We start from the raw sequence: 144179 nt of genomic DNA, 5'->3' as shown, positions 1-144179 counted from the left end.
CATATATCAGTATTGTCGAAGTAGAATTCTGGTTGTTTGGTGGAAGAAATAAATGTGTGCTGGACATAGGTGACTAAAACAACATAAAATTCTCCTACAAATGCAAATCATAACCAAAGCGATTCAAATTTGGCACTGTTGTTTGGCTGGGGCCTTCTTTAGCTCAGTCGGTAAAGGCTCAGCTACAAAGCGAGACCATGCTGGAGGTGGCTGGATTCGATTCCCGATCCGGCCTAGTAATTTTTCGGGTTGGAAAATTTCTCGACTTCCCTGGGCATAGAGTAGATTGTACTTGCCACACAGTTATACTAATGTAAAAATGGTACAGGCATTGAAAGCTCACAATTAATAACTGTGGAAGTGTATTTAGAACACTAAGTTGAAAGCACTCAATAAACTAATATGTGATAGCAATAAGTTTGAAATGCGAAGAAGAAGAGTAATAAGAAGAAGAACAGTTGGTTCATTCCTCAATACACATCGAAAGAGCACTGAAGATCAGGGGGTTTTGAAGTTCATCCACCCTAGTGTTCATTTTGGAACTAATTATTGCAACTTCCCTTTGTTTCCTGTTAGCTGTTTAAGGGGAAGCTCACCGCTCCGAAAAAAATAATTACGTTTTGATTTTTCTAAAAATATTGGAAAAAGATGTCAAAATTTTAAGAAAATCACATATATTTTTTTATTTTTCAAAGAAAATTCACGTTCAAAAACATTTTTTATAAGTCATTATGGCATAAAGTTGGACTCAAAAAACCACAAAACATCGACTTTTCGGTTTTGCTGAGAGTCCAATTTTTTTTTTCATGATGAGATAGAAAAAAAATTTACATGTAATTTTTGACAAAAATCTAAGGAACAAACTGATTTTCTTTGATTTTTGATATTTTTTCCCAATATTTTTAAAGAAATAAAAATGTACCGAAAATATTTTTTTATTTTCGGGCCGGTAAGCTTCCCCTTAATTTCACACTTAATAAAAGTTTTCAACAGAACATTTGTGTTGAAATATCAAAAATAAATATGACTCATTTTTACCAAAAGGCTTCTGAGTTCTCTCTCAATGATTGTTTCGCGTTGCTTATCAATGTTATGACTAGCGAACAGAAAGGTAGAAGTTTTAGTTTGTTTGAAGGGAGTACCGTAAAACGGGGTATCTTTGATAATGCGGGTAGCTTTGATAGTAGAAAATAATGATTTAATTTACTATCTACCTTTTTTTCGAATTAGAAACATTGGTTCCATATTGTAGCTTAGGGCACTTCCCTTGATATTGCATATAATTTTTATATAGTTTGTGTTACATGTTTGCCAAACATATTGAAAAACAATTTTCTTGCTTTTTGTATGTTTAAAAAAGCACTCAAACCATCACTTATGAAATGTATTTCTGATACAGCCATCACAAATGCAATTTGGTTTATTATTTCTTATAGTGTTTCTGATTATATACTCATTCAATGTTTCATATTTATTTAACTAACTTGTTTGAGATTCATGTTTTTCTACATTCATCGAGCATTATCAAAGTAGTCCCAAATCAAAATACTGATGTTCGGCCACAAGACTAAAAAAATAGTGCAAATGCAATAAGTTTCGTTAAATATATTACTAACGAATTGACTCTAGGATCCTCAGTACTTGTTAAAAAAAATGAGAAACATTAATTGATGTAAAACATTTTTAGAATAGACTTCAAAAAACTGTCAATGTTACCCCATTTTACGGTACCTATATTTCTTCGGAAAAAAACATTCAGGTATTTCAGAGAAAACAGTCAGTTCGAGTTCCCCCTTCCACTTTGTCCAAATATCTCGTTTCCTTAGACATTTTGACGTAGAACTACGTCTTTGTCGACTATACTGGGGTGCAAATCAAAAAGTAGAAGGGTCTGTGCGTAGGGGCACGAACGGAAGCTTGACGTAGGACCGCTAGTGGACGGAATAAATGTGAAGAGCATTTAGTTCTTTTAATTGATCAATTACCTATTATCTCAACTCTTTTCGTTTTTGAATTGTAGGCGTTCCAAATATGTAGTAATGTTTTTCAAAGAGAAAGTTGATTAAGAGAATCAATCAAAATCACTTGCACCCCTGCTTCCAAGTTTGGTTACAAGATTACAACTCTGGAGAGCATTTTGTGTGGTCGTTGGGGGCTTGTGGTTCTGAATATGGACAAACAAGCACAGATATATTCTATTCCAACTCTTTACTGATGTAAGCTTGATGGCCCTGAAAAAGGCCGTTTTATTAAAGAGGACATCCATGGCCACGTACGCTTGGCGTGTTTAGTGTAAGTGACAGCATCACGGACCTTATTTTTCAGGAACACCTCGTAGATCAGACCGGAGATACGTTTGACACCACCACGGCGAGCCAGACGACCGATGCCGGTTATCTCGAAGAACTTTGCGATGACGCTTGGCGCCTCCCTTACCAGACCTTTTCCTCATTTGCCACGACCAGTCAATTGTTGCTTGTTACGTGTAAAGGAGTGGACTAGCCACCACCTTCCTACTGCTGCTATTGCTGTTCACCACGCCGTCCGAAGCGAAAATGAGCTAATGCCATATAGCAGCGCTCTTTTATATCTTTTCAGGTTAAAGCAGAATGGTGTGCAACCAAGTAGTATCAAAGACTCCTCCCATTATGAGTAGTTTGCTATCAAGTAGCGACACTGGTTTTTTTTTTTCCTTTTGCGTACATGGCGAATGAAAATGACCCAAATTTAAGTTTAGTTCACTCATAATCGCCAAAAGTGCAGAAACTCAGTGATGAGTAAATTTGTCTCATGGTTTCCTGTGGAAAACCTAAAAAATCTGCCAGAAAATGAGGAAATTGACGAAAATTTTATTCAGTCTCGGAGCAGTACCAATAGACTGAGTGAATCCAATCTTTACTTTTCTCAAATTCAGGAATTTTTCCCTGTAAAATCCTGGAAAAACCTGAGAAAACATGAGGCAAAATTAATCATCGCTGAGTTTCTGCACTTTATTTCTTATTTCTGAGATAACTAAATTCAAATTTGGGTCGTTCTCATTCGCCGTGATATCACCTCGAAATATATCGGCGCTGGTGGTTAGCTTGATTACCTCTCATCCCAGCAGGCCTGGGTCCAATCTCAGTCGGCACCTCCGGCATGTTCTAAGGCATAACATCTCTGATCACGCCTTCCTTCGGGAAGTAAAGCCGTTGGTCCCCGGTTGAGTTGATGGGTCGATTGGTAGGGTCCAGGTGTGGGAGCTGCCTCTCTGGCGTCGGTAGCATTGGAGCTCAGTACGGAAAACAAATCTCACGTCACTTTTCAACAGGTCCTATCTACATTGATCGATTCTCTTCATCGACACTCTCTTTCGTAAATAACTCGGTTTCCTGCCGTCTTCGTCGAATTAGATGCTAGATTGTTGCTTCTTTCATCGAAAATGTCCGGCCGTGGCGATTCAAAGTTGATCAAAATAATTTGTACCCCTGCTTCCAGTTTGATTACATAAGCATTTTGTGTGATCGTTGGTTCTGAATATGGACAAACAGGCAGAAGAATTCTATATGACATCCATGGCCGCTTACGCTTGGCGTGTTTAGTGTAGGTGACAGCATCACGGATCTCATTTTTCAGGAACACCTTCAGCACACCTCGTAAATCAGACCGAAGATACGTCAGACACCGCCACGGCGAACCAGACGACGGATGGTAGTTATCTCGAAGAATTTGCGTTTGGTTCTGAATATGGCGATGAGTATGCAAAATATTACGCAATTCCATCCTCCATATTCGCTCGCGCCCGGGATCGGAGGCGAATGCCGCTTCGACTTGTTTCGTCTACTTACTACTCTCTGACGACTGTGCTGGGGAAGCAGCATATGCATGTAGGTAATTGGTGGATTTGTTAGTTAATTCGACGCTTTTGGACAATGCTGGACATTTACTAGTTTTTCAATAGTTTCTTGTTGAAAATCAACATTCGCATTGTTATCGATGCGTAGCCATATTTCTGATCGATTGGTGATAACATTATTGAAATTGGACCAGGGGCAGCTGAGTTATTAACGTTCAAAATCTTTCTTAATTTGTTACATGTTCCTTTTTCGGTTTTCACAAAGTGTACCCCCATATAGAAATCAAAGACGTAGTCCTACGTCAAAAATTTGTGTGGTGAAATAGTGTTAGGTTTTGAACGCTTGTAACTTTGTCATTTGAAGATGAAAATGAAATCCAAATATGCCAATAGATAGGATATTACATTACAAATCTGATGAAATAAATAATTTTTTTAAATTTTCCTCAAAAAAATATTTGAAATATGTACAAATGATAATGTTATCTCTGTTTTCATGAAATAAACGATTTTCCCTAACCCAGTAGTCATAATCGAGTACCATTTGGTTGTACATCGTTCTGCTGGAACATGAAAAGATATAAAACAGTGCTGCTGTCATGCCTCTGCTCATTACCGCTTCGAACGGCGTGGCACTTGGTCCTGCAGCAAGCAGGAGCAAGTCAGCGGATTAAGGTGGATCATGGCGTTACCACCTATCACAATGCTCATAAAAGCACTTATGAAGCCTTCTTCCAAAGTGCTGAACAAATTCTATCTGAGCTTCCTCCTGAGGTTAAAGTTCACATCTATGGAGACTTTAATCAACGCCATGCTGACTTCATTCTGGACTCTGAAAATGAATGTATCTTACTCCCAGTCGTTGGGGATAATGAAACATTGCAGTTCATTTTTGACAAAACTGCTAATTTAGGACTGAACCAAATTAACCACATCAAAAATCAACAAAATTGCTATTTGGACTTTTTACTAACGAATATTTATGAAGATTTCTGTGTGACCGAATCATTAAACCCATTGTGGAAAAACGAAGCGTTTCACACAGCAATTGAATATTCTTTATTTGTACACGAATACCAAAGACCCAACGACTGCGAATACGAGGAAGTCTTTGAATACAAATTAGCAGACTACGAAAAAATCAAACATAAATTAAACAGCGTCAATTGGCAAATAATTCTAAGGAATGAAGGAAATGTCGAAACTGCTGTAGACATCTTCTACCAAATTTTATCAGGAATAATTTTGGAAGAAATACCTTTGAAGAAAAAAAGACGCTACAGAAGCACAAAAAATCCAGTCTGGTATAACAGACAAATAAAAAACTTAAAAAATCGAAAACAGAAAGCACATAAACATTACAAAAAACACAATAATAGTGAAAATTTGGCTATCTATTTGGACTTATGCGATCAACTAGATTTAGCCATCAGTAATGCATTTGAAGAATTTAATTCAAAAACTGAACTTGAAATAAAGTCCTGCCCAAAGAACTTCTTTAATTACGTAAAAACCAAATTAAAATCTGACAATTTTCCATCAATAATGCATCTTGACGAACGTGTCGGGGATAGCTCGGAAAAAAATTGTAAGCTTTTTGCAATTTTTTTTCAAGAAATCTATACGACATTTTCCGATGAAGATCGCGACCGCGATTATTTTGCATTTCATCCAGAATTTTCAAGGGACATTGGCGTCAATCAACTTCAAGTGCAGGATATTTTGCAGGCTTTAAAGAATTTAGACGCCTCAAAAGGTCCTGGACCTGACGGAATTCCTCCAGTATTTTTAAAAAGTCTAGCAATGGAACTCACTGCTCCATTGTTTTGGCTTTTTAATATGTCACTGGAATCCGGAACCTTCCCAAAAATATGGAAAAGCTCATTTTTAGTACCTATTTTTAAATCTGGCCGAAAATCTGACGTACGTAATTATCGTGGAATAGCCATTATCTCTTGCATTCCAAAGCTTTTCGAGGCAATTGTAAATGAAAAATTATTTCTTCAAACCAAAAATAGAATTACTGACATGCAACACGGCTTCTTTAAAGGACGTTCGACCTCGACAAATTTACTTGAATTTATAGACTATTCATTAAATGCAATGGATAATGGAAACCACGTAGAAGCTCTCTATACAGACTTTAGCAAGGCATTTGACCGAATTGACATACCAATGCTTCTTTTCAAATTGAAAAAAATTGGAATTGAGCCAGGACTCCTGAAATGGCTTGAATCATATTTAACTAACCGCCAACAAATAATTAAATTCAACGGAAAGAAATCGACCCCAATTCAAGTCACCTCAGGAGTCCCGCAAGGCTCTCATCTGGGACCTCTTCTTTTTATTCTGTACGTAAACGACATTTCCTTCATTCTCAAAAAAATAAAATTGCTAATCTATGCCGACGACATGAAGCTCTTTTTGGAAATAAAAAATGATGAAGACATCAATATATTCCAGAGTGAAATACACATATTCTACACATGGTGTAAAAAAAGCCTATTAGAACTGAATGTAAAAAAATGCAACTTAATATCATTTAGCAGAAAAAGAACACCATCAAACATTTCAATTGCATTAGGAAATCAGAATGTAGAAAAATGTGAAAGAGTCAGGGATTTAGGGATTATCTTAGACTCCAAACTAACTTTCATAGACCATTACAATACAATTATTCACAGGGCAAATAACATGCTAGGCTTTATCAAGCGCTTTTGCTATAACTTTCAGGACCCATACACAATTAAAACACTATATATTGCCTATGTGAGGTCAATACTGGAATATTGCAGCATTGTATGGTCTCCATTTTCAATCACGCACGAAGAAAGATTAGAATCAGTACAAAAGCAATTTCTATTATATGCCCTTCGTAAATTAGGTTGGACATCATTTCCTCTTCCATCATATGAAGCACGCTGCATGCTTATAAACATACAAACATTAAAAGAGCGTCGTGAATATGCAATGGTTTCGTTTGTAAACGATATCGTTTCGCAGCGCATTAACTCAGCAGAACTTTTATCAAAATTAAATTTTTATGTACCTACTCGACAACTCAGAAATCGAAATTTATTTGCCGTAACCCATCATCGCACAAATTATGCAAAATTTGGGCCATTAAATCGCATGATGGCGTCTTACAATCAATACTGCGAAACCATTGACTTTTCAATGTCTCGGCATAAACTAAAACAATATTTTAACTCCATACGGAATCATAACTCGTAGGAAGTAAAAATATAATAGCTGACAATATATTTTTTAATATTCTTAAGAAAAACAAATTTGTATATGTATTTGTACTAGTCTACATCGGTTGATGAAATAAATAAATAAATAAATAAATAAATAAACAATGAGGAAATGAGGAACTTGAAAAAATTATACATGCAAAGCACCACCTCCCTCCCCCCCCCCCCTGCCTTAAATGACAACCCGAAAAAGACATGGACTTATCACTTTATTCCGGGAAATAAATTATAAGCAAACCACAATTACAAGTAAAAGCAAAAGTTAAATTCCGTTAATTTTTTACCCGGTTACCATAGAGCCAAAACTTTCAAATTTTAGAAAAAATTTGCTTATTTGTTGGTGAATTACCAACAACTGACTGTAAAACATATCTGGTACCTCTATATATGCAACATCCGAAGTCCAGCCTTTTTTACATATTCTGCACAAAAAATACTTTCTTCCCCGCCCCATTCATAAAAAACGGCGGGAAATCCTATCAGGTGCGGTTGCATATCGTTCTGCTTGAACCTGACAAGATATAAAACAGCGCTGCTGTCGTGTTTTTGCTCATTACCGCTTCGGACGGCGTGGCACTTGGTCCTGTAACAAGCAGGACCAAGTCAGCGGCTAAAGGTGGACGGCGTGATCACCTTTCACAATTAGGAATGGGCCTAGGGTCCCGTTTCACTAAACCGAAATGCGGAAAAATTATATGTGCCAAACCGGTTCATGAGTTGATGGGGCGTTAGGTAGGGTCCAGGTGAGGGAGCTGCCTCCCTGGCGTCGGTAGTATTGGTGCTCAGCACGGAAAACAAATCAAGGAAAAAAAGTGAACTATAACCTAAACATTGACATACTTGAAAAATTTAAGATAAAGTATAATAGTCAAAAATGCATGACATAGGGGAAAAGTTGGCTTCGGCAATACCTTAACCTATTATAGTCAGGGGGTAAACAACATCCTTGAGAGCTCAAGTTTGACATTGTGTTTCAGAGCAACTATTGGCCAAATTTGAGTGCTCTAGGACTTTGTTTACCTCCCTGACGATAATAGGTTAAGGTATTGCCGAAGCCAACCTTTCCCCTACATCAATTTTGCGTGGTTCTACGTCATACTACGGTCGTGTATAGGACACAACCCTTTACATTTTTTTCCAATATAACAACGGCTAACGCGGAGAGATCACGATCGATTCAAATCAGCTGCTTGCAAATGAAATTTTAAACAAATCGCAGCGCACCTGGCGGTCAATTGAGTACACAACTACGACCAACCACAGTGAACGTGGCGTAGCATCTCTTGATTTCCTCTATAAATTTTCCACTTTCGTCCAATTTGGCACTAGTATTGATACATTTTCTGTTGAAAATTGCTACTTGTCGCTACCAGCACTTAGTGTCTAGTGTGAATTGTGCAACGCCAGTGCCATCAGGTTGTCAAAGAGGGTTTTTTAAGTGAGGAAGTCGTCGTTAGTGGCGCTTAATTTGAATAGGAATCTTTACACTAGTTTTTAGAGAAATTTTGATCTAGCCTCAACGTCTGTGGTCTGTGGTCCAACCACGATTTTATGTGTAGTTAATCGAATTTTGCCAATTAATCCAACTTTTTAGTAAAATTTATGCATAAAAGGTATACTATCTTGAAGTTAACAAGTTTTATCAGTATTGTACTGCACAAAAGTTTAAAAAAAATTAAAAACCATTCCTCTCGCGGATGTTCTAATGTGAGGCGGCAAGATGAGCAAATGTGTTGAAAGTGAACTTTTTTTGAAAAGTTAATCAAATCATTCAGAAAATTGTTATGACATAAATGTTAATGATTAATTATAGATCCTGATGAATGTGGGCGTCTTAGTGCAATACCTGTATAAAGAGAAAGAGAGAGAGAGAGAAAGATTAGTAATTTCCATTTAATTCCACTACCTTATTTGCTTATCTTTGACAGATACGCGTATTTCGTCTACAATGTGCAGACTTCTTCAGTGTATTGTACTAGTCGAGTATTGGCAAATCAAAGTTGGCACTCGTGGAGAATAGAAGAACTATGAAAGTGATGATGGTTTCAAAATTTTCCACGGGAAGGTATACGAATGCAATCTTAAAATGCTTTTATTTTTCAAATGGAGCATTTTATTTCAATCTGGTTTCTGCTATAGTGGTAGAAAAGCTGAAATCTATGTATACACTTACAAATCAGAAAAGAAATTATTTTTTCTATATTATATGTTTATTGAGTAGTCCTTATGTTTTCTACTAACGTAGCATTAACCAGATTTAAAAAAATGCTCCATTTGCAAAATAGAAGCATTTTAAGATTGTAAAGGGTGATACGGTCAAAATTTGGTCAATATAAACTTGACGTATTTCTTTCAATTTTGCATTTAAAAAACCTGAACACCGCTCATTTTGAAGGTGTTTGTGTGTGTAGAATGTTGCTCCTATTTTGATTTTGGAATTCACTCTTCAGTTGTCAAAATGCCGTCCAAGCAAGAAGAGCAGCGTATCAAAATTTTGCTCGCTCATCGCGAAAATCCGAGCTACTCGCACGCAAAGTTGGCAAAATCGCTAAAAGTTGCCAAATCAACCGTTACAAATGTAATTAAAGTGTTTGGGGAACGTTTGTCGACAGCCAGGAAGTCTGGATCGGGGGGAAATCGAAAACCGGAAGCCGCTGAGACGACAAAGAAAGTTGCCGGTAGTTTCAAGCGAAACCCTAACCTCTCTCTCCGAGATGCCGCAAATAAGCTGGGTGTATCGTCTACAACCGTGCATCGAGCCAAAAAACGAGCCGGACTATCGACTTACAAGAAGGTAGTGACTCCAAATCGCGTTGATAAACAAAATACGACGGCCAAAGCGCGATCCCGGAGGCTGTACACGACGATGCTGACGAAGTTTGACTGCGTGGTAATGGACGACGAAACCTACGTCAAAGCCGACTACAAGCAGCTTCCGGGACAGGAGTTTTATACGGCAAAAGGAAGGGGAAAGGTAGCAGATGTTTTCAAGCACATGAAACTGTCAAAGTTCGCAAAGAAATATCTGGTTTGGCAAGCCATCTGTACCTGTGGCTTGAAAAGCAGTATTTTCATAGCTTCCGGGACTGTCAACCAAGAAATTTACGTGAAAGAGTGTTTGAATAAACGTCTGCTGCCTTTCCTGAAGAAACACGGTTGTTCCGTACTGTTTTGGCCGGATTTGGCATCTTGCCATTACGGTAAAAAGGCCATGGAGTGGTACGCCGCCAACAACGTGCAGGTGGTTCCCAAGGACAAGAACCCTCCCAACACGCCAGAGCTCCGCCCAATTGAGAAATACTGGGCTATTGTCAAGCGGAACCTAAAGAAGACCAAAAAAACTGCTAAGGGCGAGCAGCAGTTCAAGGCAAACTGGCTTTCTGCGGCGAAGAAGGTGGACAAGGTGGCTGTACAAAATCTGATGGCAGGGGTCAAGCGTAAGGCCCGGCAATTCGGATTTGGAAAAGCGGAAGCCTAACTGAATATTTTTCCTGAATTTTATACTAATTGAACTTGAAAAAGAAATTTAATTTGATTTTTTAAATAAACGATTTCACCGATTTACACGCGTTTTCCCTTGACCAATTTTGACCGTATCACCCTTTACTCGTATACCTCACCGTGTAAAACTTTGAAACCATCATCACTTTCATAGTTCTTCTATTCTCCACGAGTGCCAACTTTGATTTGCCAATTAGTACAAGACACTGAAGAAGTCTACACATTTTAGGCAAAATACGCGTTTCTGGCAAGGATAAGCATATAAGGTAATGGAATTAAATGGAGATTAATTATAGTTATGAGCTCTTAGAGTAGGTTTCTTATCACAGGTGGACTAAATCAGCTCCAACCATGATCATTTTTTACATAGGTCCAACCAAAATCATATACCCTACTCTTATTTTTGGTTAATTTGAGGTTATTGTACTCTTTTAGCTCTACGATGAACTAGCCTACGGCTCAAAATTAAGACTTAAAAAAGGTATAGCAGTTCATTTAGTATTGTTGCGTTTTCTCATAAAATCCCATCAAGCGTTCTTTTGCGGTTTGTGAGGTATATTTTAGCAACCATGCATTTTATTGTCAAGTACTATAAAACTGCAATAGAACTTAATGCTTATCACAATATAATCTGATGTTAATGGGAGGGGGTTTGTTATGTATCTCTCGAACAAATTGGATCTCATTTCAATAAAATTTTATTGTTTTTGATAACAGGGAAGTTTCTTTTATTCTCAAACCTAGTCATGATATAAATTTGTAAGAGAAACTGCATGAAGCCTTGTTTTAAACTTACAGCTTTTCAGACTTATAAACAATGCATGGCTCTGCGTAAATGGAAATTTCCGTAGTGTATTCGTGGATATCAGCAAAGTGCCTTGCAAATTCGAATGAGGAAAGTGTTCCAAGCTACTAGCTGGTATTAAAGTGTTCCATGGCATCAGTTAAGTCTCGATAGCTTGCAAGCTTTTATGTGGGAAAATAATAACCCAATTTGCATTATTAATTTCGGATGATTTTTTTTTTTTTTAACTCTTTATTTGTTCCCAATTTAAAATAAATTACATTTCATTTTTAACCTAGGTGCTCCAGTTACTGCAGTAACGTACCAGCCTTAATTGTTATGATATATATCTAAGTGTTTTTACATTGTTCATGTCTTGGCAATTAAGTATTTTAAACAGGTTTTTTAACCTGCATGTCAGTATAACAATTGATATCTTAAAACTAAAAACTAAAACTAAATCTTATCTAAGTATAAAGGGAATTAATCGTTGCAATTGAGGATTGCAACGATTTTTGCCTGAAATTATTCATTATTTTGTTGGACTCAACATTCGAAATTCTATGTACCTCAGTAGTACTGTACCAGGGAGGCAACTTCAAAATCATTTTCAGAACTTTGTTCTGAATCCTTTGAAGTGCTTTTTTCCTGGTAGTGCAACAACAAGACCATATTGGCACAGCGTAAAGCATGGCCGGTTTCGGATGATGATTTCCCTTTACGGAGAGGTACTCTTATATGCGGATGGAGTATTAGCTGGTATGCTTTTTTTCTGGATTCCTGGTACCTTGTTTTGGTAATAAAGATAGTAGTCATAATTCAGGCGTCTTTAGGTGAGAAAACGGAATACCGCCTTAAACTCGATCCGCAAACAACGGTGTCTCTCTGCTAACAGTATCGTACCTAAATAATGCAATTCCTTTTGGAAGAGAATAAATTCTCCCCAGCATTGCACCACGACTTGTCCAACGAATTTCACTGTAATCTGACAAGTCGCCTTGAGAACGGCGCCGGTGGTGTAGTGGTAAGCGTGATTACCTCTCACCCCAGCAGGCCTGGGTTCAATCCCAGTCGGCGCCGCCGGGATGTTCTGAGGCATAACATCTCTGATCACGCCTTCCTTCGGATGGGAAGTAAAGCCGTTGGTCCCCGGTTCATGAGTTGATGGGTCGATAGGTAGGGTCCAGGTGTGGGAGCTGCCTTCCTGGCACGTCGGTAGCATTGGTGCTCAGCACGGAAAACAAGATCGACGGAAAAAAACAAACCAAAGGAAAAAAAAAAGTCGCCTTGAGATATTCAAGGGTTTATACTTCAAGAATGTTTAGCGTTTTAGAACAAATCAAGCTGAACAATCATCAGTTCCTAAGTAACATTGATCCGTTCTCTACATCGACTTTCTCTTTCATTAATAATTTGGTAACATAATTGTTTCTTGTCGTGCTAGATAATAGCTTCTTTCATCAATATGTGTGCTTAAAATAGCTGGGAATGTCTTAACATTCGTGAGGATGCAAAGATAAAATCGACGAAGAGAATCTGTCAATGTAAATTAGATCCCAAGTCATTGTTCAGTTTGATATATTCTCTTGGTCAAATATTCAATCTGCTGGAATAATATTGCTACACGCTGGTTATTATGATTTTCTAAGAAACTGCGTTTGGATCAAGAAATGCATAGTCAAATGTCAGTATCATCGCTTGTTTTGTCACTGTTAATTTTACGGAGCGACACAACAAATTACATGAGAATTCAAAATCAAGATCATTGGCAGCCCATTGTTTGCTCAGAATCACATCTGATACTTCGTGACATGTTCCGAGTGTCCCCAGGAAAGTGGCCCGTTTCAGAAAGAGCGAGCGAGAGGTTTTTACACCTTCGAGAAGTGCACTGCATCGAGCATAGTGGCTATTTGCTGAATATAAACATTTGGTTAACTGACTACGTTGGTTTAGAGTTGAGTGATCGTCTTCCTGTGGCCATTAAGATATAGAAATATATTCACTGTACGGCAATGATCTGATCAATTCGGACCGATGCTGGGATTTGGGATCATAGTGCCATAGATTTGGGACAAAACGCTGATTAATCCACCTACCAGTGATAAGCTACAGCTTCTTGTCATATAATTGTCACTATCGCGGGGGCATCCGGAACTTGCTTGAGTGTGGCCAATGTTAGACATTCAATATCAGTTCGTCAGGGGTAGTGCGAGGAAATTAATAAATTGAAAAATATGTAGAGTAGTGATCAGAAAAATAAATGATGAAGACACTTGTCACCAATATGTGGAATAATCAGGGCTTAGTTGTGAGTTGGCCAAATTGATATTTAACTGGATAAATTTTCCATCAGATCGAAAACAAACAACTCTATAATGCAACAACCTCAGCTTGGATTTCATTTTTGCATTACGAATACATGGTTGGGAAATACGTAAAATCCAACTTTAAATATGACTATATTGAAAAATTGGCATGAGCACCACTTCACTAAATGATATCTTACAGCTTGCTTTTTGTTTATTTTTTATATCCTGAATTTGTGTATCATATATTCGTATAGAACAGCAATGAAAATTAGATGTTTCAACATTTTAAATGAAATAGGTAACGGCATAAATAGATGTATTGAAAAATAAAACAGAAAATCACTGCATTAAATTTTCAACCCCTAAACGCCGTCATTGGGATGCAAAGAACCAACCACAAGTAGCTTTTTTATAAAGTGGCCTCTCGTCACAAATTAACCCCCATAAACTGTGACTACTAATGCACAATGGTTTCACGACTTCCGTTTGTACCTTACATATAGTCAGCTTGCTCACTTTTTATTTTATCTATCTCACTCGAGCACCGTCGTTTCCACTTCAAAACCATTCCAAGAAAAGCGACACCGGAAAAGCGTACTTCCTATTGTCTTTTGTCTGTTGTATGTATTTATTTTTTGTGCTTTACTTTCGACTCATCGCTGCTCAAATGAAGTGAAAAGTGTGAAGTGACGAGGGAAATGCAGGCATGAGATAGCTCCAGTTTTGCACGTACCTCTTCCTGCTTTCGTGTCCTTCGTGTAGTTTCCCGGACGATGTGGAACGATCTGCTTCTATGTTTGTATGTCACCGCCATCGATAAAACAATGTGCCTCCACCAACAGGCCTCTGGTACAGACTGTCGTGGGCACGGAAAAGTCCTTCTTCTCCGGCGGATCTGTCCTGGAAGCATATCTCACGTCAGAGCCGGCAGCCTCTTCCTTGTAGCGTGTCATAGTGTTTTTGTCTTGTCTCAAGTTCCGAGGGGAGGGTAGCATTGAATTTCAATCCCGCACTCCGCCTTAACAGATACGGCCAATTCTTATGCATCGAATGGAAATTACATCACGTATCGCTTATGTGACAATGAAAGCTTCCGCCACCGCTCACCTACATACCTCATTGCATTCGATATCTGCCCAGAAACATGGTTGAATAAGTCGATCGCTGGTATGCTTTTTAAAATTCAATTTCTTACTCAATAAAATTTGAAATCAAATTTTAAAACAATGGACTTCCTTCCCTCGGAACGGCAGAGCAGCCTCGTTTGACAATTCCAGCGTTGGAGAGTTAGCCGTTTGGCAAAAGGACGACGACACTTCATTATCATTCTATCCTCATATTTCAGTGTTGAAATGAAAAATGAGGACTGCCTGAGCAAAACAGACGGCGACAAGAGAGTTAGAAACTACTCGGTCCTCAACCAAAGGAAGCTGGAGATAAATGCCCTTTTCTGAGGTACAATGAAGCCTCAAGGGACATTGGAATACAAATAATATACGTCCTGAATGTGGATGAATACAGGGATAGTTTTAATGAATTGGGATTGTAGCATTGTGGACGAGAGCGTATGAAAGGCACATGTCATAGCACAAAACATTCTTACCATGTTTAAACAAGGTTGGATATCGTTTGAAAACCCGTAATCTATTACCCACGTTTATAATAGTTATAATAGAAGTTCCAGTACGAGTTTGTTCAAAAACTACGTAGACCATTTTTGGGCGGTTTTAGATCACCACCCACTCTCTCTTCAATAACAATCATTCTCCATTACGGGGCCAAAAATAATGTTTTTTACGCTTATAACAGAGAAGGGTATACATTAGGGTAGAAGCTTAATACATTGAACCAATCGGAACCACAAATATCAGGGAAGTCCGAAAAGAAAGTTCAGGTAATATAAGAAATTATTTAGGAAGTTCCACGGGTTTCAAAGAAGTTTTTAAAACTTCAGGACATCTAATGGAAATTGCGGGAACTTTTAAAAAATACTGGGAAATTCAGGGAAATTCAGTGAGCTTTTGGGCAGTACTAATGACATCATCAAAGCACGTTACTCATCATGATAGTTTGAAATTTAATGTAATTCATTAAGGCAACCATATGTTAGAATAATAAATAGTACAATTAACAATAAACAATTTCAGGAAAATAATCGGATCTTTCGGAAAGTTTTGGAAATTATTACAGTAAAGTTATGGAATTTCTGGAAAACTTGAGAACTTTACAGAAATTCAGAGAACTTCATGAAAACTCCGGGAGCCTCATAGAAGTTCAGAAAACGATAGGGAATAACTGAGAACTTCATGGAAACTCCGAGAGCTTCTGGAAAATTTCATGAAGATTAGAAAATTGCGGGAGTCTTTTAAATGAAGCACCGCAAGCTTCAGGGCAGTTTCATGATTTGAGGTAACCTCAGGGAAGATCATTGCGCTTCCATTAATTTCAGGAACATTGCGAACCTATTTGAGAGGTTCTTTGAAGGAAGGAATTGTAAAGGAAGTTAAGAGATTCTTACAATAGTTCTAAAACAATCTGAGCAGAATTTTAGAGAAGTTCCAAATACTTCAGGGAAGATCAGAAAACCCCAAGGCAGTTCCATTAACTTCAAGAAAATTACAAGAAAACGAGAACTTATGGGAAATTGCTAAAGCTCCTGAAGTTACCTAGAATTCCCGACAAATTTCAAGAACTTCATAGACTATCCATCATCATTAGGAAACTTGAGGGAACTTTAGGGAAGTCCAGAGAAGTTCAGGGAAGTATAAATATTTTATTGAATGTTCCATGAGCATCAGGGTAGTTTTGAAAACTTCGAAAGAACTTCAAGGTAGTTCTATTAACTCCAGGAAAATTGTGGGCACATTTGAGTCCAGAGAAATTCACGAAAGTTTTTTAAAGTTTTAATGAAATCACGTGCACTTCAAAATAGTTCCAAAAACTTTTGGAAAATTCCGGGATCTTCAGGGCTGTTCTATGAGCCCCTGGAAAATTGCAATTGAATTAAAATCGTCTATTGCCTAATCCTCTGTAATGTTGCGATGAGTTTCGTTATTATCGCTTCTCAATTCTTATTTGTGAACGAAGGCAGTTAAACAAGCATGGTGGGGTAGATCAGTCATTAGGAGTTTCGCTTATCAAGGTGAGAGTCTGGTTCAACTCTAATTGGCGTCTCAAATATCGATTGCTAGCTAAAGGAATTGATGGCATTTTACGGCAACGCCCTTTTCAATTGTTGGTCAATAATTATGGGCGCTCTTAAAAGGGGGCACATTTCTCGATGAACATTTCAAATGGTCCTATCTGCTTTGATCGATTCTCTTCATCGACTTTCTTGAAAATTGAAAATTTTTTGATGTGCAGGATCTTGGGATCTTGTATCAAGGATTGAAAGAATGTTCACTTCAAGGATATGAAATTTTTTTATTGTGTGATGAAATCATAAAAATATGCATTTACTCTCTATAATTTTGAAAATTATTTTAACTTGGTAGCTTCCCATCATTACGAACTTGTCATTATGTTTGCTTGCTTATTTTTTAGAATGGATTAATAAAAAAAGTGCTCTGATTATTTGAAAAAAAAATGTTCCTCCGTTAAGTTTCGTTAGTCGATGAAATTGAAATTTGAAATCAAGTGCCTGCTAAAAATATTTCCTGAAAACCTGCAAAACTCCATTCCAAAGTTAAATAAACATGTTACATGGAAAGTTTATCCAGAACTCGATGATCTCTTCGATATTGAATTATTGAAAGTTGCTTATATATCGGTCATGTAAATTTTTTCTCAACCACAAAACTCTTTCAAAACCTTCCCTGGTTGACTTAGTAGGAAAAATAAATTGAAAAAAGCCGGTTGGGTGCAGATGTTGATTTTACCCCCCCCCCCCCCCCCCCCCCCCCCCATTCCGCTATCATCATTTTTCATCGACTGTTTGCTAGCTGAATACAATCAGTCCAACCAAAGCAGTATAGTCAATCTATGCGAAATGTGAACGGTCTATTATGTCCATTGCCAAAGCACTCGAAAAAGTTCTCCTGCTTAGGACACATCAATTAACATTGAAACGCATCTCCCTTTCAACGCCAGCAGCTCCATCCTTTTGCCAAAAACTCCCCCGCTATCCCTCGTTTACGAAGATAATGATAGTGTTTTCTTTTCGGCACTCATCCCTTCTGTACGAGCGTACTCTTTCCTATTATTAGCATTTCGGCTACAATTACCGATACTTGAGACATGGAAAATGAAATTCTTTTGTTTCATCTTTGCACCACATCGACGTACACGAGCATCAGCAGCAGCAGCGATAGAAATCTCCAACATTTCTCAAGTGGAGGCGGCGCTTGGTGCTACTAACTTTCCTATGATACTTTCTTCCCTGGAGCAGGAAGCAGTGTCATGGCCGGGAGGAGCGCGGTACACTTCAGACCAGCTAGTACTAATGTCTCATTTATCTCCGAAATACACAGAAACAACAACAAAGCACAAAAATGAAAATTATTTTCTCGACGGCGACAGCGGCGAAAGTGTGGTCCCTTGAAACAAGGGAAAATTATGTTCGAGGGAGAGATTATGAGCACGTGAGTAAGTGGCGGCTGCACTTAACACTGAAACGCACCAGTGAAGGGAAACATAACAAAAACTAATGTAGAAGAGAGGTGGTTGGAATCCCAAAACAAAGCACAATATGTTGTACAGTGAACCACTGGCATATGAATTACTGACGCTTTGGAGAGAAAGAAAACAATATATGCGGTTATCAATCAGATAGTTAATGTCTCCAGTGAGTTATGGACATTGTTATGCACGTGGATGTTTAATTTTGTTTTTTTGGGAATCGTGCTGTGGCAAATTTATTGGATATAGCTCAGTCGTTATGCTCATGGATCATGTCAATGTGTACTTACAAGATGTCATTTATTTTCCTTCTGAGATCAGTATACTAGCGTCAAATTCAAGAACTATTTTGAATGCTAAAATTCTGACCTTCTTCTACAAAGTAACTGCATACTACGAGGTTAACGAAATAATTGAACTTAATTTCTATTCCACTGGCCCGGTCCCAATTTGCCCAAGTATGTATATTCACAAAAACTCGCACGAAGCACGCTTGTTCTAAAAGGCCGTCTGGTTTTAGCTGTTTAGTGCCCACCGGGGTTGACTTGATACGCTTATTCGTGTTCAGCTAAAATCCACTTCAGTCATGTGTTGATAACAATCTTTTACTATGTTTCTGATACATAATAGATATATCTTTCAATTTTCAATTAGCTGAGAAAATATCTAAATTAAAATTCAATGAGAGCTCATAAATCAAATGATTCACTGATTTTTAGATTGTGAATGGTTTTATTAGTAACAACAATCCAACCTACCCAGTATCCCCTACTGTCTGTGATACCGCGCCGACAGTTGACTGCATTGTATTAATTACACGCCCGCCTTCAGTCGCAATGTGAGAGCAGCTAATTAATATCATAACTGTCGAGATAAATAAAAAAGAATGCCACTTAGGCCAGGAGGGGAAAGATAATCGCATGGAACAAAGGAACGTGAGCGCAGACGACCAGGGGGAAAGTAAATCAGCTTCGGCCAGAGGCAAAACAAAATTATTTTCACATTCCGATAAATGCCGACGGAGCTATTTCGGCTTAGTTGGGATCAAACGATTGTCTCTCTTCCGAGTGTGCCTGAAGTCATGTTTTACACCTTATGCATCACAGAAACATTGTGGGGGAAGCATTTTTCACATACCTGTCTTGGCAAAAATAGCTTCTAAGCTGGGTTTTTGTTTTGAAAATGTTCGGAAATATTTTTCAATTAATAAGAAGCACATCATGGTTAGGGAAGATGATGATGAGTGTTAATAAATTAGCATTTCTTCTCATGCCGAAATTAAAAGATATCATCCCTCTCATTCTTGCGAAAAATTCTAATGTATGCAAACCATTCAAATGAGAAACATCAAAGCTTTCATTTGGCATGTTTCGAATTTTTGATGGCCATATGAAATGTTGGTGCCATATTGATTTTTTGTTCGATTATATTAGTTTTTCAAAGGCCTAATTTCAACCTAAATTGAAACAGTAAAAAGGTAAATGAATCACAATAACGATGTTTCTTAATAAGTAAAAAAAATCTCCTTTAAATAGATCGGGTTGCTCCTTAAATGATTGACCAAAATACGTTAGGAATCTTAAAATGCTCAGAAAATATTTAAAGTACGCTCCCTAAAATAGAGGAAACTGTACATTAAGCATTTGAAAATGCTCCTTAGTATGCACCGCTTTGCACCATTTTGAAGTGTAATTTTACCATATATCATCGGAAAAACTGCTGTAGAAAGGTTAATAAGTACCATGAAATCAGCTGAAATGTTCAGTTAATCATTGTGTGCATTTGTGCATTTTTACTGAACATTTCAACGCCGTATTTTGAATGTAAGTGCACCAATAACAATTTCTTGTTTCGACGACATGACTGGATCTATTGTATGAATAACTAAGAAACTTGACAGATGTAAACAATATACTATGACTAAAGTTTACTAAAATTTTCAGGTTTTTTACTCATAAGTTTCAAAAGTTATAGAAGATTTTCGGTGTGCCATTTTCATCGAATACACCCTTTACTATCGACAAGCTGATATATGTACCACTTTAAAACAAAAATACTTGAACATATACCCATTTCACCTATTGAGAAATGCATATTTGTGAAATCGGTGACAGTTATTCTTAATCTCCCTGTACCTAACATGTTTATTGTTCAAAATGTCCTGCTCAATCGATTATAATCAGGTCCTGATCATTCTCCTAATATTTGAGTTTATTTGCATGCAAGAGGTACAGATTTTAGTTATCGACAAAAGTTGTAGTTTATATCAAAACCTACAAAAGTTTCATACATCATTTAACGGAATTTTGTTGATGGAAAAAGATAGAGGCAAATGAATGTAAATGAATGCACGGAATGAATGTAAATGAATGCACGGAATGAATGTAAATGATTTGCCATGCCTGTGCATGCGAACTCATACTGCACTGGCCCTTTGATTTTTATATGGAAATTATCATGGGACTAGTGAAGGATTTGTTTTCAACGTCCCAGCACTTCGCCATAACTCAAAAAATAATATTAAAACTTTTCTTACAAAGACACCATACAATTAAAGCAAGCGGTTTAAGCGTTAAAATTTGTGTCTACCTAAATACGACTTTGGAACCATTGTGCAGTGGTTGAAAATGAAATTTTCGTGCACCTAATATTTCACGCCTTGATTAGACATGGTGTGTTCAGATAAGTTGATTTAATTCCTTTATGTTAGAGATTTTCAGCAGCAGGTTGGTTCATTTTCGCTCACGTTTCGGGAATTTTTTTTGAAATGTTAATGCGCTTCTCTTAAATTTTTCATACCGATGATTAATTCCCCTGAAAGTGAGATAGAATTTTTTTTCCAATCCCTTAAATTTGTCGAACCTCTTAACGGAATCCCTTTATGAAGATCTTTGAGTATGATGGTTTATTTCCCTTAAATTCCGTTATAATTGCTTATCTTTTGACAGATACGCGTATTTCGTATACTACTTGCAGACTTCATCAGTTCCAAGTACTCAACACCACTTTTTTTTATTTCAAGGTTGGTATCATCACAAAAAAAAAATTAAAAAATACTCTTTCAAACAACTTTTTACAAAACACCCAGGTCGTATCATGTTTACTTTTGGAGATAATTAACGTTGTTGCGGACAGCTCCTCCATAACTTTTTCATTTTTTTTTTCAAACATAATATAAGACATCTAGATACTATGGTTATTCACTGCTGCCTACCTTTCACATCAGCATAAGCTTCTTTACGCATGGTTATTATTAAGAGAGGTCATGTCAATTGAATATGCACACCACCACATACACGGAGGCATCAGTCCTTTTTCACGCAGCATTTGCTTGTGTGAAACACTCTCGAAGAATTTCATATTGAATATTCACCAAAAAACCACAAGCAATAAATGCAAAACAAATTGTCGCTGAAACAAATCGTCTGTGTTTCGCTGTTCATTTTGAACTTTCATCTGTTTAACCTATATTACCCAAAACGTTTAAATTTCATGACACATGCCGTCAAATAATTCGGGGAAACTTATGAACAATTTCAGATAAAGTTATAAAGCTCGATAGATAATGTACAACAGTGGTATTTCTTCGAAGTTAAAATAAACTTTGCCCAACATCATACCGTCCGCGAATAGCAATGTCACCAATATGACGTGCACTTTCTCATTCCGCTTCTGGAATGACGTAAACGGGCTCTTGACATTGGTATTGAAATTCTTTGAAGCAGAAAGTGCTTTTCTTAAGCTTTCATTCTTGCGTCACAAGATAACTATACCATCCCGAAGTGTCCCTGAGTCATTCTTTCTGTTTTCCCACGCAGAAAAAAAATGTAGATTCAAGATAAGGAAAGCATTCCTTAAGAGCACACTGCAAAGAATGAGATTGATCTCAAATGAATGATTATCCCTGGGTATCATTATGATTCATTGTTGTCCGCAGTATGCTTTTATGTGTGTATGTGCACAATGTGCTCCTGCACGGGTCCTGGATCTGGGTTTGGAACGTAGGACAACCACTTGAGTAGTAAAGTGAGCGCAAAGTGATAAGAATGATGAGGGCTCTGACATACGTCGTTCGCATACGAGCAAAACATCGCAAGAACCGTTTGGGCTTCGTAGAGCACCATGCTACTGAATACATAATTTAGGGCACCTTATTATGGCAACAAAATATCCCTTGATTTAAGATGTAGGCAAGCTGAAAACAAAACGTTGGAACGAAAAAAAAACCGCATCCTTTTCATGGCTGCTTTTAACAGGTCATTTGGGGGACAAATCGTTGGCTCTGAAGCAAAACAAAAGCAGCTCGGATAATAAGTTTAATAAAAAGAGGATATTTTTATCCCAATCGAAGAGGTTTCATCGCTTCATACTTTGTTTCAATAGTCAACACAAAGGATAAATATAAAATACTGCGAAAGAGTTCCAATGTTCATAATCCTACATTGATTGATTCGCAAAAAAAATGTGAATTGTGTTTTATTCTATCTATTTCTGTACGGATTAAAATGCGCATGTACGATTGTGAGCTATTAGTATCACAATGCTCGTTATTCTATTGAAGAATTTTTCTCGAAAGAGACCATTCAAATTAAACAGAATTATGCTCATTTAACAAACTCATTTTTAGTCAGAACTGACGAAAGCAGATCAAACACTCAATAAAATTTGGCTTCAATTATTGATCCATAATATTTTGCGACTGAGTGGGCGAATATGCATCGTTCGAAAACGAAGCCAATGAACTGTTTCAATGTTCACATATTGAGAAACCCAAGTTTGAATCGGATACAGCCGCAGCGGTTATGAGCCCAAAATTATGAGTCACCAAAGGTGACCAAAAGACAATTATTTTCTATTTATTCTAGCGAGTGTCTGAGTAAGTCAAAACAAAACACGAGTAAAAAAGTAGTACTCTTAATAATGGTATGTGTGCTTTGTTTCGAAAATATCTTCCAAATAAACTAGCATCAACAAAATTAACCGATTCGTCCACCGATTAAATCTTTTGCGTTTGTCAATAATTTGAGTCGCTGTATTAATCAACAGATTTAATTGGGTTTCGTCTGGTAATGTACCGAGCAATCTACTAGTTTTTCGTCGGTAGATTTAGATTCGTAGATTCGTCGGACTTTGCCTCATGATTAATAGACAGAGAACCTCAAAGATCAACATGTTTTTATCAATTTACTACAGTTTTATGAATTGTGTACAAGATTTATCCATTTTAACAATAAATTCACATGGATTTTCATTAAAATTTCACAATTTTGTAGCAAATTAACGAAATTGTCAAGGGTTGTCACAGACTCAACACCGTTGGATAGTGCTCATTCCAGCCACCAGGCGCGAATGAGCATAAGTTGGGTTTCTTGAGAAATCCAAGTTAAACTTCTGCGCGCCTGGTGGCAGGAGTAAGCACTAACTGACGGTGATAAGTCTGTGACAGCCCTTGAAAATTTCATTGATTGTTAGCAAAATAATTTAATTTCAATGTAATTTCCTGCAAATTCTTTGTAAGTATGGATGAATCTTGTACAAAATGCATAAAACTATTTTGTAGCGCGTATAAATTACATAAAAACATATTAAGGTTTGAAATCATCTGCCAATTAAACAGCAGACAAAGTCGGCCGACTAAACCTATCGACGAAAAACTATTAAATGGGCCGATTTCTCGGTGTGTCACCAGACGAAAAACAATTCGATCTGCTGATTAATACATCGACTAAAATAATTACAAGTGGCAATAGATTTAGTCGGTGGACAAATCGGGTGATTTGGATGATGTTTGTTTATTTGGGATATATTTTCGAAACAAAGCACTTCAGCATTACATATTATTATTAAGAGTACTACGTTTATACTCGGATCATGTTTTGACTACACCAAGAAACTCGCTAAAATAAATAGAAAATAATAATTTTTTGGTCGCAATTTCAAAAATGTATTCAGTTTGACACATTTTTTTCTGACTTATCACCACTGTGATTGCATGGTCACGGAGGTCGATTCAAACCTTGATTTTTCAATTGGCAGATGAACTTTTCTGAGCCGGAATTGCTGTTAATTGCTGAATTTTTATTTTTTAAACCTTTTTTATGAGATTTTTAGCCAGTCGTAGGCTAATTCATCTCAGGAGTTAAGAAGCAGGTGTTGAAGAAAAATAATAATTGAAACGTATAACCATTAACGCAATTTCGAAATTTCGTAAAGTGAATGCTAATTCAAGGTACTTTTGGCATATGCATGCAAATAGGAAAATGGATACAAAAAACTCCTGTTCTACTTGTAGGTAGTATCCCACTGTCGGAAAATCAATCAAACGATGTTACTCTCTATTGGATTATTTAGAACATAAGATGGTGGATTTCAGGGGCCATATTGCGCATCTCGAAATAAAACACTTTTTGTACGAACGCTTGTATGAAAAAGTTTTTCGTTTCGAGATGCGCAATGTGACCCCAGACCAAATATATGAAAAGTTTACGGGTTAAAAATCAAGAAAAATATAACTAATTTTTAACTCTTTGGGCACCAAACTAAAACTGAACTCGACACTTTTTAGGTATTTCTGGTAGGGCAAGATCGTGGTTTCCGGCGGGGTATTTTAGGATCACACACGGACTCTAGTCACCATCAAATGGAACGAGAAATATAGGCAGGGCAGGCACTTCTTGTTCACCATAAGAAAGGGGAACTAATGTCCTTCTAGTTATTATCAAACATTTTACAAAAATAGTAAAATTTTGATTTTCGTTAGGTGCTCGGAGAGTTAGCATTACTCAACTTAATCATATTTGTTCCTTTTTATGCCACGATCGCCACGCAAGTATAAAACCATATTTTTGTAGTGAATTGAGATTATGATGAAACTGCTGTTGTTAACAATGACTTCAATTGCCGATTTTTCCCGAATAAAATCTCTCACTCACAGCAACAGTGAATTGTTTAATCGATAAGTCATGATTTAATTTTAAGTCATGATTTTATTAATCAAAATTCGGAAATATTATAAGTTCTGTTTCCTTTTTACGTAAGGAGCAAATGAAAACAATGGACATCACGTTAAAGTAGAATTTAGATGGCTACGTCTTTTTCTGAAGCTTCATGTGTCTAGGTTTGAAAAACCGTCGGTTGCAGTGGATTCTTCAGATGGAAGGGGTTTCATCGTCGGGTTACAACGGTAATATCATCAGCTCGGTCATAAGTGGTGTGTTGCGATATGTGGGACTTGGCTGCCTTAGACAGCCGTTTTTGCTTACTGAGCAGAAAATCGTGGGGTCAATCCCAGGCCCCTTGAAATTAACGAGTTTTAGAGCCACATCGTCACATGCTTGTCGTCAGCGTTTTCACATGTTTATCATTGTTTTGTGAATCTCGTCGTCGTCGTCGTCGGTGCTGGGTTTGATTTTTTTTTAACTCTTTATTTGTTTCAAATCCAAAATAAATTACATTTCATTTTAACCTAGGTGCTCCAGTTACTACAGTTACTTACCAGCCTTAATTGTTATGATATATATCTAAGTATTTTTACATTGTTCCTGTCTTGGCAATTCAGTATTTTAAACAGGTTTTTTAAACCTGCATGTCAGTATAACAATTGATATCTTAAAACTAAATCTTATCTAAGTATAAAGAGAATTAATCGTTGCAATTGAGGATTGCAACGATTTTTGCCTGAAATTATTAATTATTTTGTTGGACATTTGTTCTAAAGTCTCAACATTCGAAATTCTATGTACTTCGGTAGTACTGTACCAGGGAGGCAACTTCAAAATCATTTTCAGAACTTTGTTCTGAATCCTTTGAAGTGCTTTTTTCCTGGTAGTGCAACAACAAGACCATATTGGCACAGCGTAAAGCATGGCCGGTCTAAAAACTTGTTTAAATATTAGAAGTTTATTCGTCAGGCAAAGTTTTGATTTCCTGTTTATAAGAGGATACAAACATTATATATATTTGCTACATTTGGCTTGAATGCCCTCAATGTGATCTTTAAAAGTTAATTTTTGGTCAAGTATTAATCCAAGATATTTCACTTGGTTTGACCAGGAAATTGGAACTCCGTTCATAGTGACTATGTGACTACTACTAGGTTTCAAAAACGAAGCTCTAGGCTTATGTGGAAATATTATAAGTTGAGTTTTGGAAGCGTTGGGAGAAATCTTCCATTTTTGTAAATAAGAAGAGAAAATATCTAAACTTTTCTGAAGTCTGCTGCAAATAACACGAAGACTTCTTCCTTTAGTGGAAATGCCTGTGTCATCAGCGAACAAATATTTGTGGCAACCCTGAGGCAAATCAGGGAGGTCCGAAGTGAAAATGTTATACAATATAGGCCCAAGAATGCTACCCTGAGGAACTCCTGCACTAACAGGTAGTCGAATGGATTTGGAATTTTGGTAATTTACCTGCAGAGCTCTGTCAGTTAAATAATTCTGAACTAATTTCATAATATAAAGTGGAAAATTAAACTTTTTCAATTTAGCAATCAAACCTTCATGCCAAACACTGTCGAATGCTTTTTCTAAGTCAAGAAGAGCAACTCCAGTTGAGTGGCCTTCAGATTTGTTTGAACGAATTAAATTTGTAACTCTTAAGAGTTGATGAGTAGTTGAATGCCCATGGCGAAATCCAAACTGCTCATCTGCAAAAATTGAGTTCGTATTGATGTGAAGCATCATTCTATTCAAAATTATCTTTTCAAAAAGTTTACTTATTGAAGAAAGCAAACTTATTGGACGGCTTCAAAATTGGAACAACTTTTCAATTTTTCCATTTATCAGGAAAGTATGCCAAATGGAAACATCTGTTAAATAATTTTACCAAGAAAGATAGGTACTCTCTGGGAGTTTTTTGATGAGGATATAGAATATTCCATCATCACCTGGAGCTTTCATATTATGAAACTTTTTAGTTATAGACCTTACTTCGTCCAAATCAGTCCCCCAGGAATCATCAAAAATATTTTCCCGAGAGAAAATATTCAGATAATCCCGAGCAACCTGATTCTCAATAGGACTAGTAAGACCCAAACTGAAATTATGGGAACTCTCGAATTGCTTAGCAAGTTTCTGAGCTTTTTCCAAATTTGTGATCAAAATTTTACCACCTTCTTTAAGCGCTGGAATAGGCTTTTGAGGTTTTTTCAAAAATTTTGTGAGTTTCCAAAAGGGTTTGGAACTCGGGTCTAATTTAGAAACATTATTTTCAAAAGTTTTGTTGCTCAGGGCAGAGAATCGTTTTTAATTTGTTTTTGTAAATCCCGCCAGATAACTTTCATGCCAGGATCGCGTGTTCTTTGATATTGTCTCCTACGGACATTTTTAAGACGGATCAAGAGCTGAAGATCGTCGTCTATTATAATTGAATCGAATTTAACCTCGCATTTTGGTACTGAGGCAGCTCTTGTTTCAACTATAGAAGTAGTCAGAGATTCAAGAGCATAATTAATTTCATCTTTGGTTTGCAAAGGAATGTTTGGATCGAAGTTATATTCCATAAATGTTCGATACTGCTCCCAATCAGCTCTATGGTAATTGAAAGTAGAGCTGTTGGGATTACAAATTATTTCTTGGGATATTTCAAAAGTAACTGGAAGGTGATCAGAACCGAAGTCAGCATGGGTAACCAATTGGCTACAAAGTTGACATGAATCAGTTAAGACCAAATCAATAGTGGAGGGATTTCTTGCAGAAGAAAAGCATGTTGGACTGTTTGGATATTGAATAGTGTGAATTAGTAGTGAAACCTGCAGAACAATCATCAAACATAATATTACCATTGGAATTGCTTTGAGCATTATTCCATGAGCGGTGTTTTGCATTAAAATCACGAATAATGAAGAATTTAGACCTATGACGGGTAAGTTTCTGGAGGTCACCCTTGAGAAAATTCTTTTGTTGGCCTACGCATTGGAATGGCAAATAGGCAGCTATAAACGTAAGTTGTCCAAATTTTGTTTCAACAGAAACTCCCAAAGTTTCAAAAACTTTGGTTTCAAATGAAGAAAGAATTTTATGTTTGATTCGGCTATGAATAATGATGGCAACGCCACCACAGGGTACATCAAGACGATCATTTCTATAAATCAAGTAATTTGCGTCCTTCTTAACCTTATGGTCAGGTTTAAGGAACGTTTCAGTTATAACGGCAATATGCACGTTATGAACTCTCAAAAAGTTAAATAGCTCGTCTTCATTATCTTTAAGAGATCGAGCATTCCAATTTACAATATTTAATGCTTTAAAATCCATTACTGAATTTTAATGTTATGACAATATTATTTGCAAATTTTACTCCAGTTTGAATAGCATCTAACATGGAGTTAGATTTAAGCATATCAGAAATCATGTCAATCAATGATTTCTGTAAAAATTCCATTTTAGGGGCAGTAATGCTTCCTAAGTCAAAATTGTCAAAATTTCCGTTAGAATTACTTTGGTTAGTATTTTGATTTCTACCCGCTGCAATAGCAGCATAGGTAGCTCCATTAACTCGCTGAACATTGTTAGCAGCGAGGGGAGTAGGTACAGATGAAACATTTGAAGCAGGGGAGATATTTGTACCTACGGGTACGAATGTAGAATTTGTTCCTCGCTGACCGTTGTTAACAGCAGAGGAATTTGTACCTGGTCGGACGACCTGGTAGAACGAGATTGTAGGATCGCTTTGCGAGTCTTACATTCCCAAAAATTGGATTTGTGGTTTTCACCACAATTTGAACATTTAAATTTCTTAGGATCTTCCTTCACAGGACAGTCGTCCTTTGCGTGAGAGGAATCACCACAATTCATGCATTTAGCTGGCATGTAGCAATTTTTAGTTCCGTGACCCCATCCCTGGCACTTACGGCACTGAGTGAGGTTTTGGAAGTTTCCTCCAGTCTTCCTGAAGTGTTCCCACTTCACTCGGACATGGAGCATAAGGCTAGCTTTTTCTAAGGCCTTAAGGTTGTTTAGTTCACTAGACTTGAAGTGAACTAAATAAAAATCATTAGAAATCCCGTTGCGCGAATCGCCAGGACGGGATTTCATTTTCATTTTGATTACTTGGAGTGGCACAACTCCAAGTAATTTTGCCAGTTCATCTTTGATCTGATCCAGGGATTCACCACTGGGCAGTCCTTTCATGACAACCTTGAACACACGTTCAGTTTTGGTGTCGTAAGTAAAAAATTTGTGCTTCTTCTAAGTAAGATACTTGAGAAGACATTTAAATCCGTCCAAGGTTTCAGTCAATACACGGCATTCACCCCGACGTCCAATTTGTAGTGAAAACTTAACTTTCACGAAATTCAAAAGTTCCATGCGAAGAGCATGGAAATCGGAAGTGGTTATTACAATAGGGGGAATCTTTTCCTTCTTGGCATTAAGCCGGGAAAGTTTACTAGAATTTTTCTTGGATGATGGATCATTCTCAGCATCCGTGAGCAAATCAAATTGATTACTCAAATTAATTTCATCAGAAGGGGGGTCAAGAGTTTGCCCCTTTCTTTTGCGTTTAGGCGCCATGGCGGCAGTAAATTTTTATCCAAATCGACTTCCAAGCAGATTGCTATAAGAATCTGAAGGATCGAAGAGGAATTTTTCAAATCGATATCCAAGAAGGATTACCTCGGGTAGGGTCCAAACAATAACTCGATCATAAGTGGTGTGGTGTGATATGAGTGGCTTGGAGGCATTAGAGCGAAAGTTTTGTTTACTGAGCAGAACATCATGGGCCCAAAGTGATATGATCCAGCGTCCACAAATCATAGGCACTTGTACTGCCACTTGAAGTTGTCTAGGTAGGAAATCTCGGACACTAATACCATTTCCGGTATTAAATTTGCAGCACCATTAGGGTGGGTCGTCATCATGATATTTTTTTCAGAACAAGCCTTTTTTAGTTCCGTTTGAGGACGATTGGTTGTATCGCGATTTTCCGCATTGCGTTTGAAATTTGTATGGAAACTAGTATGGAAAACTTGCTTTTACTTACAATTTTGCTGGACTATATGTATATGTTGCAATACTATATAGGAAATCAATTCATTTTATTCATCACAAATTATTTAATATTAACTATATTTGCTTGCTACGCTGAAAAAAGTATAATTTAATGAACTTTATTTAGCGCATTTTATTTTTATTTTTTTAAACATGGAACTTGTTGAACAGGTTGAACTTTTAGTCACGACACGTCTCTGAATGGACCATATACACTTGCACACCCTCGCCCTCTTAGATGTCTAAGTGATTATGGCAAACGGTAATTTTGACTGTAAAGTATATTTGAAGAAGGAATGTTGTATCTTTTTATTTTTTATTTTTTATTTTTCCTTGATTTGTTTTCCGTACTGAGTACCAATGCCGCCGTCTGGGATCGAACCCAGGCCTTTTGGGATGAGAGGGAATGTTGCATCTCACAACAAGAACAACAACTGCAATTAAAATGTTTCAAATGTCGAATATCGTGCATGGTATGAAATTGCATAAAAGTCATAGAAAGAGTTAATAAATCATTAGTATTTTACATTCCTTCAAACTGGCCCACTGCCTCTCGCCGTAAGAAAAAATCAATCTTTCATTTTGGATCCGCAGTTCGCTTGGACTATATTTTGGATAATTGAAGTTGTCATCGATCAAATACAGCACAACGTAGGGGCCTCACCATTGGACGAATCATACTTCTTGATTCGAATATTTGGATTAATATTCCTAAAAGTTGTTGAGTGTGTGATTAGAGCAATAAAAAAAAACTTAAAATTTTCCAAGGAACTGTAACAGAACCTGTAATTTACTCCAAGTAAGTAAAAGAAAACTTCAACATTGTATGCGCAACATGATCTCAGATAACCAAACCAAAGAAAAATAAATGGTTGGATTTGGGAAAAATACATTTTTTGCCACCGATGTAAGTAGTTTAAAACGAGATAGGTTTTTTTCCGTACCTACAATAAATTGGAGATTCTGCTATATCTCTTAGGGGAATGGGATATTATGGATGTAATCTAGTAATGCTAAGCTGTTGTAGTACTGGTGTTAGACGGAGATAACTCTATTGCAGATCATGGAACTTATTTTAGAGTGTCTGATAATTCACGCCCATTTTAAGGTCACTTCCATGTGTAGTGGTAAGCGTGATTGCCTCTCACCCCAGCAGGCCTGCGTTCAATCCCAGTCGGCGCCGCCGGGATGTTCTGAGGCATAACATCTCTGATCACGCCATCCTTCGGAAGGCAAGTAAAGCCGTTGATCCCCGGTTCATGAGTTGACGGGTCGTTAGGTAGAGTCCAGGTGTGGGAGCTGCCTCCCTGGCGTCGGTAGCATTGGTGCTCAGCACGGAAAACAAGATCGACGGAAAACAAATCAAGGAAAAAAAGGTCACTTCCACATACAATATGCCCCACATTACCGTTATCAGAAGGATAATGGTAGAGTAAAATACCTCCAGATTTAGGAACTTGATGTTTCCAAGTCCCGCAAGTATTTAGTAGGCTTTGGAGGTAAACATTTAAACATCACAGATATTCTTGATAGAGCTGAAATTAGGGCGTAACAGCTTTTGTAAACAATGCCTTCTTTCGATGATGTCTAGAAAATCAAGGCTACCCAACGCAAATCTACATCACCATGAGGTAGAGGAAGACTTCCCCTACCCGATGGTTATGTCGGTTTGCGTGTACGTGCCTTGAACTCCTATCTGTCATCGAGAGAAGTCATTGTTTACAAAAGCTGTTACGCCCTAATTCCAGCTCTATCAAGAATATCTGTGATGTTTAAATGTTTACCTCCAAAGCCAGGTTGCCAATCCTCTCCGATGATATAGACAAAAATGTTTATGCCACCGGTTTAAACTGAAGGTTGACGTTTAAGAGAAAATGTTTTCAAAATCTATACCGAAATTGAGAGATGTTCAATCCTCACTGTGAAAGCCTCATCACCGAAACACAATGTTCGAAATACATACCGTGGAGTAAACAAAATTTAATCTACAGGGATCTGTTTCGATTACGGTCATCCTTCATGCTTGACATGAATTTTGTCGTTGAATTTTGTTCACAAAATAAAAAAATCTAAACTACGAACAGGATCCAATAAACTCCCCCTCCTGTGATTCAAAAGGTCATCGGAGCGACACATTCGACAGCTATGTAGCGGAAACGTATGCAGACACCCTTCGGGGGTAGCTACCGTCCCCGAAAATAAAAACATGCACCAGCGATTACTGCTCACAGAGGCACGCCAAAGTTTTCGATTCACCAACTCTGAGCATGCAGCTCTTGGATCCATCACACGAACCGTCAGCAGAAACATAATCCCTGAATGTCACATTTTCATTATTAATTTTGAAGTTGATCGATAACTGTCGTTAATTGACTCTTTTGCTTGCCGTTCGATAGAATTTTGCCTGTGACGAACATGTGTATGGTTCAGTCCCAGGAAGCACGACTGGCAATATCGAAATTCTCCTTTTTTTTTCGTCGATGATCCCGCGATGATTTCTGATGGGGTGAGAATGAGTCGGGAAAAATGCTAGGCACATGTAGGTACGACATATTCATCCATTTTTCCATCCAGGACTTGGAATAGATGTTCTGCAGACCGTTTGTCGCTCCCATCGCCAATGAAGCAGACGAGCAGCCTTTGTTGACTCGGACTCCCAAGGGACCGATAGGCTGTCACTCGCATATTTGGATCTATTCATTTACGTTAAAATTTATGCCTTCATTGTGAAATGAACTGTGCATTTGGTTGCTGCTGCTGTGGCTGCTACCGCCCTATCGGCCTACGGATGAATCCATTCTCCGAATATCGCATGCATGTCCGTTTGTGAATAATACGGGGATCACAATGTTTCAGCGTTCCGCTTAGAGGCGTTTGCCTCTTTTTTCGCAGTCTATAAAAAATCAGCCGACGGAGGAAACCGAATATAAAAAAAAAACGAGACGACCGATAATGCCCAAAACGAGCACGATGGCATGTAATCCATTTTCATTATACGAGGCCCTCTCGGAGGTATCCGACCGAAGAGGGATTTCGAAAATACTCCACCCACGTCGGATTTTCTCAGATCTAGCTGGGACCCGGTCGTTTTCGATGGGACATCTGCTGATCACCATTCGATAGAAGACGGGGGTGTTGGTAATGCCACTACTGGCTCTTTTGGGACAAACTGACCTTTTATTAATTTTAATTTGTATCCTCCGGTCGGCCGGTCGGTCAGACAACATGCGGATGATGTTTACCGGAGGGTTGTGTTTTGCCAGCTCGTTTGTCGTAAGAAGGATTATCGGTCCTTAGTAAATGATTGTTGTGTCGCAACATCGGATCAAATTAGCATCATGAGTAGGGCATCCTGTTGGCAAGACTGAGGAGAAGGAATAGTATGATACGTATGGTAATTATTTCATAATACTTTCACATAATTATTACAAAAACCCAAAGCATGGTTACAACTTTACCAGACTTTATTAAAGAAATGGTAAATGGTAGCTTATGACAGCAAGAAAAAATGGTACATGCAAATCAAATGAAATTAACATCAATTGTAAGTGTGAATTTTTTACATCCTCTGCATTTAATGACTGTTCATAAGTAAAATTTAATGTAGGCCTAGCGATCTATAAAGGGGAAATGGCTCTTATGTTGGCCTATGGATCTAAGATCGGGCCCATCGTTAAAAATTTGCGATACTAATGGATATTTTTGGTCGCTATTGAAAATTTAGTCGATTGCTGAATTTATGTATGGGCCCAAATTAGGGGCATTTAGGCTCACATTACATCCCTTTTCCCTATATATATATATATATTTTTAATACCATCAACAGTAATAAATATATAAAAAATGGATGGTCAGTACAAATTAAAACAAAATTCAAAATTATTAATTCCACCTGTATTAATGCATGCTAATGCCGTTCGCAATTCTGAGTTTCAAAATTGTTTCAAACTGCTCGACAGTTCTAAAATTTGAAACTGCAACACGATCAGCGCAACTCACAGTTTTAAAAGGCGTTTGGTATTCATCCCTACATATCTGTGCGTGTGCAAAGTTTGTTTCCTTCTGTAATTTCAGCACGAACGGAGAAGGCGATTCTGATTCATATTGATAACAAAAACGTAATCCAGTGTCAGGTAACGAGTTCAGGTCCCGGACGATTCTGCTGTCGAAGCATGTAAAGAAAGTACTATTTGAAGTGCGATTCGATGATGGAGAAGATTCTGGGCGGTGGCCATCATATTCAAAGCTATGTGCACTGATTCGGATAAGGACATTAGGCAAGTAGTAAGCATCGATACGGATACGCAAAAAAGGTGTGCCGCTTCGATGCTGGAAGCGGTCAATCAAGGTTTATATACAACAGTGAGCACTGGAGTACATGGGATCGATGCTGCTTGTAATGTGGTTTACAACGGCACCAAGTATAAGACAACGGTTGACTCTCAAAACAACGAAATACCTTCTGGGAAGGATGAATTAGCAGATCTTTAACTGTTCAAAAAATCCAATCGAGTCTCTCACATATTCTCTCACAATACCAGGTTGCTCAGATATGATTCCATAAACCTTCAAGTGATCAAAGATCTCCATAAACTCATTTGGGTTTTTTTTAAATACTTCAGGGTGCTCAAGTATTAGATTGAAAATATTCAACTGTCCAATAATGATTCTACATTGTCGCATACATTATTCCACAGACCTTTAGGTGCTCATAGATATCCAGAAGAGACTTTTCAATACTTCAGGATAATTCAGGATGATATTCAAATCACTAATGATAGCAGGATGATCCATTTTATTTTAAAAGCCAACAGGTGATTAATAAAGATTTCCCTATCATTATCAGGATATTTTTTCAAGACTTCAGGTTGATGAAGTTCTATTCTGAAGATCTTAAACAGTCCAAAAATTCAAATTACTTCTCCCAGATATGTGTTTTGGATTTTTGAAAGTTGGAGATCTTAAAAAAAAAACTGATCATCCTGAAGTCATGATCCAGAGCAATTGATTGAGATTTAAGATTACCTGAAGATCTACGGAAAACAATCTGAGCTAATTGGTATCATGAGAACATATCTGGGAGATTTAGATTGTTAGACAGTTGAAAATCTGCAGAATACATAGCACTTAATCATTCTGAAGTTTTGAAAAAATATCCAGATAATTTGATAGAATTCTTAAGACACATGGTCTTTGGAATAATTTCTGAGCTGCCTGGTATCATATGAGAGAATATCTCAGAGATGTGATTAGGATTGTTTGATAGCTGGATATTTACCGAATGATACCTGATCAATTGATCAATACCTGATTGAAAAAGTAATCTGAAGTTATCCTCTGATGGTCTTCGGAATATTTTCTGAACACACCGTATGAAAAATTCATGTAAATTTCTGTGATAAATAGCGTACACGTTATTAACGCTAGATTTGGTGTAATTTTATTTTAAAGTAAATTTAAGCACATAAACACACAAATATGCAATATTGTATGCGAGCTTGTAAACAATTTCGATTTTTGTTTGCCAACTATAGCTCAAAATTAAACGATAGGAGATTTTAAGCGACTGTTAAAATGCAGAATTTTGTTCTGTCTAATGACCAGTGCCACGCCAAATAACAAAAACAAATATTACTCGACCTTCTCCGATTTGCATAACACTTTGCATAATTGTGTGTTATGGGCAGTCATTCACATTTTTGTTAAAACTCGGCCAGTTTAGATCTTGTAATTTTTTCCCAAAATGGGGTCTTTGATATTTTTCTATAAATTGCAGCACTTTTTGCCTCTCTTCATCGAAATTACGTCTGAGACAAAGTCGTTGAGAAAGTAAAGTCTTTCTTGAAAAAAGATAAATGGCAATTTTGTTTGTTATTTTGTGGTAAAACTTTTTTCATTTTTTATGGAAAGCTCATGCAAAATGCAAACTATTGGAACATTAAAAACCATGAACACTTGAAATTTGACATAAATCGTAGAATATCAACTTGTGGTAATATTTTTAAACTTCTTGTTAGCAACCCTTTTTATATAATCTTTGCACGGAAAACAATTTAGAATGTCTCAAATATTGTTTTTGTGTAGAAATTTCATGAAAAGCGTTCTTCGTTAAGTAAGTACTACATCAACATTTCCTTCCCTATCCCTAGTTATGGTAAAGATGGGCGTGGCCGGGAATAGCGGCAGTCATGCTTCTGTTACTCTTGTTTAGATTGGAACCAATGTTTACTCCCCAACATTATTCCTGAAAGTAGTCTAACTGAGAATTTCAGAAGAGACGTGAGTGTCGCTAGTATCCAATCTACGAAGTATATCATAACAACGCTAACGCTAGAAATTTCATGAAAAGCGTTCTAATAAAAAGTTCAAAAACTTTATCATAAATTCTCGTTTTACAATTTTTGTTATTTTTCCTGTGTCCATGGTTTAAAGCATTCCGAATGTTTACATTTTTCATGAGATTTTTTTTAATTATAGAAATTGAAGATATACTTTTTGAGAAATTTGAGTTTGTAACTCTTTTTCGGAATTCATACTCAAAATTACTAAAAAAAATATCACGTATATCTTTTCCCAGATAGATTTTATTTCTCTCTATAGCTTTGTCTCAGAAGTAAAGTTTTTGTGTTAAAATTAATTGAAAAATGTCAAAAATTCAATTTTGAAAAATGGACGTATTTTTGTAAAAAAGTGAATGATTGCCCATGACTGCTATTATGCAACAAATGAGACCTCAAGTATTTCATTTCGAGGATGAGATATGTCTGGTAATCTGTGAAAAGAAATTAATCAGAAAAAATTTAATAATATCTACAAAATTGTTGATAGTAGTTCATGGAGTCATGTTTCAAAAACGTAAGACACTACATCAAAGAAGAATGCTAACATGAAAATATCTGAGAATTTTTTTATTTTTTTAGAGATTAGAGAAAAGTTTGATCCCTTTCATCCACGCACTCTTCTGTCTGTGTTTGCGATTCTTACGTTTTTACTATCCACTCGGGAGAGTTGATGTTTTGCGCTTTTTATCAAAACAATCACACACAAAATCAGTAATTTTCGATTTGCTACTCGATTAATAACTAATCTATATATTTCGCTGTACTGTCATTTTTCTACCAGTGAGTGTTTTTGAAACGATGATTGATTTTAATTAAGATCAATCAATTGATTACTAGACATGATACAACCGATTAAAAATATTGGATTTTTCGGATTGTTAATCGAATAATCCAATGTCATTTTCAAATATAAGGGCTCCACCCAGCGTTGCCAAAAATACCAATAAATTGGTATTTCCACCAACGAATAACTAAGGGCAACAATAAAACGGATTTTCAGTTTTTCATACCGATAAATACCAATATCGTGTTCAAAGCACTTTTTCACTTTTGTTTTTCACAGTTTAGGCTTTGTATCAAACCGTTAAATTCTTAAAACCAATTCAAATATAATGAGAGAGAGAAGGGTTAGTAATTTCCATTTCATTCCACTACCTTATTTGCTTATCCTTGACAGATACGCGTATTTCGTCCACAATGTGCAGACCTCTTCAGTGTCTTGTACTAATACTCCACTCTGGGCAGTCGATTATTAGTACAAAACACTGAAGAAGTCTGCACATTGTAGACGAAATACGCATATTTGTCAAGGATAAGCAATAAGGTAGTCTCTCTCTCTCATTATACAGGTATTCCTTTAAGACGCCCACATTCATCAGAATTCAATTCAAATACTTTGGTGCGTCAGTTTTTCTAGATATTAAAATTATTTGAGTAAATTAATGTTGTTCAAATGTAATGGATGTAAATTGTTGGAAAGATTCAACATACATTTTTTCGCCTCTTCGGTGCATCAACCCACGCTTTCTTATAATTATAATCTCAAATTACGATAATCTTATCAGTTACGATCAACCTGTTTCGTATTGCGCCCTCCTAACATGCATGCACCACCCCTCGATCACCGCTAGTAAAGTTTGTAAATAAATCAAAATATCAATAAATAGGGTGGAGCACTACTTCGGCATTTGCTGGTCACAGATGACGAACCCGCGGTAACTGAAAAAATAGGAGTGTTGACCGCTTGACTATAGTGTACATGAGCTTAATTTATGCATATGAAATCAATCAATGAATTTATTGCTCTGACAATCAGATCCTTTGGAAAACACTTTGGGCGTTGCTTCTATAACCTTCCTTTACTTTCACCTTCTGCATTTATATATTTACTAATTTCTACCAGATCATAAAAACTTTAACAACATGATGGCACGATAGCACTCAACACGCTCGTCACCATCAATTGAAAGCCACACATTCACGTTCCATGCTCGTCATTTAAAACAACATGGCTCAATGTTGCTGTTGTGTTTCAAAATACATCCCAGAACACGCAACTCCATACGCATAGCACTGATTGAAAATTCCCATGGCGGCTACTTTCATCCATTCAGTGCGTGACTTTTCGTCGTTACCACGCGTTAACAGATTATTCAATCATGGAGCCTTGGTTGAGTGCATGGTAGCCTGTTTCCTACACGCGAAGGATGTTTCCGGAGACTCGAAAAACATGTAAGTCCTTCGTCGAAGCCATACAACGTAATATGTTGAGGTATAAATAGAATTATGACGTAGAAGTACAGGGTTAACAATGAATGATTCTTTGATATCGGTCTTCGGGTGATGATTTTCAGCTTTAACTAAAAATAATCACCATAGAAGCCAAATGCACAACTGAAAGTAATACATTTCTCTGGCATTCAATTTTCGTAATTGAGAATGACATCCTTACGGGAGACTCTGACTTGCTTCATTCTAGGGCTAGTACCAGTTGCCACACTTAATGTCAGTCATTTCGGCTTCTAATTCGATTTCACTTCTAATGAAATGGAACCCCTTCTTAGCTGAAACAATTCTCCAACGGTCGATGGGCAATTGCAAGATAAATTCCTCCCTCGTTGTTCGGCACTTGAATCCGGTATGCTCGGTTTCCTATACAAACATGGCAAATCTTTCTGTCGGCTATTGATGGCTTTCTTGAAGGTAGTACGGATTTCTAGCAGGAAAACCAATTCCCAGCGGGAACGTTAAAGCACTCCTTTCCAACGGGGTCTACAATTTTGGCTGAATCCAGTGGCATTTATGTCTTTGTTATTGTCTCGGATTACCCACTATTGTAGAGTTAGATGGATCCAATGAGCCAACATAGACGATCCAGATGGAGAGAATGCAGAGAACCGAACATTCCTGGCGCAAGGGATGATTGTACTTTGCTTTCCGAAGACAGGCGCAGAAAAGGAACTGGCAATAAAGAGCCTGTAACTCAATTGTTATACCAGAGGACTGACAGCTCTATTAAGAACGAATCGGTTCATTTTCGGAGAAATTCAATTTTCCGGAGATCACAAATAAGAAGTCTTGCAATTTGACCACTGCCACGGGCAGTAGAGTTTATTGATCATAGCATGAGTGGAAAAAATACCAATTCGTCCAAGAATTTAAACGAACTGAATGAGCAAAAATTACTGCTAAATAGCTTATGTGTCAGCACTACATCATCAGAACAACGATAAAATGTGATCACATTATCCTATTGAAATCGTGAGCAACTGATTGCAATTTCATGCCATCCTTTTAGATGACGAGGTACTAAAATAGTAACTGCATCGTTCCGACGTTTCTCTGCCGTGCCTGGTTGCGAGAAGGTTCATAGCATATGCATAACACCAGAGAATGTGTGATTCATGTCAATCGTTGTGGAAAAATGGATAAATGCTTTGGTGCGCACCAAGTTGGAAAAGTGCACTCGTAGTCCACCGATCTAGGAGTATTTTGCTATTGCCAATGGAACCTTTCCGGATCAGGCAGTCAACCTTCTTCAACACGGCACCCATATGCGTTCGTACAGGCACTGTCACTCTGACTTTCCTGAACGTGGAACAGCTTTGTCCTAGAACATCGAAACTCTATCAGTTTATTCAAGTGATAAGTCGTTGTAGCATATCCATACGTATATGTATTATCCTACCGAGATGCACCTACAGTCAATTGCATCTATGTGCAATACCAGCTACCGTACATCGCATCGACGAAGGATTATGCCAAAGAAAGGGATAAAAGATTGTAATGCAATAGACTCTTTAGCAGTGAACCGATTTCAAGTGCAATAGTGCAGAAGCAAAGTACGTAGAGCTCACTTTCTGTATTATGGTCGGTGGGAATCCGTTCTTTGGCCTCGAAAAAGACTTTCGCTTTTCCTTTAGTTTTCGTTCACTTGCAGTAAGGGCACTAAGTCACGTCTTCTATCTATCTAAACTCGCTTTAAACAAGCACCGTATGGCTTTAGCCGGTCTGTATATGTACATGTTTTGATAAAACTTTCAAAAGATGTAGATAATCCTGAGATGATAAGTTTTGAATTAATATGCAAATACAGTCAAGTCTGCATAACTCGATAATGAGTGTCGAGTTAAAGCATTATCGACTTTAAGAAAACAAAAATATCCATCATTTTAAGAAAAGTTCTGAATTATGTAATCTACTGTAATGGGAGCGGGACATTTCGCTGAAGGACGTTTCACCGGATGAGTAATCGTTCCGAAGGCCATTTCGCCGAAGAGCAAGCCATTTTCTACGGGTTTAAGGTTTTCTCAAAGCTTAGTAAACTCTGAAATCTGTCTTGAAAAAAGATTAAGAAGGTTTGATTTTTTTTTCAACCTGGAAAGCTATTCAAATGTAATGCTTCCTTCTTTTGAACATGAGCAGTTCTTTGTACTGTACAGAGTTGTACTGATTTCGCCAGTTTTTTTAACACTTTGGTAAATTTTCACTTAAATTTTGCAGATGGAAAATTTTAAAATAGACCTGCTATTTCAGCAGACTTATTTTTGGCAGACAAGGAATCAACTTTGACGTCTGTCATGTTTGCTTTCTCGAAAATCGGCCGATCAACAACAGAGGGATTTTCGAAAATCTTAATTTATTTTCGAAGTGTCAAATTTAACTGAAAAATTTCCAAATGGAGCACAGCCTTAGTATTAGCTATACCAGTTTTGACATCATTGCTATGTCTGACCAGACGACATTTTGACTTCCATTTTCTGGTGAATATTAGTCAACCCGAAAATTTTCCAATAGTTTCCTTGGTGTCCGAAGATCATACGATGAGATTTTGGTTTAGTTCTAAGCAAATGGATTTTTGTTGGGTGGTTTTCCGGTAATGAGTTTGGTGCGATCTTTCTAATTATAAATCAATAATATACTGTTGTTTGGATGAGTCTACATGATGTTTGAGCGATTTTAGTAAACCAAATAAACTAAAAATTTGCACATTTGTTGTCAAAATATTCATCTTTGAAACACCTCTCTACCCAAAATTATTTCACGGCAAAGATAAGTTGTGGCAGTTTGATTTTTCATAAAAACACCTCGTTGATGTTTCCTGACGATTGTAATAGCTGTGCAAATTCCTGGCTAACTACTTTGCTGTGGTACTGGATCGGCAAGTTCTGGAACTTTGTTATTGGGGTAACCAACCGCTGAAATGTTCTCTTGCATTGCATTTCCTGGTTAGTGAACTTTGGGGAGACCTTAAATCGACACCCGTGAAAAACCAGCAGCACCTCCTAAAACCGACTCTATGTTTTCAACACGTGTTTCACCATTGCTCTATAGGGAGTCCACTCGAAGCTGCCTATGCGGTCCTTTGTAGATCTTCGTTGTCATCTGGTTTTCGTAGTCCTCCTTACCCATTATGACGATTGTGTGACCCAAATCTGCTTCCACGTAATACACTGGCTTAGCTTTCAACTCCTTGATGAATTTCCTTCTCGTTACTGCGGGCTTATTCTTGACCTTTTCGGTGAATGTGGTCGTCGAGCAATTTATTCATGGTTGATGAGTTCAGAATCATCATCAGTAATTTTTCATCAGTAATGTTTATAACATTTATTTCTCGTAATTGTTATATTCTAGAAACTATTTCAAATGTTTATGGCGCACATGTTGGTTATAAGCTACAAAGTTGCTATTTATTTTTGTTAGAAAGTTACAAGCGGTTTTAATTATAAATTATGAACTTTTCAAAAGTTTATAAAATTGGCTGGTCCACTATGCAAAGGCGGTCCTGAACGCGCCAACCAGAAATATGAATATATTTTTACTCCACGAACACTGGTCTACACGCTCGCCTGAGATAAAGTGAACGATGGTCGTTCAGCCCAATATCGCGAACCTTTCAGCTCATCACCCATAAAACTGTACCACCATTTTGCTGCGACCATGCACGTCTTTTTCAGTAATTCTGCCGTTAAGCATGGGTGTGTCGTATGCCCAGTGGGATTCACCACAACTGTTCTACAATTTACCTGAATGTTTGATCACATGGTGCACATTTAAAAATCACCGAATTGAACTCTTGTAACGGCTACATACATCGTACTTTGGCCCCACCGTACTCTATCACTAGTTTCACTGCTATAAAGGAAAATATCTGTTGGTAGTAATGTGATAATTTCATGAAGTTTGACAAATTATAACCATGTTTCCGGACATTTTTTTAACGCAATCGAATCTCTTCAAACTGTTGCACGCCGATGCAAATATTATTTTTATTTTATGTCCGACATGGCTCAAATAGGTCGAGGGGAGGGGTCAAAAAATAAATAAATAAATACAATTTAATTGACATATTTATTAAGTTGGTTATTTTTCATTTATTAACATTTTTAGCTTTACTATATTTTTTATTATTTCTGTATTTATTTATGTATGGTAAATGATGGCTTCAGCATTCATTGCCTGTTTTCGGCAACCTAAAACTTCACTGTATTTTCTCCCCAAAACACTTTGCTGAATGTATCGAAACGATTATTTACTCTTTCAGCGATAACTTGATTACATTTTTACGATTGAGTAAACCAGGTATGTCAGGTTTTTCTTCAACATTTTTTTTTATCTTTATCGAGGAGTGTTTTAGCCCCGGGTGAGTTCATCTCCATCCAGTTTTTCTTCAAATGAAACATACGCACTGCAAAATGCGGCTTATTTCGAGTCACTTAAAATAGAACAACTGGTTAACACACATTTCAAATGGATTGGTTGCCGAAGAAAAAGAGACTGCTTTCAATAGTCACACTCACCTGAGAAGTTTGGAGCGTTGTAAAAACGATTTCAAACCGTTTTGAACAATTTTGTCAATTTAGAAGCAGATAAATGTAAACTTATAAATAGGTCATATGTGTGCCTGACGCTGAACAATTGCAATTGCAAGAAGTGCATACGACGTATTGATATTCAACTATTTCTAAGTTCTTAATTTACTTTATTTATACATTTCTCTATTATCATAATTTTAAGTGTATTAATTGAATCAATTATTTATTAATTTAATTATTTATTCATTCCCTTTTTATGTATGAGCAATTTCACGCCAAATGCATCAGAACATCAGTCCACTGGAGAAGCTTTAAAATTTCCTATGAATATTACCTACATTTAGGAGCGTAATCCACCTGTTCTCCACTGCTTTATGAATTTGTATTGGGGTATCATCAATGTGCCAAATTTTAACTACACTGGAGTCGCTTTTTACGCGTTTTTTTTTTACACGGTTTTTTTTTACGCGGTTAGTGCCACTGAGTCGCAATTTACGTGGTACGTTTTTAACGAATTCTCGACAACGATACGACCTATCGACTTCATTCCAATCACATTATCCGTTTCAAACTATAGGTAATCGAATGGCATACTTTTTAAAAAATCACAATTTTTGGCGTAAATACAGAAATTTTTAAAATATGTCTATATGGACCATAGCATGCTATAATAACGAATGGCATCAAAATCCGATTAATGAAAAGTATTTAAGCATGTGAAAAATAAAAATCTCGGTAGTTTTTTTTTTTACGCGGTTTTTTTTACGTGGCACATATCCCCCGCGTAAAAAGCAACTCCAGTGTATTATTTTTAGTTATTTGACCTGGAAATGCTCTTTCTCTTTTTCAGACCACTAAAACTACATATTATGGACTAGTTGGTCACGCTATATTGTTCTGTTGTAACGTCAAACAGTGCAGTGGACAAATATCAAGAAAACATCTTTTATATTTCAACATATTTAGGCAGTGTTGTTTATACATTCTATGCATTATATGCTGCATGGGTATTAGCAACTTTGTGAGCTCACCTATACAACTGAATAATGCTTGTGCGGTCAAATAATTCAATCGTAGCACGTGGTTCGTTTATTGTCAGTGAATCAAATCCATTGTCCAATTGTTAAGGGGTATTGAGGTAAATACATACTCGTAATCTGCATTAAAAATTAAAGCGACATCCACCCCTCGGTGGGAGCTGCTGTCAACTAATAGATTGAATGTCAAAAATTAAAAATTTAAATATTGATTTAAAAAAATCGAAATGAATATCTTTGAGATCGATACAAATATCGTTGTGCTCAGAAAACAAAGCTGTTTCATATGATGTATAAAACCCGGTATGTTATTTTTTTCGGAATTAAACAAGCCAATTGCATTATTTTCTATATTTAACATCTTTCTAAGTAAAAATCGAGATGGAAACAGTTGAGGAGGACATTTTAATGTTAATCACAGGAACAAGTACCTCTATGAAATTTGCAGCACTTATCATTAAAAGTGTGCATGTGTGTTTGTTTCACACACCCCTGTACCCAGCTGGGAGCGTTGTATAAATAGAAATGCAAATAATTTGATCAAATGTAAATGGTGCACTTTATGTTGTGAAGTTCAGAAGGATAGCTTTTGAGGCAATATGCCTTGTCAACTAGTTTAAGGGAAAGGATGTACTAATGCCCACAACAGGTACAGCAAAACATCACATAGACACGCTTATTCGCACTATCTATTCAGCGAAAGGAGGAAAAGAAGAGCCACCGCAGCCAACTGAAGCTTATTACTTTGCTGGTGCTGGAATTAGGGCGTAACAGCTTTTGTAAATAAAGACTTCTCTCGATGATTTCTAGGAATTCAAGGTACGCCCACGCAAACCAACATAACCATCAGGTAGAGGAACTCTTCCCCTACACGGTGGTAATGTTGATTTGCGTTGGCGAGACCTGACTTTCTAGAAATCATCACAAGAAGTCATTGTTTACAAAAGCTGTTACGCCCTTAGTCTAGCTCTATCAAGAATATTTGTTTTTCTAGATGGTGCATCTTCAATTCATAATAGACATTGTTTTGAGCAATGATTTTCTGCTGACCCATCCAAATGAAAGTACGGAAAACAAGATCGACTATACAGTTATTTTATAATATGTTGGCGTTTGAGTCACTTTATCGATTACTTTTAATATATGTAAATAGTTATCTTAATCATATTGAACAATATATTCGAAATTCCATCGTTTTACGCTATTTTACATAAAATGACATTTGAGATATTTTTTGATTATTTATATACTATTCGTCATTTATGCAAATATAAGTTCTAATCATAACTTAAAACTTTGCCCATATGGGTGAACATGACTAAAATCTATTTTTTTTTTCTATTAATTTTTGTCCGGTATCCCCATGCATTCAACGCAATGTGCGTCATCGGGGAAATGGCTCTATCAGTGGTCTATGGATCGAAAGATTAGACTCATCGATAAAAATCTACTGTTCTTCAATTTTTCGTTGAGCAATGCGTCGCTGGACAATATAAATCGATATTTTTGGTTGCTAATGAAACACTGTCAAAAAATGATTTCTTCCGAAATTTATGTATGGGCCCAATATTTTATTTATTTATTTATTTTATTTGTCGTCAATCAGTGTAGACCGTTTTACAATTGTTGTGAGCTATTTTTACAATTTTGTCTTTGTTTATATATTTTTATAATATGTCTTGAGAACAAGTTAAAACATTACTTCTAGCTGACGTTATGCGAGGAATTAAAATATTGCTTGAATTTGGTTTTTGTCATTGTAAAGTCAATGTTATCGCAGTGCTTATTAAATGTATCCATCATTTGGTTCAAGGGTCCAAATTTGGCATAATTCGTACGATGCCGATTTGTAGCAAATATATTTCTATTTCGTAAATGCCTAGATGGTGTATATAAATTTAAGGATCACAATAGTTCTATAGAGTCAATGCGATGTGATACGATATCGTTTACGAAAGAAATCGTAGCAAATTCACGACGCTCTTTTAATGTTTGGATATTTATGAGCATACACCGAGCTGTGTAAGATGGCAGAGGAAATACAATCCTACCTAACTTGCGGAGTGCATACAATAGAAACTGCTTTTGAACGGACTCTATTCTTTCTTCGTGTGTGATTGAAAAAGAAGACCAAACTATGCTGTAATATTCTAATATCGACCTTACATAAGCAATGTACAATATTTTTATCGTATACGGATCGTGAAAGTTGTAGCAGAAACGTTTTATGAAACCAAGCATGTTGTTAGCTCTATTAATAATTGTGTTATAATGATCGGTGAAAGTAAGGGACACTTTGCCTGACACAGGGTTGCTTCCACTCACTTGCTATAAAAACATATTTTTCGAAATTATGCAATCATTAGATGATATAATGATATGCTGTACTTGTAAGTAACGAGAAGAGGGTTTAAAGTATGTGTTTGACTCTTAAAAACTGCCAATTTTGCTTTCAGAGCGTCACAATAAGCGATCTTATAATTCGTGAGTGTTCACTCAGAGTGAGCACTCACGAGTCGTAAAATTGCTGATTGTGACGCACTGAAAGCAATATTGACAGATTTTATGTGTCAAACACATACTTCACGTCCTCTTGTAACTTACAAGTACTAATTATCACTAAACCATCAAACATACACAGTTCGAAACCGCCCGTATGCAACCGCCCATATTCGTAAGCAACATTTCTTGCAAGATTCTAGTTTATGTGAATAGGATGTTTGAATACATGAAAATGTTCATGCATGGATGTTTACACCACCAGTTAAAATCAGTTTTTTGTGTAGCTTTGGGTCCAAAAAAGTTAAATAAACTTACCTACACAAGTGATTGTGAATAGATTTTATTTTGCGTTCTTAACCGAAACTTATCTGTTGCCGTTAGCAAAAATATTCATGACAATAAAGTGCACATGAAGATTTAAGTCATCTCTACTAATTTTCAACCAGTAAATGACTATGCACGAGTGAGGATTTTTTTTTTAAATTAGGTCGACTGCAGTGGTTACAGTTCAGTTAGTTTATAGTAATTAGCATATGACCATGGTGATAAACCCAAAAGATTCTTCCTCTGAATAAACTCAGTCAGATTACGCAGAGTAACTCTCGGAACTTCCAATCCGAACTTCGTGTAGCATGTCATCTCCTGCATCGTTCCAACGAAAAATCCAAAGTGAAACCAAGAAACTGTGCATTCTAAAAATAATACCCACATTCGAAACCTTGCCCAGCAGAGCAGCATCCTACATAGCTATACGTACAACATTGGTCCACTTGTAATCCCAGCAGCTCAGCGGATGAGTCAACTTCGGAATCAGCATAAATGATGGAACATACAGTGATGGGTGAATATTTTAGAATGCATCTGGCTTTGCTTCTGTAATTTTACTCCCCTTTGAATTTATATTTCAGCATGGCTTTATGACTGACCTATTAAGTCTCAAACTTGTGCACTTCACTGTAGGTCTATATATTTTTTGCAGCAAACATGCTTTGAATGACAGAATGTGTTGCTGCTGATATGATGCTTAACCTTGTGTACTTCATCCTTACTCCGGGATGGTAGACGCTAGGGAAAGTGTATTCATATACAGCGAACAGTGATAGTTCACCGGCCAACGATGATATGGTAGTTTCAGAGCATTTCAAATATACAACGGAACTTGTTAGCAAACAAATGTTGCTGCTTTTAGATTGCAGTTGCTTACCGGAATGGAGAGCAAAGGACTGTAGTTTACCTAGATTTTGTTTTAAATTTTCGTTTAACGTCGTGAGTGGAATTTGATTGCGGAGACTTCCTTTAAATTTAATATAAATAATTTTCAGGGTGAGAATAGGGTGTGTGTGAAAAATGCTAATTCTATCATAATTCCGTCATGTATGAACAGATTTTGTATCTATCCATAAAAAAATCCGAAAACTCCTCATGTTTTGATGAGCTTAAAAGGATTTAAAAAACATTTTATTCTGATAATATTTTGAATTAAGATGGAGTAGTTTTTTTTTATGTTGGGGGTATGAGAGTTAATTTTTATATGAAAAAACATATTTCTTTAGATTGTGCTATCAATAATTCTACCAGAACATATGGGAGAACGAAGCAACAAAAATTCGTCACTTATTCAGCACATTAGATGCACATTGCATTACTCACAGAGCAGAAAGCTATAGCCATACATTGTTTTGTTGCCAGGAATGAAGTTTCAAGTTGAATAAAATTAATGAAATCGATCCTTTTCACACTAATATATAAACTACCTGTTGTCTGCTCAATAAAATTTTCGCTGTAGAGCTTAGATCTAATTTTGGGTCTACTAAGGACAACCCGCCCTTTGCCTTTATTTTTCGGGTGGATTTTTTTTTTCATAAAAAGGTTTTCACTGTAGATGACTTCTAAATTTATTTACCTTTCCGTACCTTATTTAAGATTTGCTTAAGAGAAACAAATTGTTGAGATATTATTTAAAATCTAACACTGCTTCTTGATCCTAAACTCGGCCTATGGATTCTAAATTAGGCCTAATGCATTGAAACGCCATTCAAACGTCAGTGCATTCACTTCGGCCTATCGGATAAAAGATAAAAATGATTCGGTCGGAGCGTTTCTTTTGTTTTTGAGAAGAAAAAAAATGGGTTTAACCATTCATATTCATTTCTTATTGACTTCGTTCGGTAGCTATTGAACTAAAGTATTGTGCCAGATGCATAATTGACTTGCTAACTCTGAAACAATGGATTTATTTGATGTTTTCTGCTCGATAGGCTCAAAATGGGCGATTAGGCCGAAGTAGTTCTCTACCCAAATAATACTGCACTTTTCAGTCATGTAACAATAGATGCATTAAATTGCTTGTGCCGCTGGGAGTGCACAAAATCAATGAAAAGACCAAAACATTTTTCAAACTTTGTCACCGGCGGTGCACCTATAATTCGATGTTTGACAACTACTTCCATCTGTAGACAATTCTATTCATCTGTGCCGATTTTCCCACAAAACGTTCGTTGAATGTGATTTATATTTGATTTTCGTTTACTCATATTCGCAAGAACGTAGTTCACTCATAGACTGAGTAAATTTTTCCTCAAATATGAGTAAATGCCGCTTAAACATGAGTCAATGTCACTCAAATGTGAGGGACATTTACTCATATTTCTAGATAGAGCTGGCATTAGGGCGTAACAGCTTTTGTAAACAATGACTTCTCTCGATGATTTCCGGAAAGTCAAGGTTCGCCAAGGAAACCAACATAACCATCGAAAAGGGGAAGTCTTCCCTACCCGCCGGTGATGTTGATTTGCACATGCACATGGGCGCATGGGCGAACCTTGACTTTCCGGAAATCATCGAGAGAAGTCATTGTTTACAAAAGCTGGTACGCCCTGATTCCAGCTCTATCTAGATTTATTCCAATTTTTTCTCTATTCATTAGTATGCTTCTAGACTGAGCAAACTTTTCGTCGATTTTTCTCATATTCGAGCAGATTTTTGAGGAAATACGAGGAAAATGTTTCTCACTCCACTCAGTCTATTGAGTGAAAAACTACTCAACTTTGAGACGATCTCATCGACCATGTAAACTAAACTATACCAAACTTGTGGTGATGCAATATTTTTTTTTATTGCAATTTGCAGCAGCTCCAAGAGTTCCACCCAATCTAGCGGTATTGGGCGGTACCATTCTTCTTATTTTTATGTGAAAATGTTTTAATAAAGTTTATTAAAAGTGTGATGCCACCAAGTGTTGCGACACCAGCAGCCGGAGTAGCTATTACGAGCTCGAGATTGTGTCGTCAGATAGTACTTCCAGGATAGTTTTTTTTTGCTGCAGTGCTTCGTACAAAGTTTGCTACGAAGGGACATCCTTAACGGAATTAGTTTGAAAGCCGCAGGGAGAAGGCTATAAACTTACAGGATGATTTTTTTTTTATCCGCGAAGTAGATAAAATTGTCAGCCATCGTTAATGGTGCTTTTAATATTATAGCGTTGATTGCGTTATAAAGTTGTGGTATGATTTAACCCCGATTACTGGAGGGTGAATTCATTTCCCTCGCTAAGAGCTTGGATGCATTTCAATGCAATCTCTCTAAAAAGTTTTTCCTCTTTCTTCTTTTAGGTTTTGCTCAATGCCAGAAGGTTCCAAGTTTGCAGATTATGCCTGCGGCATCCATTCAGCGCAAACCTGTGGGAGCTTCGCTGCTATTGACCTGCCAACCGGACGTTCCAGATAGCACATTGATTTCCGATCTGCGGTGGAGTGACAGTCGAAACATAACAATACCGCCCAAAGCGTAAGTATCTTTCCTGAGCCGAATTTTCCACTGTGCGCCTTATGCAGCCATTATTCCGTGCCATGTCAGAGGGTAATTGTGTGTGAAATAAAACGATAGCACGGGAAATTGTTTGAAAACAGAGCAATAGTGCGAGTGGATCTCACATAATTTCTTCGCGTCTGCTATTGAATTTTCCCGCAAGCAAAAGTTCATGTCATATTATTAACTCTTTCACGACGTAGATATTCTGAAGAAAGAAAACTTTGCCTTGCGCTTGCTATGTGGGTGCCTATGGGATTTCAAAAATAAGTGACACATTTTTGTATCGCACATACTATAGTATTCGACCCAAAAAGTTGCCCAAAACTGAAAATCGAAGATTTTTTGTTGAAATTGATTGAATGTTTACTAATAATATGTTGAATGTCAAAAAATTAGCAAAATATAATTCATGTTAAAATGCCATCGATGCATGATAAATCATGTCAGTTTTTATCGAGTGAGGAAATAAATTGCATTGTGTTATTAAATATATTTATATGCCACAAATTGTTTTATTTACTTGACAAAGAGAATGCAAATGCAAGCCCAAGTAACAATTTTGATTTTATGAAGGTTCTGTAGACCATGATTTAGATTTCTAGAATGCTATGAAACCTCTATAAAACTGGAAATGTTACTTGGGAGATGCAGTTGCACAAATCTTGAGGAAAAGTGAGTAGCCAAATGTGGTCATTTCTTGTGGATAATGTCATGACGCCAAATCAATTTTAAATCGGGCTCGAAATACATGCAATAGAATATGTTGTTTCCAAACATTTCTATAAAAAGTCGGGTTAAAACTACGTGTAAAGCTATTCTGTTCAGCATTCGCTTTTGCATACAGCAAATATTTTTTTTTAATATTATATCCAAGAGGATGCACTTCAACCATGTCGAAAATCTCATGTATTTTTTATGGCCACAAAAATAATCAATTTCAAAACAGCGTAATGTTAGCAAGTAATATTACACCATATTTTCGACACGATTGAAGTGCATCCAATTTGATGTGATATTAAAATTATTTTTTTGCTGTGTATATGGAAGTCAGTAAAGAAGGACTTATATTATACTTCACCCGTTCTGCTGGCAATAACTCGATTGGATTACATTTGGAAAACACAATCAGCAGGGTAACTCATTTGCTAATAAGCTACGCGATGCTGTACTGAATCGATTTTCAGGCAGGCCAAACATTGAGCTTAGTGTCTGCAATCAGGGGATCAAGAAGCTCCGATCTTCCGATGCTTACCGACGATAAAAACACTTGTAAACGGAATCATGATGGTTATCATTTGTATTACACATCATGATCAGCAACAAAAACGATAATCCACTGATATGATAACAATCACTATGTAATGTACCTTGAAATCTAGGAACTTGCTGTGTTCTGAAAAGTTGTTCTGGAGGTGAAATGCCCTACAATATGGATAATTTTGAAACAAGGATGACGTGTATGATCCGAAAAAGGATGTCCACCGCCATTTTGTAATCCAAGATGGCGGCCATTGGTTTCAGAAAAAAAAACTATGAAATAGCCTGAAATACGGATATTTTTGGAACCAGGATGACGTGTAGATGTCGAAAATCTATGTCCGCTGTTATTTTAGAATCCAAGGTGCCAATTAATGTTAGACAAATAAACTAATCAAAATTGTGGCGGACATCAAATTTCGACATCACACCAAATTTTGAAATCCTGTTCCAGTCAAATGAATTGCTGAATCGCGTCCAGCAAAACTAAGTTTATCTGAAAAATCAGTAATATGAAATTTTTTGCTGACGTTCCCCGTGAAAAAGCGAGTGATAGATTCTATCCTAATTTTCACGTTTCATACGATTTTGATGTTTGTTGTAACGTTTCCAACAAACATCAAAATCGTATGAAACGTGAAAATTAGGCCAAAATCTATCATTCACTCCTTCACGGTTTTTTTTTATTATTTCTATGTTCAAGAAGTTCGTCTATCAAAATATCATGGAAATTATATAAAAATGATGTTTACCATAAAGTAAGTATACTAAACTACTTAATCAACCTGAATTAAGTTGAAATGATTTATTTTTTCTCTGAAATTTACAGTTTTCTTCATTTGTAACGTCACCTAGGAGTCTCCTTAAGAAAGGAACAACAATAGCTCACCCAGGATGGCCGATCATAGATTCTTCAAAATATGTTTTTTTATGATATTTTTTTTAGAAATGCAAGTGCAAATTTAACAAATTACTATTTCCAACAATATGGAAAAGTAACAAAATATTTATTCCAAAAATGAGATGCCTATTTCTTGAAAAAAAAACAACAACCGAGATTTACTAATCTTTCATCAAAATTAGTCATCTTCCGTTTTGCTGGATAATCAGCAAAGTGCTGTCAATTTGGCATTGGATTGCATAGATTGCTGAACATTCAGCTAAGAAAAATCCAGCTAAATATTGTTGGTTTTCAGCGATACAAAATTAGTGTGTACCATCGGTGCTTGGCACTATTGGATTTGCACTTGTATAGCGATAACTACAATAACAATTTCTCTGTACATTCGGGACAAAATGCACTCCTAAGTTCGGGGCAAAATGATCCTTAATTAATTGAAAGTTCCACTATTTATACCCTTCAGAGTGTTGGAACACCCTCCAAAGGCGCGCCGCTTTGTCAGTCAAAATTTGATTCCTTAGCAACAAAAATAAGCAATGACACCGATAATGATCATGCATTAGAACCCTAGTCTTAACCACTTAAAACTATGGAACAACGAATTGAAGATTTTAAATCTGAATCCCGAATCCGCGGATTGTAAAAAACTTATTCTGCTGCCCCGTAACGTGGGTAGATCACCTTTTCGTGGTACGTTACGGGATGTAACGGGGAACAGGATTTTTCAGTAATCCAAGGAATACATCTTAGTCCTTGTTACTTTTTATGCCTTGTTGATAGCGACAAGACTCGGCTTTGCCCACCGAGGATGATCTTGAAACAAGGAAACAATGAGTTAGTTAGTCTTCATCTATGTGATTCCTAATCTTCTATTCGTTGATTTCTAGTTTGAAGTGGTTAAGACTAGGGTTCTGATGCATGGTCATTATCGGTGTCATTCCTTAATTTTGTTGCTAAGGAATCCAATTTGGACTGACAAAGGGGTGCGTCTTTGGAGGGTGTTTCAACAGTCCGAAGGGTATAAATAGCGGAACTTTTCAATTAGAGTCGGATCCTTGCGATAAATGCTAGAATGACAACTGTAAAAAATCGAATACTTTATCATTTCTTAATAGTGATGGAGTAATACGACATGCACTAAACTAAGGACACGGGATATATTACTATATATCAAATTACTGGTCGCAGTGGTTTTAGGTCTCGAACAGAGGAAAAAAACTTATTCTGCTATCAAATATCATAACAATAGCAAATTATGGTACTCTACACACCAAATTTAAATCACTGGAAATCAGCAAAATTTTGCTGATTTTGGACTTGACGAAAGATCAGCAAACCTTCCAGCAAAATAATGTTGCTGAAACTTCCAGCAATCCGAACTTCTGTCAAAATGACAACGTTTTACTGAATTTTCAGTAAATCTGTTATTGCTGAAGCTGCAGCACAAATGTTAATGACAGCGTTTTACTGATTTTCCAGCAAATTTTTACGAAATATTACTGAAACAACAGTAAATTTATTTATATCCGTTTCTACTGATTCTTCAGCAAGTTTCAGCTTCATAGTTCGGAACTAGCTGTCAAATTAATGTATTTTTTTTTAAATCACAAGCACACAAAAAACACGTTTTAAAGTACGATGCAGCAAATCATAATTTTATCTTTGGCAATTAGTAAATTTCAGAGTACTTTTTTTTATCCACGGGACCCGTGGGGCAATTTTACATATGCAAGAAAATCAACTTTCCTGCTATCCTCCAATTATATGCTTGCAAAAAAGAACACTGGAGCGCCTGCAAAAACATAATTTTATAGCTATAAATCAACTTACAATACAATTCTCGGCATCCCAGTTGTCTATCGCTTAAATTTTCATTGCTGGCTCCATGTATACACGAAACTTTATAATATCTCACAGTAAAAAAACAAATACGTACCGTGCCTGGAAGCACGGCAACGAAAAAACGTCAATGAAAAATTAAATTTGAAGTAGGCAAGTTTTTCCCGACTGTCATTTAAGTAGACAGGAAGTTCGGTTTACTGATTATCAGCAAATACTCTGACATTCGTCTGTTTGCTGGATGTCGGCAATGCCAAAAATGCTAATTCTGAATTCCAGTAAAATATTATTATGCTGAACCTATTTCAGCAAACTGTTTTGCTGAAACTCAAAATTTAAATTTGGTGTGTATAGCTGTTAACCCCCCCACATTCAGCATGAATCCAACATATCTTTGATTTTGACGTTTTGGTACCTATGGGATGTGATGTTTGGGTTCAGAGGAGTTTCAATGGAAAACATAACAGGTTGCTTCAATATTCTATCAACATGAAGGTATCGAAATGCGGCTTAGTAATATCTCCTTGTCATTAACGAACAGTCTGTGAAAGATTTCTCGATTACGTTTTTGCTAATACCATTTTGAGTCTACTCCGTAGCTGATCAGAAACTAGTAAAATTTCACAGAGAACCACATAGATGGAGCCTGGCATTGAATTTTCATCTTCAATATATAAGTTCACTTATTCATTCTATGTAAAGATCAGTACCGATGTCGACCACGGCAAAAATGGTATGACATTTCTAAACTGATTTTGCCGGCTACGCTACATTTTTGCACTCAACAGTAAACGAGCCTTTGCGGCGCTGGTGAACGTTTCTTCTTGTGTGCTTTTACAAGTGGTCAATCAAAACTGTAGGTACCTGTACACTTGCAGTCGTGCACACGCTGAAAAATTTCACATCGGATGATGGTTATGAAAAATTATCAACATTTACCAGCACTGACTGGTAGAAGGTCTTAGAGCCGCCGTCTGCCGCTGCAACTTACCGCTTTTTGCGGACACGTTCTTCATCCGTATTCACTGTCCGGCATGCTGCCGTCACCGTTAGGTTTCGTTCGTTTATTAATTTTTTATTTATTTTTTCTCCGTTGTTTTTTATGTGGACCAGTCCCCCCTCCAGACCGCAATCTCAACTTGTTGTATTAGTCGCCTATTGTTATTCCATTTTATTTTCTATGCGAGCAAGGGGCAGCGATGCCACAAATACAGATATTTTGATACTATAGCAATGTTATTAGCTTTAAAAAAATAGTTAATTTTTGGAACTACATATTTTTTTTTGCTAACAAACTTAGTATAGTACCTTACCTTATCAAAATAAACAAGGGGGTCCTAACTTTTTTCGTTTACAATCATCTCTATTTGCGGCATCAGTGGAAAGTAGTGGTGCTATTTGTGAAATATTCAAAATTCATCTAATATATTTATGTTTTGCTTATTTAGCCATTAAATCAAAATTTGAGAGGTCTCAAACAGCCTCAATCGTACATGATGCCCTGTTATCTCGATTTGCTTTAGCATGTAATAATCACAATACCATTCCGAAATTCCCGTCGGCCTAATTTGATTCCTATTATTTCGTTGTTTAGGACTAAATATTACTACCCACAGTACGATTCAAAAGGTCGAAAACTCCCAGCGAAGTAAGTGTGCATATTTATGAGTTTGATTGCTGTTGTTCTTCATCATCTCCTTTCATCCGTCTCTAAACTACACACATACATAGCCCCCAGCACGGTGGCAGCTTGAGGTTTTCGAATAAATGTAGCTGACGCTGATGTTTTAAGTTTAGAGTTTCCTCCCGCTGGAGTTTGTTCATGTGGAGTACAGTTTTCCATTCATTATGAACAAACCCTTATACAGGAATCCCCCGAATAGCGCGGTGGGTGGTTCATTCCAGTCACCACTGTTTCTCGAAGGTCCGCCAACCGATTGAGCTGATTTTTTGTAGGTGTCTAGTATATGATTGACACTATCGACAAACAAAAAAATCAGCACAATTGGTTGTAGGACAGCCGATAAATAGCGGTGGGTGGACTGTACTACCCACGGCGCTATTCGGGAGATTCCTGTATTCCCATCAATAACCATAATTCTGGCCAATTGCGTTAGTTTTTGTGTGAGCGATTTTCAATTTGTGTAGATATACTAACCATTGTGAGATAATTGTAATTCATATTCATTTAATCGAAATTGCTGTAATAGTCCAATTGTATCTCTTATACGAACACCTACCGCCAAAAGTTATATTAAATCTGAGCAAGTCATTTCACTATTAATTTGTTATACTTAATTGTTCATTGAATTTAGACATCCATCGTTTAACTGATGCTATGAAGATTTAACAACGAAGCACAACGCATACATATCAATCAGGTCTTTAAGTGTTTCACCTCAAAATGCATTAGTTCCGATGAAAATATGCGGTGTCGTGTGTGGTCATTAGAGCACTTTCGATCCAGAACATCAATCAAACTCTAATTATGTGCAAGCACGAACACTTGCTATCAATCTCTGTTTCTAACCTCTTCCTCTAATCGTCAGAATCGGTAGCAGTTCTGAACTGACCGTATGTGGGCACTTTTACGGCACTCGCTACAGTTCGTATAGGATGTCATCAGTAGACACTCTAGTATCTCTGTTCTTCCTGCTTCTCCAGCTAATCCTCACACTGCAAACAATCTAAATAACACATTCAATCACGTATCCGGTATCAGCACCACGTCGCAAAGGCACAACTTCTAATGAGCTGGCAAATTTCGGACGATCGATTTGTTTGTACTATCAGGAAACAAGGCCACTCTCATATGCCATAGAGTAGTTCTAGTAGTTTATATGCTTATAGCAGCTCTGATCGAAGACGCAACATTCACAAACGGTCGTTGGGAGCCATTTATCGACATACCCTGTACAATGTTCCCATTACATGTGTGTGCTCTTATCTCGATGCTGATGAGGATGTTCCTAATCATTGAGAACCGTTTGAGCCGGTCATCTTCAGGACTACCCATAACAGAAGCATTCTTAATCTAATTAAGAGTCTTTCTGCGTCCCCTCTTCAAATTCAGCGCAATACGAAACAGCCCATCATTTAATGAATACTGACAGTGCACTATCCTCTTCCACTCAACCATGTACAGAAACATAATCCCGAAACTTAACTGCCAAAACTTTTGTCAAACTTTTCCACTTCTATTGCATTATTATACACGTCGACTCTGAATCGTTCTTTCTCTCGCATTTCGTTCACAGGACGGGCCAATCTTCGCCACCGATATACACCGAGTCCATCTCAGGAGGGCAAGCATTGGCGCTGCTGTTCAACTCGCTGCAAGAGTCCATGGCCGGCACTTACTACTGTGCAGCATCCTACTCCGTCACTGAGCAACTGGCAGCATCCGTTCTGGTCGAGACTTACGGTAAGTTTGTTAACAAAGTTTTAGTCTATAAAACTGACTGCTACATGGAATTCATGCATATGCAATTTCGTAATGTAATAATGCCAGCGATTGCAATCGTAAGGACGGGTCGATCGTTGATGAGTAATTGAATCAAATTTAATTTATTAAAAATTGATACTAATTGTTTTGGTGTACTAACCAGTCTTATGGCATCATATGCATATTCAGGTAAAAAATGTGAACGACATCCTAAAGAAATTAGTCAGTAACTTAGTCAGTTTATTCCCGGAAATTATTGTTAAACAAGCTACAATTAAATAAAAATTATTATTCCCCTTACAGTTTTACCTGCTTTACTATCAGTCCCCAGAGAGCCAATAAATTCAAATTTGTGAGAGAAAATTAGCTCTCACGAGCTCAATCTCTCAACATGCCATGTTTTTTTATGACACTCGATTTGTGATCTCCCTTTCACAGATTACAAAATAGAGTACCGGACACTACAAAACATGACTGGTACCTCTATACATGCATTTATATTAACATTCGAAGTTCTTCCTTTTTTACACATTCTGCAAAAACGATAATTTGTGCCCCACCCCATTCATACAATTCGGCAGGAAGTCCTGTGAGGGATGAGTTATTTTGAGTGCAGAATGTTAATCTAAATGCATATATAGAGGTACCAGACATGTTTTGCACTGCACTGTCCTCTGTGAACAATTATCGCAAAACAGATTATATGTAGTTTCTGATAGATACCACCGCCAACAACAGTAGTGACATCTGATGGAAAATTAATGCAGAAGCTTGACAAAATGATTAATTGAGTTCGTTACCGGTGGTATTAAATGGTCAAAAGGAGGAAGTAAGGCGAAGAGAAAGGGGATGAGGAATATTCAAATAGGTCACGGCTTAGAGGTGTTCCGTGTCGGGCGCAGAGGTAATTGCAAGAACGATAACTGGATTTAGGAAGTACTCGGCGAGTAATTCGGATCTTGCGGGAGAGAGAGAGAGAGGGATGTCGAGTGGTTGTTGATTGGAAGCGGCATATGAGAAGCCGTGGAGCATTGTTTCTACTGATAGGTTGCCGACCGGTGAATTGTTTGGGTAAGGATTTACGAGGAGTGACCCTTCACATTCAGGCAGGGTTGACGTGATCGGGGCCGTGGGCTGGAGACGGAGGAAGGAAGATACGATAATGTTAGCCAGATTCCCCAGGGTTTTCCATTCAGAGTGCAAGGAGTTCAAATTGACTGACTTGGCCCACGGGATGGATACGAAACGTTTATTAAAAAGATCCTCCCAACTAAAACTAATTTCCTTCATAAGGTAGCATGAACAGAATCTTAAATTTCTTCAATTCATAAATGAAAAGTCGATCGAAAGCTAAGCGCTGTGCTACATACAATATTGACATATATTTACATATTTGAAGACTAGTATTCATTATTTTTATAGCAACCTTGTCGGTAAAAAATGAAATAAAATGATATAACAAAATTATATCATGATTATATCAACTTCTGTTATACATATACAGGCTATAAGGAAAGAGAGAGAGGGGTGCTATGTTGGGGGAGCAGATGATTTTTTAAATATTTTTACAACAATCTAAAAATAGAAAACACTCAAAAAATATGTTACTCAAAAACCGTGTTAAAAGTCCAGTTTATACCCTTTTTAGTTTTTACCCTAATGGGTTATTATGTAACAAGATGTGTTAAAAATATGATATAACCCTAACAATAGTTGTTATATTCTTGATAGTACGTAGAAGATTTCTTGTTATGTTTTTTGTTATTTTAACTACAAACGGTACATGTTTTATAACAGACCATGTTACGAATAATTTTATATCTCAGTAACATAGTGTGTATTATTTCTGATACTTCGTTCTGGTCGGGAATGATTAACCCCGTGAATACGCGTCATTCTTATATTTGAAGTCAGGCAGCTGCTGTTTCTCAGCATCGCATGCTTCCTCTCCACTGTTCTTCTCGGCATCCGGGTACGTCACATTCATCTCCACCACCTCTTCTTCCAGCACCTCCACCGCTTCCTATGTGTCTATTGTTTGACGATGCAGCTCCCACCAGCGTCGTACTGGTACTGCTCTCTACTTCATTCCGTTGTTGACTTTCCTCTTCCTATTGTTGTTTTACTGGCTGCTTCCGTTCCTTTCACCCTTGTCAGTAATTTATCCAATGTCCCTTCTATGTGTTCCCGCACAAAAGCGAACCATAACTTGACATTACCGAAAACCCTAATAAAAAATAACCAGAGACGAACGATAACCCAAATCATTGAACTATTCCACAAATGGTTTGGATGATACCCAGAACACGTCGTTAAGCAAATTAACCATACAATTTTTATTAGGGAATGGTTAAAAATGGTTTATAATCCCTGCTAAACTTTACCTGAAATGGTCATGGAACTTTACATGAACGCTTGTGTGATAAAGTTTTAACCTTATGTATTATGGTTCTTTGGAAGTGAACCTTACAAATAATGGGTTGTTAAGAACCATTACCATTCAAAATAGTTGTTTTCTTCATACATTTTCGGAGAGAGGACTATATTAAAACCTTTTTACTTATGGTTTGAGAACTTTAATGGTAATGGTTATGGTAGCCAGTAAGGTCCATTAATGGTTTAGTATTATCGGTCAACCTTACGTGGCATATATCGCGAATTGGTAATCAGTAATTTACAGGCAACCAATTCGCGATATATTCCACATAAAGTTGATGGATGTCACAAAACCAGCTATGAACCTTACCGACTACCATAACTATTATCATTAAAGTTCTCAAATCATAAATAAAATAGTTCCAATATAATTCCTTTCCCAAAAATGTATGAAAAAACAAGAATTTGAAATGGTAATGGTTCTTAACAACCCATTATTTGTAAGGTTCACTTCCAAAAAACCATAATACATAAGGTTAAAACTTTATCACACAAACGTTCATGTGAAGGGAGCAGGGATTATAAACAATTTTTAACCATTTTTGGTAAGGTGAAGTAATGGTTTGCATTTATGCGGGTTCCGATTGAGGTGGCGACTTGGGAATTTCCTTGTTTACGTCCATATATACACCCCGTACACATGTGTACATGTAGAGACCAAATCCACAGGGAATTTTTCCCAGATGACTCGCTTCACATCACCGTATTTACTCAGCACCAACGTTTTATCACAATCCGGGACATAGTATCTCAACCATTGATTTTAGAGCTATAGTTTGCTCGGAGAAGATTCTACATGTGTAAAAGCGCTGGTTTTGGTGTAGTTGTTTACGATATAAATACATATTTTTGCTGAACATTGCAACGTGCTATCTCGTTAAATAAAAAAAGTAGGAGGGTGGTGTACAAGACACAACCGCATTGTTGATGTAGGACTACGAAATTTTTGTTCGATTTTCTAGTTTGTTGTTTTGGATATTATTTTGGAATTAAGTGAATTTCATAGCTCAACTCTTTTGTAGAAAGTTGTGGTGGCCCTGAACTGTGATGGTTTCTTTATGGAAAGCTTTGCTATAATCACTGGACCTCGTGTTTATTCGCGTTTATATATATCTCTTGCGCAGGAAATCAGTTTGGCACGGCATTTGTGACCAGCATACCTTCCGGTCGCATGAAACAGGTTAAAATTTGCCCAAATCTGCCAATAAATTTGTTTTGCATTTGCTTATAGCAAAATAGTGAACTTTTCGTGAACATTAACGCCAAAGAACTCACCAACACACTTTTTATTACATGCCTCATGCATGCGATTTGGTGTACAGCACACTTCTTCCGATATTTTGATCACCTTATAGAAAAGGCGATGGCAGTTGAATATCGGGAATTGGAATTCAAATTATTCTAAAAAATATATTTATATATTTGTATACTGGTTCAAATTACAGCTGGGAAGATAAAACTTTCATTTTGCAAATTGAAGCTGCTGTAATGTTTTATCGAATAATTTACCACTTCAATGAGGACTGTCGTCTGGCTCGACGTGGTGGTGTCAAGCATATCTCCGGTCTGATCTACGAGGAAACCCGAGGTGTGTTAAAGGTGTTCCTAGAAATTATGATCCGTGATGCCGTCACCTGTACTGAACACGCCAAGCGTAAAACCGTCACGGCGGCCATGGATGTCGTCTACGCTCTGAAGCGACAGGGACGCATTCTGTACGGTTTCGGAGGTTAAAACTTATCATCAACGTAACATTGGTGGCCCTGAAAGTTAGAAGTCATTTCAGAAAGAGTTAGAATAGAATTTATATAGAGTATCCCCTGCTTCCAAGTTTGGTTACAGGATCACAACTCTGGAGAGCAGCGGTGCCGGTGGTGTAGTCGTAACCGTAATTACCTCTCACTCAGGTAAGCGTAATTACCTGGGTTCAATCTCAGTCGGCGCCGCCGGGATGTTCTGAGGCATAACATCGCGATGCATCGGTTGGTCCCCGGTTCATGAGTTGATGGGTCGATAGGTAGGGTCCAGGTGTGGGTAGTATTGATGCTTAGCACGGAAAACAAGATCGACGGTAAACAAATCCAAGGAAAAAAACGGAGCGCATTTTGTGTGGTAGTTGGGGGCGTGTGGTTTTGAATTGGCAGCTAAATGTTCCGCAATTGCATCTTCCCTATTCGTACACGCCCAAAGATCGAAGGCGAATGTCACTTCGACTTGTTTCATCTAGGAACCATTCTCTGATGACTGTGTTGTAGAAGCAGCATATGCATGTACGTAATTGGTGGATTTGTTAGTTATTTTGAAGCGTTTGGACAATGCCTGAAATTCACCACTTTTTCAATAGTTTCAATTTGAAAATTAACAGTCAAAAGCATTGTTATCGATGCGTAGAAATGTTTCGGATCGACTGGTGATTAAATTTTTGAAATTGGTCCAGGGCAGCTAAGTTATTAACGTCTCATGATTTCATTTTTCGGTTTTCATAAAGTGTACCCCCATCTTCCCGAAAGACGTAGTCCTACGTCAAAAATATATTCCAAAATTAGACATTTGTAGGAGTTAGCTAGTTATTAAAATAACACATGTAAAGTCTCATATTGACAAAGTTTACATAATTGTAATTTCAGAATCCTGAATTTGTGGGGAAAATACCTTTAAATAATCGATTATTTAAGAATACCTTTTTTATTTCTAGAGATCGCTAGTTACTATGTTCTGCAAAAACATGTATTTTTACTTGCAAAACAGTTTGTAGAAGGTTCAAAAATGGTAGGCAATGAAATGTTGAAAACGTTAAACTAAATATTATGATTCTAAGGGGACGTTCACAAACCACGGTAGAGACAGTATATTTAATTTTTTATATTGATGATAGATGGGTTAATCGCCATACCTTCTACACCAAAAGGGGGGGACTCATAGCCTTGTCAGTAAAGTCACGGTGATATCAAGCCGCAGGCGGCAGGTTTGATTCCCGGTCCAGTCGAGGGAATCTTTCGGGTTGGAAATATTCTCAAATTCCCTGAGCATAGAGTATCATTGTGCTTGCCACACAATATACAAATTCATGCATTGGTATTGACATCGAAAGCTCTCAATTAATAACTGTGAAAGAGTATTAGAACACTAAGTTGAGAGCACGCTATAAGCTTATATGCGCTAAGCAATAAGCTTTAAATGCGAATAAGAAAAAGAAGTCTACACCAAAAGAAACGCTTCGGAATTAAAAGGAAATAAATCAACACACTCAAAAAGTTCTTCATGTTCTGAATGTTTTTTTTTTACTAACACCGGACACGAGTTCTCCTGGAGCTTCTTTCCTAGTTTCCGCAGAAGTTCTTGTCCCAGAAGTGTCCCTAAAATTTCTTACGAGGTTTCCTGGATGTTTATCTCTCGAAAGAGTCGGTCAGCATCCTCTGGAAGTTTCTTTCAACATTTTCCGGGAGTTTTTTTTTGTTGATTTCTCTAGATGTTCTTTCCAACCTCTCCAAATATTTTTTATCAGGTTCCACTGGAAATTTTTCTTACTTTATTTATAGTTCTAAACATAGTATATTTCCTGGGAATGGAAGCTAGTGAAACTGTATGCGTATTTAGCATGCCCATTTTTTAGCTTTTTCCCAGGAAACCGAATTCCTAGAATTGGGAAACGTGATTTTGGTAAAATTAGCGAAAATTGAATGTCAGGATGTGAAAGAGACGATCCAGTCCATGGCTTAATGTCCCTAACAAAATTGTAAAAGTGTATTTCAACAATATTACATTATTTCTCAGCATGGAATCCGCTTGTATACTTCTCATCTCCGGAGAATCCAGTAACAAATCAAATTTAACAAATTGTTAACTTTATCGATAGCTTAGAGATTTCAAATGTTTGAAACTCAAACACTGTTTAAAATTATTGAAATCTCTAATTTCAGATAGCTAGGTAGGATTTCAATTGTTTTCTAAAGTCCAGGGGTTTAAAAATATTCTTGCCTCATGGACAATCATACAATTAACAATAATCTTTAATATCGTTTACAAAATAATATCTTATAACTTTTTATCACTAGCATATTTACCCGGGTAGAGAAAAATAGCAAATCTAAAGCAAAATAATTTCAAATTTTAGTATCAATATATTATTAGGTTATAAAGTTGTGTGCTTTAAAAAGTTAAATAGTTATGATATTTTTTTTAATATGAATTCTAGAGTTAATTTTGATCTGGTAGCAGCACAAGCTATGTATATGGCAATACATTGGTTAATTTAAACAACATATAAATAGCTTGATGATATATAATCGCAAAATGAGATATTAATTTGCTTTGATTTTTGTTATTCTTAAGATTTGGAAACAACTGACTTAAATATGACTCAGTTATGCTCCCATATATTTTTTTTTATATTATTATTGATATTTTACTGCTTATATCAATCATACTAATAGCAACTTTTGATGTTCTGTTCCCCAATTTTAATAGTAAAACTTGCTATTGATTTGATATCCTTCTCTACTCGGGTAGGCTGCATAGGTTTTTTTTTTTGTGTGACAGTGTTTCAATAGTTCAAATGGAACCATAACCAGAAAACCTTACTAAAACTTTGAAATATAAAGCCAGATCAAATCATCTTCTATCCTCAACGTAACTTCTGACGGTCCCAATCATGCAACATCCGATATGATATTTAGGACATGTCATAGCCAAACCAAAACCAATTACACATTATCTCAACGAGCAGCCGCTAGCAAAAATTCCACATGCGTCCAAAACTTTGCATAGCTGAATTCTAATAGCTGCGGCATGTCAGTAAAACTATTTAACAATCCAGCAATTTTAATAAATTTCCACACGTTCGCATCCTCCCCTGCCCCCGCCAGTTTTTCTATAACAAATCTCTCCACCAGCAAGGAACGTGAAACCACGCACGCTGGCGGATGGAATGTATGATCCCGGGAAAATCATCCCACATTTCAACCAAAAATTTACCAGGAAAACTTTAATTTCCATGGATATGGATACTTGCATTCACGATATGAGAACGTTTGGCATGCTACACTATGTTTTATGGCAAATATTATGCCCAGCAGTCTCGTCTCTTGCTGGCCACGTTATCCATCGCGCTCATGATGCTGTGTGCATATCGAACAGCGCATGAATACGGTTAAGGGCATTGGGTACATTCTGCTGGCGCTATGAAGGATGCAATTGTCATGCCATACGCAGCCGGTCCAGTGTATGTATGCTCGGGTTGTGTAATAAACGATAATCGGTGGTTGCTTCCTTTGTTCATTCCTTTGTTCTAAATCGCAGTGTCTGAGCTCAGCCCAAGAACACCGGTACGGATTTGAAAATTGAGCGCATAGAATTACCATAGCAGTGAAGTGTAGAGTCCTATAGTGTTGCTGACCGCAGTTATTTTACTGTTTCTCTGTCCTTGCAGTTGCCATCACGTGGAAGGATGCTCCCGAGGATCAACGGCCAATCCTGGGTGATGACTATATCGTTCGTTGTGAGGTGTACGCCAATCCGCCGGCCACTGTGGACTGGCTTCGAGATGGCGATCCGGTAAGTCGTGCAATAACCACTAGCTGGCACATTCCAGCTTCCATTGCATGTGATAATAATGTGCGTTTTGCAGATTAAATCCAGTGGCCGTTACGTTATTGAGAACAGAGGATTGCTGATTCGGAATGTGTCAGAAAGTGACGACGGTTTGTACACATGCCGTGCAGCAGTGATATCAACTGGTGAATTGGCCAAAAGAGTCATTCGCGTAGAGGTTCAAATCAAGCCAGAAGTACAAAAGTTACCAATGGTACTAAACGCCGTTGAGGGACAATCGTTCTCCTATATGTGTAATGCCACTGGCAAACCAGTACCTGAATTCCAGTGGATTAAGAAAAGCACGCAGCAAAATGTTGCTGATATTGATAGGTTCGTGGGAGGAATAATATTGTTTTTATTTGTATTTTTTTTTATTTACTATGAATTCATTTTCAATTTAGGTTCTCAGTAAATGCATTGACTGGTCAGCTTGACATAAGCCGAGTAGAACAAGACGATCATGACACTTACACTTGTGTTGCAAAGAATGCCGCTGGCATTTCAGAATCTACCACCAAATTGAACGTCTTAATTCGTCCAAAGATCATCGAATTCATGAATATCACGGTACCTCAAGATGAAGAAGCCGTTCTTGCTTGCAAAGCATTCGGTAGACCCCCGCCAGAAATTACATTCCGGAGATATGGAACAACTGAGGAGTTCACCGTTGGACTGCAAGTCAGCGACGATCGCATCGTTCTAGATTTGGATACAAATACGGAACGGGGCGAAACAATTGGAAATTTAAGATTTTCCAAGCTTGATAAGACTGATGACGGTTTGTACGATTGCATAGCCAGAAATCCAGGAGATGTCGCGTACAAAGTTGGTCACATCACTGTCGAATATAAACCAAACTTCGACCACATGAAGGCGCTACCACCGGTATATACATGGGAACAGCGTCCAGCAAATCTAAGTTGCTTTGCACAAGCCATTCCCAATGCCACAATCGAATGGCGGTGGAATGATCGACGTATTTTAGATTTGTCCGACTTTAATATGAAAATTGAAGAGCAAGGTGTCCGAAGCGATCTGATCATTACTCCGCGAGAGCAGCGGTACTTCACCAGCTACAAGTGTGTTGCTACGAATCGCCTTGGACGCGAAGAGCACGTTATGGAGCTCCGTGAAGCACGCATTCCAGATGCAATTGTTCAGGCTAAACCACGATCGGTCAGTGCTACGTCCATGACATTCGATATTATTCCACCAGCAGTGCAAATGGGACTACCAATTACTGCCATATCGGTGCAATACAAGGAAGAATTCAATCCAGATTGGAACAATGCCATAAACCGAACATGGTCACCGGATAGTCCTTACATCGTGGAAGGCTTGAAACCTCAGACGTCGTTCAGTTTTCGTTTTGCCGCACGGAATGTAGTGGGACTTGGCCCGTGGTCTGCCTATATAGTGCATTCTACACCCAAACGATCCGAACCAGAAACACCGAAAACATTGCACGTTCCGATCCAAGAGGAGAATGAAGAAGACGATGCCATCGTGGCGTCACCGTACGCAGATCATTTCGAGCTGCGGTGGAACGTGCCGGTTGACAATGGCGAACCGATCAACTTCTATCGGGTGAAATACTGTCCGGTAAGTTAATTTAGTTTTGGAATATGCTATCATTTCATCAAGTTGATTTTTCAAGTCTCGAAACTTTAAGGCCTCCCTTGGCCCAGTCGGTAATGGCGCCGCTACAAAGCAAGACCATGCTGGAGGTGGCTGGGTTCAATTCCCAGTCCGGACTAGAATTTTTTCGGCTTGGAAATATTTTCTCGACTTCCCTGGGCATGATTGTACTGGCCACACAATTATACTAATGGAAAAATGGTACAGGCATCGATAGCTCTCAATTAATAACTGTTGAAGTGCATCATCTAGAACACTAAGTTGAGAGCACGCAATAAGCTAATATGCGATATCATCTTTTCCAAAATTTGCTGATTTTGGACTTGATGAAAGATCAGCAAACTTTCCAACAAAGTAATGCTGCTGAAACTTCCAGTAATTCAATTTTCTGTCAAATGACAAAATTATACTGAATCTTCAAGGCGCACCAGAAGAATAATTGACTGTGATTAACTGATTTTTCAGTAAATTTTTGGAAAATATTATTGAAACTACAACAGTAAATTAATTTTATTCTGTTTCCACTGATAGCATGGTTTAGTTGTATGTTACAAATTTTTTTATTTCTTTTCTTCAATATATAACACTATATAACTCTTCAATAAATACAATAAAAGTACTATACACTTGAAGACACATGTCATTAGTAACTACCGTTTATTGAAACGACCCTCTCGCTAGGGACCTTGCAATTTGGTGGCAGCTTTGGTGGTTTCAATTCGGTTCAGGCTGGCAGCAGCATGTCACGTGGATTAATTTCATTAAAACCTTCCATTTAGCGTTGCATTTCGCCAGTAGTTATTGACGTCATGATCTCGTCAAGCATAAGCTCGTAGCTTTCAAAGCCCTTCATACTACTTCTGCGTCCGCGGAGAAAATGGGGAAATGTCTTCCGAAACTGAGCGCGAAAGAGCCACTGGGCAATAACACCATTTGGTGAGATTAGGCAACTTCAAGAAGTGTTTGAAACTGCAATAATAATGAAGAATAATGAAACGGTGTTCCAAATAAAAAAAACTGCTTACCTTTGGATTTGTTCTGAGGTTGAATATTTTCGGAATCGTGGCATTGAAAAAAGCATCAATGACAATGATAAAATGTGTTGTCAAGCGTAGACAGGATTTGCGCGATATGTCATTTAAGTAGATAGAAAGTACAGCTTACTGATTATCAGCAAATTTTTTGACGCTTGTCTTTTTTACTGGATTTCAGCAATGCTTAAAATGCTAATACTAAATTCTAGCAAAAAATTGTTTTGCTGATCTCATTTCAGCAAACTTTTTACCTGAAACTGAAAATCGAAATTTGGTGTGTACAATATTTAATTCTATTCACTCTAACTAGTATGCGTTTTCCAAAAAATTTCCAATTCCTACACCTCTTTTTCCAAGTAAAATTTAAACATATTCTACACCTCTTTTTCTAAGTGAAAATCTCTTTAATAAAAGAGAGAAAAAAAAAGTTATTTCAGTTAAGTTTTTTAATTGTATTAGGTTTTGCAATGTTTAAGGGCTTCAGGCTCTTGTTTTTTTCTCGAGATACGGAAGATTTTCAATATTTCTTAATACAAGATCATGATAGTTACTTCAACTTCGATAATTTGCCATTTTTCTATGCTAAGTATCCAAGATATTTTATTGATGATCTTCAAAATTGGTTGAATTTAATGAATTTGACGGTTTTATTTTAAAATGAAAGAACAGAATGTGATCTAAAGAAAAGTAAATTTTATATATAATTTTATAGAAGGATTTCTTTTTCTGTTTTATACTAAATACAAATGAAAACTTCTTATTGGAATTTCGTTTCATTTTCTATTTATTGCGCATTTTACATCCAACTGGAGAAATAAGCGCCTTTTCATTTATTAAAAAGTGATGCAAGCAAAAAGTGCTCCGAAGACATCAAAACGATTTGACGGAAACGTGCACTTTTAACCCACTTTTTGCATTTTTGGAGCAGTCCAGCCTCCGATTCAATCAGCAATAGGTACACCGAAGTCTGTTTTTTTTTTTTAAATAACGCGGTTAATTTACAGCGATTTTTTAAATGATGATGTTAAAGAGCTACAAAATCCTAAGTGATTTACAAGGGAATGTACTAAGTGAAAAAAATTCAAATTTTAGCACTTTGGATAGGTTCAGTGGACATCTTTTGGGGCCATATAGAAGGTTATTGTCTTCGGTAAAGTTAATAAGGCCATCAACACCTACCAGTTGGGGGGCTATCAGTATCCGATTTATTTAGGAAATTTGAAAAAAAAATGACATGACAAGAAGAAGGGAAAATAATGAGGAACATTGAGAAGGCGTCAATAATTAAAGTAACAATAACACTCTAAAAAACAGCTCCATGGAAAGTACGCCAGTGAGACTAGAGCGGTAGTGGGGTGGAAATGCCAGTGTAGGTATGGAATTATGGAACTGCGTTTCATGGTATTCATGCATCTGGAAGAGTTTTTTTATAGTAATGCCAAACGTCCTTTATGCCAAATTATTTTATGTCAAATGACATTCTCGCACTTTTTATCTATGTGTCTGCGGAAACGACTTGCAGCAATTTATATGTGATCGTTTGGCTCTTTAAAAACTGTTTATTCACGTTCAAGAATAGTTTCTAATTATTTTTCAGTTACAGGGTTTTGCTACAACTGATTTTTTTTTATAATGTTGTAACGATAAATTGTCATATGATGTTGTAAACATGATTTGTAGTGACCCGCTCTCACGTCAAGGACAACTGTTCTTTAACGTACAACCAAACAAAATTTTAGTGGACAAATTGCAATGAAAACAATAAATCTAGATTATGGGAATGCTTCCTCGCAAACGAGTATTGTACTTTCGAATTTATTGATACGTAGAAAACGCTAAGCGTTCCCGATCAATTACAAAATCTTCATCCATACCTGGTGGCAATAACGCTCAGTAAGGTAAAATTTCAACATCACACCAGCATGGAATCAACACTCAAAAGCCATGAATATTCACATTTATCATTGATATATTCATATATGGTAGAATATTCAACAAAGTTCCTGATCTATCTATGCTGATATGGCAACTAGTACAAAAATACATATAATAAAAATACATGATATGGCAACTAGTACGAACAGCTTTTGGAAATGAATTCGGGGTAATGGCCATTCGGGGCAATGACTTTCGGGGTAGCGTACTATTCGGTGTAATGTCGTTTGGGGCAGTGTGCCATTCGGGGTAACGGCGTTCTGGGTAGTTTCATTCGGTGTAATGATGTAGAGTCAATCAGGGTTGCTTCCACTCACTAGCTATAAAAAATATTTTTCGGAATTATTCAATCATTAGATGGTGTAAAATATGTGTTTGACTCATAAAACCTGTCAATTTTGCTCTCAGAGCGTCACAATCAGCGATCTTATGATTCGTGAGCGTTCACTCAGAGTGAGCGCTCACGAGTCGAAAAATCGCTGATTGTGACGCACTGAATGCAATATTGACAGATTTTATGTGTCCAACATATACTTCATGACCTCTTCTTGTAACTTACAAGTACTAATTAGCATTATACTATTTCATGATTTCATAATTCCGAAAAACATGTTTTTATAGCAAGTGAGTGGAAGTAACCCTGGAGTCAATCTATCAGGTTGGAAATTTTCTCGGCTTCCCTGGGCTCAGAGTATCATTGTGCTTGCCACACATTATACGCATTACATGCATTTGTTGGCATTGAATGATCTCAATTAATGACTGTGAAGCTGCAATTAGAACGCCAAGTTGAAAGCCGGCAAAATGCGCGCTAAAGAAGCGTAAAAAACCTTGAAGAAGAAGACTTACATTATACCTTGAATATTACACTAAAAACCTTTAATATTTCTACAAGCCCGAAACGTTTTCATTTTCCATAGGACAAGATACCATAAATGAGGTCAGAGATCTAAAAAAAAAAAACTAGGAATGTCCCAGAGTTTGGCATTTGACGAAAACTTTTCGTGTCAGCAATTTATAAAATTTCTCCATTCCTGGGATATTGAATTCACGTCCACAAAGGATTTTTATCACATTTCTCGTTTCATAGTGTTAAACAGTTTTATCATCATAATTATTTAGAGAATACTTTGTAGTGTCAGCCTCTTTAAACTTATCCATGTTCAAGAACCATGTTTATGTTCTAATCTGTGTGATTTAAATGCGCAATAATTAAAGTAAAATTTCTCGCAAAGTTCAAGAAAGTGCGAAAAACATAATCTTAATAATTTTTCCATGTAATCTTCGAACAAAATGGTAGTCCGAGAATTAAAAGGTTGGAAGTAAATTACAAAACTTAATCTATCAGTTTGGCCTAGTGTCCTTCCCATAATTTACATGTAATTTAGATACATTCCAAAGTTTTGAAACTTTTTAGATTATTTCAAATTCCAGTTTTCAAAAAGTTATCTAAATTATGTAGCAAAATTTGACATTTTGTTGCGATCTTGAAACTCACTGAAATTCAGTGGGAGAAGAGGGTTTCCTGTGGATTTCTCTATTTATAATAAAATGCCTTATATATTTTTTTAGTTACAGCATTTGCTGAAATCAATCATGCGGTTTTCCTTTTTTAACATAAGCAATGTGTATGAAACCGGGAAAATATCTTGAACACCCATTTTCTAAATTCAGTGTCCACCCTGAAAATCATAAGTTTTACCCTCATGCATCTAAAACAATTCAGAAAATTGAATATCCTCCCACCATAAGAAAACCCCTTTTATTCCCTTTACGTTCATTGGCACCTTAGTATCCACCATATGCTTACATCAACTGCAATGTCAAATTCAATTATCTCTTGCATAATATTTGCCTTAAGACAAAGTGTGCATTGTTTTAAAACTAATTGATAAATTTCATAAATCAATCAAGTTTTCCATAGATCTGCAATTACTGATGAAAAATTAGTATTAAACAGGACTTTGAAAAGGTACTTTACAAAAATTGTTCAACTGATTTTTTTTTCTCTATAGTATAGTTAACATCTCAATTTGACTATTTTCTCCAATATATTTTGGAAACATTTTAGTAGTGAGATGTGGAGTGCAATGAAACAAAAAGTATTATTTTTAGTCACATCTTTCACTGATTGTTCTTATTTCGACAGGGTTCCAAGGTCAACGGCGTGTGGACCGAGCTGGAAGGTGCCTGCCTAGACGAGGACATCCCGACTGCGACGCACTACGAAATGCGTGACCTGCAGGCTGACACCTACTACCGGATAGAACTGATGGCGCACAACGCTATCGGTTACTCGCGACCTGCTCACCTGCTGCTCAAGACTGCCCGAGGTGAGTCCAACAAATCGTTAGGCAGTATATATAACGTTTACCCGGCTGGATTCGGCTATTCACCAGCTACCGCAGCTGGCAGCTTCGCATCCCGGCCTACGGATGTTTTACTGTTGTTTGTTTACTCTGTGTGTAGTTTTGTGTTCATTTATCGCTTCTAATATTCACAACCACTACCAGTATGATACGCGTGACTTAATCACAAATGTGTGAACAAGTAATGTAAGGCAGTCGAATCGATCAAAGAGCAACCAACCATGCTGCGCGCCGAATGTTCAAACTTTGTCGCTTCTGCTAGGATCGAGTGAAAGTTATGCTGCTAACTTTCCCGTCGAGCTTGTGTGAACATAAAATCTACCATGATGTCTGTCCTGTTGCTCAGTTTATGTTTTCTCTACATCTTTGGCTTGCTTTTGTCTAAATTATTTTCACTTTTCATCGCACTTTTTTCACAAATTTAGCTTTAAGCTTCCAAGCGACATTTTATTCGACGTGTAGGCGACCGAAAACGTATCGAGCATCACATTCGATTCAGATTAATTTGCCTGCTTTAAAAAAAAAAAATCAAGAATGTAGGAAGGAAGCAATCGTAGTGAAGTATTACCTCTCACGTACTAGATTTTTTGTGCATCTGAAGAAATTTATCTCCTTATTTTCTCATTAATCTGTCTTCGCGTTATTTATAAGTTTTACGTACGACGAATAGCTGCATAGATTATACGACACAGTTTTTTTTCCAACGATCCATCGAAGGCAAGAAAAAGTTCATTTTATCAGAATAGGTTTTAATTAGATTTTTCAATTTTGTGTTAGTTTAAGGTTTAACTTATCGTTGTATAAGAGTCAAGGATAGAGAGGAAACGTAACGTTAAGTAATTCTAAATGATAAACACGCCTCTACATTTCCAATTGGTGATACGTACAAGACAGCAATAAAAATTAACGTCGAATATTCTGACATCAACTACAACAAAAACTGGCGTCTGCTTATCAATGCTAATTTCGAATGTCTCGTCTTCTAATTGGAACATCCTTTTGAATCCATTCACAAACGACACAAATACTGCTTTTTTGATCTTGCATCGAAATCCTTTACACTGTTTGCCGCTTTAGTTTCTTTCTCGATGCCATTCTAGTTGTACGATTTGTGCTCATTTCCGGTCAAGGTTTTTTTTTATTTGTGGTCAACATAATCGTTTTCTGTCCATGCGGCCTCCCAAATTGATTCTTTCATTATTTATTTCGATGACGTTTTCATCTTGCGGTTTCTGTTTCCATATATTGTAGAAGAATGACAACAACCTCCATTGGTTCGTGTTTGTTGTGAAAAAAAAAGTAATCCGGTTCATCCTCGCTACGTGTTTCCGAAGCTGCTTTCTCAGTAGTATATCTGTATGTTTGATCTAGCTATCTCTCATGGCGTAGGCAATGACTAACTCTTGATCATATGTCACTTGTACCAGACACACTTGTCAGAAGCTAAAATTCTCAGAGCCATTCTACTAATATGCATACATTCCAGCTGTCGATTCGACTTGTAGCACCAAGAAGTGATGAGATGAGTGAGCACATTTTAATTGATTTTAATCAACCGGAAACGTCACAATTGATTGCTCTGAGCATAGTGCACCCCGTTGAAGCCGCTTTCGGAGAAATTAATTGCCTGTGGTTGGGCCACAAATAGTGCTGACTTCACAAATGCCATCATTGACATAGTTTCGGAATGCCATGCTTGCACGATGATATTGGCACTGGAATCAATGGAAAAGATAGCTTCTTCACACTTACCTATTCAAAGAAGTGATCTCTCTCAAAAAAGTGCTTCTCATCTCACTAAATTGACGACCGCCGATTTATGATTTATATCAAAAATTCAACTAATCTGCACCATCACTAATCGATATTCATCTTGTGATGAGAAACGATTTTCTTTTCAAAAATGTCGAATTTTTTTAACAAATAAATGGTAAAGCTCATCAATCATCCGGAATTAACCCTCAGTGCATTTAGGTACACACACATACACATAGGCGAAAATCGTTTAACAGAGTCCTTTTTTCCGCTCGATTCACTTACTCACCCCCTGCCGTGCTTCCGATTCCGCAGGCACGTGCACACAGCACACATAAAACGAACACTTTCATTCACTCTGTCTGTACCTCTGATTCGCGCAGTTTTTGTAGGAGGGAAAATTAGTTTCCCTTCCGGTTTTTAGTATTCGTCTCTTTTTTTCTCTTTCTCTCTTTATGTTCGCGACCCATCCATGCACTAACCCAAAATTAAAAGCGGTCCAGCCAACTTTTTTCTCCTATCTCTGCTCCATCACATAAGGCGCACAGCTTGGCTACACGTCCACGGTAATCAAATTGGTGATTTTTTTTTTGAAGGAACGAAGCTATGTTTGAATATAATCGTAAATAACTGTATTGCAGATAGTTTCAAAAACGCAGAAACCATCAAATTATTGTATTTATGCAGCGGACCTATACCTTATTGGTATTTTAAAATGGAAATATTTATCGTTCCCGTTCCGTTGATACACAAGTTATTAACTCTTTTTTGTTTTGCCAATCCAAATTCTAGAATTAAGGTGGGTCTTAAATTTTAAGAATAGATTTAGATTTGCAAATATCAGTCAAGATAGAAAAAAAAAACATTTTAGGTCGCTGTTTAAGATTATTGTAGTTCAACAACAATTAAAAATAATGAAGTATTTCACTGACATTCAACAATAATATTTAGAAATTCTTTATAAACTTGATCAGACAATAATTATACTATTTTGCCAAAATTAGGCACACTTTATTTATGTATGCTTAAATGTTTATTTTTATGAAAAATATTGATTTTGTGATATAATAACTTTACTGAACTAAGTTTATAAAGAATTTTAAGTCAATTCGATTCGATGCGTTATGAAATATTTATACTAAAGAGTTATAAGTCTTGGTGACGTCTTTCTGTTGATATTGATTAATGAATTTTCTAACTCCGAAGTCTGAACATAGCATTAGCTTTCATCGCTAAGGAGGATAATAGAAAAATGATGCCATTGAAGTCATCCATTCAATTTTTTTTTTAATGCCTTGGAACATCAAAGAAACATGCATTTGCTAAATATATGCACTTTTTTAACGAATTTGTATCCTCAACGTTATGCACTACATAATTAATGGTTGTTCGACAAAAGGTCGACTGAGAAAAGGTTGAGAGGTAAAAATCTGAAATACAAAAAGTAGAATAATCAAAAAGTCAAAATGATGAATGCTGTCGAATGAAACTTACAGGGACAAAAGTTCGAAATGTCAGAAACAAGTCGAATGTACAAAAGGACGAAAAGTACAAAAGCTCTAAACGGACAAAAAGTAAAAAGTAAAAAAAAAAATGGCTGAAATGGCCATAAACTAGGTCTGATGAAGACAAATCGCAGTCACCTTCAGATTGCTGCGATGGATTTCAAATTGACCAACAAAACAATTTAATGCGTGACTCTCTCGCAACGAAGGTAATTGTTGATATTTATTTTTTCGTGTTTCGATACATGCACTGCAAGTATGTGTTCAGAAAGAGAATTCAGCAGGAAAGATGCATTTAGATGAGCCTGAAATTGAAACTTTAGAGTAAAAGTTTCTCCTACAAAGTTGTTTCATACAGTTAAGCCCTCATTTAGGTGTCAATTATTATTAATTTTTTATTTGAAATTTCTCAGCAAAGTAGCCTAGAGATAAGTTTTAGAACTTTTGAAGTCGCAATTTTTGCAGTGCAGAACATGTCGATATATTTCGTCGATCAAGAGTTATTGTCGTTTTTTTTAATTAAAATTAGCCGCTATACAAAATATCTTTTGACGACATTTGAAAAGGCCCAAATTATTCTATTTTATATAAAACATTAGAGACATGTTATGTTTCTAACTTTTATGAAATCATTTTGATTTTGATCATTTCAAAACTTTTAATTGGAATACCCCCGTGAACCCCCTGAAAAACTTATCATGCATATTAATGGGGTTAATTTTTAATTTGCACTCCTTGTAATCCTATCAGCATTAGTAATAGATGTTCCTGGTAGCGTTATTTGTTGCTATGTTTAGATGTCCCATTTCGCTTTCCTTCAGCTGAATGACGTTTGAGCAATTTTTAGTTTGCACGGCGTGCATATTAGCGGGGTTCAAATTAAAAAGGGTTCAGATTAAAAACGGTCAGATTACCGGGGGTCCATGGTAACTTCTTTATTAACAGATAAACCGAAAATTTTAACAAAAAAATCGTGAATGAAATAAATTTCCTCAACATTTTTTGCTAGGATGCTTCTGTCAAAGGAAGTCCAAGCACCATCTGAACGGCGTGGTCTGAAACTAAAATAAGTATGTAAACATATATTCCTCATCCTCCTGAACAACATTGCCCAGCATACCAAACCTCAACAATGCATGGGTGGAGCGCTATGATTTTTGTACAACAAAAGTACCATTGTGCCCCAGTGTACTCCGGTAAAACGGAACATGATCAAGGGAGCTATTTGAAGTGAATTGTTGATTACAGTGTCTTCCAGTTTTTTTTTCAAATACGTGTTTTTTTATTCTCGGCTTTCTGTAAAATCCATCGAGTGCCAAATCCAACTTCTGCCGTTACTGGCTAATTCCAGTAATCGGTGTAAAATATTCCGAAAGGCACTGTAATTAAAAATAGGCTTTTCACTCAAAATTCAATACTTTTCAAATTGGTTCGAAAATCATTACGTCTCCACCAGACCCAGATCATAAGGTCAAAATGAACAACAGGTTGAAATACACAATGAGCAGCAGTTGATCAGAATGTGCTTGCATGCAGTCCACATCTTGCCATGTGAATCTATTTTTTTTATGAAGGATGTGTTATTGCTACTTATTGCTACAATTTTAACAGCACTTATCGCACTTATCAGTGCTAAATATTACCTACAAATTATGTACCTTGTTTTATTCTAATTCCTCTATGATCCTTTGGATTCTTATAGTTCTTATGTTTGGACATCGATTTGAAAAATTCCTCTTCGATCAATTTGAATAAAGATTCTTCTGTTGCTATCACACCTAAATGCAAATGAAGAGGAAAATCTCTTGACCCCCTTCTGAGGAAGTTATTATGAGCAATGAATCTGATATGCTCACGGATAATAAGAATGATCGATCATTCCGTCCAAATTCCAATTAACATTCCCGGCTTAATGCCAAGAAGGAAAAGGTCCTCCCTATTGAGGAAACCACTTCCGATTTCTATGCTCTTCTCAACTATCTTCCTGAGAATGGACACTAATGTTCAACATACGGCAATAAAATTGAACTGTTCAAAGACCACTTTTAGCTTTATACGAGTTCATTTCTTCATTGTGTTTTTTTTTTTCAATTAATTTATTTATTAAGCTCAAATGCCAAAAAGGCGGCCATGGAGCCAAGAACCATTTAATGACTTTAAAATAACAATAAGATATTAAATAGAAACATTGTTTATGAGTTCTTCTTACTCTTCCTTGAAGGCGTCTTGAGTTTAGCTACCGCTTTCGCCCTCAACTCCCCTCCTTATTACAATATGTTTTTCCTTCCGCAGCGCCTACCGCTTGGCCTCCGAAATTTGTAGTAGTAATATGCATCATTTTTGCACTTGAAAACAGGCGGCTGCTTTCTCAGCAGCACTTGCTTCCGTTTCACATTTTCTTATCGGTGTCTAAGGACGCCACATCCATCACCACCACCTCTTCTTCCAGGGCCACAACCGCTTCCTCGTCTGGCGATGCACCTCCAATCCAGCGTACGTACTGATTGCTACCTCATTGCGTTGTTGGTTTTCTTCTGCCGTTAATTGTTGTATTGGCTGCTTCAAATCCTTCAGCAGCGAGTTGGAAATCTCCTTTTTTACATTCATTTTTTACCCCACACACCTGTAAGCATATCAAAGCACAAGGCGGCAGGAAATTTCTCCCGAACTACACGCTTCACATCACCGTTTTTCCCTAGCACCAATACTAGATCGATATCCGCGACTTCTGATGGGAGATCTTACACTCTCACGTATTGAACGGTGCCTCCAGCAGGTGACATGCGTACCTCGACTGTCTTCCCAGCGGCATAATGGAAACAATAATTGTTCCCGGTTGTGTACTACTCAATAAAGCATCGAATCCTCTTATTTGAACTTTATGAACATAGATTTTTCCTTCTCTATGCAATATGTAGCGATCATCTGAGTGGAATCCACATCCAGCGATTTCACATAGTTCCTAATGTCTTCCATTGATGGTTTTACCGAGCCATGCGGGAAGCTGAATCTAATCGTCAGTTTTATTTTCACCTACTTCTCCACCATTTGTTTGCTTTCAACGGGGTAATGGTAAAAGCAAACGAACCTCAAACAATGAGCAAGCACCGCAACAATGAGTTTCTATTGAAAAACAGACTATCGCGTGACTCGCACCGAAAAAAAAGGCACAGCGTCGACAGTTACAAGCTAACTGATTTTTTCATTCGAAACCAAAATTTTGAAAACTTTGGCAATTTCTGTCGAACAGAATTTGGTCTATTTACTTTTATACAATTAGTACAATGCCAGCAAAAGAATTTTCTCACGGGTGACCTACAGAAACTTACCCGTCATAGGTCTTAATTCTTCATTATTGGTGATTTTAATGCAAAACACCGCTCATGACACAATGCTCACTGCAATATCAACACAGCAAAAAAATAATTTTGATATCACATCAAAGTGGATACACTTCAATCGTGTCAAAACTATGGTGTAATATTACTTGCCAAAAAGGACAAAATTATCATTAATACAGTGCATGAACTGACATTACGCTGCTTTTACTGCAATTGTTTATTGTTGTGGCCATAAAAAATACATGAGATTTTCGACATGATTTAAGTGCATCCTCTTGGATGTGATATTAAAATTTATTTTCTGCTGTGAATGGTAAAATACTATTTGATGCTTTTTCAGCAGTATTCAATATCCAACCAGCATAACAAACTTTTCGTTAGTAAGAAATCCCTCAACTATTGATTTGGTCTTAACTGATTCATGTCAACTTTGCAGTCACTTGCTCTTCCGCTCTTGATCCGGCAGAAAAATGTCCGTAGGAGGCAATATCAAAGAACACTCGTTCTCACTATGAAACTTATCTGGCGGGATTTGCAAAAACATATTTAAAAATGACTCTCTGCCCAGAAGAACAAAAATGTTTTAAATAATGTGTCGAAATTAGACCCGAGCTCCAAACCCTTTTGGAAATACACAACAATTAAAAAAAATCCCTGTTCCAGCGCTTAAATAGGGCGGTAATCACAGACTCGAAAAAAGCTCAGTGCTCATATCTTCAATATGGGTCTTACTAGTCCTACTTAGAATCACGTTACTCGGGAGTATCTAAATATTTTCTCTAGGGAAATATTTTTGATGATTCCTGGGCAAATGATTTGGACGAAGTAAGAACTATAACTGAAAATATGAAACTCCAGGCTCCAAACAATTTTCCATATACTCATAAAAAAAAACTCTCAGAGAGTACCTTGTCTTTCTTGGTCAAATCCAACATAAGCTTCTAGCTACCATCCAATAAGTTTGCTTCCTTCAATAAGTAAACTCTTTGAAAAGATAATTTTGAATAGAATGATGCTTCACATCAATACGAACTAAATTTTTGAGTTTAAATTTAATTCGCTCAAACAAATCTGAAGGCTGCTCAACTGGAGTTGCTCTTCTCGACATATAAAAAGCATTCGACAGTGTTTGGCAAGAGGGTTTAATTGCTAAATAAAAAAAAAAAGTTTAAATGTCTACTCTATTTTAAGAAAAAAGCACTTCAAAGGATTCAGAACAAAGCTCTGAAGAAGATTTTGAAGCTGCCTTCCTGATACTTCCGAGGTACATAGAAGAAGTGCCCAACGAAAGAATTAATAATTTCCTATCAATTCCCTTTATAAGATAAAATTTAGTTGATATTTTTAGTGTGAAGATGAATATTGATATACTGACACGCAGGTATAGATATCCAGTTTAAAATACAGAACTGGAACTGGAAAGGCAATAACAATGTAAACACATTTAGATATATATCATAAAAAATAGGTTCGCAAGTTACTGCAGCACCTCGGTTAAAACATGAATGTTAATTGTTTTTAATGTGGTTGAGATAAAGAGTTAAAAGAAATATGTGCATCAAAGCTGATTACATCTTGACTGCTGGTTGATCTATTATTCAAGACGTATCGGTATGGTTTTTGCTTGATTGGCTGAGCCTGTATGAAGTTGCAGCAATTTTGGTTAAATAAAAGCTGTGTATTTCTTAAAGTACAATAAACCAAATCAGCTTAAATTTTACTTATTGTTAGTCAAAACATTGATTTTTCCAACCGTAAAATTTAATATACATCTGTTCATGACTACACTGCCTATAACCGCATATCAGTTCTATATGGATTTTCTTCAATTCTAAGATAACAACGTTATCCATTACACTAGTTTCCAGCATTTTTGAACTCGGTAAGGTGATGATCATTTCCAATGCAAAATCCTACGCTGAATTCAATACCGTGGTCAGAAAAAATTAAAGTAGAGCCATTTTTGAGATATACAAAAAATTTTGATTTTTTGAATTTTGGGCAAAAGTACGATTACTAAAATGTCAATATCTTTGGAACTAGTGCACCAATTTTAAATCTTTTTTTATGAAAATGAAGATAAATAAATTTGCTATCGTTCACTAGAATATTATGTCTTAATTAAAAATTTAATTTTGAAGTCATTTAAAAATTTACAGCATTTTTTTTTTTTTCCTGCGAATTTTCCATAAAAATCTTGTTTTAATCAACATTTTCAATGGGATAAAAAGATTCAAAAAATCATTCCATAATTTATTCTTAAAGTCCATTTAAAACCGGAGAAAATGAGCCTTTAATGGATGAAATCGGTTGGAAATTGTCGAAGTTATGAGCATTTTTGTAAAACACTTAAAAATGTTGCTGAAATACAACAGCTTTAGAGTTCCTTTTCTAGGTGTCGTTGTAAGCATCCAAATTGCATGTAAAGTTTTCATGGGAGATTCTTTTCTCTACATATCAATTTGATTAAGGCATATCAGGATTTAAAACCGAGTTGATACAAAAGAAATTTATTTAGGTTTTATTAAAAATGATTGAGAATCGAATGACTTTGTCTTCGATGTTTTGAACTTGTTTCTCGAATCAGAAACCAACAATAGTCACCCATCATTGCTTCATCCCAAAACCCTTGGTAACGACGTTCCATCATCTTCATTTGTTGGTGAAAACGTTCGCCGTGCTCATCACTCTCGTCATCAAGATTTTCCGGGGAAAAATCCATGTGAGAATGTAGGAAATGTATCTTCAAAGACATATTCACACCTGTGTTCAGTGAAATAAAAGGATTTGAAATTAATTATATGTAACAAACACAATATTTTTGATTAATACCTATTTTCTCATAATTTTTGAGCAATTCATCGACGGCTTCCTCATAATCTGGGCTTCTGAAATTTCCTAAAAAGGTTGTGACAACACGCTGGAACGATTTCCACGCTTCTTCCTCATCTGGTGTCAAAACTGTATTGAATGCGGAATCATTGAGCAGTATTTTGATCTGTGGGCCAACAAATACACCTTCCTTTATCTTTGCGTCAGATAAATTTGGAAATACTGATTTCAAGTACTGGAATGCCGGCCCTTCTTTTTGCAACGCTTTGACGACATTTTTGAATAGCCCAAGTTTTATATGTAGTAGTGGAAGTATTATGCGTTCTTTTACCACAAGAGGATCATTTTTAACGTTGTCTTTACCAATTGTGAAATTATCCCGTTTTGGCCAATCTTTTCGGACGTAGTGTTCCTTACGAGCGCGACTGTCCCATTTACACAAAAAACACATATTTTGTGTATCCCTGTTGCAATCCAGTCAACATGGCAACCACTTTAAGATCGGAACAAATTTTCCAATTGTGTTGATTGTAATTTATCAAATTGAGCAATAGAGCCATTGATTCATACGTTTCCTTCATATTAACGGCATGAGCTAATGGAATAGAAGGTTTCTCATTCCCTTGATGCAGTAAAACGGCTTTCAAGCTCAACTTGCTGCTATCGATGAATAAACGCCATTCAGCTGGATCATATGGCTCACCAAACTCTTCAAACAAGCCGTTTATGTCATGGCAAAAGCATGCCTTGTCCTTTGTAGAATAATATTTGTCAAATTTCTTGTGACGATTCCTGTGACAAGAAATTTTGACCTCCTTGCTCAGCATGTTGTGTTCTTTCAAGCGTGATGCCAGCAATTCGGATTTCACCTTCGATAAGTCGAGATCTCGCACCAAATCATTAAATTCGGATTGTGTAAACAGTTTTGGGTTTCTTTCCAATTCCACCTCGAAGTCTTCCTCGCATTCCTCCTTGAATTCCTCCTCACTTTTTGTAACGATTCAACAGAGGGCGCTCGTTTTCGCTTTGGATAAACAGGATACGGGACCGAACTTGAATGTGGAACAGGTTTTGTCATAGAAGCCACTTGTGGATACTCAACTGTTTTGTGACGTCCTTGTTGCTTAACTTTTGTCAAGCAGAAATAACAATCCGTTGCATGACAAAACGGTCGACGTCATATGGTGGGCATGTCAAAGGACAAATAGCGACTGACAGATAACAAATAAGTGAGTTAGTAAGTAAGACATTAACACTTATCAAAAATAGATGAAGTAAGATAATGTGGATCAGGAAAGAACAAAGCACTACCATGCTGTACATAAATTGTTTATATGAAAGTTATTCAAAAAATCAATTTACCTTGCGCCTGACATCCACCTAGCCAAGCACGTTTTGCACGAACTACATAATACTTTTGGAATCCACGGTTCGTCAAAGTCTCCAGGATCAATTTTAAAATAAAGCCTGTATGCAGTTTGCAACGAAGCAGTGAAATTGACCGATTTTGTAAATATATAGTTGCCACACGCGTAACAAAACTTTTGAGGATCATTTTTACACTTGATTTCACGTTTTGTCGTATACATCGTTAAGCAATGTTAAAGAAAGAAAGCTGTCAAGTTGAGTTGGTTGCGTTAGGTTCTCGCCGAGTGGTCTCACAAACACTAGCGTAAATTATATTGTTGAAAATATCCCATTTAATTTTGCGTGACAGCTGGTAGTGTTAGTGAAATGCACCGTATGCGTACACGTCCGCAGAAAGGCTTACTGGAAGTGGTGCATGAACCTAGGAGTGGGACAACGGCCAATCTTGGAACATTCAATTTCCATGATTTTACAAAAAATTTCATAACTTCGACAATTTCCAACCGATTTGATCCATTAAAGGCTCATTTTCTCCAGTTTTTAATGGACTTTAAGAATAAATTATGGAATGAATTTTTAAATCTTTTTATCCCATTAAAAATGTTGATTAAAACAAGATTTTTATGGAAAATTCGCAGGAAAAATTAAAAAAAATGCTGTAAATTTTTAAATGACTTCAAAATTAAATTTTTAATTAAGACATAATATTCTAGTGAACAATAGCAAATTTATTTATCTTCATTTTCATAAAAAAAGATTTAAAATTGGTGCACTAGTTCCAAAGATATTGACATTTTAGTAATCGTACTTTTGTCCAAAATTCAAAAAATCAAAATTTTTGTATATCTCAAAAATGGCTCTACTTTATTTTTTTTCTCACCACGGCATTGAATTCAGCGTAGGATTTTGCATTAGAAACGTTGGTCAACCACTAAAGTTCACACTTTTTATGTTGTTTTGTAAACTAGTGTTATCAATTGAAACAATGTGAAGACAACAACAGGTCATTTTTTCCCATTAAGCAAAATAATCAGGTAAAATTGTTCGTGTTTTAAAGGTCCCATATAAACTTAATGTGTTTTGTGCATAAACATTTTCTAACCATAATTTAAAATTTTCGGGTGCTAACCAGATTTGGCAGATTTGACTTTGTGAAGAGACATTTTTTAATTTGCATAAGTATAGTAATCATATCTCCGAAATTGGTCATTGCGTGCTATTTTGAGAAACAATAAGATACTGGTCTTGATAATTCCATATAACTTGTTGAAAAATTTTAGAGGTACAATTGTTCTATTCTATTGATCTAACACGTTTTCCATTTTGAAAAGTAGCTTCATTCAATGAATCAACATCAGCGAATACTTTACAACCTTCACCCAACATGATAGATATGAATTATATCCCGAAACCGAAATTATGAATGTATATTCTGCAATTCTTATTGCCAAAAACAAAAATCTGGACATTCTGTTGCTTAAAAAAAGATCACCAATTTGAAAACCGTGGATGTAGCCAAAACCCCTCCCAACATGGACAACCTACCGAGAGTGAAGATAAATTCAACTCCATGTTCCTTCTCTTTCTCTCGTTCTTTTTTTTTTCTTCCACAAATTGCATTCGTCTAGGAAATTATTACTACGGCAGTGGCAATTCTAACGACGCTCTGTGGTCATCCATCATTGCCGGATTGATGTTGATAGCCACGTTCAATTCAATCCATCATCAACGATCGTAAAAGTTAGTGTGCCCCTCCGCTTTCCTATAATGCTTCTCCGTTGGGACGCTGAGGGCGCCCACCATCACCTCCCGAGATGTTTCGTCAGGAAAAAGAAATCCACATTGCGACAAATAATAAGGAAAAAATGCATACAATCGAGAACAGCACCCGAAGATCCACAGTATAGAAGAAAATGTGTTCTAGATTTTCCATCTCGCGTCCGCGTCCAAACCACCAACTAACTATAGGCGATATAAATAAAATAAAGCAACAACTCTGAACCCCTGGCAGGGACACCATAGACGAAGAAAACATAAATGACCGAATCTAGACTTTTTATCGTCGTTTACTGCAGCAGCAGCAGGGAAAACTATCACGAGAGAAATCAATAATCGTTTTTTACGCCAAAAAAGTGTTCAGAGACTGACTGAGTGGGACAAGTCAAGCGACCATGCGGAAAACCAGTAGTGCAGACACTCATTTTCACTACCGTATTTTAAGCATCTTTAGGAGAACGAAAGTGCGAAACGGGTCCACCTAGGAAAGGGAGGGAATATTATGCTGAAAAGTCGAAAATTTAAAGGAAATCAGCGACAGTGCAGGAGAAAGAAGAAAAAAAATCGCGCTCGAGTAAACTATGACCGTTAATGTAAATGAGGTGGAAATGAATCAAGGAAAAGCGGAATGCAAATTACAGGAATAATTAATTCCACTTTCTTTCCAGTGCCGTTTCCCTCTACATCCTCGCACCGTCATATTAGATTGTATTATTTGTACTATTTTCAACTTTCCTGCGATTGGGGAATGCGTTAAGTTCAATGGAATTTGGTGAGGCTATTTCTCACGGCGGGTATGAATTTACACTGTTACGATTGCCTGGCTCGCGACCGTAAATTCGTTTTACCGTGCATATTTTTGGCTCCGCGGTTGGTCGGCCGTTCGTGTGAAACCGAACTACGCGAGGAATCCGATAAGAGCAGTTTTAGATTCATTACTAATGAATTATGAGGCAGGTGCGCGCTTTTTTTTTATGAGCTCTATCACAGGTCATAACTTAATCAAGTAATTTGGGTTAGTTTTTTTGTTTGATGGCATTTTTGTCTAGTAGGTTTTGTTTTGATTTGTTCTTCGGTAGTTCTGTTCTACAAGCTTAGTCAATTGGAACTGCAGTTGAATATTTTCTAAGAAATTCACAGAAAATGAAATCCCAAGAACAGTGTTGGTTTTCAAATACTTTTATATTTAGTTATATTATGAACTTATTGATTTTCATAAAAAAAACATTATTCGTGTAATTTAACGAATGAGCAATGGTTTTGATTGCAAAATACCGTGCGGGACCGAAATCCGTACACCTAAGCACGAGAGAATCATTAACGGTCAATACTAAATAATGCTATCACATTATGCTCTGTATCACATCTTTTTCCTTTACATTTATCTTTATTTTTCCAATATTTGCAAACACCAGGTCTTAAAATTACCTTTAATTATTAGAAAAAAGGATTTAAATTGCACATATCTTGAATCAAAATCCGTACAGCGTTTTACGATTGAATCAAAATCCGTACAGTTTTGAATCGAAATCCGTACACTGTGTTGAGGATGAATCAAAATCCGTACAGTCATGAATCAAAATCCGTACATGAATGTAAATCGATCCAAATCAATGAAAAAAAAACGTGTTGCTATCTTGAATTAAGATTTTTTTTGTAGTTGCTTGGCTAAGAGTCCAAAACAGCTATATTCGTTTAAATACACTAGTTTACAGCATATTTGAACTTTGTACGCTGCTGGTCATTTCCCATGTAAAATCGTGCGCTGAATCCAAAAATGTAGTCCAAAAAAATCTCGGTAGGATAGTTTTGGAGATATAGGGGTAAGAGAGGCATAGTGAACAGGTGGGGCATAGTGAGCATCGCGCGTGCTCCAGCTTGGACTTCCGGCCGTTCAGAACAAATTTGTTGGCTGTAGGATCAATATCTTAATGATATTGATCCTACTACCAGTTGATTTGTTTCATGCAGTTGGAGATCCAGAGCCAAAGTACGGGATGCTCACTATGCCCCTCCTTCCCCTAGCTAAAAAATGAAATCTCACGTTAAAAAAAAACGAAAACACAAATATCTCTGGCTGCAATGAAGTGATATTAATTATTTTAACGCCAAATTAAAGGTGATACAATTTTATTTCGATCGTTAAAACACTATTTTTCCGTGACAGTAATGGTAGAACCACCATAAACATTTTAATTTACATTGCTTAAAAACTTAGCAGAAATTCAATTTTTCTTAGGAAAACTTAAAAAACTATTAACTAACAACAATACCATCAATCTCACTGACAATTGATGTTCAATTGATCCAACGAAAAAATTTCTTACCTATAATTTAGCGTTAAAATAATTGATATAATCTCATTACAACCGGAGATATTTGTATTACAGTAATCAAACTTGTTTAAAGTGAATTTTCATTTTTAGCTGTATCCCAAAAACTATCCTACTGACATTTTTTTCGACTACATTGTTGAATTCAGTGCACGATTTTACATAAGAATCATTCGTCAAAGGTTCAAGTTCATTTTTTTTACTTTTACTTTTTTAACTAATGATATCAGCGTTAGATTAATTGATGCTCCAATCGATTCAAAGGAGAGGTAACTGAATTCTTTTTATTTAAGAAGGTAACTGTTCTAGATTTTTATGCTAACTAATATCATGTTTAAGGATCAATTTCTTCCAAATTTTATTCTATACCAGTACTTTGGGTTAAATATTCTTACTGGAGTTTTCCTCCGATCACAACTTCGAGGTTTTTGAAATTTGACATGTGATAACGTGCAAGATGCGCCATACTTTGGAACTCCACCAACCCACTGGCATCAAGCGATAAATTAACCGGTTCCTAAGATGGAAGCCCTATAATGGCGGATAAGTAAAAGAAAAATACAACCATCTTAGAAACCAACAAAAAAAGACAATGAACTGACATCAAGGATTAGTTTTTCGTTTTGTGCTTGAAAATTAAAATTGGTAAAATAACGACTATAACTTAATTTAATTTAATACGTCAAGAGAGTAATAATCATAAAAATACAGATCTTTCATTGCTTCTTTTCCACAGCTTTCTTCTGCTTCTTCTCCATTGTTACCATTGCCTTTTCAAGTTATAATGCTTTCTTGCTTCCAACCCTAATAAAAATAACCATAATAGAGAGCTTAAGGGGAAGCTCACCGGCCCAAAAATAAAAAAATATTTTCGGTACGTTTTTATTTTTCTAAAAACATTGGGAAAAATTATCAAAAATCCAAGAAAATCAGTTTCTTCCTTAGATTTTTGTCAAAAATTACATGCAAAAAATTTTTGTCTATCCCATCATGAAAAAAAATTGGACTCTCAGAAAAACCGAAAAGTTGATGTTTTGTGATTTTTTGAGTCCAACTTTATGCCATAATGACTTATAAAACATGTTTTTGCACGTGAATTTTCTTTAAAAAATTAGAAAAAATGTGATTTTTTTAGATTTTTGATACTTTTTTTCAATACTTTTAGAAAAATCAAAACGTAATTTTTTTTTTCGGATCGGTCTGCTTCCCCTTAACGACGTGTTCGGGGTATCATCCAAACCATTTGTGGGAAAGTTTACCCATCCGGGATAAAGTTCGTTCATGGTATTTGTTTATTAGGGAACTTTCTTTGCTCTTCTTCCTTTTCTTCCTCCTCTTCCTCTCTCGCTCAACCTTTTTCTTTTGTCGTTCCTCAATCCTTTGTTTCTTTGCGTTCTCTTTATCAATTTTCGCCCGTACTACTTTCATGTGTATTTCCAGTCATTCCTCGCTGGTAGCTACTGCTGGGAATGCTCTCTGTAAGGGAGCATCCAAAAATGACGTAGCATATTTTTGATCAATTTTATACTCCTCCCCTCCCCTCGTAGCGTATTTGGCTATATCCAATACATGGCCGGTCACAAATTCTGAAACCTTCACCTCCCCCCTCAAATGCTACGTCATTTATGCATGGTCCCTAATTTGTATATGCGTGTTGGTGATATCCTGTAGGGGAGCTGCGTTGTTTTACTTTTCGGACGCTCTTCATTAAAAGATATTAATAATATAACGTTTACAATACGAATAAAATAAGAGAGTAGCGATTGAATACGGCATCTCTTATGGTGGTGAATTGAACGGCAAAATCCCTGGATGCTTCTTGGTATGATTTCTCCGCACGCATCATTGCCACAGTCTTCTCCAAATCCTCCGGCGTGTATTTAGTTTCCATGATCTGCTGAAAAACATTGGATAAAGTAGAATCGTCATTAGTGATGCACAAGTGTACGGATTTAGAATCAGCTGTTATATATGGATCGAAATCCGTACAGTACTAATTTTGATAAATAAATACCATATGAACGATCCATTGCTTAGAATTGAGATATAAAACGATAAACACTAACCTTTTCGATCGACCTTCAGGAAACTACTTGCAAACATCACTGAAATACGCTTAACAAACTGAAGTAAATCTGAGAGATTTCCTTAGAAAATCGTTAAGAACGCAACCGATTGACAGAAATGCCCGACACGTGTTAAGGTTTTTATTTTTATTATTTTAATTGCATGACATTCTGCTTAATTGTTGACGTAAACATTAAGCTAATGCATGAATGAACATGAATATGTATTCATGTATAACATTTACATTGTTATGATGCTTATAAATAAACAAATTCAACAGGGTGTACGGATTTCGGTGCTGTACGGATTTCGGTCCCGCACGGTATCAATCCGGTATAGCTTCCGCATCTAATTACTCCCAAACCATCATATCAGCTATTTCATAGTATTAAAATTACAAAATCGTGATCATTCTCAAACTACGATTGAAGATTAGTGTAAGCGAATGCTTACCTCACTTTTCAACTAGATTGTATTCCTCAATCAAACGGTAGTTCAAACAGATTCGACTGAAGTGTCAAATACGTGAATGAGATACAATTCATACATACAATTCTATGCAGTTATAAACAGGCTTATTCAGTTTTTAACCAGATTTATTATTTTATGGGTTATGTTAAATGCCGTGAACTGATGTACATCGACCAAAAGTTTTCTCAAATATAAAGGTTCATCTTATGAAGTAGGAAGATTCACGCATTGTCAATTTTTCCATTTTTAAATTCTTTATTAAGATTATTTTTAGCCACTTCTGGAATGAGCGCTGTATCGAAATTATGTTCTTAACAACATTAGCTCTCCAAATCTGTAAACAAATAATATTAATAAAAAAAAAGTAGTTTCATTATGTGTGTCGTGTCCTTTCTTAAAACTTATCAAAGAAAACAAATCAAAACACATTCTTAAAGGGACTGCGCTCATGTTAGATTTAGTTCCTTTTATGAGATTTCGGACAGTGCATTTTCGAGTTTATTGAAAGCATTGTTACAGAATATTTTTGTTTATTTCAAGGTTTTAGAACTCATAATATCATTTCAAAGATGTTTTTTACAATTGCCATTCAGCATCAGCAATCAGCATTCAATAGATTGTGGTTGCAAACAAGTTGAATTGGGTCGAAAATCAAAATTTCTCATGTAGTGAATTTTTCAGCAAGAATTACCTACGGAGTTGATGTCAAATTAGGCCAAAAAAATTTAAAATTGTTGTGATTTGTTCACAGCCTTTTCCATGGATTGTAAATCTACTAAGATCATAAAACAACTTCAAAAAATAGTGTACGATTTGTTCAAAATGTAAGAAAAACCCGTTTTGTCACACTGTCAAAAATTTATAAGAAAATCTTAATTCAAGAACATAAAAGTTCGTGAAAGAATTTTTTTTAATTTGTTTTTGTGAAATTAACTTCTAAAGAAGAACATGACATAAATAAATGAAAAACCTTTTTTTCATGTTAATAATTTTGTATGGGTTTTTCCAAAATTTGTTCACAACTTATTTTCAATACAGTCCTTAGTTTATCACTTATGCTGGTCAATTTATGCTGTTCCACTGCTTTTGGAAGATTTTATTAGCATAACGCTCACGTATGAACTTTCATTCTCGATTATTACATTAACAAAATAATTTTTCAGGGCGTGAAAGGGTTTAAAAGTTATTTATAGTAAAAAAGGTCATTAATCTTGGAATTTTTTTTTTTTTTAATTTTATTTATTTCGACTTCTCAAATTATTTTCATAGAAGAAAGCCCAATTTTGAAATTTAATCGATTGAATTTCAATGTCGGTTTAGAAAGCCTAATCTTTACAATAAAAGTGATCTGAGGTTTTTTTTTTATAGAGATCTCCTACTACAAAGATAATCTGAGGGTTAGATTTTTTTAATTTATACAAGTATCTAAAACTTATCAACAATGACAATTTTGAAAAGAGGCACATTCAACTATTAAATGCTCTAAACAATCTTTAGCTAGAACCTGCGATTAATTTGAAGAAAATTTGGCATTTAGAATATATTGGAAGATAACGGGCTAAGAAAAACAAAATACATGTATACCATGATGGAAATTAAGCGCTCTTCCCAAGTAACAATTTTGGTTTTATGAGGGTTCTGTAGACCATGATTTAGATTTGTAGAATGCTATAAGACCTCGATAAAGCCTGCGATGTTACTTAGGTTCGGAGCATGTTAGTAATTGATAATCAACATTTAAAAGTGTTCGGATTTTTGGACTTTGTGTATGTATTTCTAGCCGTTGCAGTACACGTGTAAATTCAAAATTACTTGGTTAACGATTAAATGTCTTATTATACACGATTTTATTGGTAACAAATTAAGTTTGACAAGCCATGCTAGTTTATTCGATTCAATTTGCAAATCAAACATGATGCATCGTATAAAGCTCGACAATTTTCATTATATGTATACGATCATCATGCGATGAAATTCATTCTTATATGCGATTTGAACGAAATCTGCAGTATTTTACAATTTTAGCTGTGCATTTTTTTACGACTACAGGTTGTCTATAAAAGACTTACTACAATTTTCAAAATTGTGCGGCTTTTCATTTTTCAAATTCTGAAACTATGGATTTTTTATTGATTTCAGAAACGGAGATGAACTAGCCTATGGCTAAAAATCTCCTAAATAAAGAAAAAAAAAATGTTTTCAGTAAAATTTAAGATCTCTTGAAAATGCTAAGACGAAAAAGGTCAAGATGTCCTGATTTTTTTTTCAAAATTCCTGATTTGATAAAAATTTAAATTCCGGGCTCTTGGAAATTTTTTTTGCAAGATTATGTCTGGCACTATGCAGAATTTTCAAAAGATTTTTAGGGAATTCCAAAGCTGTCTGAGGAGAGTATATTTATGAGGATATACTGTTCGATAAATTAATGTAAATTTCAGTGATATACAGCGCACACGCAGTTGTCGTTTGAATTAGCGGAAATTTAATTTACACGATATTTCATGTAAATTCAAGCGCGATTCTGCATACTTCAGCAATGTTGTTTACAAGCTTGTAAGCAATTTCATTGTTTATACCTAGTATATCTCAAAATGAATCGAGTGGAGCTTCAAACGAATTTTTATGAGAATTCTACAGTGATCGTCAGGAGATTTCCTAGGGAGGAAAATTCAAACAAAGCATCAGAAGAGCATTCTAAAGGAGAGATTTATTGCATGGTAAACGAATTCTTAAGAGTTCCAATGAGGATAAGTCCAGATAAGTTCCGAATAAGTTTCACGGAAAGTTTGGAAACCTTAAAAAAAAACATTCTGAGGAGCATTTACAGGATGTTCAAATAAAAGTTAAAAGGTTATTTTTAAGGATATTTCAAAATGAATTCTGCGCAGTATTTCAAGGGAATCCTGTGGAGCGTCTTATTGGAATTCCCAAGTGAAGTCCGAGAAGAATTCTAGATCAACATTTGAAATAGACGGAACAACCAAATGTACTAATTGAGAATAAGATCACTTGACAATAAAATCACTTGACCAATACAATACAATTGCAATAGGATTAATTGTCATCAACAGAATGTAATCCATTATATTGTTATTTTATTTTTATTTTTACGCGGGAACCACTTGAACGTCTATTGCAAATTGCAAATGTATGTTTTGTTGGTTTTGCATCTAATAATTCAAGTCTGGGTACTGCTTCTCATCTGGGAGCCAATATGTATTAACCCTTCTTATTTATCGTCATGTTTTATCATCTCATAGAAATGAACAATACTTTTTCGCAACACATTATTAATTGTAAGCTCAACGGCAGAAACAAAGGGTTCTGTGAAGAAAGTTAAAAAACCAGCACAGTTTTGATGACTCAGCTGAGTTGCAATTTCAATCATTTATACTCTGGCGAAGCAAGTGTGTAAACAAACTTTATGAGGGTCATGGAGGTTCGAGCACTCGTTTTTGGTGGGATTTATATGACGAAGAGCAAAACAATATGCTACTTGAGAACATTTTCAAGTAGTTTACTATTGACTTACAAAATAAAATCGATTTAGGCCGCAATACCCAGATCATCATAGGAAATTAAAAAACGATACATAAGAGTTCATTTTATTACATTTGTAAGAATTGTCTCCCAAACACCCCATCTGTCAGCAAATGTTTGCAATTGGACAAATTCAATCCCATTCGTAGCATGTTTCGATGTGAATTTTTTTACTGAAGTCCAAAAAATTTTATAATTGGGTAGTGGTTATATCAGTTTTTGCCCTTTTTGCTTGTATAATTCTTCGTTGGATTTTTTAAATAACATCATTCGCATTTTGAATACGGTTTGGCGTCACGTGTTTTGTTTCATTTTCCATCACATGATAGTTTTTGAAAATCACTGAATGTTATTAACTGGCATAAAATAAGAGTGCATAATCAAAACAGTGATATTTGACGTTTTCCGACGAAACAATTACCTGACGTTTTAACACGGCGTTCCATTTTACTCACGCTACCCCTATCGAAATATTCTTTATACAAGCACGAACACTGTTTATTAGGGTGGGTCTAGTTTGTATGTACCACAAACCCCTGCACCTCACTCGTCATTCGATCTGTATTGAGGTCCCTAAAACTATGCCAATTCAGTTAAGATCTGGAGAGTTTATAGTTTGTATGAGAAACGGAATGAAACTTTTAAAAAATTAACACAAAAATTACTCAAACCTGTATCCAGATCATTACAAGAATACGTAAAAATCACATGGGAGTAATTAGATGCGGAAGTTTCCAATGTTGTTTTATCAGTACTTAAGAGTAATTCAAATCATTCATGGTGGTAAGCTCCAACCTTGGATTAAATCCCAATCACGAATGTCAGGCTGCTTTGCTGTCAACGTCGGTAGTAATCAAAACGTTCAAACAGTTACTGAAGTCTTCCCCTATCCGATGATGATGTTGTTTTGCGTTGGCTAGCTAGATTTCTAGAAATCATCGAGAGAAGTCTTTGTTTACAAAAGCTGTTACGCCATAATTCCCACTCTATCTAGAACTGTCAGAACTTCCAATCAAGGCCAGTTTAAAAAAAAAATAATCCAAGTGGGAGCTTACCACCATTAAATTGTTTCAGTTATGTGTAATGGTATTACAAACATCACACACAATATTAAATAGATTATATATTTCGAATAGAGGCAAAAAAAACTTGTTCGGAATTAAAACAAACGGAACGGATCAGAATTCGAAGCGCAATCAAAACTTCTCGCTGCATGGATAACTGCGATCATTTCGTGGCTTCCCACCAAAACATCGATGTTAAGCTTCTTGGCAAATTGAATAATTATGTATCTCCACTGTTGATCGACGAAACTCGGAAACCTATCGAATTTAAAACGGTCTGACGTATTTTTACGTACGAATGTTTTTTCATTGAGTGTTAAAAAGTGTCATCTAGGTAGGTAGAATCATCAATAGCATTTATATATCAATTGTTTCTATTGTAAGATAACTAGTTCAAACGTTAGAACGCGAAAAAATCATGGTGATGGTTTAAAAAGGATTTTATTGAATGTTAAAGGGGTAAATAATCACATTGTAAGGAAGAGAATATGCTAATTTAGTCAGTAGAATGCAATTAGCAATAATCAGCAAACATAGAGAATTCCATAAGAAACACTAACACCGAAGGTGAGAACTTGACTAAGACTGTAACAAAAGTTTTTTTTTTGTTTCGGTTCCGACCTAGCAACTAAAAACATACTAACGATCCTAAAATAGATAATTCTGGAAAACGAAAATTTATTGTAGAGTCGATCAGTGCAGAACCAAATACAATAAAAAATGGAGCAAAATTTCATTGAAGACAAACTGAGCGTGTAATTTACGTATCAAAAACAGGATAAAAAAAATCATATTTCACTAAAATACCAGGAACCGAATTGACTTCCATTGTAAATATGAAAACACTTCCCCGAAAATACAAAGCAGTTGTAAATATTCTACTTCTATACTGTAACCATATCAAATACTCTGGTATCCCAAAGCCGTGGATCTGTGGGATAGGCGCAGAAATCATCAAACTTTTTTTTTGGTAAGCATTATGAGTTCCAGTGGCTATCCATTATTTTTTCTGCGCGTTCACAGCTTGTAAATATTTATCTGCTGCAAGTATTACTTTTTGTTTTCACCATTCACCAACCTCGCTCATTCATTTTACGTTTGCCGACAGAATCAATTTGGAAATGAAGTGAGCTACGCGCTGTGAAAATTTGAGAAAAACGCATCTGTAATCCCCCGTCGAACAATCGAAACAATGACCATTAAGCTGAATTCAGTGACTTCATTTATTATAGATTCCCACAACTTCGACCGAACGAATATTTATTTGGTGTAGTGGCGAGAGGCGGTCATTTCGCTTTTCATCTGTGTAGGCATGATTGTTTTTTTTTGCTTAGTACATGAGCACAATATGATCACGTTTCATTATTCACTGTTGATTGCGGTTAATGAAATGGGTGTGAATCTGCATTTATACAGTGAGGCAATTTTTAATTAAAGTGACACTTATGAAAAGTTCGATGCACATCGATGCAGTTTAAAAGGATTTTTAGATGTACCACGTATGGAGTGTTCCACATAAATATGGCTTATGAAAATTTCATAGGCCTTAATTCGAACCTACCATAATAGGAACGTATAGCCATGACTGGAAAACCTACCGTACTGGTAATCGAATTGCATTCTGATTGCTGAGTTGAAAAGTAATCATCTCTTGAACAACATGTCAGAAGGACCTAACTCAAACCGTAAAAAAATACTTGGAACGTAAATTTCGCACGAATGTCAAAACACTTACACGGACTAACTATGCCATCTCACAGAGCTAAGTTTGGTGATGTAGTTGCTCGAGAAGACGACGTTTCGAGTTAAACGGTTCTGACTTGTTGTTACTGAATTTCAAATTACCGGACATTGAGGGAATCGATTTTTACCAACTTTGTGAAAACACTACAAATGGTTCATTTACAAATATTTTGTTTGAATTATCAAATCTAGCGTTAAGAATCATAAGAACCTAACTTCAATGATCGTTTCTCTTCATCGATTTTCTCTTTTGATATTAACTCGGCTGGATTAATATTTCTCGTTGCGTTAGCTGGGAAATAGGTTTACTTAACTGTAGTAACGGAAAGAGAAAATCTATGACGATAGTGTTCATGACTCTGAGCCAGAGATGCCAGATATGTTTTTTCAGAAGTCTGCGAAAAATATCTGTGAATTTCAAAAATGTCTGTGAATTTCTGAAATGTATGTAAATAGGCTGCAAATTTTTTTGCAGAAGTTTTGTGTGTGACCGTGGTGGTGGGTGGTCGGTAGGTGGAGTCATGAAATAGATGCAAAATTTTAAATGTCAGTAAAAGTCATGTTCGAGCAAAAAAGACCTGCTTTAAACGAATTAAACCTTATTGGAGTTGGGATTGCATCAGTTTACGCCGTATACGTTAAAAGCAATTAATAAAAAAGATAAATTACGATTACACGACAAATTAGGTCGACTCCAAGTTGAGATTAGTTCACTCAAAAATATTTCGTCCGAAATTTGAGCAAAATTTTCAATATTTGAAAAGATTGCATTTTCAAAAACTTTTTTTACAAAATAATTTTAAAAACATATATCATAGGCATGATAAATAATTTCTGTTTTTAACACATCTTTTATTATTTAACACAAAGTTACTAATTTGTTTTACCGTGTATGTTTCACCAAGTGAGACTTTATTTTTCCCTAAAAAAAATTCTCAGACGTTAAATCGATTGGAACTGACATTTTAGAGCTATGATTTATTAAAAATATCGAAAACTAACAAAACCATAGCTTAAACTTTTAAAATCGTTTCTTGTGCAAAAATTTACAAATCTTAATTATAAACAAAAAGTAAAAAAAGAATTACCTAAATTTGTTGTTGTGTATGATTTTTGTTATTTTTTAAGTGTACAACTTGAAACTTTCTCAGAAAATAGATTTTTTACAACTGCCTTTTTTATAATAAAAATATTTTAAAAATATTGAAAAGTATTTTTAAAACATTTTTTTCGAAATTTTTTTGATTGTCGTGTATGTTTCAAAAGAAAAGCAATTGTTTTTTGTTCCAACGTTGTCTAAGAAGTCATTTCTATTGGTACTGACGTTTTCGAGTTATGACAAATTTTGTCGAAAAATATCGAATACGCCGTTTTTGGAGATTTTTGCGAGAATCATTTTGGCAGAATATCATAGATTGACTTATAAACAATTATGCAAAGTTTCATGCAAATCAGAGAAGGTCGAGTCTGACATTCAGTATTTTTTTCCGTTGTTTGGCCTGGAAATGATGCTCTTTGGCTCTTTTCTCAAATTAATGATTTCTTAATCAAATACACAATACACAATCTTGACCGAGCAGAAACGCCAACTTGGTGATATCATTGAAGGAGGGAAGGAGAGGGCAATATGAATTTGAAAATAGATCATTTTACAAAAGGAGCTAAAAGGTGAGTCGATAATAATAACGACACATTAAATTGATTGGTAAATCTATAGTTGGCTATAGTTATCGAAATGAAACCAAATTATTACAATAGATCAGTATATGTATTTATTTCAGCTTGCATACGTCAGTTCAATTTTAGTCAGTTAGTGGAATCTAACCTATGCCTTTCTACACAAACATAATGAGTTTGAGTAAAATGCTCAACATTTGCGATTGACACCCTCCATCAGAGCCTGTACAGTCGTTTCGGGTACGTATTCCTCAGTTTTTTTCCACATCCTCATCCTTTCTTTTTCTTCCTTCACCTCTCCTTTGGTCATCCGAAGTTCACACTTCATCATGACCTAATAGGTTTCGATCGGAAGGAGTTCAGGACAGTTTAGTATTTCGGTATTTCGTTAGCAGCTTCATGTAGAGTTTCCGGGCGCGCGTTTTGGCAACACTCTTCTGGCGTTCGTCCAGATTTGGAAAGTTCTGCACCTTGTACATTTTTAATCCGGATCGTTTCTTGACCCCCTGAACGAAACTTTACGAAAGATCATCCCGGTTTTCGTTCAGCTTGTGGTCTACTGTCATTCATTCCTGGAACCTTTGGAGGACCCTTGAAACGGTTGAATGATGTATATTCAATGCGACAATCCAGGATTTTACATGTGGGTGAACAAAATCCTTTCGCGAAAGGTTTGCTGATTTTCTTCCATCTTGACCAGAATTACACTGACAACTGCACAATTGAGCGGATGTAAACAATACACTCTAAAGAAAAACTGGTCAAAATATGGTTAATAACAGTCAAGTATGAAAAAAGGTACGCAAATTTGAAAGTGTCGCAATATCGACTTTAGTTAGCCTGACAGACCTGATGAGATTGATGTTGGTTTGGCTTCTATTGAAAAATCAGTTCATAACGCGTTTTGTAAATGGTTTGTATTAGACTGACGTGGATTGACTGTATTAGTAGAGTGAAGACATCTACCATCGTGGCGGACGTCTATGGACACTTTTGAGGAGTAATCGATATTTTTATGAAGTCGATTAGTTTGGTAGTTAGTATTAGCATATAATATATCGCTTATAGAGGTTCCCTTATATGATGTGTTATGAGATGTATATCGTAGGTCATCGAGTTGATTAAAAATATATTCACCTTACAGTTATCAAAAATGAAGTGAAAAAATCAATTTTGGTGATAACATTGATGACAAAGATTCAAATATTGTACCCCACACACGATTTAGATAGTGATAACGAAATCAAGAGAAATCAAGAAATGAATTCGATCACGTTAACGTGAGTGTTTGACATAAACATCATCAATGGTATGCAAATACAATGTTTAGACCAGGGTGGCCAAAAACTGTAATTCCTAATTTTTCCCGGTTGTCCATGGACATTGTTGTTGACAGTATTGTTAAAAAATGGACTATAATATACAAATTTGTTTCTAATTATAGAAACCTAGCATCTTCAGAAATTGTATGTTTATTTTTACGGGAGCAAGATTTATGAAAACAGATAGAATTGAGAGAAAATATTTATTATAGTTCAATTAAAACTAATTTGCTTCGGAAAAAAAACTATACAGTTTTTGAAGACGCTAGGTTTTCATGATAAGGAGCAAATTTGTATATCAAGGACCAATTTTTTTATACTAGTAATATAAAAATTAATAATACCATAATAATACAATATTTATCGAGGATAAAAACATTATTTCAGACTTTCTATTTCGAAACATTTCAAAGATTATAGATATTTGAAAATACCACACATTTCGAAAAAGTAGTGTAAATTTCTGTTCAGTATAATGCACATAAATGGAGCGTCACATATCATATAAGTTTCCATTATATATAATGTAAAGTTCTGACACATTTCATGCATTGTAGCAAATATTGTTTACAAAAGCCCATCTTTGTAAACAACATTGTTTACAAGTTGCTCAGTTGCCTGAAATGAAATACAAGTTTACGTGAATGAATGTTTACATCACAATTAAAATTCAGAATTTTTATCTGTAATCTGTGCCTGATTTTATGCTTGAACCATTTTGAAACTTTAGGGACGAAGGATTTATTTTCCAAGATCTTGGATATCATGGATTATGACTAATTTCATGGTCTCCAATTCAGACATGAATTACAGATCCTTGATCTACTCAGTTTGAAAAAGTAGTGTAAACTTCTGTTCAATATTAGGCACATAAAAGGAGCATTACATCTCATCTAAGTTTACATTATAAATCGTGTAAAGCTCTGAGACATTTCATTAAATGTTGCAGATATTGTATACAAAAGTCAATATTTGCAAACAACATTGTATACAAGTTACTCGTTTGCGTGGAATGAAATACAAGCTTTCGTGAATTGTAAACATTATAACAATTATAATTAAGATTTTTTTGCTGTGTAGAAACAATTGTAACATCCCAATAGAAAAAAAAGGGAATATTTCAGGCCTAGCTAGATTTTCAGGATTCTGAGGTTATTTCAATACTCAAACATATACTTAAAACTTATTTAAAGGTTTAAGAAATCCGAAAAATTTTCAAGATCTCAGGCTTGGCCCAATTTTACAGATCATGGACTGATCAAAACATTTCAAGATACTGTCGATTAAAAATATCGCCAAGATCTATTACTATGGAAACATATTTAATATCTTAGTTCCACGCTCTCCTAACTTGGCGCCTATATGACCTAGTCCCTTCCTATGCTTAAACTCGTACCATCTTGCAGCAATAATGGTCATCGAACGAATCTTGAGTGGAATCTAACCTATGCCTTTCTACACAAACATAAGACAATCGCATTAGCTGGATCTCATCAAATTCATATGATATTAACATACAAGCCTTCATGGAACCAATGGCACAAAGGATTTCACCATCAAACACCGTCCAAGTAACATACAATTACATTCTCCTCTTTACCAACCGATCCGATACCATCAATTCCGAACTTTGTAACAAACTGCTCTTTGGCAGTAACAATTTGTCTAGTGAACTATTCCGGCAAAGTTTCGAACGAAGGAAAAAAACCCGAAACGGTAGCACCAGCTGTTGTGCTCTATAAATTTGTCACACGCTAAACCCTGAAGTCGGATATTTGCGCTTTTGCTTTTTCGTTTCCGTTGTGCTCTTTTGCCAGGGCTCACCTCCAGCTGAAGTGGTTAGATTTGTTGTGGTTTTTGATTACTTGTTTATTTGTTCGGACCATCGATGCCACCGGAACCGAACTGAGCAGCCTACACTGCCCCCTCATCTCCCCCCTCCCGGAAAAAGTTTCCGTACCCAGAAGGGTAAACTTTTATCTAAGCCTCTCAATTCGTTGGATGGATCGTGGTCTGGAAAATGCGGGTGTGGGGGTATATTGGCATTGCGGCAATGGAACCTGCTGTTATGACAAAGCCATATTTTAGCAATTTACAAACTTTTGCTGACCATCATGTTAAAAATAGCTCTCGAAGAAATGTTACACAGAGTTACACTCGCTCTGGATGAATGCAGTGGGTCGTCCCAGCAGAGCGGGCATATGACTGAGTGCAACTTACCAGAAACAAGAAGTACACACTCACGAAAATGAATCGTTTGAAGTGCGGTGCATGTAGAAGTAACCGTTCTTGGAAGAAACCAACAGTCGTCTGCTGGTAGTAGCATGTTTTCCAACACCCACGAGGTAAAGAAAATTATCGCCATGTTCTTTGTCTTTCTTCCGGGAAAGCTAACACGCTTGGGAGGTTTTAATTTTTGCTCGCATTTAATTACTTAAAAATTATATTGCGGGAAAAAGGGAAGCGAAATCCCAACAAAACTATATTGTCTGGAAGACTGTTAATGCTGTGCCAAGTGAAAAAAGAGATTTTTTCCGAATCCAAATTACACTGAATGGCTGTGCGACTGCAAACTGACGCCGCCTGAGCGCACCGTCGTGTAATCGGATTATCTTTCCATGTGTGAGAGAGGGGATTTGGTTTTTTTTATCATTTGTTAATTGTTTTTCAGTAGCTTCATGGGCGTATAATTGGAGGAAAATAAAGCTTAATTGAACATAAAATCGTTTCAATTGCATTTATTATTCGTTCAATTTAATCAACAAGTTTGGCTGACGCGTTTCCAAGCCAAGCCAACCAATTTCCATTCAGATTTTATTATCTTCTGAAGATCTATCCTGTGACCCAGAATTGAACATGCTCATTACAGCTCTTAAAGCAAAATTTACAGGTTGTGTGTATCATACACAAGCTTTACTCCCTCTTCTTGCATCTTACATATAAACATTATTATTATATCTCATATAGCGAATTCGTTTATTATCGGGGTTGGAACCAGTTCCAACCCAGTGCGAAACCGAACTTTTTGTCAGTGCGAACCTCAACCTGAGCTAGGTTTTAAAAACAAACGAGCAAACTGACGTTTGTCAGAAAACAAGCAGACCCAATCCTGATACCCGATCCAGGTCGGAACTGAATAATAAACGAATTCGCTAATAGTTTCATAATTTCGAAAAGTAGAATTTAAGCTGTCATGAGCATTTGCAAGCCTGCTGTGACCTCCAAAGACTCGGATGCAAGTTACACTCCAAAATATACTATTTTAACCATTGCAGCCTTTGTACAAAATATCGCAGCTATTCGGGACATATTCAACGAAATTTTCATTATTATATTCGTGCCGAATCGTTCCAAGAAGAATCCTATGAGCATTCAGGGTTCAGACACTTATATATTGAGCAATCCAGCAATCCAGCAATCCAGAGCATTAGATGCCTGTACCATTTTTGCATTAGTATAATTGTGTGGCAAGTACAATCATACTCTAGGCCCAGGGAAGTCGAGGTATTTTCCAACCCAAAAAATCCTAGACCAGACCGGGAATCGAACCTAGCCACCTTCTGCATGGTCTTGCTTTGTAGCTGCGCCTTTACCGACTGAGCTTAGGGTCACCCCTTTCATAAGACACTAGTATGGAAATGTTCTACAATAACAATTACAGTACAATTCTTATTTTATTTTCAGTGTAAATCCCGTTCAAAAATTAACTCTCTCGACCATTGAAGCTTAAAAAGTGTATAGAAAACTGACCCTCGATAGAACATTTTGTAACTAGCCTCAAACGAAAGAGTGGCATCTAAGATTTTGTTTGGTATGGGTGTTTCAGCGATACTGATTTTTTTATAATGATGTTATCCTACCAGAGACATCGTGATAGAGGTTATTCCACAAACAAAGAAGATCTTTGTGTCCATGACCCACCATATTGATTGATTTTTAATATACGCTCTTAGTTTTTTTCGCCAGCTCGGCAAGTTTTTGCCGCGATTTGCACAGCCGAGCGCTCGACAGTAAGTTTTACTTAGATCTCAGCAAACATGTCGTCACTTAGCAAAACATTTTCCGAGACTCAGCAACCAATCGTCACTTTTGCTGAGATCTCAGTCAGATCTCGGAAATCAGATTACCGAGCATTCAGCTGTGCAAATCTCGGCAAAAAAAAAGTGCGTGGAATATGATAGATTTACCAAAATTTAATTTATGTTTTTGAAACTACAGTAAAGAGACAGATTTTTTTTGTCCTTGATTTGTTTTCCGTCGGTCTTGTTTTCCGTGCTGAGCACCAATGCTACTGACGCCAGGGAGGCAGCTCCCACACCTGGACCCTACCTATCGACCCATCAACTCATGAACCGGGGACCAACGGCTTTACTTCCCTTCCGAAGGAGATGTTATGCCTCATGGCGCCGACTAGGATTGAACCCAGGCCTGCTGAGGGGAGAGGCAATCACGCTTACCACTACACCACCGGTGCCACTTAAAGAGACCGATAATTGTCAGGCATCGGATTTTATTTTTTTAAGAGTTCGATCTTAAATTCCCCCAAGAAAATAAATATATGAAAATATTGTTTATGAGATATGGCCGGAGTGAATAAAGGTAGTTAGGAGCGTTTAAGCCGGAACTTCACTATAACTTCGAATGTTTAAATTTATTTGTTTTTATATTGTAACAAGAATTCATAACGATGGGTGGATAAACAAAATAAAATTTTACAGCTTAGTTATATATCTCGCGTAGCATTTGAATAGGGCCTATCAGCTTTTGTAAACAAAAAAATGATGCCCTTTTATCATGAACAGAAGCTTGCCTATATACGCAAACTAAGAACACTACCCAAGTAACTATCAAGCCTACTAATGGAAAAAGTGCCATATCAGGCGTAACATTCGAAAGCGGCACAAAAGCTTTTGTAAACAAACTTTTTAAGGCCCGTTACACGCGAACCGAAGTACGCTCACGCAAACCAACAACATCATCGGATAGGGGCAACTCTCACGTTTCGGAAAGTGGTATTGGTTTGCGTGGGCGTACTTTGGTTAGCGTGTAAATGACCTTAGAAAGTTTGTTTACAAATGGTTTTGTGCCGTTATCAAATGTTACGCCTGATATAATGCTTATATAAGGCTAATATAAATAGTTAAAGCCATACATCAGCTTTATCGGGCTATTAACGGCCATGGTGAATACTTTGGTATCGGGAATGGAATAATTTAATCTATCGTGCGAAAGGGGATTACAAGTTTTGTTTACAAAGGTTGACGGGCCCTTTTCAAATGTTACGCAACATATGTCAAATATCTTGCAACCCCGGAAAACAACTATGCAACTATGCCTAACAAGTGACAGCCTTTACACCCAATCAGTGTCAATTGGAATCTGAGAGGGTATTGCCAACCACTAGTCGAATTGGTATGAAATCCGTCTTTGGTATATTGGACAACATCAACTTGTTTCTCTTCGACTGAGTCTAAAACATAACGGATGATTCACAGTCTCCGTGTCTGAAGATGATTTTATTGTTATGTAATATGCAATCATGTATATACATTTATAGCTGGACATCAGCGGTGCCCGTGGTGTAGTGGTAGGCGTGATTGCCTCTCACCCCAAAAGGCCTGGGTTCAATCCCAGTCGGCCAGGATTTTCTGAAGGATAAAAACTCTGATCACACCTTCCTTTGGAAGGGAAGTAAAGCCGTTGGTCCCCGGTTCATGAGTTGATGGGTCGATAGGCAGGGTACAGGTGTGGGAGCTGCCTGGCGTCGGTAGCATTGGTACTCAGTACGAAAAACAACATCGACGGAAAACAAATCAAAGGAAAAAAAAATACTAAGTTGAGAGCTGGCAAAACGCTCGCTACAGTAGCGTAAAAAGAAGAGGAAGGAGAATATGCAAACTTTATAGTTCACAACTTGATTCTGGATATTCAAAACGTAATATAAACATAGGGTAAATGTCAGATTTTGATTCCGAAGGAAGGCGTGATAAGAGATGTTATGCATCAGAACATACCGGTGACGCCGACTGGGATTGAATCCAGGCCTGCTGGGGTGAGAGGTAATCACGCTTACCACTACACCACCGGCGCCGCTGTCCTTAGTATTCTAGATGTACTTCCACAGTTTTTAATTGAGAGGTTTCTATGCCAACACCAATGCATGAAATTGTATACGCTGGAACCTTTATTTCCGAACGAAACTGTGGATTCGTAAAGCGAATCAGTGCGTAAAAGAAAATCTCGTTATTTGGGATTTAAATTGTAAAAACAACATCGTTATTTGGGATTTACTTATAATAAAAGTTATTTGAAAATATTGTCAAATATCCAGCAATATGGAATTTGGAATTTAGAATTTTTGGAATATGGTTGATGTGTAGGAATCGGAAATCCATGTCTGACTCCAATTTTAATTCTGAGATGGCGGATCCTGTTACAGTAAAACTGGTAAATACTGTGAAAAATCCCACAAAATGAGTATTTTTGAAATCGTTAATACCCCCATTGGATTTTAAAATGGCATCACCCTGATTCCTAAAATACCCCGTACTTCACAGTATTTCCCAGTTTCTCAGAATCGTAAAAACAACTAGTTATTCGAAATTTGTTTCGGAAAAAATCCTCGTTATTTTGTATTTTATTTTTTATTTATTCAGTGTATTGTGTGGCAATTTAATACACTGGGAAGTAGACTGATGCAAAATTTGAAATTTCCGTCCACAGTGTTCAAACGGTTTCAAATCGGGTCCTGATTAGCCTCCGAAAGTTTAAACTCATTTGATAAGAGACTGTCTTGGCACAAACCATTTGAAGTTTATATGGAAATTACTATGGGAAAACAAAACTTTTTGTTCATTATCTTCTACTATTTTTACATGTTGTACTGTTAAGGGGCTGTTCATAAACTACGTAGACAGTTTTGGGTGGGTGGGTTGACAATTATCCACGGCGCATACAAATTTAAAAAAAATTGTATGGACAATTGTCTACGCAGGGGGAGGGGGTCAAGAGTAAGAGCTCAAAAATCGTAAAATTGTGATGCTCTGAAAGCAATATTGACAGTATGTTTTTAGTATTACTGCAAGCTGTTTCAAACACACAGTTGGTACTGAGCGGGTCGGTTTTCATCTCTTTTTGCCAGTGGTGGCGGGGGGGGGGGGGGACACCCCTCACCATCCCTCTCCAAAGGGGGAGTTTGGTAAAGAGAGATAAAAAAACCGATTTGTACCTTCCTTAAAAGTTGTCCTAGCTCGCTTTTCTAATATCTATACACAATCTTCACACTGCCGTAGTCTAACGTAACTATCAACTCTATGCTTTCATCTACTCCATCTATCGTATAAAAAATTACCACTACAGTCTGTTATTTGAAATTAGCATCTTCAACTAAATATTGACAGGTTTTATATGGTAAACACATACTTCACAACCTCTACTTGTAACTTACAACTATTGGTTATCATTATAACATCTAATGATTTCATATTTCTGATAAACAATGTTTTATAGCAAGTGAGTGGATGTAAGCTTCATTTTGAATAAAAAAAGAAAGCATTTTCAATCTTATATGCTACCCTTGATAATATGAACCAATGCAAAAAATTGTGCAATTTATAACGGTTTAAAGGCCAAGCAAATGGTTTGAAGTTTGTATGTGGATTACTATGGAAGCAGTTAAATTTTTTAATATCGTTCTAAATTTGATTGTTTCAGTTGTTCAAATGCTGTAAAAATTTAATATGTGACTTCTGTTACAATGGCCAGCAAGTTTCTGTTTGTTACAGTTTGTTTGTGAGCAATTCAAGAATGATAAAAATGTGAAAAAAAAAATCAAAATACTGTAAATTTATAGGGGAATTTACGTATATCGTCAATCTAAGCAGCGTCCGCACTTCTATTAGTATTTTCTCAGCGTCGCGGAAATATATGACGTGTGTGTTTGTTAAAATTTATCTGATGCTTGCTTCTCTATCCACTTCGATCGACAGAATTGTTCAAAACTGTTTGAAGAAGTTTTTACAACGCTACAAACTTCTAATGTAAGTGTGACTATTGTTAGCAACCTCTTTTCAATCGGCAACTTTTCCATTTGTACTGCGTTCAATTATGGGAAACTTAAAATCAGCCACATTTTGTAGCGCGTATATTTCAATAAAAGAAAAATCTGGCATCACATTGCTCGGGCGTAAAAATGTAATTAGATTGAAACTGAAAGAATAAGAAATCGTTTGAATACATTAACACTCCGAAAAACGTGTAACGGCAAGTTTGCAATGTCATAACTTAGCCATTTCTTAATGAATTTCAAAAATTGTTAGAATTCCTAGGGTTTGTAGATGATTTTGGTTGCAAAAAGATTGAAAATAGAGTCGTCTACTTTTTTAAAAAGCGAAAAGAGTTGTTACACGTTTTTTTGAAAAGTGTGTTTGTAGGGTTTTGCAAGTGGCGCAAGATCTGTAATTTAGATTAATGGGCACAAATGTTCACAATTAGTCAGAAAACAGTCATGGTTCCTATATATGGATCCTGGAGACAACGAAACGGCTCTAGGATCAGGTCCATACATTGACCACTTTTACAGATTTTTAGGATCTTCCGGAGGACGGTCTCATGGCCATCAAGGTTCATGTTTGTGTCACAACCCCTAATTGCTTCTATGATCACAGTTCCTAATGTTAAAAAAAATGTGGAGCTCTAGGATCAGGATCGTTGATTTACTACTTTTACCGATGTTCCAGATTTTCCGCTGGACGGTCCCATAGACATCCAGGTTCATGTTTTTGTCACGGAGTTTTAGGATCAGGATCGAGGTTTTACTACTTTTACGGATGTTCCGGATCTTCCGCTGGACGGTCTGATGGCCATCTGTGTCCATGTCCCAAATTCATTCTTATATCACAGATCCTAATGTTAAAAAACGCGGAGCTCTAGGATCAGTTTCATGGATTGTCCACTTTTACGGATGTTCCGGATCTTCCGGAGGACGGTCCCATGGCCATCCAGGTACATGTTTATGTCACGACCCCAAATATTTATTTATATAACAGTTCCTAATGTTTAAAAAAAAAACCGCAGGGCTCTAGGATCAGGTTCATGGATTGACCACTTTTACGGATGTTCCGGATTTTTTGAGGACCGTTCCGTTGTCTCCAGGATCCATATATAGGAACCATGACTGTTTTCTGACTAATTGTGAACATTTGTGCCCATTAATCTAAATTACAGATCTTGCGTCACTTGCAAAACCCTACAAACACACTTTTCAAAAAAAGTGTAACAACTCTTTTCGCTTTTTAAAAATGTAGACGACTCTATTTTCAATCTTTGTGGAATCAAAATCATCTACAAACCCTAGGAATTCTAAAGGTACCAACATTTTTGAAATTCATTAAGAAATGGCTAAGTTATGCTATTGCAAACTTGCCGTTGCACGTATTTCGGAGGCATCGTATTCGCCGTTAAGGGAAGTGTTTGATGGGAAAATACAGTGAAATTAACGTTTCAATTTTGGTTGCCGAAAACGGTCAATGGGTGCCGAAGCCAACATTTAATCCTAGTTGAATATTTGCCTGACAAAACAAATTTCAACACTACAACGACAGGCTTATCGTTGTTATGGCAACCACATATTAAAGTTTACCACGTTGAAAACTTGAGCTCAGACTCAGGCTTTGTTCCATTTGGTGAATTTTCACTTGAATTTGACAGATGGAAAATTTTCAAATAAACCTGCTATTCCAGCAGACTTATTTCTGACAGACAAAGAATCAACTTTGACAGACGCTTTTTCGAAAATCGGCCGATCAACAACAGAGGGATTTTCGAACATCTTAATTTATTTTCGAAGTGTCAAATTTAAGTAAAAATTCGCCAAATGGAACACAGCCTCAGTGAATGTTCAGAAGCAATTCGTGAATCATCCGCTTGTCAACCAAGCCCGGTGAATTTGGGTTGCTCTTCAGGGACACTAAGTCTTGAAAAGTGGGTACTTTTCAACAAGCAGAAAATTCATGAAATCCAGGTCGAAATGGTTTTAGCTCCCTAGTGATCACCAGCAGTACCAAAGTAATCATATAAGTATCTTGATATCAAACGTTATTCCCAGGGAAAACTAGGTATATGGATTTTGATATTATGGTATTCTATATTACTAAATATAGATTGTAATGTGAACGAGGTATTACTAAATTAATTTAATAATTGAAGCATCTTCTGCCTATTCAAATATAATTTGATTCAATAATGAAAGGTCAAATATGCCATCTACAGCTTGTTCGACGGGACTAATTTGCATGCGGGATATTGATATTTGCTTATTTTGCTAGCAATCATCTGATAAACATCGGATTACGTACACATAATTGATTTTTATTTAGTTTTCTCTCATACTCAGCAAACTAAGAGACAATAATGGATCGTATTAACGGTGTAAATTTGAAACAAATACAATACCATAGTAAACGTAAGAAATTCAATCGGAGAAGTTTAAATCATCAGCTGTTGGTTTATTTGAAAACAATTATCTGAACAATCGCACGCGAATTACAATCCTCAAATAAATAGCAAGAGTAACAATTGCAGATCATAACAAAATTGCTAGAATTTAACCAACCCTTCAACCCCGATAAAACCATCGGATGCAGTCGAGAATTTACGGAAACTTCAGTTAATGAGTTGCAGCCGCTGCCAGAAATAAACAAAAAAGCTTGAAAAAGCTGTTCGCAGACAATTAAACGGCATCATAGTTGAAACTCGATTTTAATTTAATCGTATTTTTATTTTTTAACCAATGCAAACATTTGCACCGCCAATTATTTCAATCACAGATGCTACTTTTCATACGAACAGCGGAAACACATTCCATCAATATTTATCGATTTGCAGGAGGTCGGTTTGGTAGTATAGGGAAAACAAATGTGAAAGCATCACAATTGAATGCTAATGGAAAGCACCAAACCGGATGAGGTTAATTCGATGATAAGCGCTCATTGTACATAAAGTGGATCGTTAAAAGCTGACGAATAAAAGAGAAAATAAAATAAAATAATTAAATCAACAATTATAACTTTGTTTTGGGTGATCCGCGAATCAGTGGTGAGAGTTCACACAATATATCGGTCGACAATTTAAATACAACAGCACATCTCAATTAGTCGTACATGTTGGATTGAATTAATGATGTTCAATAAAGGTTTAACACGTCTGTGGGTGATGAGACCAAAATCACCTGAATTGGTGGCCAGAACAAAGGTAATTATAGCAAAACTATATTAAAGTCAAATTAAGCAAGCATATTCTACCTTTAGAATTTACTAAAAACAAACGATTAACAGTTTCTAGAACTATTCTGATTCATTTTGCATACATAGCCTTAACAAAAACACTCAGTAATCAAAATTTCATTGTACATATGTCCTAGATAGTAAGCAGCTTGATCGTCTATATTTCAATGTGATAAGTCTCTATCTCTAGATCGATGTAAATATTACATGAATCGTCTCACTCGCTTTCGATGTATGTATACTCTCTATAGAAATTAAAGCAATTATCTAGCCTGTTCATCCTGTTACTTTTGATGAGCGAATAAAAATATCTCACCATGTACGAATCGAATTGGATGATATCAGAAAACAAACCACCACTAGTACTAGTACCTAGTACCCACTCGACACAACTTTTACAGATAGAGTAAAACACAGACTAGCTATCTTGAGTTGCGACACTGCTATAAACCGATAATTTTGCTTCTTCTTTGTTTATCTTTTTCTCACAAGTTTTGAATTGCACGGTATGGAACTGTTGCTGTTAAACAATGCATGTTCTGCTTTTACAGATAACATTATTGTAGTTTTGATTGGTTATAATATGACGGGGAAAATGTTTCGAGCAACATTCTAGCATCAGTAATTGAAAGCGTTGTGTGTGATGACTTGGGCCTTCATCTGCCGCGGTGTTTTGCTCGACTCCAATCCAAAACTTGCTTGCCAACCCACCTCAGCTTACGTTCTATAACAGTCGTCACGATAATAATGGCTCCTGATGACCTCGAAGATGAAGCCTAGCATTTGAAATCAAGTTTTGAAGCAAGCAATTATTTATGTACATATTTAACATCACGCTTGAAACATCCTCGGGATCACGGATTTCTAATTAATAACAAGCAATGAGGCAAAGCGTAAGCATTGTGATCAAATTTTCTAATTGTCTCAATCCAAAAACCATTTTGATAAATTTACCGAAAGATTTCCAGATGATTTAACTTATGTCATGAAGCTTATCTTTGATTATGATGACCTTCCTTGGATTATTATATTGTTCCAGTTTGCCCAGCGGAATCTCATAAAATTCCCACCCCTCCCGAATAAACCTTTCTTGGTTTCTATCGTTCTTGGTCTATGTTATTTCATAGTCAAAGAGTCTTAACATTCACAAATATGCATTATTTGCTAAAAGATCAATGTAGATGCAATTTGTTTTATTGTCCATCCAACTGACCTCTATTGATGAACGAGTCCTGCCTGATTTTTTTTTTCAATTTATACGAAGAAATCACTAGTTTGAAGGCATTCTTCAAAGTCAAGATGAACCAGTTTGCGGCTGATAGTCTCGGTAAATGTAACAAAAAACATTTCATTAAATAAATGAACTATTGATCAACATGAACATTAGAGTGGTTCAAATTATCAATTTTGCTCCACCCCGCTCAATCGATTTAAAATCAGGACCTGATAATACTCTCACAATATGAGTTCATTTGGATGCGAAACATCTCATCTGAAGCCGTTGGTCTCTGCACATGTGTTATTGATAGGTTAAAAATCTAGGGTCCTAGGCGTGAAGTTGCTTCCCTGGCGTCGGTGATTTGGCAGAACGACGGGCAATAAGCATGAATAAAAAAATATATATTCTAATCATGAAATGCTAGGAACGTAAGGAGTATAAGTTATCAGACTAAGAAAATCTGAACTATAATCGAAGCATTAAGACTGAGGAACACAGTTTTAAGTCCTGAGATTTGAGTAAAAAAATCGAGGTTATTGTTCTTCGAATGTTTTGTGTAAACGTTATTGTGGTTAAATTTTCAAGACAATTCAGATGAGAGCTTCTAAAGAAGAAAGGATAATTAAAAACAAAATCTGATAACGTAATAGTAATCTTCACAACTGAATGAAACTTTGAGTGAATTCTGAGGATTTTAAATTCTCGGGAAAATTTAGGGGTATTTTCTGGAAAATTCCAATAGAATTCCAAGAATATATCAAGAATTTGAAAAAGAAATTTTGGAAAGGCTTCCAGGTGCATTTAAAGAAGAACTTTAAAATAAATCTGATGAGAGCTACAACCCGAGCAAAGTCTAAATTTGATGTTGTGATTTCGCTGGTCGTTTTAACGGTTAAAATATCAAAATTGAGAGCAAAAAAGGCTTCCTGTGACATCACATTGAAAACTATTTCTGCTATCAGTGAGAACAAACTGAAAACACAATTTCATATCAATTTTTCCTGTTGATAACAAAACAAGTATTCAATTTGATGTTATGCTAAGGCAATGAAAACAAACCCGCAACAACATATTTTTTAAGAGCACATTTACAGCAAAATGAAAACAAAATTAGGTATCAAATTTGTCAATTGCGTAAACTGAAATCAAATTATGAATTCATTTTGATGTTGACTTGATTTCAATTTGCTGTCATTTTGATGCTGGACTTTGCTAGGGAAGCGATTCTAAGTAAAAGCTCAAGGTTGTTCTGAGTGCATATTTTAAAAACAATTAAAATAGAATTCAGGTAAGAGTTGGAATGAATTTGTAAGAAGAATTCCATGAGAATTTGAAGCTGAAGCTTGCTCCTTATCCTGTACTTATATAAATATGAGTGACATTTACTCATATTTGAGAAAAAAATCTCAGTTTGCGAGTGACTGTGGTTTGGCGAATTTGTAGTCAATCTCAAAAATTTTAGTCAAATTCCTCGGCTTGAAAGTCGAATTAAAGCTCAATTTCGACTAGAAAGCAAACGTTTCTTCCATTGAAATGAAGTGCACAAAGCAAAACGAGAATATTCACAGCTAGAAGAAAGCTTGAAATTTAAAACAAAAACTGGTTTGGCCATTTGAATATATGTTTCCAAAACTTGGATTAACTTAATTCCCAAACCCTAAAAATATCTGAAATTTCAGATTTACAAAAAACAGTGGCGCCAGTGGTGTATTGGTAAGCGTGATTGATCTCTGATCAGAGAAGTAAAGCCGTTAGTCCCCAATTCGAGTTGGTGGGTCGAAAGGTAGGGTCCAGGTGTGGGAGCTGCCTCCCTGGCATCGATAGCATCGGTACTCAGTATGGAAAACAAGATCAACGGAAAACAAATCAAGGAAAAAAATATTTAGAAAATTTTTCGATATCCCGATATAATCATATGAAATCCTAGGATGAATTTTCCAAGCAGATTTCTTCTCTTTGAAATAATACCAGTTCATTAGAGATTGTTTTCCACTCGGTATTGAATGGAAAATATTAATAATAATAAGAAGAAAAATATCGCACAAAATTAATGCACTAAAAATAACCCCTCGACAACTTTTTCTGTCATACAAGAATAAATAAAAATAAATTATTTTCAAAGTTTCAATACTGTTGTTGTTGTTGTTGTTGATGATCATTTATTGTAAATCGTGGCACTTTGATACTATCAAAATTTTCGTTTTATTATTTTAAAATTCCAAGGGATTATTTTTAGTGCAGGAGTCTATTTTGGTGCAAAATTCACTATAATACTTTACTTGAAGAGTATATCCCAATATTTTAGGATGTTGTAGGGTGACTTCAACAATTAACTGTGCGATGAACTACCGGTTTGACAATCATCAGTGATTTGTTTACCATTGCCTTTTAGTCAACTCAAGTGGATTCCATCTACAGTATCTTAAAATAATTTCAAAAAACAAAATCAAATATATATTTTAGTCCATGTACAAACCACTGGACTTTTTCATAAAATTAAGGATAACCTGACAATGTGGCTCCCTGCATTAACCATAGTTGACTTCAATGTTTTAGTCAGATAAAATACAGAGCAAAATAAACTTCATTCAAATAACATGGTATGATGACATATTGTTCAATTCAGAAATTATATACTTATTACTACTGGTACCAAAACCCTGAAATAGTTTTTCCCTGCCATAAAAAAATCATTTATGCTTCATTCTTTGCATAATTCGATTGTAAACAGCCGGTCAATTGAACAATTTAATAAGCAAATAATTGGCATCAAAATCTTATTAAAATGAGTCATGAAGAGCAGTTTCTGTCACAAGGCCGAAATGTGCCTATTAATCACCGCGAACGCAGCAATTATGCATTCAAGAGAGCTTTCCGCGATAGATACCGTTCGCTTAGAAGGCAATATTTCATCAGCCGTGGGCACCATCTGGCGAATCCGAATTTCACATGATAATTCCCTCTAGATGCGAGTAATATGCTATTTGCTGATTCGCTGCTAGAAATTAATTGGACTATGGCCATGCAAGACGTAATGGATACCTCTGGAAGCCACCGAAGGCAGAACACAAGCCTCACTGTTCACTCCATTGCCCGGAGACCCAAGCTTAAGCTCCGTCGTGCATAATTAGCATCCTGTAGGTAGAAAGAGTAATGAATCCTATGACTCCCACCGCAGACTATGTTTAACCAGCACTAGGGTGGTTCAAAATATCGTTTTTGACCAAACCCGCTCAACCGATTCTAAAACAGGTCCTGATTATTCTCCCAAAAATTTTAATCATTTGGATGCAATCTGATATTGCATTTGAAGTTTATTTGGGAATTACTACGGGAAATGTGAACTTTTTGATTCTTTTATTTAACGTCGGCCTTTGTTCCGCAATCTAGTGCCAATCACCGACGGACATCGATTGCCGTCAATGGCCAGCCCAGGGAGGCGGCTTCCATACCTGGGTAGATATTGCACTCATTTATTTCCCTTACGAAGGAAGACGTGACCAGAGATTTTTTTCGCATCAGAGAAAATCCAACGAACTCGGCTGGAATTCAACCCAAACACACTAAGGTGAGAAAGCAGTCACGCTACCACTATACCACCGGCATCGCCAAGTGAAATTTCTGTTCGCATTGTCCTACCCGTTTTCCAAAATGATTTACGGGTAAACTTGCTATCTGTTCTTAATCAGCTACAACTTTACTGAAGACCACTTTTTGACTGATCTTCAAGATAATTAGTTGTTAATTTATTTCGAAACCGATAACTTTCTCATATGATAGATCGGCTGCTTTTAGGGTAACACTGCATCTTGCACTATGACATAGTAGCGTGGAAAATTTCACATACGCACAGATAGCAAGCTAACCCGTTGATCTTTAGAGCGAAAGGCTAGGACGATGGGAATAAAAGATCACTTTTCCCATAGCTATGCCCATTTAAACTTCAAACGGCCAGTTCAATATGAGATCGCCACCAAACCAGCTCAAATTCTGGGAGAATGGACCTCAGGACCCCATTAAGAATCGATTGAGCGGGGTGGAGCGAAATCGATATTTTGAACCACCCTAATAAATATAGCTTCCCACGACCAGCTCTCTCTTCTATATATGCATGTAATGGGTGGAATACTACCTGCAGTGTAGGATTTGAGGGCAACGGGAAACTTTGAAGTAGCAGCAAACGCGCTTGCGATAAGCGGAAAGTGTAATGCGAAAGTTCAACTTCCGCTTTTCCGGCTCTTTGTGGTGAACTAGAACCGGGGCTGTTGTACATCTCCTATACTGTGCTATTCCGTTGTTGCTGCTGCTGGATGCTGTGACCAGCACACGGTGAGTCCAAGACTCCATGTATCCACCCCGGTCAGGGAGGGGTGTGATGGAATTACCCTTTGGCGAGATAGTACACTTCCGTCTTACTTCGTTGGTTCGTTGGTGCCTGTGTAGGCTATATTTCAGAAAGCTCAACACTGTTTGCTATAGTGCGGGTGTTTATTGTGTGACATCATGGTACAAGGAAGTAAAATTATAAAAAAAGTTATTTATTTAATTTCATGTTTCACTATTGATATGTTGGTATACTGTAGAAGAGCTTTCAACACACCTACTGGTCATGATTTCTTTCGTTGCACAACATCCCTTTGAATGTGTTTAACTGCTCCTGACACTCGCTATTTAGGAGAAGGATTATTTTCTCTCTATCCCCTGTACATTTAATTATAACTTAGTAATTAATTTTCCTTTTTTCTCAATCCTCCTTCGGCTATCTGCCAAATTTCTGTTTTATTTCTAGATTTAATTTGTCAAATAAATAGAGCCGGTTTGCAAACTAATGACATTTTTTTCATCTCGTTCGCTTTTTCTGCTTTTGTCTGTTTTTTTTTTTTCGTTTTCTGTGTCCTTGTGTGACAAACCGTGTAGGTATCGACGTGGTGCTACGAGTTGATGACCGGGCCCTTTCGTCGGCGGCCGTCATCGGGATCGTTGTTGGCTGTGTCCTACTACTCCTGCTGGTCATCGATATCCTCTGCTGTCTGATAGGAAATCTCGGCCTGCTGGCAATGATGTGCAGAAGAACGAAACGCTCACCATCCGAGCTGGGTGACGAGGAAAAACTAGGAAGGTAAGTAGTGATTCAATCACTTTGGAAAAAAAATCGATCAGATTTAATTAGTTCAAAGGATAAAAGACCATCGATGTTGTTGATAGAAAGATCCGGGAAGACAATAGGAAGCGCGATTGAAGAGTGAACGAAATTTTTGTTTTTAGCTTTTTTTCTAATTACTTCTAATCTATGATCAGTAGATCGAAACATTTAAACATGCACCTTAGAGTACGTTGTTCTTTGAAGAATTTACTATATCTTAATGCATAACCACTACCCACCATAAGGGAATCACTTTAAAAATTGCACCACTCATATTTAATATTGCATCACCCAGAGAAAATGTCAATACGACGGATGATTGGTAAGTAAGCTTTTCTAGGTGATGCAATATACAATATGAGTGTTGCAAATTTTTTTAAAGTGATTCCCTTATGGCGGATAGTGCACGGAGATGAAAAACTACCCAAAATTAAGTACTTTTCTCTCAATTTCCGGGTTTAGTCAAATAACTAAAATTTGAGTAAATCGCATGTAGCAGGTTCCATTTAACACCAGCAAAAAATTACTTACTCTTAAGTATATTCTACACAAAATTAAGTTTAATTAACGTAAATTTTGTTTTAATTCAATCAAAGTTGAACTATATATCGTTAAGTCGAATCTCTCGTTCCTTTTTTGACAACAATAACGAGCGGAGAGGCTCAACTCAAAATTTAGTAAGAGGAACTCCAATTTTGGGTAGTATTTTTTCTCCGTGTGTATGTATGCAAGAAAATACTGGTTAAACGACTTACATATGTACTTACTTATGTAATTACTTATGTACTTACTTATCTACTTACTTATGTACTTACTTATGTTCTAACTTATGTATTTACTTATGTATTTACTTATGTACTTACTTATGTACTTACTGATGTACTTACTTTTGTACTTACTTATGTACTTACTTATTACTTGCTTATGTACTTACTTATTTACTTACTTATGTACTTATTTATTTACTTACTTATGTACTTACTTATATACTTACTTTTATACTTACTTATGTACTTACTCATGTACTTACTTATATACTTACTTATGTACTTACTTATCTACTTACTTATGTACTTACTTATGTACTTCCTTATGTACTTACTTATGTACTTACTTATGTACTTACTTATGTACTTACTTATGTACTTACTTATGTACTTACTTATGTACTTACTTATGTACTTACTTATGTACTTACTTATGTACTTACTTATGTACTTACTTATGTACTTACTTATGTACTTACTTATGTACTTACTTATGTACTTCCTTATGTACTTACTTATGTACTTACTTATGTACTTACTTATGTACTTACTTATGTACTTACTTATGTACTTACTTATCTACATAATTATACAATAAGTCCCATCAAGTGTACCCTTATAGCTTTACCGACTCTCTGGATATTGTGCTCGCCATGAAGTTGGATCAACTCGTAGTTTATTCTTTTCTTCTTCAAAGTACTCCGTTTTCCAGGGTTGATTTTTTTTTTTTTTTCATTACTAAGACAATGGTTTTTCCTGTTCTTTGTGATTTTCCTTCATCGTGAAAATTTTCATGGGCAACATTTTTCAGATTATGTTTTATATGTATTTCTAAGATAATTTCCCCAACATTTTTCTATAAAAAAATGTTCGGGTTCATGAGTTTTTATTCTTAAAATTACGTGCTGTTCGGGAAAATCCGAAAATTTCAACTAAAGTTTTAGCGGAAAATTGACCACCTCATATTTTTTTAATGTCTCTCATTCATATGATCATAAACTCTTCCTGTGGGCGAAATTTCATAGAATTCTGAGAAACTTTGGCCCAAACCTGTACGATCGTAAAAAATAATCCCTTATAGGTACGTAAAACACAGTACATTTTTATTTAGGCGATAAGCTGTTCTCATTTTTGCGTCACAAAAACGAAAAGAGAAATTATCACTACTAATTTCGAACCTACAATAAAAAAAAACTCATTTGTGTGAATTCAAATGTTGTGATTTAAAAACTTTATTAGTTTCTATAGTAAACTCTGGCGCTACTCTATCAATTACTAAAAATAAAACCAAGCTTCATCAACTGAGTGAAAAGTTATTAACAAAAGAGCATTTTGTGTAGTTGCATTTTGTGTGAAAATACGCATACCCTGCCCCTACCTTATAGACTTCTCTGACGTTTGTGAATTGCACAAGTATTAGTGCAGAACTTTGGGTGAATTCAAAGGTTTTCTTGCACTAATACTTATAATTTACCCCAAGTTCCGCACTAATACTTGTGCATTTTACAAACGTCAGAGAAGTCTATGGTGGTGCTAGTTTGGGTAGGCGAGCTATCAACTTCTATAAAATGACCTTTGAAGCAATTGTTTACAAAAATACTTACAACGATTTCACTTCTGAAAAATGGTGGGTGAAAAAAAAAGCAGTGACAGCCAGGGATGGAACACACATTTACATTCATTTCGAGCATTCATTTACATTCATTTGCCTCTAACTTTTTTCATAAATAGAATACCGTAAAATGATGTATGAAGCTTTTGTAGCTTTTGATATTAATTACAACTTATGTTAATAACTAAAATCTGAATCTCTTATGCATGATGAAATAGAGCTGGCAGAACATGTTATTGTTTATCAGTGAATGCAATTTACATTCACTGAAAAACAATGGTGGGTGCTTATCGCTCTGATTCATCATGCATAAGAGATACAGATTTGAGTTGTTGACAAAAGATGTAGTTAATATCAAAGCCTACAAAAGCTTCAAACACTATTTTACAGAATTCTGTTGATGAAAAAAGTTAGAGGCAAATGAATGTAAATGAATGCACGAAATGAATGTAAATGATTTTCCATCCCTGGTGACAGCCATATTACCGAAACTCGGTATTGCATAAGGTCAGTGCCTGATTTTGGTATTATTGATTTTTAACTTACTCGAACGATAACCCAAATGGTCGAACTATTTCACAAATGGTTTGGATGATACCCTAAACACGTCGTTAAGCAAAATAACCATACCAATTTCATTAGGGTTTCAATACACTCGCCATATAAAGTAACATTCTAGATGATCAGGATCACTATAAGGACTCTATCAAAAATAACTTGTAAAAAACTGTTACCTTCCAAATTCGATAGAAAATATTAAATTATTATTATAATTATAAGAAAGTTCTTTGATTCCTTATGCCATGTCCTTCTTTACAAGTTAACAGAGGAAAACAAACAAATATAATTTAAGGGACTGGTAAAACTTTAGAATTACTGGCAACTCTTTATAACTCGGTATTGAAGGGACCATCGAGTTATAGAATTTTCGACTTATACCGTATGCGTGATAATGTTTGCACCATTAAGCAATGTCAAAATTTAAAAATAAACTCAAAAATTTCGTTTTCGAGTTTTTTTTATTTATTCAAATGGGAATGGGATGTTTCTCAGAGTCTTAAACTATGTTAATCATCGATCGAGGTTCCACTTGCTGCAATTACGGCCTCTAATAATGTAGTCTGGATCCATTTCTCTCTAGGTACGGGTCAATGTTTGTCTGAGGTTTGCTGTACTCGGTAGAACAGGCCTTGGCATTCATGACGCGCCATATTGAGTAATCCAGCGGATTAAGATCGGGGCTGGATGGCGGCCACATATCCTTCGCCCAGAACGGAAGATGTTCCTGCAACCACTTCTGAGTGCGGTTCGAGGTGTGGCACGGAGCCTCATCTTGTTGAAATACAACATTTGGCTTCGGACCGTACTGTTCTTTGATCCACGGAAGAACATACTTACTTAAAATCCCGATGTAGACCTCCATGTTGACCTTGTCGCCTTCTGAAATGAATACCGAGTCCATTTTTTTTGCCATCGGAAGCCACCAATCCAAACAACATAACGCTAGGAGGATGCTTGGTCAGATACACGTTCTTGTGCTCGTCGGCCACGTCTTTTACCGGAAGAGAACTAATATACCGGTCGGTTCTGGAATTTGATACGGGATCGACGGTAAAAATGCTCTCGTCGGTGAACAGGATTACCGGATTTTTTCGCCTAAGGAAGTTCAAGATTTTTTGCATGGTTCGACTCGTAGCTCCCGGATGCGGTTGGTAGTCATGTGAGTTTTTTTTCCGTGCCCTCGACTTCGCCCCGCAATCTTCCTTTACGATCTTCCGTGCCGTAAAGAGACTAATCCCGTGTTCCTTGGCCATTTTCCTTATGTGAACGCACTGGATTCACCCGAATCTTCGTTTTGATAGCAGCGATAACCCTCGGAACCCGAGCTGACCTCGGACGACCTGTGGCCACCTTCGCGGATAGTTATCCTTTCTTTTCTCGGTCTAAAACCCTTTTGACGGTCCACCGGGACACTCCCACGGCGATTGAAATGTCTTTTTGCGACATGGTGCAACTGTCAAACTAAGTAAATCATTTTCTTTTATACACAGCCTACTACGGTTTGAGCTATAGGTTACGTGCATGCAAAGAAAACCAAGGAATTGTATGCACAGGTGAAACGGGAATCTTATTTGTACGATGGTGCAAACATTATCACGCATACGGTAGAATACAAAAATTTGCTTTTTTTTTCAACCGCAAATTAAAGAATAATCCAGAATAATTCCATCTACTGCATGATGCATTTACGTTCTGAGTAGTGAACTCCTTACATTAAGCAAATATGAAAAAAAACATGCAATAGGACTGTACATTCTTGAAATTCAATTCATTGCATGTAAGGCTCTAATTCATGAAAAGTTTTGGCCATTTGATCCAAGGTCGCCCAAAAAAATGTTCGATGTGAATGCATTGAATAATTTGAATCTCATGAAATTTTATCTACCGCACAACGTGAGTTGCTTTTAGACTGTATTGATTACTTCTCTAGCAGCATCAGGATCATTTTATGGATGTGGAACTATCACCTCAAGCACTCAATAAAACCAGTTTGATTTACCCCACGATAGATTTAGGTATGAAATTTACCCGAGGACATCAGAAACATGTTATGATGTGGCCAATAGATCCTGGATACTCAATATGATCACCAGTTGTCATGTTTCTAAAGTTCCTCTGATTTTAACATCAAAATCACAGAATTAAGCTCTACCTTTGATATATCGAGTTATAGAATCCAAACAACACTACATAGAACATCGACCAAAAGAGGTATCGACTTATGGAGAGTACGGTACATGGAAAAATGAAAGGACCACAGAATCCATCGAACCATTTGTCGGCGAAGATCGACTGCCGATTTATTGCCTTCTTTTTCATACTCTATGCCCAGGGAAGTCGAAAAAATTTCCAACCCGAAAAATTCCTAGACCGGGACCGGGAATCGAACACAGCCTCCTCCAGCATGGTATTGCTTTGTAGCTGCGCCTTTACCGACTGCGCTAAGGGAGGCCCTTAATTTTATTTAAATCAGTGGTAGACGAACGCACAGAACTGCTCGACTATAAAAACAATTAAGTAAGGCTTCCAATCATGTAAAACTATTTTTCATTTTTTTTTTTGTGACACCCAGCCTATGATCCATACATACTGCCATATGCAATCCTTATTCACAAACGATTGCATCAAGTTTATCAAAACTTTGCCAGCTGAAACTTACGAACAAATTGTGGTCAAAATTTCAGAAAAATCTGTTCTGGTAAAAGGTTATTACGAAGACATTTTATTTTTGAAGTCTTGTTGAATTTTTTTAATGAAATATTTACTGTTTATATTAACATCTGCGTGAAGCTAACGATTTTACATAGTTGAAGATGCTAAGTTTCAAATAACAGGCTTAAAGTGGTCATTTTATACGATAGATGAGGAGATGAAAGTATAGAGTTGATAGTTCCGTTAGAGTAAAGCAGTGTGAAAATTGTATATAGAGAGTATAAAGCGATGAAGGACAACTTTGAGGAAGGTACGAATCGGGTTAATCATCTCTTTTTACCAAACTCCCCACTTGGAGAGGGATGGTGAGGGGTGTCCACCACTGGCAAAAAGAGATGATCACCGATATTCTTATGTACCTACGATATGTTGAAATAGTTCTATCGATTGCATCGCAATCAAGTCGTTATCTGGCATCTAGTCGTAGGTTTGGAAATTGCAGCTATTGTATTGTCATAGTCGACTCGACGATCTCGAGGAGACACGGGTAGGGGAGGTGCTGCTACTATACCTTTCGACCAATGACAGTATGATTGATGGTAAGCTCCCATCTAGATGTATGCACTTTAACTATTTTGTTTGCATTACTTCTGCGTGAAGCTACCGATTTTGCATAGTTGAAGATGCTAAGTTTCAAACAACTCTATACTTTCACCTCCTCATCTATCGTATGAAATGACCACTTTGAGCCTGCCAATGAAACCAATGCTTTACCGAACGTTCATCTGTTGAGATTTATAAGGCTACTAAGACCATGAAAAAGCTGAAAAAAATTATACGATGAGTACAAAAAGTGCGAACAACCTGTTAAGTCACATTGTCCAAAATATGTAAGAGGAGCCAAATCTAAGATCATAAAAGTATCTACAGTATTTTTTTTCTGTTTTTGTGTAGGAGGACATGAAATAAATAATTAAAGAACTTTCTTTCATTTTACAGTATTCTTCATGGATTCATATTCAACATATTTTCGATGCAGTAATTTCTCCAGCGTACTAGTTTCGCATAGTGGGAGACTTCAAAACTAATATGTCAACCATCTGGAATGTCTTGGCCGCTTAAAAAACTTTTCTGAAGACATAGGAATTTTGAAAAACAGCTTATAGATGCATTTTAGCGCCGCGTAATAACAGAATAGGTATCTGTTTATCATCTAGAAGTCTTAAGTTTTATTTTTTTATAGTCACTTTAGCCCTCTTGGGTCATTTGTGACCTATCTGGGGTGAGAGTTGAACTCGTTACTTTGGCGTGAGAGGTATGGATCTTAACCACTACGCCGGGGTCGCCCCCCGAATCTTAAGTAACTTCCTAGATGGTCAGGATACGCAGCTTCAAACCTGTTCGTAATCAAAACCCGCATAGTAAAAACCCAGAACTGACAAAAGTATGACCCTGCCATTATTTTTCAGAAGCTGAAAAAATCGAAATGTTATATCATTTTCCGTAGTGATTTATTTAAAAAAATCAAACATATTCATCCAATCAAGTTCATTATATTGAAAACAATGTCAATCCTCGTCTTTTTTTAATGCTCTTCATGAAGGATACCGTTACAAAGAGGATTGATTTTTAAAGAGAAAATTTTAATGTTTCCTTAAATTTGGCTCAAAATTTGATGGGATTTTTAGCAAAACAAGGAAACAGATTACTTTAGATCTATACACTATGATTATCCCAGATTAATTAAAAATTCAAGTCAATTGTCAATCAATTTAACAAAATTAAACGATTCACCAAGAAACAGATTGAGACGTACTGAATTAAGTCAATTGTTAAATTCTATCAATTTTATAATGATTATCATTCCTCCACTCACAATTTTCACGTGTGCTTTGATCTTAAATTCCTGATTGCGTAACGGTAATCTGGTATTTAATGCCCTTACGGCAAACATGTTCAAATTCTAAGGGACTCCATTTTATTACTTAACAATGTTTCTGGTTTCTGGAATCTAATGCAAAACTAAATGCCGAACTATTCTGTTGAGCTGGTTTTATCTAACCTGGATTGAATATATCAGTGCTAACATTTGAAAACGGCACAAAAGCCATTTGTAAACAAATGGTTTGTGGGCCCTTTACTCACTACTTGAAGTACACCCACGCGACACAACAGCAACATCGGGTAGGGGAAATTTTCCCCTTTCTGACGATGCTGTTGGTTTGCGTGGGCGTTCTTCGGGTAGCGAGTAAAGGGCCCACAAACCATTTGTTTACAAATGGCTTTTGCGCCGTTTTCAAATGTTAGCACTGATATATGATATACGAAAACAAAATATATATTACGATGAACTTTCAAGCAACTTAGTTAAGCTGCAGCCTGCATTACAAAAACAAAAACTTCCACCAACAACATCAGTCATGGTCTTTTATCCTCATGGGATATACAGGAAAAGGATTCAACTTTTCAACACACCAAGTATAACATAAGCACAAAACTTAATTGCTACTAATTCCTACTTTACTTCATACGATTTGCTCTGCTCACCATTATAAAATGAACAACTAACCAGAAAAAGTTGATGTTTTTATTCTGTATTCCCTGTAAATAACCACTAACCTCACCCTTTCAAACCCATTTGCACCAGCGTCAGCATTAACAGCAGATACCCCTTCATTGTACCATCATCGTAATGTTTCTTTCTCGTCCCATATCCACCACAACCACTAACAATCTCGTTCCTTGTAAAACAAAACCCTAACCATATGATACATCCGTAAACCAAAAACCGCACAAAACTACCAACCAAACACAAAAACAAAAAATCCGCTACTTTATAACCACAATCCAGTCTATACGGTTGGCGTTTTCCGCTACCCTATTGCAGTGGCAGCCTCATCAAGGAGCGTCCACCGTCACCGTCGCCGCTGCCTCCGCCGATCGTGAAGCTCGGTGCGACCACACCGATGTAAGAATAACCACCTTCATAGCGCTTTTTAACTGCCTACCGCCTATTAAGCCTGTTTACGCTTTCCACTCTGTGGTCCACCACCACCGGTCGGTTGGGAAAACGTGAGCCTTTTTTTGCCGCCATTACCTCCTTCCTCAAACGTTTCAGTGACTCCGATCAGAATCGCCAAAACTCAACAGTAATAGATGGAAATGCAGGCAAAAATGGGTTCTGTTACCTTGCGTGTGAATTTTTGCTCGTATTTTGTAGTTTGTCCTGCTGCAGCATGTGAGTGTGAATGTCATGTGGGTGTGCATGAAGTATGATGAACAGGTAGTGTCCCCCCTTTCCCACTAAAGAATAGGTTTGATCCAAATGAAATGGTTTTGTTTATCAAAAGGATGATGAGAAGCAAAAAATGGAGTGAAATTGAGCTTGAAGTATTGATTGTTTCACCATCACGAATCCTCTGGACAGGTACATAGAATAAATTGAATCCAAAATAAATAGATGTACCTAAAAAGTGTATGGGAAGCTGAGTCCGGGAGCGACTTCTTTCTCCGAGTTTGTTTTGACGACATATATATGAAACTAAATGCTTTTTTATGGGATTCTATTGTTTGTGAAATTGAAAAGTTTGATACTTAAATCTTCACTTGTTATCGACAAAAGGAAATACTGATTACTATAAATTCCGGATGGTACTAGGAATTAATCAATAAGACTCTACTTCTAAAACCATTAATAAGTGGTAAAGTTAAGAATATAAATTGACCCTGAGTTAACAACTACACAAGCATAGCGCCTTCTGAGAAGTTTTTACTTGTACTTACCTTATAATTAGGGGTTTCAATACCGGGTGGTTTCTATAATACCGGTATTTTGATATTTAAAATGTGACGCCGGTTAAATACCAGTATTCAGAAATTGTAATGCCTGGGCAAAAGTAAATAGCAGGTATCAATGCACAGTGGTCCAGGACGAGGCTCGGTAGCTCAGTGGTTACCGTTTCTGCTTACTGAGCAGAAGGTCGGGAGTTCAATCCCAGGCCCGTCCCCTTGCAATTTTTCACTTTGCCTTATTCTATACCCACTAGATTTTAATGAAAACAAACTCTTCTTTAACAACGATCGCATCACTTACCACAGTGTGGGTCCTGATCTAAAAATAGAAATTGGATGAGTGCGCGCGCTTGTGTGTGTGTGTGTGTTTGTGCATTATAATCGCTCTACCAAAAACGATCCCTGCGTGTGCGTGTGCAACCTTTCCCCACATCCACAACATCCCAGTGATTTCTCGTGGAAGCGCAGAGGATTTCTCGGTTTCCTTCACAGTGAGAGTACCACGTCAACACATTCCTTCCCCATTCCCCTAGTTGACCTGCATTCGGACACGGCCGGCGCTGGTATTGCTAAATATTAGATCTCCAGTTCTTACACATTAAGGATGAATGTTAGTCCCAAACATCATCTGTTGGTTCTCTGTGTAATTGCAGCTGATCTGGTAATAACAGAGCAGCAACCGTGGGCGGTCAATCATGCTTTTTTGCTATCAATGCACAGTGGTCCAGAATGCAGATTTAGCTGGAAGTGTTGAGCCTGAAATTGAAACTAAAGGGTGATACGGTCAAAATTTGGTCAATATCAACTTGACGTATTTCTTTCAATTTTGCATTTAAAAAACCTGAACACCCCTCATTTTGAAGGTGTGTGTGTGTAGAATGTTGCTCCTATTTTGATTTTGGAATTCACTCTTCAGTTGTCAAAATGCCGTCCAAGCAAGAAGAGCAGCGTATCAAAATTTTGCTCGCGCATCGCGAAAATCCGAGCTACTCGCACGCAAAGTTGGCAAAATCGCTAAAAGTTGCCAAATCAACCGTTACAAATGTAATTAAAGTGTTTGGGGAACGTTTGTCGACAGCCAGGAAGTCTGGATCGGGGGGAAATCGAAAACCGGAAGCCGCTGAGACGACAAAGAGAGTTGCCGGTAGTTTCAAGCGAAACCCTAACCTCTCTCTCCGAGATGCCGCAAATAAGCTGGGTGTATCGTCTACAACCGTGCATCGAGCCAAAAAACGAGCCGGACTATCGACTTACAAGAAGGTAGTGACTCCAAATCGCGATGATAAACAAAATACGACGGCCAAAGCGCGATCCCGGAGGCTGTACACGACGATGCTGACGAAGTTTGACTACGTGGTAATGGACGACGAAACCTACGTCAAAACCGACTACAAGCAGCTTCCGGGACAGGAGTTTTATACGGCAAAAGGAAGGGGAAAGGTAGCAGATGTTTTCAAGCACATGAAACTGTCAAAGTTCACAAAGAAATATCTGGTTTGGCAAGCCATCTGTACCTGTGGCTTGAAAAGCAGCATTTTCATAGCTTCCGGGACTGTCAACCAAGAAATTTACGTGAAAGAGTGTTTGAATAAACGTCTGCTGCCTTTCCTGAAGAAACACGGTTGTTCCGTACTGTTTTGGCCGGATTTGGCATCTTGCCATTACGGTAAAAAGGCCATGGAGTGGTACGCCGCCAACAACGTGCAGGTGGTTCCCAAGGACAAGAACCCTCCCAACACGCCAGAGCTCCGCCCAATTGAGAAATACTGGGCTATTGTCAAGCGGAACCTAAAGAAGACCAAAAAAACTGCTAAGGGCGAGCAGCAGTTCAAGGCAAACTGGCTTTCTGCGGCGAAGAAGGTGGACAAGGTGGTTGTACAAAATCTGATGGCAGGGTTCAAGCGTAAGGCCCGGCAATTCGGATTTGGAAAAGCGGAAGCCTAACTGAATATTTTTCCTGAATTTTATACTAATTGAACTTGAAAAAGAAATTTAATTTGATTTTTTAAATAAACGATTTCACCGATTTACACGCGTTTTCCCTTGACCAAATTTTGACCGTATCACCCTTTATAGACTGAAACTCTCTCATTTTTATGACAATGAATTATTCTATGGTAGTTCTTATTGTCATTGAAATCAAAAATCTAACTTTTTTGTTTGAAAAAATTAGGGTATACATTCTTCGGCAAAGTTATAGCTGACTTAATTTCAAGCAACTTTGTTTTGTTTTTTGTGTCTCTTAAATTGACCGATTTAAAGTTATTTTCTCGAATTGAGTTAGGGTGCCTCTAAAAAAAACAGTTTGCTCTAGTTTTCTTATTTCAAATTTCTCAGCAAAGTTGGCATCAAATAACTTTTAGATCTTTAGAAGGTGTAAATTTTTGCTATACAGAGCTTGTCGATATCTTTCGCCAATCAAGAGTTATTGAAGTTTTTCTACTAAAAAAATGCCCTTTCAAATGTTAATATCTCTGATGGGCAAACAAAAAAATTACGGCATTTGCAAGGGCGTATGTTATTCTCAATAATATGAAAAAAAAATTAGAGGTATGTCATTTTATTTAAACTCGTATAAAATCAATTTGAATTTATTCATATTTTTACTATAATTTGGAATATCTTTTTTATTAGAAGAGATACAAGCAAAAACTTTTACTATAAACATGCGTCTTGAAGAGCTTTAAAAGTCTCTAGAAGATTACTTTCATGAGAAATTGAAATTCATTCTAGAATTCATTGTCATAAAAATAAGGGCGTAGCTATAAGCAACAACTTTGTAGAATACACTTTTTGTCTAAAATTTCAATTTCAGGCTCAAAACTTATCCTTCCAGCTAAATCTTCATTCTGGACCACTGTGCAATGCAGCACCGCGCCCCTTATAAAGGTTGAACATGAAAAAATCCGGACACTAAAATCTTGTTGAGGTTTAAAAATACGATTTATTTTTCATAGTTCAATGTAACAGCTACACATTAGTAGGTATTATGCTTATTGTAAGACCATTGTTTCAGTCTTCCTTCTTATCATATGCCATTGCTCGAGCTTTTCTTCGTACACGGCCTATTATTTTTTGCACGAGCCCTGTTCCCACTTGTTTGGCTGCCAAATTCCATTTCCGCTTGAAATCCATCAGGTCAATTGCAGCTCCACCCTATTTCTTCAGTAATAGACAATTACAATTACAATTGACCAGTATTCCTCAATTGGCGTTAGCTCCGGAGTATTGGCCGGATGCATCTCCTTGGGAACCACTGTGACGCCATTTTCGCTGTACCACTGTTTGGTGGAATTTGAGTAGTGTCAGCTTGCCAAGTCCGGCCAAAATTGGCAATCCACCTCATGCTGCTCCAGAAAAGGCAGTAGTCTCTTCCGTACGCACTCCTCCTAGTATTTTTTTGGGTTCATGGTCCCATAAGTTCCCTCGATGACAGCTTCGCGTTTTCCTTGAAAATACCCACCATTTTCACATGTGTTTTAAGATCCGCTGGCTTTGCCGGACTCTCACTTCCGGGTTTCCGGGCGATGCATCTGCCACGTGTGAGAACTTAAGCTCATTATGCCCCACACATCGACTGTTCATTTGGTTTGAGTCCACAAACCTAAATCGTAGTTTTTTTTAGCATGAAACCCTGTTTTTCCTCTTCCCAATCAGTTTGTCAATACTGTAGCTAATGACATTCGAAAATTGCGGCCATTTTTATGCTTATTTCAGCTATTAACTTATGCCCCTAATCTCACTAGCTCTCGACGTTATGCCTCAAAAACACTTAAATAAATAGTACCTACGAACAATCGTTAGGGTGACTCACTTGGCAAACAGTACAAAACTCTATCACTTCAGTGATATACGTTCTTGCACAAGAAACGGGAAGGTTCTGAATAATAAATGACAAAAACCTATGAATTTGTGACCAAACGGGTTACAGATGAAGACTAGCTAACTAAGGTTTTTCTTGTTTCAAGATCATCCTCGACAAAGCCGAGTCTTGTCACTATAAACAAGACAAAAAGTAACAACTAATATGTGTTCCTTTGATTACTGAAAAATCCTGTTCCCTTAGTTTGAAGTAGTCATGACTAGGAATCGATGGTAGATCTTACATCCCGTAGCGTACCATGATCTACCCACGTTACGGGGCATTATAGCGACTTACAGTCTTAAGCAAAAACATGTGTTTTACTGTTTCAATCGTTATCGATGATACTGAAAATAAGGTTTTTGATCTAATTTCCGTCCTACTAAGAACAACCCCCGCTTTACCTCTAATTTTTGAACGGGTTTGAACAAAAAATAGAAAATTTCTCTTAAAGATGACTTTTAAATTTATTCACCTTTCCATACGTACAGTTGGATTTGATAAAGAGTCACAAATTGTTGAGATATTGTTTAAAATCCTATACTGCTTCTTGATTCTAAATTCGTCCTACGAGTTTTAATTCCGTCCAAACGCATTGAAACGCCATTAGATTTTCTTCGTCCTACGGATAAACGTAGAAAAAGGAGATTCGCTAGGAGCGCTTCTTTTGTTTTGAGAACAATGAGCGTAAATATTCATACAATGCGCTCTAATAGGATTGATGCTGTAGCTAATGAACTAACGCATCTGAACAAACCTTTTATTGATTTGTGCATGGTGAAATCATTAATATTATTGATCTTTTCTGATCGATAGAACGGAAATGGGCGATTACGACGAAGTAGTGCTCTACCCTACATATAAAATATATGAAAAATCATGACCACATAAGGCTCAAACAAGCAAATATGCAGCTTAATTCGCTTGAATAAGCTCTTTTTCAACTTTTATTGTTGCTCTCATATGGGTCGAAGGTGACAAACCAAGCCTTGATAACTTTGCAGTACTTCACCTAAGCTTCAAGCTGTTAGGTAATTTTTGTGTCTTCACTTGCCCCATTGCACTCTATACGCGCATGAAGTTAACAAAAATAATGCTTGAACTCTTTACGGAATAATTATAATTAATTAATTTAGCTTTATTTAGGAGGCTTTCAGCCTTAGGCTGGTTCGCCTCCAAGACGGAATAATTATAGAGGCTTACAGTATTGGACAACAATATGTGTTTATGCGGTTCCGATAATTGTCTGGAACATTGAGTACAAGGGCCTTCCTTAGCTCAGTCGGTAAAGGCGCAGCTACAGAGACCATGCTGGACGTAACTGTGTTTGATTACCGGTCCGGTCTAGGAATCTTTCGGGTTGGAAAATTTCTGGGATTCCTTGGGCTTAGAGTATGATTGTACTTGCCACACAAATACTAATGCAAAAATGGTAGCCAAAGACAAAACAGGCACGCAGAAGAAACTGAACGGTACAACCAAAAAGAAAATGAAGATTGATTTTTGAGTTTTTGTTACTTTTGAATGGAGAATGTAATGCTTACGAAAATCAGAGTCAATGTTAAAATAAGCGTCCCGCCAAGAGTGAAGCCAGAAGTACCAAACAAGCAAAGTAAATAAACATTATTGTTCCCACAGCCAGTGAACTACAAGTATTGCATTCATTATTGACAATATTTTAGTAATTTTAGATGAAAAACATTTCTTCGCTTTATTTAGTACATTGTGATATTTATAAGTAATGCCATAATTGTGTTTGTCTCCCACAAGCTCCGTTATCGACATGAAATTTTTCAATTCTTAATGAAAGTCATCCGAAAAATCAAAAAATCTGGTTGCTGTTTACTATGACGAAAATTAAATCACAAACAGTGTGCTTTTACGCAACATTTTCTCTTTGCGGGACTCTTATTATAACATCGACTCTAATGAAAATGACATTGTTTCAAATAGCACACGTAATTTGAGAACGCCTTACAAATATTTGGGGCCTTACAAAGTGCATCTAGAACACTAAGTTGAGAACATACAATAAATTAATATGCAATAAGCAATTATCTTAAAATGCAAAGAAGAAGAAGAAGAAGAAGAAGAAGAAGAAGAAGAAGACAATAAAAATAAGAAGAATACTTTTACCAACCCGTCAGCTCTCTTGTTTTTTTCAGTTACCTTGGGGACGTCATCAGCCCCGGTTCTTTCAAATTTTCTCATTATTTACGAACGGCACTTGTATTTGACATTGTCAGTGGATGTCAAAATGACATTTCATATTCATCTAGTCTCGTCTGAATTTTATTCGAATAATCGATTAATAGATTAACGAACCGAAAAATCAATTAATTTTTATCGGTTATATCATGCCAAGTAAGCATTAGCTTCTCCATAGGATCATCATCCATCGTTGTAAACATGTTCTGCACTCTCATTGGTGGAAAAATGACAGCACAGTAAATACAAAATAATCAATTTGTTATTAATAGAGTCATTAAAAAAAGGGACATCCTCGATTTTTTGTGTGATTGTTTCGATAAAAAAAGCGCAAAATGAAAATTCTACCGAGGGGGCAGTGTAAAGGGTGTCCCACATCAAATTGCATCACGTAAGAAACGCTGAAGAAAGTTACCCATTGGGTATTTTCTCTTGAAAATGTGGATAGAAGTAGTTTAGAGTGTATTGTTCACACTGTATTTTTATCGCTCTCAGTTTTTCGAAAGTTGGAAAAATGACCTCACCCGAAAAGCAACGTCGCGAATTGATTTTGCGCAAGCACCTGCAAAACCCTCAACTCTCTCATCGGGACATCGGAATACAACTTGTAATCGTGCAGTCAACGGTGAGTCGTGTGATTAAACGTTACTACAAAACTCTGAGCACAGAAAAACAGACGTAACTCTTAAAAAAAGTTTTTCTTGAAAACATAGTATCTCAAAACATAGGACCTCAGTAACGACATCTCTCGGGTTTCTCGCGGAAAAGAAGCTTGCTCGCTAACTCGCAAACAATATTGTATAAAAGTTCCATAGAATTTGTAGAAACGTCAAAGTGATCCGATGCTGCGGCGAGTAGGTCGTGGAACTGATAATATTCAAATCAACCGTTAAATACGTGAACGAAGATACACAATGAAGATTTACGTCTGTTTGTCTGTGCTCTGAGCATCGAACGGAAGGAGCAATGCGGTCAGAATGGATGTTCTATTAGTGATCAGGATAACAAGCGTGTCGTGAAATCGTTTAAGCGGACTCCCACTACTTCGGTCAGAAATGTGGCCAAAAAGTTGTATCTGTCCAAGTCTTTCGCTCAGAGAGCCAAGGACCGGGAGGGTATGCATACGTACGCTCCAAATCGTGACGAAGGGCAAAACACGGTGGGATAGTCACGGGCCCGGAAACGACACCCAGATGCTGACGAAGCCTCATTATGGAAGCCTCATATGGATGATGAGACTTACGCAAGGCGGACATCCTTCAGCTACTGTTCTTCACCGCCCACTACAAAGTTTGATGTTCCGGAGGTAGTAAGGAAGCAGAAACTTTCAAAGTTTGCCAAGAAATACATGATTTGACAAGCGATCTGCTCATGTGGCAAACGGAGTGCGCCGTACATAACTACCGGGACTATAAACGGGGAGATCTACCTCAAGGAGTGTCTACAGAAGCTTCCTCTGTTGAAGCAACACGAGGGTCCTACGATCTTCTGGCCGGACCTAGCTTTGTACCACTATTCAAATGTTGTCATGGAGTGGTACGAAGCCAACGGGGTCACTTTCGTACCCAAGGACATAAACGCCTCCCCCCTCCCAAACGCACCGGAACTACGGTCCATCGAAAAATACTGGGCTATTATGAAGCAAGCACTACGGAAGCATCGCAAGGAGGTCAAATCTGAGGAAGACATGAAGAAAAAGTGTGTTTCCGTACAGAAGAAGCTGCATCCAGATGTTGTACAGAATCCAATGAGTGGAGTTAAGCGTAAGGTGCGAGCGTACGGTTTTGGTATTCAAGTTGAATGAAATAAATATGTCAAAAGCTTACTAATGGGCTATATTTTATTATCTGAAAGTTTGAAAAGGATCGGTCAACTAGGTAATTTTCTACAGCGTTTTTTCCGTGATGCAATTCGATGTGGGACACCCTTTAAACACAAAAACACTTTGCATTCATTGGATGAAATTGACCGTGAAAGATGTCCTAAAAATAGAAAGTTTCTTCTTTCTACTGTTTTATCTTAGCATTCTTCTTTGCTGAAACAAAAAATGTACATAATCATTTTTAAATTGTACCGGTAAAATAAAAAAAAAGATCCCTCAATAATAACAATGGTACCATAAATAAAGGAACCCGTAAATTTGTTTACATAAACAATGGAATATGTACCCATAATCCTTAGTAAAATTCTCCTTTACAACGGAGCTACTCAGATTTACTGTCCTGCCTATGTTTTCTTTAGTCAGAGGAGTGGAGCGACGGACAAACGTCTAGAGTGAAACAAGCTTCTTAAGAAGGTTCTACAATAAGCTTATTTTAGAATCCTCAAGCTTCTTTTAGACGATTTTTCTTTAAAATTATAGAAGCTTACCCTAGACTATTGCTCGAAGCAACGAGAGGCTCTCACTAAAAGAAACACGGGCAAGTTAGTAAATCTGAGTAGTTAAGCAATAAAGGAGCATTTGTGTGGATTACTTTTGGATGTATGTGGATCACTTTTTTTTTTTTTTAAGGTGCGATCGTAATTTTTTTTTAATCGTTTATTTCGTTAAACCAATCCGATTTCTATTTTTTGTGGGTACATTTTCTATTTTCTAGGGGTATAGGTGCTATTTCTTATTGTGACATGGAACAAATTATTTGGGGTGCATTTTTGTTTTTTATGGTACATTTTATATTTTTATTGGTACATTAAATGGGCTGTTTTAAATAACCTTTCAGCATCTAAATCAAGCCTGCCCAACATTTTTAAACGTGCTTTTTAAAAACGGTTATATCTATGTTCGTTCAATAACTTATGGTATAAGAGGCTTCGGATGACAGGAGCATTACACCGAGTTTGTACCATAAAGGTAACTTAAAGACCAGAAGGTCCCGAAGAAACGTGCTCAACTTTTTGACTCAGCTCTGGTACTATCTTCGGTACCAAGATAATCGATGCACCCCTCGAAACATAGGAAAATCCACGAACCCCTTATTTTATCTGTCAAACTTTCATAGCAAATCAAAACAAACATAGTATAGTACTAGAATTTCAACTAGAATGGGGTACGTTGATCGATTTGCTTGGTCAAGTAGTTAGCCAATTTAAAATCGTTAGATTCCACCGGTTGGTTGTACTCTATTACACGCTCAAACAGAAACTCATTCATTCTGGGCTAAAATTCATAATGATGAATAAAATTAGACAAGAATGATATCACCGCTGAGAACCAGAGACCACGTCCGGCGCACGGGTCGCACGTTTGGCAGCACTGATCTAAATCTCTTTTTCAACTAGCTTTTGTACTTTTAGTTTAGTGTTTCGACCAAGAACTATATTTTTTGCAAATAAAAACAATTAGGGGAATTTACGTATTCTCGTCAATCTAAGCAGCGTCCGAACTTCTATTAGCGATTTTTCAGCGTCACACACATACATGACAGGTTTGTTTGTTGACATTTATCTGCTGCTTGCTGTTCTACCAATTCTAATCGACAGAATTGATCAAAACGGGTTGAACATGTTTTTACAACGCTCCAAACTTCTCAGGTGAGTGTGACTATTGTTGGCAGTCTCTTTTTCTTCGGCACCCTTTCCATTTGAACTGCGTGTTAACCGGTTGTTCTACTATCGGCAACTCGAAATCAGCCGTATTTTGTAGTGTGTATATTTAATTTAAAGAAAAATATGGCATAAAAGGATTGCACAGTCGTAAAAATGTAATCAGATTGAAGCTTAAAATGTGAGGAATCGGCTTAATACATTCAACGAAGAGTTTTGATGGGAAAATACAGTGAAATTAACGTTTCAATTTCGGTTGCCGAAAACAGTCAATGGGTGCCGAAGCCATAATTTACCCTATCTAATGGATCGTTAAAAATTCAAAGCTTCAAGTTTAAATAACATACAAAAAACACAAACACTAAAAAACACATTATACCTGTTTCCATTGCATGCTGTTTACTGCTTCATAACTTTTTTTTTCTAATTGCATCCAATAATCCTGTTTACTTCATCGTTCATCGTGTCATTATAATATCAATTTTATGCTCAATGAATATTAACACGTCGATTTATTTTTCTCTCATCTAAAAAATAACCCCCGTTTCCACGTGGACCGATGATCATTCACGCGCACCACAACAGAGAGGATGAAAAACAACCATTGAACTCGTTACCAGATGTTGGGGTAAAGACGAATTCATCGGTGGAATTCGACGGCAGAGGTGTGCAGATTCGAAGCGGTGAAATCATAGGCAAAAATTCCGCCGTGTAATCAGACAATGTTGGAGATTCAGGACTGTCTGTCCACTAGAGAGGAACGCATGAGGGTTGAAAAAATGGAACGGAGTATTCGTTACCAAGGTAGTCACTCTAGGACTTATACTGGAAGCGATAAGTGACAGATAACAGATGAGAGATTTGCAACTGATAATAATGTCAAGCGAAAAAAAAAAACTTTACAAAATTGTGTATATTTAGCAGCTAGGATTAAGACAAATTGCGAACTCACTGTTTTATATGTACTTTTCGGATGATGAATGACAGAATAATGCTCTCAACTTGCGCGGAACAACTTTACATTTTTAATGCTATTTAAATCACAATTCCAGCGGATAATGCATCATGTGGACATTATTATTGCATATATTGTTTACTTACTTAAAATGCAGATAAAATAATACCATCAGTTGGTATGACACCCATTAACAATGATGCTAAAAACCTGTGTGCTATTGCTTAGACGGATTTTGAACCATATAGCAAACCTTCAAAACATGAAAGTAAAACCAACTAACAGAGCTCAAACAAACAAAAATATCCGTTCGACCATGTTTTGAAAACAATTCTGCGAGATTATTATTAAACATATTGAATTTATTTATTTATGTCAACATTTCCTAGAATCAACACATCCGTCGAATATTTCCAAGAATTTTGATGAGCAGGAAATGTATTGAGTTTTAATTTTTGGTGTCGTTACTAATCGAAAAAATGTGGTGCATATTCTGCTTCTGCCTTTCTGCAAACTGTATTTCGAAATGACAACCTACGTTTGAACCAAAAGGAAATATTAGCTTAGTCCCTTAATCATCTTACTTAGAATATAAAATTTCTGTTGAGCTTCTGTAAACTTAATGTACTCTAAGCGCGTATCAATCATCAACAGTGTACCGATGAAAGATTGTCTATACTCGTAATTTATAAATTACAAAAAACAATGTCACTTACTTGAAACCCGTCTATTACCGAGACATACAAAGAAAGAAACAAATCAGCCAAATTGCTATAGTCGCTTGAATGAAAGTCTACAATGGTTCATCAGTCCAAACTGCCATATTTACATACTGTATTTAAAATAAACAGCTGTGCTTGAGCTCCTATTTGTCGTGGCTTGGAGCAGACCAACCGAATATTCATTTTTTATAACCATGCACACAAATCGTCAATCCGTCAGTTATATCCATGAAAGCAAATTCATACAAAAAAAAAATACAAGATTTAGTCATGACTTAGTTAACTACTTCAATGAGCGGTCCAAGTGTAGATTATCATTTCACAAATTTATTAATAAGATCTCATCTGATGACAGGAAATTAGGAGAAAGATCAGAAGTACTATTAGTTTAAGTGTCTTATAGGATATAGTTTTATTTTAGTTAGTTCCATTTTTTTTGTAATTCAAGAACGATCGCCGCATTATGTTATTTTAAACATAATCAAAATTACCGAAATGTAATGAATGCTGAAAATATACGTTTTTAATTAAATGAACCGAAATGAATAATTAATTGTTTATCACAAAATTTCCTAATCCTATACGAGAGAAATCGAAGTCTTTAATTTGGAACGCATCACTTTACGCATGGTTACGGGTCTCAGACGAAGTATTAGCGAGGCTATGTGTATTCTACGAAATTTCTCTACTTTAAACATTTCCACTTGGTTAAATCAAAGACTGGAACGCGCAAAAATTGGTCGACAAAAAAATCGTTTCTTTCAGTCAAAATTCATATCACAAAAATCATCTTATTTTTCTTTTGGTAGTTCAATTCATATATTTAAAGGAAAAAATGTTCGTTTATTCTTTTGGTTTCCCAAATCCGAACTGCCGTGCCTTCCGCTTAACCCTTTCCATTAAATTTTGCACAGTGGTTTCATCGACCTTATTCGCCGCCGAACGCCAGTTAGATTTAAACTGCTGCTCGTTTTCCATAGATTATTAGTTTTTGTTGAGATTCCGTTTGACCAAAGCCCAATACCGTTCGATAGGGCGGAGTTCTGGGTTGAGGAAGGGTTGTGGTCTTTGGGTACCACAACCACGTTGTTCGCATCGTACCACTCGATTGCCTTTTTCCCATAGTAGCAGCTCGCCAAGTCCGGCCAGAACAGCACAGGTCTATTTTGTTGCTTTAGGAATGGTAACAGCCGCTTTTCCAGGCACTCCTGAACGTAGATCTCTTAAATCTTGATTGACGGCTCCCGTAGTAATGAAAATGTCGCTTTTTAGACCACACGTGCATATGGCCTGCCAGACGAGATATTTTTCGGGAACTTCGATAGTTTGATGGTTTTGAAAATTTCAGCCTCCTTCCCTTTTCCTGATGCGGTATAAAACAAATGAGGTATATAAAGGTGTGGCACAAGAGAGTATTTGTTGGTATTAGTAGCAAAACAGAGGTAAACAATCGGTGATGACGAAAAACTCCTAAAAAATTGGCATGAAAAATGTGGAGTTTTACGTCGCCGAAGGTATACTTCAAAAACACTATAACATATTTTGCACTACACGAATACCATTTTACGATCATTTCTTCACCTGTATACATCTCATTGGTATAAAACTCCTGTCTCGGAAGCTGCTTGAAATCCACCTTCACATAAATTTCTACGACCATGACGACACAGTCGAACTTTGTGAGCAGATCCGTATACAGCTTTCGGGATCGCTGCTTTGCCGACGTGTTTTGTTGGTAATCTCGGTTCGCCACCTTCACCTTCTTAAACGTCGATAACCCGGCTCGTTTCTTGGCCCGATGCACAGTAGTATAGGAGACGTAACGTCGGTTTCTCTTGATGCGCGAGCATAATTTTGACACGATGCTCCTATTGCTTGGACGTCATTTTGAAAACTGTAGAGCAAACGGTGAAAACTTATCATAGCAAGCATTGTATATACACTCAACTTCCAACTGCAGCATTTAAGGGTTTTTTTATGCATTTCTAACAGAAATACACCAATTTGAAGTTGACCAATTTTTGCACGTTCCAGACTTTATTCCGCAGATATTTCCAGAAACAATTGGAACCAATTTGAATGTTACAGTCCAGGATACCTCCCAGGGAAGGTCGAATACTGGTGATATTGTTACTTTTAGTTGCAACATGTAGAATAATAGTATTTTCTGCATATAAATAATGATATCAATTTCAATAGAACAATGATTTTTTATAGCACAAATATGCTCGTAAACATCTCTAAAAATTAACCATTTTTTGTTGTTTTATTTAAGCTAGCGGACAACCCAGTTTAATTACTTCATTATGATAGCTACCAAGCCTTTGGGATTTTTTTCCTAATTAGGGAGTTGTATAGATTTTCTCCTTTACTTTACTTAAGTCTTTGGTTTTATAGTTACGTTTACATTATATCATGTAAAGTTCTGACACATTTCATGCAATGTAGCAAATATTGGATACAAAAGCCCATCTTTGTAAACAACATTGTTTGCAAGTTGCTCGGTTGCGTGAAATGAAATACAAGTCTACGTTGTAGTGGATAAAGGTAAAATGAAAACAAAAATCTTTCAGTGTTAAAAAAAGTGAGAGCGAGAGTGAAATAATCCTCCAGCTGGGGTATTCCGAACGTCTCTTCGTGTCGGATTTTACAATTACCTAGTGAGTGTTGAGAGTGCTGAGAGTGTGTGCGTGTGATAATAAAGGAAAAAAAAGAATCTCGTTACCGCGCTTGCTAGAGTTCGGTCACTTGTTGCCGAAGAATCTGAGCTTCGGGAGCAAAATATGAGAGAATCATTCGATCGGGTGCAAAATTGAGAGAGGCACCGAGAATACGCTGAGTGTTTGGGAGAGCGTTTGGTCGTCGCGTAGGGTTAAGTTACAAACGAAAAGATCCGAACGGCATTCCGTTAACTATTGTTTTGGCACGCGGACGTGTGCTGTTTTTGCTCCGCGATGAAGATGGCCGGAAAATCAACCAAGCGTCACGACATACGTGAATGAATGTTTACATCACAATTAAAATTCAGAATTTTTATCTGTGTAGTGGAACCAACGGTTGGTGATATGGACGTTTGGACCGCACCGTAGGTCGAAAACGACGGAAACCACAGGGTCTGCCCACGCCGTATGCTGTTCAAACGATTACTACAGGTTTCGAGGCTGATTACGTTCGGGGTTAACCGCACCGTAGGTTGAAAACGATGGACACTACGGGGTCTGCCCACGCCGTAGATAAATTTCTACCGGTACACTACGGGGTCCTGTGGGCACAATAAGGTACCATTATAGCGGTTAGTGAGGAGAACAATCGGGTTTTGTCTTAAAGGGTTTTTCCTGGATATTTTCGTTGGCTCCTTCTTCACTACTGCTCAAGTCTCGTGCAGACTTATCCCCTTCTTTAGCTTTAGCTTTTATTTGGTTTTGGGTTCGGCATTTTTCTTTCAGCGCAATTTCGCCCATCATGGCCTCCTTTACGCCACCACCCAATGGCATTAAATCCTACTGTCAGCGGCATCTGGCGGTGAGTAGCGGAACTTTGTGGTGTAGATTCGTGCTGTCCAGTAAGTGTTGGGCGGGGTTTGCACTTTAATATTTGAATCCTTTCCTGCACTCATTTTTATTTTTGATTACTGTCACAGAATTGCGGTCACTTTGCTGATTGTGCTGGATAACATTTACAAAATGCATCAACAACTGAGTTTTTTCAACTACGTGTAATTTTTCTGCGTGAGAGCGTTGGATCAAGGATGGAACCTTGTGGAACTCCCGTCGTTATCCTAATCGATCTCTGTCCCATGTCTGTCTCGTACACCAGTACACTGTTCTGAAAGTAACTCCTCAGAATCCTGCAAAATAAGTCAATGACCGTATGGTGTAGGTGGCCATGTCGTGCGGTCGTGCTCCGGGAAAAGTCCCTCAATGATGACTTTCAGCATGTTTGGGCACATTTCAGAGGGTGTACGCCATCACAATTCGGTATGTGTTACCTCAGAGGTTGGTAAAAGTGTCACGGCATAGCTCCTTAAAGCAGTGTGAATATCTAACTCCAATTTAAGTGCGGCCCTGGCTGCTCTAAATCAGAGCATCCAGTTGGCCATATCATCTTGCGTTGGTACATCTACTCCCCCGATTCACTGCTCAAACATTTAAATCTCCTCCGATGGCTATCGGTCTCCGTCCGATGAGCTCCCCAAGTAACCAAAAGTTTCGCATTCAACACTTCCAAGTTCCATAAAGTTCAAATAAAGTTCCGACAGAACATTCAAGTTCCATAAAGTTCGAATAAAGTTCTGACAGAACTTTCAAGTTCCATAAAGTTCAAATAAAGTTCCGACAGAACTTTCAAGTTCCATAAAGTTCAAATAAAGTTCCGACAGAACTTTCAAGTTCCATAAAGTTCAAATAAAGTTCCGACAGAACTTTCAAGTTCCATAAAGTTCTAATAAAGTTCCGACAGAACTTTCAAGTTCATAAAGTTCTAATAAAGTTCCGACAGAACTTTCAAGCCATATGAAGCAATCCGCACAAATCTTTTTTTTTTTGTAACCAAATTTAATGTACGTAAATATGAAATAATCAGTGGCCCAAATAAATCATAATTCTTATATTTATGCAACATTCTATCAAAAAAAAAAAAGAAAAAATTAAAAAGTAATTTCCTGGATTTGAACCCGTGTATTCGGCATGTGATCTACGATTGCTAACCACTGCGCCACAACCATGCGGGCAAACACCGATTTAAATTCATCAAGGTGTTGTGTTTCGTATTCAAGTCAGTCAGCTGGCTCAGAAAACTCCAACAATAGGCGGGACAACAGCTCACTTTAATATATTTCAGATGACGTAGTGGTTTGTGCTGAGACTCTCACGCAGAAGGACTGGGTTTAATTCTTCAAACAGCTCCAATTTTACTACTCATGCTGATAAATCAAAACACATTTTAATACCTGCCTTAAGAAATAACTTTCATAAAAGTGCGTGCTAAATTTTTAATTTATTTTCTAAAAGTTCCGTTCAAGTTCCGCCAGAGGCTGCTTAGAATGCTCTTCAATTATGGTGCCGGAACTTTCAAGTTCTTATAACGACTTAAAAATGAGGCTGCTTAGAATTCTATAGACCACCTTCAACAAAGGTGCTTAAGCCATAAATAGCCTTTTATCAGAACTTTTGGTTTCTTGGGTCTTCGTTCAATTCTTTTAACAATATTGCGATTATCTTTTCTGTTACACATCATGATCAGAACCATTATCGATAATCTCCGATCATCATCACCAACCATCGTCACTGAATATTCTTCATATCAGTGAGAATAATGTGCTTATCTGGATATTCCGGCCATTAAGAAAGTACCGTATGCGTGATAATGTTTGCACCATCGTACAAATAAGGTTCCCATTTCACCTGTGCATACGCCTTGGTTTTCTTTGCATGCACGTAACCTATACAGCTCATACCGTAGTAGGCTGTGTATAAAAGAAAATGATTTACTTAGTTTGACAGTTGCACCATGACAAAGTGGCAGCGTATTCGTGATTTGTCCCACGCGCAAATGTCGCAAAAAGACATTTAAATCGCCGTGGGAGTGTCCCGGTAGACCTTCAAAAGGGTTTTAGACCGAGAAAAGAAAGGACAACTATCCGCGAAGGTGGCCACAGGTCGTCCGAGGTCAGCTTCCGAGGGTTATCGCTGCTATCAAAAGGAAGATTCTGGTGAATCCAGTGCGTTCAATCAGGAAAATGGCAAAGGAACTTGGGATCAGTGACTTTGCGGAACGGAGGAGGAAAGGAAGATTGCGGGGCGAAGTCGAGGGCACGGAAAAAAA

General features: G+C 36.7%; 1 protein-coding gene and 1 long non-coding RNA gene across 5 annotated transcripts; one reads left to right on the top strand and one right to left on the bottom strand.

The window, feature by feature from the left end:
• The first annotated feature begins 50599 nt into the window (after nt 1-50599).
• Fas2 (fasciclin 2) lies at nt 50600-138888 on the top strand. Of its 4 annotated transcripts, none has more exons than XM_065237949.1 (9): nt 50600-50774; nt 58053-58219; nt 66105-66229; nt 66303-66598; nt 66670-67870; nt 73025-73208; nt 117457-117658; nt 126162-126242; nt 137265-138888. In XM_065237949.1, the coding sequence occupies exons 1-9, from the start codon at nt 50638-50640 to the stop codon at nt 137392-137394; spliced, it is 2523 nt and encodes an 840-aa protein (XP_065094021.1). In that variant the 5' UTR covers nt 50600-50637; the 3' UTR covers nt 137395-138888. The 4 variants fall into 4 exon arrangements, with proteins under 4 accessions (XP_065094021.1, XP_065094020.1, XP_065094022.1 ...); XM_065237948.1 differs by having other exon boundaries at nt 126126-126242; XM_065237950.1 differs by lacking the exon at nt 126162-126242.
• LOC135714566 (uncharacterized) lies at nt 90551-98001 on the bottom strand. Its single transcript, XR_010518848.1, has 3 exons — nt 94038-98001; nt 91774-93964; nt 90551-91625 (listed from the first exon to the last, which is right to left on the bottom strand). It is a non-coding gene; the product is annotated as an uncharacterized LOC135714566 (long non-coding RNA).
• Nucleotides 138889-144179: the final 5291 nt, after the last annotated feature.

The sequence above is a fragment of the Ochlerotatus camptorhynchus genome, unplaced genomic scaffold, assembly GCF_037179485.1.
Source record: "Ochlerotatus camptorhynchus isolate MF236.1 unplaced genomic scaffold, CSIRO-AGI_Acam_v1.1 ptg000665l, whole genome shotgun sequence".
Classification (NCBI taxonomy): domain Eukaryota; kingdom Metazoa; phylum Arthropoda; class Insecta; order Diptera; family Culicidae; genus Ochlerotatus; species Ochlerotatus camptorhynchus.
This window is presented reverse-complemented; position numbering and strand designations above follow the sequence as displayed.

Excerpts from the sequence above, each read along its gene's own strand:
- Fas2 (XM_065237948.1), top strand. The coding sequence starts at position 50,638 with ATGCCTGCGGCATCCATTCAGCGCAAACCTGTGGGAGCTTCGCTGCTA. Across the intron at positions 66,599-66,669 it reads AATGTTGCTGATATTGATAG|GTTCTCAGTAAATGCATTGA; the intron begins GTTCGTGGGAGG and ends TTTTCAATTTAG. Across the intron at positions 73,209-117,456 it reads GCTGCTCAAGACTGCCCGAG|GTATCGACGTGGTGCTACGA; the intron begins GTGAGTCCAACA and ends CAAACCGTGTAG.